Raw genomic sequence first — 144,179 nt, forward strand, 5'->3', positions numbered from 1 at the left:
TGTTTTCCTTATTATTCTCGTCAGTTAATTTACGGAGGTGATACTCACTGTATACTATAAAATAAATGTGCAAGTTCAAGTGATATTTTTTTTTAGATTGATTCATTTGTTTTCTCCAAATCGCACGAATGACATATTGCAGTAGCTATAGTGTTATGTGTAATAATATTAGACTTATGATGCACCTGTAGAGATTTAGGGATTTTAGTTAGTTATGTATTGACAACCCCTCTTACCTTGTTATGGACTTAATTAAACACACCTGATATGTTGCACTAATTGCCACGAGACAGCTATTTAAATCAGCTGCTTGGTGCATAAGAGACAGTGGAGTGGAGAGCGCTGTTATCTGCCAGGTGTCTGCTGTGGATCGGCAGAGAGAAGACTGCGAGTTCTGCTTGGTGACAGACGGTGCCTAGCTGGTTTCTGTTGGACTGCCACAGTGGCGCGGGGTTGCTGTACCTGGAAGCTGCTGTAGCTGTGTCTGACGGTCGGTGACTTTCTTTTTGAATTTGATTTACCCGCGCAAGAGAGACTGGTCCTCTCCCTCCCCTTTCTCCTATTGCTCAGTTTCAATTGACACTATATTAGAGTACTGTTAGTACGGCACTTTTTTTTTTTTTTTTTTTTTTTTTTAAAGACTTTTATACCTCGCTATCAACTGTTTTACATATATATTGATATCAGTTAATATCCTAACTACATTTAATAGAATTTAGTGATACTGTGTTGCTATTTAAGTGTCTATTTGTAATTGTTGTTAACTGACTAATTGTTACATGTTTTAATGTGTGTGTGTGTGTCGGAGTGAATGACTGGATAGAGAAACGGGGTTAGTTAAAGTGGGAGGGCTTATTTGGTCGGTGGGAGGCGTGTGTGGGCGGCTCCTGACTTCTGCTGGAGTGCGTGGCACAGACTGATTGTGTCCTTTTGCTTTTATTTTTGGGCGTTTTATATAGAGGGGATTTTAAATGTCACAGTTTGGTACTTTTTTAATAGGTATTGTTTATTTATTTTTTAATTTTGAGTTGCTTCACTTTATTGTGCACATTCTGGTGGGGGATGCTGTTGGTCTGGGTCGAGTGTTTCTGGGGCAGTCCCTTTTATGCTCTCAACGGGCTGTGCATGAATGTGTGTGTTTCTGAAATAGATTTGTTTTTATAACTTAATACTGCTCTCGGGAGTCCCATATTCCTTCCGCCTCACACTGATCAATCTGCTTTTAGTACAGCTTACCAGATCTCCCTGGGTATTAAAGGTGATGTCAGCTCGCAGCCTCGCACGCTACCGGGTTTGCATACCTGTACTCGATCTAGTGAGTGAGTATCAGACTGAGTGCCTGCTCTCTACTGTATTCAGTGGGGAGCCTGGTTCGCTACACACCTTTATCTTGGCCAAAGAATCAAAGCGTTGTAGGTGCAGTGCTGTTGAACACCTTTGTGCTTGTTGTAACACTGCTGTTGCATATGGGAACATACCAAAAACACACAAGAACTATGGTACTAGCACTCTCCATTCCAATGTGTAACTTAAGAGGTTAGTGGGTATAATGAGGTTTGAATCGGGTGAAAATGCATGGCAAGGATAAGCACACAGTCATATTTCTATTTGCAGTGTTGTCTCCACTCCATGTTCTGTGGTACTTGATCTGTGTAACCCACAGTGATTGACAGCATTTCAGTATTCAAACACACCTTAAATCTAACACTTATGTACAGACTGACAATTAACATGTTTTAAAATTATTCAGATTACATAAGTGGCTGATTTTATTCAGCAATACATTAGGCCTACCTGGTTAACTACAATCTTTTGTAATCCACATACTGAATAAAAAGTCCAAATATTCAAAATGCCCAAAATGCACGCTACATCTGGTAAATTGCAAAAATTGGGTCAGGATCCGGTGTTAAGGCTGATACCCACCACATGTGATGTGGCAAGCGAAACTGAAGCTATGCGACAAAATGAATAGAACCCATACTTTTGCAAAGTGTCTTTCACACCACAGGCCACACGACGGGAGAAACGGGAGCGGCACTGGAGTGACGTGAAATAAATGGGATTGAATCTTATTTTTTTTGCAATTTGTCACGCGTCAACTAGGGCATTGAGCAATCGGAGAACAGCTTCAATGTACGTGGTTCAGCAGGGTGAAGCAGTATCCAAAGTGACTGAGGAAACAATACTTCCAATTGAAAAAATACCCAGCGCTTTATGACAAAGGTAATTTTATAAAGATACTGATTTGAAAGATAATATATGGGAGTCTGTTCATTTTTGAAGGAACTGCATAAGCTTGGTATGTATGATTTATTGCTATATGTGTTGAAATACTGTCGGAGAAGACGCTCCTAATTTCCACATCATGTTTGAATATGTACCAGTCTTGATCATAGTTTTTCTTGGCAGTTTTCAAACCTGTGGCATCGGTTTTGTGTCGCGTCTGGTGTGTGGTCATGTCGCTGCGCAAGTATCTCATCACCAATTTAAATTGCATCGCATCTGGTGTGTGGCAGCCTTCATATGGTTCAGGTACACCATTTCACACTGCTTTTGATAAAGCAGGGTTGATCTGGGTGGCAGACACAAACACACAATGCGCATATCGGTGCCCCGGAAGCAGCTTGTTACTGATGTTTCCATCTAAGCTTCACTGGATTGAACCGTCAGCCCAAGTGTTGATTAGAGCAAATGTTTCTCCCTCCCTGCTGCAATCTGGCTTATATGTTTCATCAGCAAAAATATGGCTAAACAGAAATGTTCCAGCATTTTGTCTTGCTCAACACAGGTCCAAAGCGTGTCGATCCACATCCTGAGGTGGGTTGCTGGGACCCGGGTATGACCCAGGTGCGTGGTTTCACAGTACACAGGATTGTGACCTGAGTAGCCAGAACCCGGGTCTGGACCAGGGTAGGAGTGCCAGTGTGAATGTGGCTATAAAGAGGCAGAACCTACAGCTACATTTTTCAAGAACAATTTTACTAATGTACAGTCTTTTTGAAATGGCAGGTACCCACTCCAGTAATGTTTTTGAACCACAATTCTTAATTTAAATTGTTCAGTCTACAGGAGTGGACATTAAACTGTTGGAAATGAAATATGAGCATTCATAGCCCTGTTGGTAAAAATGTTAAATTTTGGGATGAAGAAATAGATCAAGCTTTAATTTGATTCAGATACATGAACAACTGTACTTTAGAAACAGTACAGTATGTAGTACTAAGGTAAAATTTGGAATGCGAGATTATCAGTGTTTGAATCGCTGAATTGCAGTGCAGAAGGTAGCTGTTTGGGGCATCCGTTCTAGCTGTGAATGGGTCTCTTGTGTATACAGTATTCTGATCTGGTGCAATGCCAGCCTTATCCTGTTTGCACAGCAATCCAAAAAATCTTACCATATGCAATTGGCATCAACACAGAAAGGGTTTTTGGATTTTATTTTCCGATGTTACAATTTCAGTTACTAAGCCAGTGCACATCACTGTAATATGCAATTATTTTAATAATTTAAGACAACACACTAGATTAACCAATAAGCATCAGTATAATTCACAGTCCTACCTGTTTTACTTTAATTCTTAAGTTTCTAATACACTTAACTTGTATCTTCTTTCACATATTGGTCCACAGATATTGATGTTACAAAACTTGATAGTGGAGGTAGCATAAATAAACAAACATACTGCCTTCTATCCTTTGTATTACTATAAAATGCTTTGATTTTGTGCTTTCACTCAAATCTATAGTTGTGAAATATTTTATGCAACAGCATGTTAAGCATCCAAAGCGTCCTATATCCTGCCCCATTTCATTAAACCCACAGAAAACATTTAAAAAATATAAGTATATATACTTTTGTATTGAACTGCATATTGCCATCCATTTGTGGTTTTTTTTCCCCTCAATGTCCAACAGTCTCATTTTCTTCATATTCTTTGAATGACTGAATCATATTGTCAAGGTGCTCTTGACCCATTATTATTTGTTTATTTAGCAGACGCCTTTATCCAAGGCGACTTGCAGAGACTAGGGTGTGTGAACTATGCATCAGCTGCAGAGTCACTTAAAATGACATCTCACCCGAAAGACGGCGCACAAGGAGGTTAAGTGACTTGCTCAGGGTCACACAATGAGTCAGTGGCTGAGGTGGGATTTGAACTGGGGACCTCCTGGTTACAAACCCTTTTCTTTAACCACTGGACCCCACAGCCTCCTATAATCCCTTTTAATATCGTGACCAGTCTCCAAGGGAAAGTTGTATGTTCTGATCTTCATTTGGTTCCAGTCTGTCAAAAGAACAAGGAGTTCAGGTCAAGTGTGATGAAACACAATAAAAACAGCAGCTTGTGAGGGATAGAACTAAGGAAATAATGTTGAGAACTAACATGCAAGTTGAAACAATGCATTACTTATTTTAATTAAAAGAAAGAAAAAAAAAGTCAGTTATAACTTTGTTCAATTGATGCAAATATAATATAAAATATAATTGCAGGTATTTCCATTGTGTGTTTTGTACAAGCATAAATATATCAAATATTTTATATAATAGTGAGAGGTGCTACGTACCTTAATGTCCCAAATCAAGAAAAAGAACGATAGATTGGAAAATTAATGCATCTTTTGTACTTGCATTAAATTGACACATGCGCCCCCTGGTGGTTTTCTGGAAACATTACCTCTAGGTTAGCTTATTGCATACTATACTCTTTTCAATATACTGTATAGAAAATAAACCTTTGCCTAGACCTAGCGCAACAGCTCACGGTGCTGCATGGTACTCGGTACGCACAGGCTCAGCACGGACGGTGCACACGGTGCTTGGTACTACACTACTGCACGGGCATACAGTGTTAGTTACCCCCTGCTACAGCACTAGTGGGTGAGCGCACGGTGCTCGCACTTAACCAGTGCTCGAGCACAATGCAAGTGGTGTTTTCTGCACGGCCCATGAAAAACACCAGGCCCATGTCAGGCAAGTCGGGATTCCACCCTTGCACGACCTGCAACGCCAATATCCCGCAAGTGGACAAACATACCCTCTGTGTGCGATGCTTGGGCGTTCAACATGCCACCTTGGCCCTCGAGAGGGAGTTGGCCTGTAACAGCTGTGAGGCCTTCCAGCCCTGGGTGAAAGAAGCTCGTTTGGGGAAGGCCATGAGGTCAAGCTCCACGTCCTCTATGGTCAGACCGTCCGCAGCTCTTGGAGCCCCAGAGCCCCTCCTCCATACCTGTCACAGGACCCCCTGCTAGACATTCCAGATGCGCAGGTTGCCCTCGGTCACTTCCCCATCGCCACTAACGAGAAGGGTGAAGCATTCCAAGCCGGCAAAGGATATTATGGACCTTAAGGCCCAGATGGCCTAGATCTTGGAGCTCTTGGCTAAACGGGCATCAGCGGCCCAGGCACAGGCCCTGTTGTAGCCCCAATTGCCATACCTCCCCTCCTCTAGGGGAGTCCAGGAGGGATGAGAAGAGGTGTCTCACCTGGCGCAAGAGGACACGCTCTCCATAGCGACCTCTGGGGAGGAGGCCTCCTCCTCTGACATGCAGGTGGGCAAGACCCCTGCTGAGGAAGAACCTGGCTTCGAGGTGGCCTCGGAAGCCAGTGCCCCCCTGTTGTCCAGCTCAGTTTCGGCTCTTATGGCTAACCACGCCGGTCCGTGTTCCGGACGCAGGTGATGGTTCCTCGCCCTCAGAAGTTCCTTGGGTCCTAGTGTGCTAAAACATGGCGCACTGCTTGCTTCCTTAGAAGGCGCGTATAAACTTAGCCTAGGGGTGTTTCCGCCTGATCGACTCTACCATTGCAACTCTAGTTAAGGCCCCGCTAGTGGGTGGATTGGCTAGAGATCTGGCGTACCCGAACCGTCAATGTAAGGTGACAAACGCATTTCAAGCGGGTATATGCAGCAGAGGCACAGGCAACTCGCCTGTCTAATACAGTGAGTGTGCTTACTTGGGCAGTGTACTGCATGAGGCCCCGCTCCCTAAGCCGGTGGCCACGGAGTTACGTCTCCTGTCCAGCACACTGCTGCAGATCTCCGGTCTCCAAGGGCAAGCTCTTGGCTGGAGCCTGGCTGACTTGATCGTGGCTCGTTGACAGCTGTGGCTGTCGCAAGCCAGAGTTCCTGATGTGGATCAGGCCTCAGAGTGGTGACTCCACCTTCAGTTAGTGGAGCCTATTTGGGAAGGTGCAGGTTCATCTCTTCACCTTGGCAGAGATGACGCTTTGCTACTTCTGATACTCCCTCCACCGCTTAGGCGGTCCACTCAACGTAGACGCCTTAGCGCACGAATGGCCCAAAGCGTTTTTGTACGCTTTCCTGCCTATACCGCTACTCCCGCCTTTTTTCAAAAGTCAGGTTAGAGAAAGCGTCAGTTCTCCTAGTGGCCCAGTAGAGTCTGGTTTTCGACCCTGTGCCAGCTGTTGCACGGCCAGCCCTGGGAGAGTCCACTTCACTCGGATCTCCTGAGTCAGGCTAAAGGCTTTCTTTGGCACCCGGAATCGGGCAGGTTCCGGATATGGGTCTGGCCTGAAAGGGACTGCTGGTTAGCCCTAGGGCTATCGGATGCGGTTGTGGGCATGCTGCAGAGCGCTAGGGCAGACTCCACTAGGTCCTTGTATACCTACAAATGGAGGTATTTCCAAGCTTGGTGTCCGGCTAGAAGCCATGATCCCATATCTTGCCCTATGCCAGTCATCTTACAGTTTCTGCAAGAACTGCTTGATGCTGGTAGGTCACCTTCCACCTTGAAGGTGTATTTAGTGGCTTTCTCTGTTTCCCTTGCCCCTGTAGATTCAATGTCGCTGGGCGCACATTTTTTTGGCTACCCGTTCTCTTAAAGGCGCTTGGCGATTACGCCCTCTTAGGAGGACTTTTCTCCCCGAATGGAGCCTCAGTGTTGTTCTGGAGGCTCTCACGAAGGCCCCGTTTTGAGCCCATACACTCCATAGAGTTGAAGTACCTGTCTAAGAAGACAGCCTTCCTCTTGGCTATCACCTCCACTAATCGGGTCAGTGAGCTGCAGGCGCTGTCTGTGCACAGCTCCTGCATGCGTGTTTGGGAAGATGTCAGCAGGGTGTCTCTGCGCACCAACCCTGCTTTCTTCCCCAAGGTGATCGCAGCCTTCCACGTCAATCAGTCTGTGGAACTGGAGTCCTTTCATCCACCTTTGTTTGCTTCAATGGAGGATGAGAGATTAAATTTCCTCTGCTCAGTGCGGGCAATGAGATGCTACGTGCATAGGACAAGAGCTCTGAGTCAATCTGACCAGCTTTTTGTCTGTCATGGGACACAGACCCTAGGACAGCCCCTCTCTCAGCAGCGTCTGTCACATTGGATTGTGGATACAGTCTCGACTGCATATAATTGTGCTGGCTTGACGCCACCTGGTAAGGTAGCCGCATATAATAGTGCTGGCTTGACGCCACCTGGTAAGGTAGGAGGGATGAGAAGAGGTGTCTCACCTGGCGCAAGAGGACATGCTCTCCATCTTGGGCCCTCTTCAGAGGTGCCTCTGTCTGATATTTGTACTGGAGCTAGCTGGGCTACGCCGCATACCTTCTCCAGGTTCTACCGTCTTAATGTGGTAGACCCTGCCTTGCCTTCATTAGGCACTAGGGTCCTTGAGGGTGTAAGTTCACACTGCTAACCTCTGGGTTAGACAGTGCTTGTGCGTCCCTCATATGCTGCCGTTCCTTCTCCCTTGCGATGGCTGCGGTATACATTATACCGTACATAATGTTATTGGTGGTCATCTTCAAATTGAAAGGGAACATTTGGTTACTTACCGTAACCCTGGTTCCCTGATAGAGAAGACGACCACCAACCGCGAGGTCGCATCGGTCGCCCTCACAGGTTAGACAGAAAAAGAGAAATGGCTTCCTTTTGGATGGCAGTTTTATCCCCTCGGTCGGCGGGACCGAGTGCATCATCCCAGGAAGGAGCCTATCGGCAGCTCTAGCTTATAACTCCTTGCAGAGTGCAGATATGGTCATGGTTACTATGGAACACATATACGAACCCACATGTGCTCTACTCAAAAATTGCATTGACCTTTGACCTCTCCCTAAGGTCAAATGAAAAACTAACTTATAACTCCTTAGAAAGTGCAGATAGGGTCATGGTTATTATGGAACACATATGAACACATATATGAACCCATATATGCGCTATCAAAAAATGCACTTGCCCATGACCTCTGATCTCTCCTAAAGGTCAAATCAAAAACTAGCTTAACTCCTCAGAATGCAGATAGGGTCTTGGTTACTATGGAACAGATATAGGAACCCATATATGGTCTATTCAAAAATGGCCTTGACCTTTGACCTCTCAAGGTCTGTGACGGAAATATGAGTTCTGGTTGTAAAACTCCCTCTCGACCTGTGAGGGCACTAAGTAGCGAAAGGGAAAGGCTTTGGACAGGTTGGCCTGACGGTTCATTCCCTGGGTTGGGAGGTCAGTCAGTCTGGAAAAAGACAAGATTCTGTTGCAGGAACATATTGACCTGGAAGGTAAACGAGGTAGCAGCTGCAGGCAATAGAGTCAGCTGTAATCGTTTACCAAGGGGTCATGCATAATCGCATAAAAGGGGCCGGAGAATTGTAAATCTTTTCCTTCGCTTTTGGTTTCGAAATAGACCCGGAAGGACCCGTGCACTGTGTATTAAGAGTATCGTGAGTGTTTGTTTTGTTTGTCTTGTCTATAATTGTTACTTGTGTGTTTATAGACGGCTAACACGTTCCGGAGCTGTCGCTAAGAGCCAGCACTGAACCCGGAACAGCACTGCACTATTTGTCACTGTAGCAGAGCAGGAGCCCTGCACATGAAGAGAGGGTTTGTGTGTATGCATTGTAAATAGTGTTTGTGTGTAATTGTTTTTTAATTTATTGCAGTACCTGACGCTCCTGGGATCGATTGCCAGCTGTGGATGATCGGCAGGTAGGTGTGTTCTAGCACGGCGTCAGGTATAAAGAGGTCCTGTTTGTTCACCTCGGGGCTGCTGCAAAGCCACGGACAACGGGCTGAAGATCGTCCACGCTACCCGAGTTTAGTGAGAGAAATAAGTTGCTGAAACCCTCCGATCGCTGTGATGGTGAACCGGGATCGGAGCCAGAAGAAGCTGACAAAACCGCTGACGGCTGGAGTCGGGGTTTGTGTTGATACTAAAAATTAGTTTGGGGATGGTAGATCCCTTTAAAGTATAGCGAGGTGAGCAAGCGGGACCTCCATGCATTAGGGAGTAGCGCACGCCATTTTTACGGCACCTTTTATAGTTTTTTGTGTTTTATTTTGTTTTCCGTACGCTGGCTGTATGCGCTCAGTGAGCTACCATGGTTGGTAGTGTCACGTGAGCTGTTGTGTGTAAATAAATCCTGCGCGCCTGCGGGGCGTGTCAATTTCAACCTGTCTGGTCTCATGCCTGTCACTCGGCAGCGAATGCATGCACCCACAAGCAAGAACCCTTTCACAGTCACTCTTAAACTATCACCCACCATGAGCACTACAGCACCCAGGACTGGTGACCGTGGTTGTATATTGTGGGGAAGATACTTTATTGTTTAGGGCTGCAATCCCTTTTATTGTTCTCTGTGTTTTACGCATCGCTGTGTATAACCAGAGTTTGTTATTTGGTCACCAGACCTGGATTATTACAAAATAAAACAACTATTTTCCATACCAGATTACAAATCTCTGTCTGTTTATTCCTGCACTGCATCACCTCTGCACCTGTACATAATCGGCAACCATTTTGCCACTAGGTCAAATGGAAAACTAGCTTATAACTGCTTTTAGAGTGCAGATATGGTAACGGTTACTATGAAACACATTTAGCAACCCATATATGCTCCTATAGTACAATATGCTGCACAGGTTAGTAGAGACCAATGGGCTACTATGCGACGTGTAAAATACGATCATAGGACACATGGTCTGGCGCTTGGACCCCGGTCACTGCTGCTTGCAGCTATATGTATTATTATTTTCTTCCTCCTCCTCTAGAAAATTGATAGGTTGGTAGATGCCCATGGGACAGTGTACCAGAAACAAAAACAAACGTTGTAGGTAACATGGTTCGGCAGCCATATTTGATTTTGTGGAGATTGTTAAAACGTCTACGTATCGAAAAAAACTTATTTAAGAGTTCTAAAACTTGCTACACGTGTTTAGGGATAGTCCAGCAATAACTGTTTCAATGGAAGTTGCTACAATAAAAAAACATGACTGCCACGTTGGATAACATCGTCAACTTACAAAACTGGCTAATAACTCCTTGTAGAGTGCAGATAGGGCCATGGCCATGGGTAATTGTATGTAAAAATAATGTGTAAAATAAAATAATGTGATATCTTGTAACAATTGTAAGTCGCCCTGGATAAGAGCGTCTGCTAAGAAATAAAGAAATAAAAATAAAAATGGTTACTATGGAACACATATAGTAACCCATGTATGCTCTATAAAAAATAGTCATTGCCAGTGACCTTTGACCTCACCAAGGACAAATGTAAAACTGGATAATAACTCCTTAGGGAATGCAGATAGCGTTATAGTTATTATGGAACACATATAGGAACCCATATATGCTGTATCAAAAAATGTCATTATCCGTGAACTCTGATCTCTCCTAAAGGTCAAATGTAAAACTGAATAATAAGAACATAGGAAAGTTTACAAACAAGAGGAGGCCATTCAACCCACCTTGTTCGTTTAATTGTTAGTAACTTATTGATCCCAGAATCTCATCAAGTAGCTTCTTGAAGGATCCCAAGGTGTCAGCTTCAACAACATTACAGGAGAATTGGTTCCAGACCCTCACAATTCTCTGTGTAAAAAAGTGCCTCCTATTTTCTGTTCTAAATGCCCCTTTATCTAATCTCCATTTGTGACCCCTGGACCTTCGTTTTTCAGGTCGAAAAAGTCCCTTGGGTCGACATTGTCAATACCTTTTGGAATTTTGAATGCTTGAATCAGATCGCAGTCTTCTTTGTTCAAGACTGAATAGATTCAATTCTTTAAGCCTGTCTGCATAGTACATGCCTTTTAAACCCAGGATAATTCTGGTCGCTCTTCTTTGCACTCTTTCTAGAGCAGCAATATCCTTTTTGTAGCGAGGTGACCAGAACCGAACACAGTATTCTAGATGGGGTCTTACTAATGCATTGTAAAGTTTTAACATTACTTCCCTTGATTTAAATTCAACACTTTTCACAATATATCCGAGCATCTTTGTTGGCCTTTTTTTTTTTTATAGCTTCTCCACATTGTCTAGATGAAGACATTTCTGAGTCAACATAAACTCAGGTCTTTTTCATCGTTTCATTCTTCAATTTCAGTATTTCCCATATGATATTCATAAGGTACATTTTTATTGCCTGCGTGCAGTACCTTACACTTTTTTCTATTAAATGTTTGATTGCTGCAACAGGGTTTTGCCACTCTTCCTATTTTTTGTCATCTGCAAATTAACAAGTTTGCTTACTATACCAGAATCTAAGTCATTAATGTAGATTAGGAATAGCAGAGGACCTAATAGACTGTTGCATGATCTTGGTTAGCTGTTTGTAAATAACTTCTTTAATTCTCTAATAACTCTGTAGAGAAAGCAGATAGGGTCATGTTTACTGAAGAACACATACTGTATAGTAACCCATATATACTCTTACAAAAAATTGTCCACTAGATGGTGCTCATTGGTCACAGCACGGACATACCATATATGTTCTATAAAATAAAAAAAATAAAAAGTCAATGCCTGTGACCTCTGACTTCTTCTTAACTCTTTACACTCAGCCCTATCTCTACCTATTTTTCACTGTTTTCATTTATGTATGTTTAACTACTGGATAGTTTGTGCTGCATGCATGTAATTTATATCAAATGAAAGGACACAAAACTTCCTTTCAAATTGTTATATTAAGTTGCAATAGGATCAGGCATACTATATGGGGTAGAGATGAGAATATATGTAAAAAGAAATAAACAATTTTCCAAAAAAAATCATGTTTTGTCACTGTTTATATATATATATATATATATATATATATATATATATATATATATATATATATATATATATATATTATATATATATATATAATCATAGTTGGCTCAGAAAAAAAAAGCTACACCATTGAACTTCAATATCTCATGAACATGGGGGAAAAACAACTTTTACCAACCGAACATATTCACAACTTTGTTTTGAACAAAACAGAATATGGAACACTGAACAGATTTTACATATAATTTTACATACTCACATAGTTACTATGGAACACATATAGTAACCCATGTATTCTCTTACAAAAACTGTCCACTTTATGGTGCTCATTGGTCACAGCATGGACATACCATATATGGTCTATAAAAAATGTCATTGCCTGTGACATTACTTCTGCTTCAAATTTCCTCTTGTGGAGGTATTTAATCACAATGCATACTGTATGTTCTACTTCGTAAAGATTATAGTGATTCCACTAAAAACAAGTTTAAAAAAAAAAAAAAAAAAAAAAAAAACGTGGTGAAAACGTGCTTTCTGTGTGCTAACAGCCTGATTTTCAAGAGGCAAAATAAAAACTTGGTTGCAAAGGGGGGTAGGGTATCTACAGTAATACAGTACAGTTTACACGTTACGTAAAAACAGAATTTGATTTCTATTTTCCCAGGACATTTGGCAGCTTACTTAAATAATATTGTAACGAGCTGGGCTGGAAGCTCTAGCTGCCGCTCTCTGTAGGACTGCTTCGGCACGCCTGAAAAGGGACTAATTTGCATGTGCCTGAGCAAAGGACTATGGGAAGGTACTCGCACAGTTGTGAGGTCCCGTTCCTCTATTTCTTTATAAAACATTGAGTGTTATTGTGTCTGTTGTTGCTCCCGTTACCCCCTTATATCTGTTTGTGAAATGTAGGTCAGTCACCGTCGTGTCGCTGTTAGTCCGTGTCTGCTCCCTCCCCTCTCTGCTGCATGTTGGTGAATTTGTTTCCCTTGTCTCTGTTCTTTGAGAGGTGCTGTTCTTCTAAGGGCTGTTGGGAACGAAATAAAGATATCTTCTATTGAATCCATGCAGGCAAAAGTGCTGCATTGGTGTCAGCAAAGTGGGATGGAAGAAGATGTTGCCTCTTTGCAAGAACAGAAGACAAGAAGTAACCGAAAAGTCCCAACTGCAAAAAAGAAGACCGGCCCCTCGGAAGCCAGACGGGCAGTGTCCAACAGTGGCTGCAACTGCTGATGGATAGCGGGTTTCCCCCGAGCAGCTTGAGCATGTCGCTCGATGAGAAGGCGGAGCAGTGATGGGCCTCAGACCTGATTTAAGTCAGAGATGTCAATTACATTCTGTCGAAGTATTTTCAATGTTGATAGTTTCTATTGTATGTATTTGTGGTATACTATTGATGAAATAATATGAAATCATGATCGAATTTGAATATGTCAGTTTCATTATGCTGAATCAATTATTATATTTATTTTTAAAAAATTACTTTATGTGGCAGATTGCTGCTGAACATATGTAGCACCGAGGAGGAGCACTCGTTCTTTCTAATCGGGGTGGGATCAGCCAGGCAGAATACCAGAAGGAAAATAAACTAAAACGAACATTGTTTTATTAAATACAGGTGGTAAACTATACTTAACAAACAGGGCAGAGCTAGAATACACAGTCACGGCAAGCGGTTTGCACTGCCCATTAATTAAAATAATAACTAAACACAGAATTACAATTTAAAACTAAAGAGCAGTGCAGCTCAACACCTACACGGAGACGGGGCTCACAAATAAAGTGTTAGTGTTAGTGTATTGCTCTGTCATGAGAATGTCACGCCCACGAAAAATCCACAGCTGCTTTCCTTAACGAATTATGGATAATAGTCCATTGGTTAACTGCTTGTTAAAGTTAATGATACCTCGATAGAAATGGCTTAGCCGATACCTTTGTGATGGAGGTATAGAGGAGTAAGGAAGCAGAAGTAACAAAAAGAAACCAAAACTCGAGTAAGAGATCTAGTGTTTGTTCCACACAAGGTATTGCTGAGTTGTGCTCCAGCTGAGAGCTAGGTTTATTTTGTTTGTTTTATTAGTGGTTGTTTCACCGCCGCAGTGTAAGAAAAATAAAATCAACACCGGTTTAAAACTGTAAATCAAGACTCCAGCCTGATAATTTAAAGTATACTTGAGAAGCGATCGTCTCGTGAGGGTGCCTAGTTTAACTGCCCTGTGGTGTTACATATAACGGCCTATGAATGAAAAAGACAGTACTGTATTTTACTGTCAGAACTACCACTGCATTTAAACATCTGTGGCTTACTTATTTTCTGTTGTGATGCAAATCTCACAGTTTTTCATTAAGCGGAGATGCAAAGCTCTGCAATCCCCCCCCCCCCCCTCTCCTCTCCTCCTCTCCTCTCCTCCTCTCCTCCTCCTCCTCCTCCTCCTCCTCACCGCGCTGCGCTGTCTACATGCATATCACACAAGGACACTGCTGTACTCGGTATATGTTCAATGAACGTGTATTCACATTTTCGCTAACAGAGAAAACAAAAAACATACCTGCACAATGCAGTGGCACAGTCACGTTTGATTACAAAAATGCAGTGTTTCCTGCATCATTGCACTATCCTTGCTGCGTACGTGCCTAATCACGTGAGATGTGATCAAATTCAAATTTAAAAACAGCTTTTATTGGCTGTACACATCATTGCACTTGATCTAGTACTGTATTACATGTAGTCAGTTTTCACTGAAATGATTCTTATAAGTGGATTGCTTGGTTCTTACAAGCAGATTATTTTACATTGGTTAGTATAGGAATGATTGGGTCCCAGTGGTTTTGATCACTATATGCGGTTGATTCTTATCAGTGATTCTTATAAACGGACTGCACTGTATGTGTGTGTGTATGTGTGTGTATATATATATATATATATATATATATATATATACAGTATACTGATGCACAAAAGAAATGCAGCATTCAGGTCTAATGGATTTAATCAAATATTATAAACATAGATATCAAACAAAATCACAGAAAATGTGAACAAAAATACAGATCAAAGAATCATAATAAGTTTTCAGTATGAAATGTGACACAGACAAAATGAAAAAGTTAGTATCGGGTATGACCTCCCTGAGCATTAACACAATCCTGTCAACGTTGACGCACAGACCTGATCAACCTCTGGATAGACTGCTGTGGGATGTTCCGCCGCTCTTCCTGTGCAGCTGCAGCCAGCTGGCGAAGGTTGGCTGCTCGCGGTTACCCCACTGGTTGGCTTGAACAACGCAACAGTCAGCATAACGGTCCTGGGCCGGTGTGGTGATCCTCTGCTTTCCAGGACGTGGCATGTCCCTCACAGAGCCGGTTTCCTGGTTTCTCTGAACTAGCCTGCTGATTGTTGAAGCAGAACATCTCATTCTCCAGGCAACTTCTCTCACAGACAGGCCGCCTTCAATCATGCCAATAGCAACCAGGCAATCTTCATTACTCAAGCAGGGCATGGTCGTATCATTCACTGTTCTTGCGTTATTATTATTATTATTATTATTATTATTTATTTCTTAGCAGACGCCCTTAGCCAGGGCGACTTACAATCATAAGCAAATACATTTCAAGTGTTACAATACAAGTAATACAATAAGAGCAAGAAATACAATAACTTTTGTTCAAGCAGAGTACAAGTGTGACAAAACACAATTCAATAATACAGCAGATAATAGTGATAGTTACATCTGGATATGATTAAATACAAAATACTACAGGTTAAACACTTGGCAGATTACAGTATTCTGAAGTACAGGATTAAATGCAGTAAAATAGGGGGCAGATGAGAGCAAAATAAAGCACATTTAAATGAAGGGTGATAGTGTCCCAGGATACAAACAGAGAAGTTCTACAGGTGCTGCTTGAAGAGGTGAGTCTTAAGGAGGCGCCGGAATGTGGTCAGGGACTGGGCAGTCCTGACATCTGTAGGAAGGTCATTCCACCACTGCGGAGCAAGGGTGGAGAAGGAGCGGGCTCTGGAGGCAGGGGAGCGTAGCGGAGGTAGAGCTAGTCTTCTAGTGCAGGCGGAGCGGAGAGGTCGAGTGGGGGTGTAGGGAGAGATGAAGGTCTGGAGGTAGCTGGGTGCAGTCTGGTCAAGGCATCTGTAGGCTAGTACAAGAGTCTTGAACTGGATGCGATCGGTGATCGGGAGCCAGTGGAGTGAGCGGAGTAGTGGAGTAGCGTGGGCAAAGCGAGGCAGAGAGAACACCAGGCGGGCACCAGAGTTCTGGATGAACTGGAGCGGACGGGTGGCGGACGCAGGGAGGCCAGCCAGGAGGGAGTTGCAGTAGTCTAGGCGGGAGAGTACCAGGGCCTGGACCAGGAGCTGGGTAGCGTAGTTGGTGAGGAAGGGTCGGATTCTTCGGATGTTGCTCAGGAAGAATCGTCAAGTGCGTGCCAGGGTGGAGATGTGCTGGGAATAAGAGAGGCAGGGGTCCAGGGTGACTCCGAGGTTCTTAGCGGAGGAAGAGGGAGAGAGTGTGGTAGATTCCAGAGGAACAGAGAGAGAGAGATCAGAGGAGGGGGAGGAGGAGGGAAAGAAAAGGACGTCAGATTTAGAGGTTGAGTTTGAGGTGATGCGAGTGCATCCAGGAGGAAATAGCAGACAGACAGGTAGAGATACGGGAGGAGATGGTGGAGTCAGAGGTGGGGAAGGAGAGGAAAATCTGAGCATCATCAGCATAGAAATGGTATAAGAAACCATAGGATGCGATGAGGGGGCCCAGGGAGCGGGTGTAGAGAGAGAACAGGAGAGGACCCTAGACTGACCCTTGGGGGACTCCTGTTGAGACAGGGCGAGGTGTGGAGGTTGCTCCACGCCAGGTTACCTTGTAAGTGCGGTTGGAGAGGTAGGAGGAGAACCAGGCCAGAGCAGTGCTAGAGATTCCCAGGTCAGCGAGAAAGGATAGTAGAATAGAGTGATCAACAGTGTCAAAGGCAGCAGAGAGGTCGAGGAGAATTTGAACAGAGGAGAGAGAGGCAGCTCGGGCACACTTAAGTGAGTTGGTGACAGACAGGAGGGGGGTTTCAGTGGAGTGAGCAGAGCGGGAGCCAGATTGGAGAGGGTCAAGCAGAGAGCTGGCAGTGTACAGTCCACTCGAGGGTTTTGGAGAGGAAGGGTAGGAGGGAGACAGGATGGTAGCTCTGGAGGGAGGTGGGGTCGAGGGTAGGTTTTTGAGGAGGGGAGTGATAGAGGCTTTTTTGAAGGTAGAGGGAAAGATACCAGAAAGTAGAGAGGTGTTGAGGAGGGAGAAGATGAAGGGGAGTAGAGCAGGAGCAGCAGCCTCAAGCATACTTACTGCTTCTCTTAAATACCCTGCACCTGGTTCTAATTTACAATTACCACCAGGTGCAGGGGATAATAAACAATAACACAATTAACAATTAAACAGAATGTGCATACGGACATGTTTTATGCAGGGAGGATATTAACCCCCTCCCTGCCGTCTTACATATCCCCCCCTTGTCTTTACAAGACACAGGCCACTTAACGGCCACCTCCCTCCACCCTTAAAAGACCACCCAGTTCCGGTGCTTCCAGGGAGGGACCGCGAACTGGCGACACGGGACCCCACCGGGATGACGGGCGACTGAAGCGACGGCCGGGGAACAGGTGGATGCAGCAGCGGGCAGAGGTCTTCACCTGGGGACCGGTGCAGCGATGTTCGATCACCCAGGGGGAGCAAGGCAGCGAACAGGTGGAGCACCAGTGACGTCTGGCCTGCTCCCATTTTGTCTTACAATATATATATATATATATATATATATATATATATATATATATATATAGTGCCTTGCATAAGTATTCACCCCCCTTGGACTTTTCCACATTTTGTAGTGTTACAACCTGGAATTAAAATGGATTTAATTGGGATTTTTACCATTTGATTTACACAACATACTTAACACTTTGAAGGGGCAAAATATTTTTATTGTGACACAAAAGTTAATTAAACAAAAAAAAGACATTTGTTGGTTGCATAAGTATTCACCCCCCTGAGTCAATACTTGGCAGAAGCACCTTTGGCAGCAATTACAGCTGTGAGTCTTTTGGGGTAAGTCTCTACCAGCTTTGCACATCTGGATCCTGCAATTTTTGCCCATTCTTCTTGGCAAAATTGCACAAGCTCTGTCAAGTTGGATGGGGACCGTCGGTGAACAGCAATTTTCAAGTCTTGCCATAGATTCTCAATCGGATTGAGGTCTGGGCTTTGACTGGGCCATTCTAAGACATTTTAGGTTCTTGTTTTTAAACCACTCCAGTGTAGCTTTGGCTGTGTGTTTAGGGTCATTGTCCTGCTGGAAGGTGACCAGTCCCAGGTCTCTTGCAGACTGAAACAGGTTTTCCTCTAGAATATTCCTGTATTTGGCTCCATCCATCTTGCCCTCAATCCTGACCAGTTTCCCAGTCCCTGCCGATGAAAAGCATCCCCATAACATGATACTTGCCTGGTGTCAGAAAAAGTGTCAGAAAAATGCCACATTCCAACTTTCTCTGTCTGCACTATCTCCTCTAGAGCTTTGAACTGATCAACTCAAAACTTTGCACAAGTACTGCACTCTATCTCATTTGAGCTGCTATTACTTTTGGTGGCGATCGGACTGTTGGATTTGGGGGTAACAGGTCATGACCCCCCAAAATTAAACAGGTTATAACTCCTTTTAGGAGCAAGATAGGGTCATAGTTACTATTGAACATGTATAGAAACCCATTGGTTTCCTAAAAGTCAGCGTTTCGTTGACCTATGACCTTCCCAGAGCCAGATATGGACATTTTGAAATGTGGGTGCAGTGCCCAGAAAAATGCCACATTCCAACTTTCTCTGTCTGCCCTCTGGTGGCCAAATATTGTAACTGCAGATTTGACAGTATACTCCTCCTTAAACACTGCAGATAGTCATGTTTACTATAGAACCTGTATAGAAAACCAAGTATGCCAACGACCTTGACTTGCTGTGTTTTACAACACATACGAAGTTTCTCCAGAAACTTCCATTCTAGTTTATTTTTTGTATTTAAATAAAACTGCAAATGCCACCTTAAACTGCAGTACTTGCCTGGTGTCAGTTTTCCTTCCTGCTTCTGGCCTGACGTCAGACCACTCGTCCAGCCTGTCACAGGGTGTCACAGCAAAGGGGATGAATACTTATGCAAGACTTTTCAGTTTTTTATTTGTAAATAATTTAGAAAACTATGTAGATTTTTTTCCCCACTTCGACATTATGGACTATTTTGTGTAGATCAGTGACAAAAAATCCTAATTAAATCCATTTTAATTCCAGGTTCCACCTCCTCCCTTAAAACACAACCACCCACCCTCGAGTCCACCAATGTTATTATTATTATTTATTTCTTAGCAGACGCCCTTATCCAGGGCGACTTACAAGTATTACAAGATATAACATTATTTTTACATACAATTACCCATTTATACAGTTGGGTTTTTACTGGAGCAATTTAGGTAAAGTTCCTTGCTCAAGGGTACAGCAGCAGTGTCCCCACCTGGGATTGAACCCACAACCCTCCAGTCAAGAGTCCAGAGCCCTAACCACTACTCCACACTGCTGCCCTAAAACAAGTTCTCTACACGCACACTTCCTTTCAGGAGCAGAGATTCGAACCTGCGCTTGACAAGCATTTCTAATTACACGACTTGCTAACTTGTTGCGCCACCTTCTCGCCCTCTTCCACGGGCGGACTTGAGGGTGGATCGGTCCACGTCCCAGCCCAGCCAGGTAGGGACCGCGCACCGGCGACGAGGCACCCCACCGGTTTGTCAGGGGCGACCGGAGCAACAACCGGGGCACTGGAGGCTGCAGCAGCGGGCAGAGGTCTGCAGCTGGGGCCCGGTGCTGTGATGTCTGGTCACCAAGGGGGAGCGAAGCAGTAACCAGGGGGAGCGTAAGCGACATCTTGGTGCTTGGGGTGAGCGGAGCAGAGAACCAGATGGAGAACTGTGACCGATTCTGTGGACTCCTGGGCTCTAGGTCTAGTGAAGGGAGGTCCAGGCCAACCGACAGGGTGTCCAGGAGCGAGGGGCGAGGGACCTCACCCAGCGGCGCCGGACTGGACCGCAGGGGTGGTGGTCGGGGCTGTGGTGGAGGCGGGCTATTCACCTCCTTCCCTCTGGGCTCCGGAAGTGGCGACTCCTCCCCTCTGTGCTCTGGAAGCGGCGGCTCCTCCCCTCTGGGCCCTGGAAGCGGCGGCTCCTCCCCTCTGGGCCCTGGAAGCGGCGGCTCCTCCCCCTCTGGCTTGGGATACTGCGGAGCTACCCTTGCCTGCTCCCACTTCTGGAGCAACAGCTCCAGTTCGGTCGGCTCCCGCACCTGTCTATTCAGCGGGGCCAACCCCAGCTCTCTCTCCCATCTCTCTAGTTGCTCCTTCTGAGCAGTGGCATTCCTGTTGATCTGCTCGATCTAAACTTTTAAATCCATTTTACTGGGTCGTAGGGGCGCCCACACACTTCTGACACCAAATGTGGAATGACCGCTGCCACTCGGGTTCGTGCCCCTTTAAAAATACAACCCAACACACAGGAACTTTGAATTTTCTGCGCGATTGCGCTATTTTTTAATAAACACAAAATAAACAAACACAACAAAACACAAAATAAACACTTAACTCCGTTTTGGAGTGCTGACTGTACAGGTAAGTCCCTGACTAACTCGCAGGACGGCTAAGCCGTTTACCTGGCACCACAACACAAAAACACAGGCTCAACACAGCACTTACTATATTTCTCTAGACTGCTCGGAAGCAGAGCACCTCTCCTGCTTCCTTCTACTAAGCAGCCCTGAGCATTCTAACTGCTCCTCTTTTATACCCTGCACCTGGTCCTAATTTACAATTGCCGCCCAGGTGCAGGGGATAATTAAACAATAAAACAATTAACAAAACTGATTAACAGAAAAGCAAAACAATTAAACAATAAACCAAAACAATTAAATTAAGCAAATGTGCATTCTGCACATGTTTTTCTTCAGGGAGGCTTTAACCCCCTCCCTGCTGTCTCACAATATATATATATATATATATATATATATATATATATATATATATATATATATATATATATATATATATATATATATATACTGTATTACTTCGAATTAACGCCACTCTTGAATTAACTCCTCACTCAGATATCAGCTTTTTAAGAGACGCTGCCCTCTAATAAACGCCGCTCTGAATAAAGAAACGTAAAGGTATATTTTTCTACCCCTGCTCAAAAAATAAAGAAAGAAACGTGCAACTCTGCCTATGTACATGACACCCCTGAAGAGACTGCAACCTCAATCCAGCATGTAATACAAACTAATGTACACCCACCTTAGTAAGCAAATGTTATTTTATAGTACAGTCCCGACAGATAACCCAAGATGAACTACTTGCAGCACAGCAGTCCTTCAGGTCCCTTTTTTCCAGCAGAGTTCACAGCAGGGGATAAAACAAGGGCTGTCTGTTTACCTCGTCGTCAGCTTGGATGGTGAAAACTCTAAGCGCTATCCGAAAGCTGGCTGAAGATATCTTCTTGTAGGGGGTTTAGTTGTTTTGTTTTTTTATTCAATTGTAATTTCTCAGTCCTGTCCAATTATATATATATAAAAAAAAACTTGCTTACCATCTATGAGAAGATTTAGTTTTGGTTTCTTTTACAGAGAAATTACAAACAAGCAGGTAAATTACAGTGAGAAAAAAAAAATAACCGAGTAGGATATATTTTAATTTTAACAGAAATCAAACCGATATTCAGATGTAATATTTTTCGTTAAGAAAAACAACTGCATCATACTCAGCTACCGTTCTCTCTCCTCTTCTTGTCCCGTCCCATAGCAACCAATACACACTCCTGATTCACTGGTACAGTACTCCCCTGACCTCCCAACTCCCATCTAATAGGCTCTCGTTAGTTGTCAGTAAATGTACTGTATTCAATCCCCAAAAACACACAAGAGTATAGTGCTGCAGATCGGAGCCTCTCATGGCGCTGTTTCTAAAATGCCTTAAATCATATATATATATATATATATATATATATATATATATATATATATATATATATATATATATATATATGGCAGGATTTGAACCTTAACTAGTCATACTTTCACTCTAACTACATAAGCGCTATGCTACACACATTCACATCTTACCCCTTTCAACAGACTTGGCTACTATATACATTTACCCTATCCAAACGGCAATACATTGCCTCAATATAGGTTGAACAATTGTGCCATTCCCGTAATGTGTGTGTGTGTGTTATAAGTGAAAAAAGATTATATCTGAAAAAAGTACATTGGAAATGTGAAAAAACACCAAGTTATCAAAAGTGCCAAGTGGAGATATCAAAACACAAGCCAAGTTTCAAGAAACCACTGGGGCAACCTTGCCCAGCACAAAGCAAATAGGCACAACTGTAAAACCAATGGGGGCCAAGGTTGCCCCAATTGTTTCTTCTTGTATCAAAAACACAAGTTAGAAGAAACAGTTGGGGCAACCTTGGCCAGGACCAAGCAAATAGGTACAACTGTAAAAGAGGTGGGGGTCAAGGTTGCCCCAATTGTTTCTACTAACTTGGCTTGTGTTTTTCAGGCACAATAAAAGCGGATCAAATGCATGAAAAACACCAGCCACTTTAAATGGCTGGGCACTTTTGATAACTTGGCGTTTTTTCACATTTCCAATGTGTTTTTGTTTCAGATGAGATAAACGTCACAATAAGTGCATTCCCTAGTATATTTCCATGTTGACAAAACAAGTTTATTGCCATTAAACTCAATGTACTGTAATATATATATGTGTGGATTAAAAACTCCCTGGGGTCTTCAAAAAAGTTTTTTGTTTTTTTTTTGCCTGCGATGCGTGCAACTAGTCCATTTTAAAATATCAATAAATCATTTAATATAAATGATACAGACATCAAAAGAAATGTATTCGCTAGTATATTTACATGTTGACAAAATAAGTTAATTGTCATTAAACTCGGATGTCCTGTAATGTACATATGCGTGGATAAATGTGATTGTGGTCTGCAAAAATATACATTGGGAGAAAAAGGAGGAGGAGAAGGACATTTTTACCTTACTTTGGTGACTTATTTCTCTTACTGTATGACAGATTGTGAAAGGGGTGTAGGGAATTCACTGACACAGGAGACAGAAGTTTCTTTTGAAACACCACTGGGGTGCACTGATTTATTTTTGCCCACAGAGGCCACTCTTGTCCATGGCCTGAATACTGACAACGGTAATCAGGACCACAAGGTTACCAACACAGGTAAAAACACACTTGCAAGTTCAAATGCTGAAAATAATATTTAATAACAAAAGGCGAAAGCAAAAGAAAGAATAAAACACAGTAATAAACCTACAAACCAAAGGTGCTGCTCCTGGCAGCATTCTGTAGCCGCCACATGCTATTCAACTCTCGGGGTTGCCCAGACTTCCTCCAACTAATTCCAACCATCTCACTCGGGTACGTAATAATTGATAAAATTATTGTCTTCCTCAGCCCCGCTTGCTTGCCCCTTTTTCTTGCTCCAGATACTGGCATTCTATTACGGTTTGTAATCCAGTTTTTTCAACACAGCTCCCGCTGTCCTTTCCTAGGCTGCGTCCCAAACCGCACACTTGCTCTCTCGTTACCTTCCCTTGAGGGGCAGAAGTACTATGTTTGCCATCATAAGGGTTGTCTCAATTCCTTAGGGAATGAGTGAAGAGAGCTTTATGTGCCCTTCACTGCACCCTTTGACTGAGTGTACACAACAGTTGATTTCTGCAGAAGTGTTTTTGTGCTGAAGTCCCAGAACTCTTTGCGTTAAAGGCGGAGACAAGTGGGAACAATTTGCAAATATGGCAGACGCGGCTGCACATAAATGTAATGTAAATGTAGTTAGCTAGGAAATTGTAGATATTGTTAAGTTATTTAACAAGCAAATTATTTGTGAAATGTATGTTGTATTGAGTCGCTTAACTAATAAAATGCATCTTTTTAAATCTGTGATCACAATTTAAATATTTGATTAGAAAGTACAGTGAAAAATCTTTTCAGTACATATCGATTGCTGGAATTAATTATCTATCAATTAATTAATGAACTAATGAATTAATGAATTAATTAACTAGATATGTAGCTACAAAACTAGCAGATGATATAAGCGAGCAATATATTTCAAAATTATTATTAGTTTGTTTAAAAAATACAGGAACAGAGGAAGAGACCCTAAAAGTGATCTAGTTGCGTGCGGCAAACGATGTCCTCTTCACAGGGAAAAGATACACCGCGAAGCTGGGCTGGGAGTGACATTTGAAAATTTTATGTAGCCTGCACACTTTTATCATTAACATTATATGTTTTTGCAGCGATTAATAAATTAGTGTAGAACCTTTAGCCATTTCGTAGTGATACTGAAAATAAAGCAAAATATATTACGTATTGGATTTAAAGTAAAATAGATATCTTATTATTACAAATATTATTTAAAACAAACAAAAAACATAAATATTAGGCTACATTATGAAGTACATGTTTGTAAGATGTGGCAAAGTTTATTAACCAATATCAGTTTTTCAAATTATCTCAAAGATTAAAAATAACCTCAGTAGTGCAATAGCAGTGGGCAGCAGTGTGGAGTAGTGGTTAGGGCTCCGGACTCTTGACCGGAGGGTTGTGGGTTCAATCCCCAGTGGGGGGACACTGCTGTTGTACCCTTGAGCAAGGTACTTTACCTAGATTGCTCCAGTAAAAACCCAACTGTGTAAATGGGTAATTGTATGTAAAAATAATGTGATATCTGTATAATGTGAAATAATGTATAATGTGATATCTTGTAACAATTGTAAGTCGCCCTGGATAAGGGCGTCTGCTAAGAAATAAATATATATATATATATATATATATATATATATATATATATATATATATATATATATATATATATATATATATAATAGCGTGGTGAAGACATCTCCTACTTGCTACAGTTCTTTGGAACAGGAATAGTGCAAATGCTACAGCCATTCTTCCAAACTACAATCTGACAACAAAAGATTGCGTAGCTTCTTGCTCAGTCATAGTTAAAGGAGCTGAAAGATGATGAAGCGCGTCCCATTTAACGCTTTTAGCTCCACCCTACACCTTGCTCACCCAAGTACACACTCTGTGACATTAGTAAAACGTCACGCAAAGTGTATGCTTGTCGAACGGTGTAGGGTGCAAGGGAATGGTTTGGAATGCAGCCCTAGAAGGGCAAGCCTGAGGAAATACCAAAGCGTTATTTTTATAGGTAGCGACCCCCCCAAGGCCTGCCTCCCGACACACTTTCACCCAACCTCTCCGTGTCACTGCCGTGATTGAAAGGCAGATCCTACGGGGCTGCTGACCTCCCCCTCAGGATCGTGCATGCATCAGATAGCCAGCACAGATCTCTCCCTGTTACACAGGTATTGACTTTTTTTTGCTTGCTGTATAGAAAGTCTGGCAGTTCTTGCTCTTCGTTCCTCTTAATCATCAACATATATACATTGAAGTTTGATATACACCCACCCCTCGTTATATCACCCCTGGATATATCGCGGTCCTGACGTTGGCTTTTACTGCGTATGCCTTAGCTGCAATATACATAGGTACTTAGAATTACTGTTCGTTTTATTTCGTACGGCACATCACAAACAAAAAAATACAAAACATTTAAAAACAAAGCATTAATATCGTACTGTTATCTCATACACACATATTGCACAATAACACAAAGCTAATTAAATATCTACTTGCTGAAGCGGTTTTTATTTTAGCCAACTAGCAAAAGTCACAAGGCAGTGACGTCAGCTCCCTAGCAACAAGCCTCCTATGTTGGGAATGGATTCTTTCAATGCAGCGGGTTTGTGCATTTGAGAAAGGAAAGGAAGACTCATGAAATGAATTGGAGACTGAAGTTGATGAGAAGCAATTACCCTCCACAGTACAAATTAAAACAGTGTGCTGCTTTTTATACAAAAAATGAAAAAAGCGGGTTCCGTAGCGAACTTATATTGGACCCTGATGCCCCCGATAAAACCAGGGAGTGGTTGTACAGTATTTGTTAGCCTATTTGTTTTTCTATGGGTCTCTCACTATATCACGGCCCTCGATATATATATAGCGGATTTATATGGTCCCCAACACCCGAGACATATTGAGAGGGTGGTGTATATGCATTAAACTTTAATACATGCACTGAACTTTGATATATATATATATATATATATATATATATATATATATATATATATATATATACATACATACACATTCAAGTTCGATATATATACATTGACTGGACACAGGCTACTGTTTAAGAGCTGAAAAGAAGTAAAAATGCCTAATTAAGCAAATTATCAGTTCAATTAAGGGTATATTTAAGTAATTGAGAGCTCAGTTGGAATGAAAACCAGCAGACTGAGGGGTTGGGAACCACTGGCCTAAACTACAAGATGTGTAATATTTTTAAATCTGAAAAACAGAAAGGTTCTGTGAGCTGATTTTGCACTTGCTAAGTGTTCAAATTCTGTACATTTAATGTCTACAAGGATGAAATGCACTGGAGGAAACTGTTTTGAAAATCTAACAGATAATATAAATGCATTTGAATTGATCTTGTCCCACAGGTTAAAATGTATTCACTTATGCCATAAGAATAAAAATGATATTATGTGTTATTGGAAGTAATACCAAAGAGGCATTATTGGATGTTCATTTTTGTAAATGCTTTTATTTTCAGATACTAATGTTCTACTACTAATTTTCTCTTTCATAATGTCTAAGCAACATGATGGTTGCCTGGGTTTGTTATTTGCTACTTGTAATAGCGTGCTAAAACCACCAGCTTAGATAAGATAGGTCAAATAATATAAAATAGTTCCAGGTAGCAACAGTACAGACAGACACCAGGAAATAGTTTTGGAAGGCAAATAACAATCAGTATAAAAACAAATACAGAGTGCAAATATATAGCAAAAGTAATGTTTGTAGGGTTATTTATTGTTTGGTACTATCTGTGCTTTTCCCACAATGAGTTTATAACCATAGATTGCTGTTTTTTTTTTTTTAAATCTGTTTGCACACTAACTAAATGTATTTGTTGTTTTTCAAACAAGCCTATTGTCTTGTGTACCGGAAATTGGAGGTAGTTTTCTAATTAATGATTGTTTTCCAACTGAAGATTACTTATTTTTTCACATAAGCTCTACATGCTGATAAAACGTGATAAAACACCAGTTGTGCCCATAATTCCTTGAAAATACTGTAAAATAAACTTTGCTTTGCACTACATGTCATTCTTGTCATTTTGAGTAAAAGGAAAGTCAAGAAACAGGCATAAAATAAATCTACTTATTTAAGAAGAGAATATTAATTTACAAAATTAATTTGACTTGAAAACAAGCCCTGCATCAAGTGTTATAAGTAAGCAAAGACATGCATGGGAATCAATAAAATAAAATCCTACATTTAAGGATGGTTAACTGGTTAACTTGAATAGACGGTCATGTTGACTTGGTGGACAGTCCTGTCAAAATGGTTACTTGGCTCATTGCAGACTTCTACAGAATCATCTCAGGTTTTTATAAATTTCTAATGAACCATTTATTTAATTGTCAATTTACTATTTATCTCTTGATCCATTTAGATGAATTGACTAACCCTTATTTTTAATATTATGATGGTATATCATTTGAATACAACATTGCAGTTGTTTTGCTAACTTTTATTCCTATTTAATTTTTTATTTAATCTCAGAGAAGTTGACAAATATAACATTGTTCAGTGTGGTAAATAAGGTCACTTGTCCATTTTGCGCTGTTGTCTGCAGAGAAGGAGACACCAGAGGATTGGTATCAACAATATTACATTTACAAAAAGGGTGCTTTTTTATAAAGTGATATTACTTGAACTGCTTTACATTGCCACCATTTATTTCAAGGATGGATTCCATCACTGAGATAATATTACTATATTAAAGCTGCATATCCATGTTGCAAGGCAGCATATCTGACAGACTTTCATAGTAAGCTGATAGGCACTTGGTTGGCAGGTGTTGCTGTATCTACTGTATCTACAGCCCCAAAAGTGAGAACTGTACATTCAAAATCTATAAAATTAGAGGTGTTAATCATTGAGGAGTTGCCCAATCCTTACTGAACCATTTAAACACATTTCAAGACTCATCACATTAAATCCCTGGAGTACCCCGATGTATCTTTAACAAACTTTCCTTCTGCTCTTTGCAGTTCTTTAATATTTTTTCTTGATGCATCTGGCGAGTTCAATTATGTTTATGCTGCGAGAGTCCGCCTACGTCTAAAGCTATTTTTGTTTTTACCTGCATGTGGGAGCCATGAGGAATATTTTCATGATGTAAAATGAATGAGAGCGACTGGGATGCAATGCTACCCCAGGGTACTGTGTGGTGTCACTAATGTTTACTAAAATTGTTTTTATGCTGTACTTTTGCAGCATATCAGACCAATAACAATCACAACACACATTCATCTGAATTACATATTCTTTATTGCCAGAATTTACCAAACTTTACATACAAGGAAATTATAACATTTTACAGTTTAACAAAAAATATGGCACATCAAGTGAGATAGCCTGCTTTAAAAGAAACTAAAAAGTAAAATAAATAATTACGTACCCGAGGGGACGTGTGTAGTTATACGGGGAACTCTGGCCACTCCAGTGTATAGAAATAAATAGCTGAGCGTAGGTCGGAGGCCCTTACTGACCGGCTTAGCGGCAGTAGGGGCACAGTGTAAGCAGCACTTTTTGTTTTGTAGTTTTATTACTGTTTTATTTTCCCTTTTCATTTCAACTTTTGTTTTCATTATTATTTTGAGCACCTGTGAGTGTACCAGCTTTTAACTATTACTAGTATTGGTATTCCTGTGGTCCTGTGTACCATTGCCAGTACAGACAACAGTGCCCTCTGAAAGGAAAAAAAAAACATCTAAAATAATAAAACTGGGTACCAGTGCGGTGTTTTCAAATAAAACCTCTGTCTCCTGTGTGTGTCAGTGAATTGCCCACCACCCTTCCACACGTGGTGTCAGAAGTGGGAATTCACTGGCACTGCCCACACAAAGCAGTGCAAGAGCAAAGAGGCAGAATGGACCCGCAGTAATTTGCCGCTATGATGGACCTCCTGCGCCAAACCCTGACTGAGGTCGGGCAGGGGAGTGTAAAAGCTGCTGCGCCCGACCCAATGCTACAGTGGCCAACAAAAATGATAGGCAGAGGATCGGCCGGACGCATACCTGGAGGTGTTCGAGGCTATGGTGATCTCTGCCGGGAGAGCCCGAGAGCATTGGGCTAGCTACCTCCTGCCACAGCTGACAGGGGGAGGCGATGCTGGACTACCCCACGCTGAAAGCTGCTATCCTCAACCGCTTGGGGGCGAATCTGGAGAGTTATCTCCGCAAATTCCGGGAGGAGAGCTTTGCTGAGGAGGAACACCCCAGGGCCATTGCGCACCGCTTGCAGGATTATGCCAGGGGATGGTTAACCCTTTGCAGTCCATTTTTTAAGTGCGTGTCAGGTGCGTCAGGTCCAATTTATTTTCACACGCGCAGTTAATTTTAGACGCACTGTTTAAAAGTATTTTTTTTTCACAGTCAAATGGGTTTAAAAGGCCAGACATATCAACAAAGCACTCACTAGGCATCTCCAGCCCCGCCCCACCCTTTTGTTCACTATCGCTTTCACATATGCTAATAAATAAATAATAATAATAATAATAGTCGTACATACCGATCGATCATCTCCTGATCACTCCTTTTATCACCAAACTCCTCAATAATGCAATCCAAGTCATTATTTTATTACTATAACATCTCAAAAAAGCTCTGCAAATGTCCGTGATAGTCTCTGTGCGGTGATACAGTACCATTCAGCTTGTTTCCTTATGACCGCCCCTATGTAATGCCAGGGGCATGTATGACTATTCATGAGATACGCCTTTTTTTTTTTTTTTTATCGGCTTGTCTCGGCTCCTGTCGCTCCCACTCGGCCATTGAATGGCTTTCTCGGCTTTTTCCGGAGAAAAAACGACTAGAAACCCGTTTTTTGCATTTTTTTGATGATGTCGGACAGGGTCCGACAATGGACCAGATAGGAATAATTGCAATGTCAGACCAGGTCCGACAATGGACCGCAAAGGGTTAAACCTGGGAGCAACCACCACTGCCTGGCTGATGGAGGTGATTGTAGTCGAGCGGTTCCTGCAGTGCTTGACTCCGGGGCTGTACTTGTGGGTGCAACGACAGGCACCCGCCACCCTGGATCGGGCGATCCAATTGGCAGAGCAGTGCGAATGCCTGCTAAGCTGCATGGAAACAGCGCTACTCCTGCATCTCCCCCTCTATTGGCCCCAGGGAGGGTGAAGGGACTGGGGGAGGGGTAGCTATGTCGTTGAATGGAGTGTGGTGATGGGAGCTGCCGGCCCGAGAACTGGGGCAGAGTGGGGTCACCCACGGGCTGCTGCGGTGTTGGACCGGGGTCTCGCGCAGCCACCATACCGTCGATTCCCTTTGATGACTCCTGTGTCTCAACCTCTTGCTGAAGCTTCCTGGCGAGAAACCAGTTCACTGATGTGTGGAACAAGCTGGGAGATGAGCCACATCGACTGGGATTGCCCCGCTATGGGATGTGACCTCATCCAACCAGGTAAGACTGTTCCATTCCATCAGTCACTCCAGCAGACAGGTTTTGTGATTACTGTGTCAGTGGATGATACACAAACCCAGGCTCTCTTAGATTCAGGGTATAGTCAGTCCCTAATACAGGAGATTTTAATCTCACCAGGGCATAAGCAAATAATGGGACTCGGGCATATTAAATGTATTCATGGGGATGTGCGCACTTATACTAAGATGTTTGTGAATTTAAAAATTGGTCAGCAGGTGATGTGAGTGCAGTTGGGTTTGTGTCCTCGATTGCCAGTGCCTGTAGTTCTGAGATGGGACTGCGAGCAGTTTAAAGATTGGTTTGCTGCTGTGACGGCCCCGACCTCCCTATTGGCTAAGAAAGAGGAAGTAATTGGAGAGATCTTCCCCTTTTGTGACCTGGACTGCTATTGCCATCGATTTAGACCCTGCAAAACTAAATGGGAACGATGGGCCGCTAAGAATGAGGGCTAGAAATGCAGGGAGTCCGAGACGTTTCAGGTGCAGGCGATTGGTGAAGAGTATGGGGGGGAGGCCGCGTAGCTAGCACAGGGGTCTGGCTCGGCTGCCTCTGCTCAGGACCAACCTGATCCCGAGCTGGAAGCCATGGGAACTGATTTTTTAGCTCATTCCCGTGAATTCCGACTCGAGCAAGGGCGTGACGATGTGCTGGGCAGGCTTTTTGACCAATCAGCTGTGGTTAATGGTCGGGTGGTCGAGCCCAGACACACCACCACATACCGAGACCTTTTGTACCGTGTTGAAAAATTACCCCAGACGGGGGAAGTGTATCACCAGTTGCTCATTCCTCAGCCCTTTAAGGAGGATTTGTTGCAGCTTGATCACGCTATTCCCCTGTCTGGTAATTTGGGAAGGGACAAGACCAAAGCGAGGCTTGTGACACGGTGCTCGATCTGGTCAGAGAGATGTGGGAGGAGCAGCAGGACAATTTGACCAATACTGTCCGGTATGTGTTGGACCTGCGCAAACATCTTGAGTCTGTGGGAAAATGGGCACATGACAATTTGCAGCAGGCGCAGCACAGACAGGAGACTCAATATAAAAAGGGGGCCCGGTTACGCACTTTTCAGCTGGGAGATAAGGTGCTTCTATTGTTACCCAGCTCTGAGTCCAAACTTCTGGCAAAGTAGCAAAGACCTTTTGAGGTTACACACTGAATTGGGACAGTGGATTATGAAATCTCTTGAAGCCCTGGTTGCAGCAGGAGGCTTTGTTAGTGGCGCAAGCAGATTACATCACAGACCTGAGCTTTCTATGTTGGCGAAAAAGGGGTCGGTACAGATTGCAGATAATATGACACCAACACAGAAATGTCAGGCTCGGGCGCTGGTGGCGGAGTTTCCTGATGTGTTTTCTCCTGTCCCAGGGCAGACTCGAGTAGCCCACCATCACATTGAAGTTGAGCCTTGGGCGCCAGTTCGCCAGAGGCCGTACCGCATACCTGAATGCAAATGGCAGGTAATAAAGGTGGAGATTGACAAGATGCTCAGACTGGATGTAATAGTGCTCTGGACTCTTGACCGGAGGGTCGTGGGTTCAATCCCAGGTGGGGGACACTGCTGCTGTACCCTTGAGCAAGGTCATTTACTTAGTTTGCTCCAGTAAAAAACCAACTGTATAAATGGGTAATTATATGTAAAAATAATGTGATATCTTGTAACAATTGTAAGTCGCCTTGGATAAGGGCGTCTGCTAAGAAATAAATAATAATAATAATAGGTGAGTTGCTGGAGCATCTAGGCATGGCACATTTTATGACGACACTGAATTTAACAAAGAGGTACTGGCAGATACCCCTGACCCCGGAAACCAGAGAGAGGACAGCGTTTTCGACTCCCTTCGGGTTGTACCAATTTAGGACCATGCCCTTTGGGTTGCCACTTTCCAGCAGATGATGGATCGCATTTTGCGGCCCCATCAGCAGTATGCCACTGCTTACATAGATGAAGTGGTTATCCACAGTGAGGATTGGCCGAGTCATCTGTGTAAAGTAGCAGCGGTGCTGCAATCCTTGCGGGAGGCTGGGCTCACTGCTAACCCAAAGAAATGTGCCATTGGGAAGAGTGAGTCGGAGTATTTGGGGTATCGAGTAGGGAGCGGCCAGATCAGACCGCTGATTCCTAAGGTAAAAGTCTTGGCTGACTGGCCAGTCCCTACGACAAAAACCCAGGTGCGCTCTTTCTTGGGACTAGCAGGCTACTATAGGAAGTTCATTCCGAGCTTCGCCACGCTCGCTACTCCCTTGACAGACCTCACCCGGAAGGCTGCCCCAAATACGGTTCAGTGGACGGAGCCGTGCCAGAGGGCCTTTCTCGGTTTGAAGCGAAGGCTGTGTAGCAAGCCAGTGCTATGCAGTCCTGATTTCAGTAGGAGGTTCACCCTGCAGATGGATGCGTCAGAGACAGGTCTCAGGGCAGTGTTGTCTCAGGAGGTCTGGGGAAGCGAGCACCCAGTCCTGTATATCAGCAGGAAGTTCCTTCCCCGCGAGAAAAACTATAGTACCATCGAGAAGGAGTGTCTCGCAGTAAAATGGGCAGTTGAGTCACTCTGGTACTACCTCCTGGGGCGACACTTCACCCTGATTGCAGATCATGCCCCCTTAGCATGGCTTCACCGGATGAAAGATAACAACGCCAGAATCACGTGGTGGTACTTGGTCCTGCAGCCCTATGCCTTCAGGGTAGTCCACCGAGCAGGGAAACTGCATCAAAACACCGTTGCCGGTACTCAGGCCATGGACAACAGCGTCCTCTGCGGTCTAAAAGGAAAAATAAAACATCTTAAATAATGAAACTGGGCACTAGTGCGGTGTTTTCAAATAAAACCTGTCTCCTGTGTGTGTCAGTGAATTGCCCACCACCCTTCCTCAGCCTGTTACTAAAACCCCTTAATGTGAGTGTTTACTTAAACCACAGGGACCAATTCTTCACCATTGTAATACATTACAAACATGATTACACAATAAATCGAAGCAAAAACGCTTTAGTATACATTAATGAGTTCATTGTTTTCATTCATTTGAAATGACCAATTCAAATAGCTCTTTACTGGTGCAACCCACTTACGAAATAAGGATGCAAGATCAATGGGTGACCCTTGTTCCTGTTGTCAATGGGCTACCCCTGTTCCTGGACTCGTTGCATGCCCTACCAGTGCAGGTCACAGAATCATGACCAGGTTAACTATCCCAGATGGTTTTCCTTCCTAATCCTGAAGGAGCACAAAAGCCCAATGCAGAAAAAAGTCCACAGCCAAGATTCCCAACTTGACTCCAGCATAATTGGAACCACACTCACATGACCCCCTGCACTCCAAGCGGCAGTGCTTTTACTAGCGGGGCACTTGCGACCAGTTTAGAGCTATAATTATGGTTTATAATTAATATATCAAAGATATCCTTTTTTTTTTACATGGGATTCAGCTGGTGACTTAATTTACTGGTAATTGAAACGGAAGTATTATATGTTATTCATTTATACCTGACTTGAATCTTTCCCACTGATGAGCCATTAACAGATTGTCAGGGTGGAGGGGGGTGGTTAAACATATCTATTATAGATCCTTTGCTGGGTACCAATAGTATCGTAACACATTGTTTGGAACCTTAATAGCCAACTAAATCAATGTAAAACAAATATTATCCTTCACAGTGCCATACTTCAAGTTGGAGTAAATCCAAAAATAATAATTTATTTCTCGGCTCCTCTGATATGTTCATCATTATGGGGGGTTAAATCCCCAGGACCAAAAAATTAACAAATTAGGTAAATTAATTTCACTTATACAGGAGGTTTTTATTTTATCTTTAAGAGCAAGCCTTCTTTTTGTGGGAATGACACCGTTTTTGTTTGTAATTTCAACATATTTTCATGTCCCACCAGAAATAAAATAAAGTAACATAATCTATTTATTTTTAATACTTAAAACATTTCTGTGACGTCACCCTTTGATCTTTTAATTCACTAATTATATGAATCTGCTAACTAAAAGTGGCTGTGTGGCCTTGAGAGAAGGGAAGTGTGGGGCAGATATATTGTTGATTAACAAATTCAGTTTATGCTACAAATCCACAGAAAACTGCTGATTAGTCAATGAAACCACAGTCAGAACAATTCAACAGAAAAGCAAATAGTATTTTATTATGCAACAATCATAATCATTTCAACAATTAGTTAATTATAGTATAGCATATTTAATATGTAACACTTAGAAAAAGGCTTGCAAATTTCAGCTTAGCATTTAATATTGTTAAAGAATAGTAATACAATTATATATTATCATAATGCACAAAAAAAGTTTTCATAATTAAAAGTTAGCTCCCACATAAACACTCCTTTTTCTAATTTGTATTTCACATTTCTTCTAGACAGATTCAGGAATAAAGGCAATGTCATCATCTCTTAGTACATCTCCATCAATTACATGGACATCAGTTGTAAAATCTTACATTTCTTTTGTTTAATCATTGTTCAAATGAGTTTACAGCCCGCTTACATTTTGCTTACTTCTCGAAAACCAATCGCTGGCAATGATATTTAGGTCTCATGTTTTAGGTTTAGATCAATAACTTTACTTTCTGTTGCTGTTTTATATTCATTTGTTTCTTGCATTTTATTTTTATAAAACCACAGTCATATTCAAAATCTACAACATCATCCTCACTACCATCTTCACATATAACAGACAATTTAGTCTGTGTAAGTGGGATTTCAAACTCAAACTTCTGATGACAACATTCCACAACATTCCACAAACACGTTTTAACTGTTTGAAGCGTAAGAAAAGAACAAAAAACTAATCCAATTACAAAATTAACAATCGATTGAATCTCAATATCAAACAACTATCAATTCGGAGACATGTTTTATGTGGCATAAACAACTCAAAGAAAGAATATGTGTATAACTGTTATGTGTACAAAGAGAAAAATATTAATGAACGACAACACACATCTGATATTTGAATTGTGCATAATGTAAAATGTAACATGTATCACCATTTGATAGAAAATGGATGGGGTTAAAGCAATCTCACATGGTCTTCACCAGTGTTTAGTGCTCCTCTGGTGATTATATGGTTATCCCCTGTAACACATGCTAAGCCCATTGAAAACAAAAGTCATCATTCGCACTAACAGAAGTGGAATTAGTGTGTCTATAGATTAAAATATGTAAAATACCAGTGGGTCCTATTTGAATTGTTTAAATAACAGTCATATTTAGATCCAGCATTGTGTACATCAACTGAATATTAATTGTTATTCTCATTACAGATACTTGCTTATAATTGTTACTTGACACACCCCTTCCTGCATTTTTGCCTTAGTTTCATGCATAATGTACCACTAAGAAGATATAATGGGTCCTTTTCACAAAGCTTCAACTCACAAACTATTTAAAGCCTTTTTATTAAATGTGATATTTATATTGCTGGCTTCTTGCTGTCTGTGTAAGTGGTATGTCAGCACATCCCCAATGTGTATCCCTAATTAAATGCCTGCTCATTCTTTTTACCTCATATCCAAAGTTCTACAATTCAAATTGCTTAATTTTTTTTATTTTACTGAGATAATCACACGTGTGGTCCCATGGGGCAGCAGTTACACAATCACACGTTATTACATTACATAACATATAAAATACAATACAAATAAAACCCACAAAAATAAATAACACAAATATCATAATATTAATCAATATTTAAGCAACAGCATCAGCATTTAACAATCATGTTAGCCACTTAACAGTTTGTTTCTGTTATTCGGAGAACCATTTCATTTAATGGCATGGCATAGGGCATAGAGCCGACCTCAATTGCACAAGTACCTTTTTTGTGATCTGCATTTACATAATATGTGCAACATTTGCATAATATGTACAGTTTCATAATAGACTGAGTAGGAACTGTGGACCTTTAATTGTATCTGTAAAACATTGCTACTGTATTCAAAATGTTCATTTGTATTCAGTCTATTATCATCCACTTCAGCAGACCATGCCTAAAAAGTTTGTATTTTTGTATTTTTAAAATGTAAATATCAAGTAATCTTACACAACCTTTTTTGAACAATGACAGTCAATTGCAATGAACTTCAGAATATAATCCTTAGTTCTGTACCAAATTGAGTACTACTGTAGCTATCCCCAGCACAATATCTTAGTACCAATTGAAATGAAAATACACAGTTTGGAATCAGCTGATCCCCAAATTTAGTACAGACATCAGGATTAATCTGATCATTTCTACTTTCTGTATGGACAATGGCAATGGCGGGGCTGTGACAGGAGAGTAAGAGGAGTGCTGCATCCTTGTACTGCATATTTCAACTATAATTTTGAAGCTCTATTATTTTAGGCATTTTCTTACATTTTTCTTCATTCTATATTTGGGTATAATTATATTACAGTAGTATACTTCATGTGAAAATTAATTTTACAGTATGTTTTCAAATAAAACATATTTTAAAAGTTGATACTAAGTTACCCTTCTAAACTTCTAACACTCAAAGTTAAGATTCAGTAACTGAAGTTGAAACGAATAATTAACAAAGAATTACAGAAAAAAGTTTTTTACTAATTTAAGTGTTGATAAAAAATGAGCCACTCATATTGTGCCATACACAGCACTGCAAATGAATTTCTAATGCATTACTTATCACAATACAAGTTACAGATACTGCACACATATCAATCAACTGTAGCGCTTGGGTCAACTCTAGTCTAGCCAGTGCTTCATTTGTGCCTGCATCTCTTAAGTTATGAAAGTTAAAAATCTCATACTATGTTTTGCTCTCAGATGCATGCTTTCTGGGAATTTAGCATTTTAAGTCAGGCATTATACACTGCACTGACATTTTCTTAAAATTCTCAACAGTGTTTCCATTCTGCAAGGCTAAAAAACAAACATGATGTCTCTAAAATGACTATCATATTTTTCTTTCTTCTTTGTCATGTGGTTGCTTTTAATGTATTTTTCTGCACATACTATGATGTGGAATATGTGATTGTAAACTTGTATCACTATTATAGTACTCTTTCAAATAAACTTGTTATGATTTTGAATGAGCGGTTCTTAAGAATGGCATTATTGTCACTGCTTGCGTCCCGGCAACTAGTATTTATAATTAAATATTCTCCGTCTTGTTAAATGCCGTCTACTCCCTCGCCTTCCTCTCCCTCCCTGCTTCAAATCACCCAATCACAGCAACTGTAACCTCTCAGTTTGTATCCAATCACAGCAGTCTCTCAGTTGAAACTGCGCCCTTGTCACGACCCCAGCTTGACTGGGGCGTGTCTCTTCAGGAATACCATCGGGAAAAAAAATGACGTGCCCGTCCAACCTTTTCTGTACAAATTAAACGCTGAGTTTAGCACTTTTTCTTTGGTTTTATTAAAAATTTACAATCTGTAACCACTTTCCTTTAGTTACTGGTAGGTATGTATTTTTTAATGTTGCTCCCTAAACAAAAAAATAATAATTAATCAGTTTAAAATATTTATATCTGAAGTATAATTAGAGATGAAGATTTTTGTTTTTAATAGTTTATGAAGCAGTTGTCATGTATGTTTTTGTAATGCTTGGTCACACGTATGGAGCCCTGGTTATAATATGCTGTGATGTGTATACATAAATCAAAATGTTTTGGTGCGTTCCTGGAAAAGCTTGATTGTATGTTGGATATACAGTAATGTGTTAATTAAAACAGTTAGGATCCTATCTAACAAGGGAAACATTCGCCCCTTTTTTTAAATAATACTGTAAAGCAATTTTAACATTATACTGTAAATTATGCAAAAAACAACTCAGAACAACAGTTTAACTACTCTTGCTTTATTATGTTTAAACTGTTTTATTCCCTGAAGTTCACGGGGCGGGAGCCAGGGCTGCGAGAGGAAGGGAGTGTTTTTTTGCAACTGAGGATTGGAGGCTCGGCGTCTAGACAAGGGAGAGAGAAAAGGACGGGCCGGACTCCAACCGAGAGAGCCTTCCCTATGGAGTCGAGACTAGCCCTAATGGCCTCGAAGAGTTGTTATAGGCTCGGCCTCGCGACTGGGTCGACCCTCAGAGGACGGAATGGCTCATACGAAGCCTTGACGTAAGGAAGAAAAGAGAATCTGAAACAACACAAATAATTGTTAGTTATAGGACTTGAGCACTAAGAGTAAGAGGTCCATCTCCCAGGAGGGTAAAGAAGGAAGTAGGACAGAGCCTTCTTTCTTGAGGCAAGATATAGCACTGAACCCGCACCTGTGAAGACAAACAAAGACTGTGTGCCAGTGTAAAACATAAAAGCAAGAAGAGACAAACAAAGACAAACAAAATAACTAAAAATAGATGGTTAGTGGAACAAGCTATGTGTCAGCCATCCGCTCGATGGAGAGGAAAAAAAAAACTCTATTAGGGGAAAACCTCTGGTGGCCCTGGCAGAGAGGGCGCCCCCACTCCAGGCATACTAGCTATAGACTGGTGAGCTGCAGTGATATCAGATGGCAACGATCAGATGTAGGAGTTGACTGCTGAAGAGGACCAATGCCCCATGGTCTTGATCAGGTGATGGCTGATGCAGGCTCTGACTGCTGAAGAGGCTGCGCCAATCCTGAAGGAGTGTGTGGTGTAGAATATTGGAGAAAGACCTGCTCTGGTGACAAGAGTGGAGAAGTGGGAAGAGAACCAGTGTCTGGTAATGATGCTTTTGGAGCAATTATAGGAAGTCTGGAAGGAGATGTTGGGGTGGGGGGGGGGGGGTTCTTGGTGATTCCTCAGTGTTAGATGTACTGCTGGCATGACTGCATTATTGTAGATGCTTGGAAGATGGCGAGCTTGGATGATGAAAATTGTGGGGAAACTGATATCCAAACAATTAAAGATGAGCTGCTGGAACTTCATTTGTTGATTGTTCCAGTGTTGCAGCAAGGTGTACCACATTCTGATGTCTAGAGAGACCATCCTATATGTTAGTTAATACAGGATTGATCAGCGGTTTGCTACTATCATGTCTGTTTGGAATGGAAAAGGTTTCACAACTCCAGTCATTCTCCTAATAGTGGAACTCCTTAACTCATAATCAAGACAGATTTCCAGTCCTCACCATGTATTAATGTTTGTAGTTTTTGAGAGGATGAGCGGACATATTAGATGGAGATTAGCGTTAGCCTTGACTGCGGAAATGGCTGCCACGATCCGAGTATTGGAGGAAAGCTGGAGCGTTGGAAGCTCTGGAGGAGGGTTTCTTGATTCTGAAAAATATTTTACGTGAGAATCCAGGTTTTTGCAGTTGAGGTGAGAGCAAGAAGGCACGATAAGAATGTTCAGCCTTGGGAATAATGCGAATTGCGAAATTGACGTGTCCGAGGGGAGATAACGGGTTGCGTTTTGAGATTGATTTTGATACTTGGAAGTTGTTAATGAGCTGACGAATGCGTTCCAGGACTGTCGAGTGGGAGGCTGGCTTCGGATTTGACAGTGTCCTGGGTGATTCCGAGGAATTCTAGTTCGGCCGATGGTTTATCTTGAGAGTGGGACACCTACTGAAGAAAACAGAGATCGCAGATGGTGGTGGTGGAAGGAGGGATGAATAGGCATGATTTAAAAGCATCTAAAATATCCGCTTTTGCAAGCTAGGTGCCGTGGCCTGCTGCTTTGATGGATTTAATAGCATCGGAAGCTGTAATGTAACAAAGGGAGAATTGATCGTGGGGAATTAGGGCGTTGAGACTGGAGTGGAACTGCCTCTCGGGGTGAAAAGATCAATTATTAGGCACTTTTCCCGATATCTTGCAGGTCGCTATTCCAATGGGGCTAATTCTGAAGACGGGGAACGAAGCTGGGAAGGGGCCGTCCGTGAATTCTTTGTCCAGGTGGGTGCACAGCGTATGTGTATCTGTGACCGCGGGGCGGTGCAGACCGTATGTGTGTCTTGACTTCAGATCAACGGGGAGAGGGCGTGACGTCGGATGGCAGCTGCTGATTGGGAGCCTGAAGCAGATGCTGTAACTAGGTTGTACTCTGCAATGCTGATAGATGGGGGCGGGCTGGAGCTACCTGGGCTGGGGTGAGCAATGGAGCCGCTGAAACAGAAGATGCAATGAAGGAGGGGGCGGATATTGGCATGAGAGGCTGAAGGAGGAACTGCAATGGTGCTGGAACGACTGTCTAAGCCATCTAAATGAGTGTTTATTGTTGACAAGGCATTGCTGGTGGCGCTGAGCAAGCAGGGGCAGTGAGTGAAATTTGGCTTTGCCGGGGTAAAACAGAAATTATAAAAATATCTTTAGTTCAGTAGCAGTAAAAACTGGAAGCGTACAGGATGGGAAAGTCCAGTAAAATAGCAGTGTGAAGCCTGTTTCCAAAAATGAAACTTGACAGAAACAACAACTCAGCCATTTCTTAGTACTTGCAAGCAGTCTAAATCAGAATTGTACTTGAAAATATTCCCTTTCAGAAAAATAAAATGAAATGAACCATATGTGGTCGCTAGACTTGATTTCTGACTACAGGCATTTGCTGTGGACCATTGAGGATGGCTGATGTCCGGTTGTACATGGGTCAGCTGTGGAGATCAGAAGTTCTGAACCCGAAGACGGCGGCCATGATTGAAGTGGCGAATACTGGGCTTGAAGTAATGGAGAGTGCTGCAGTGTTGGAAGCAACCCGTTTGTCCATATCTTTAAGCCGTGTATTAATTGAAGCAATGGGGTGAATGAAGGACTTCATGTCCCCGAAAATGTTGTTATGAAGCTGAAGGATGGGATCTGTTCGGCTGCGCTGTGCTGGAGAGGAGGGGCTGCTGCAGCCTGTCCTGGGACTGTGGGCGAGCACGTTTGCGGAAGCGCGCTTGCGAGAAGGAGGCAACATGGGTGTAGCAGATATACAGATCAATTATTATTGATCAACGCCATATGCTCGCTTCTAACCGGGATGTTGACATTGTTGTCGTGCAGGGTTTTTAAGAGTTTGGCGAGTGGCCAATCCTCATAAAATAGCTGCTCCGGAGGCTGAGCCTGCTGGCGGGGGCATTTTCATCTCTGTAGTGCCGGGGCATCAGGTCTGGTTGCTGGGTAGAGGTCTGCATTAGAAGTAGACGGTACTGAGCTTCAATCGGATAAATGAATGCAATATTTTGAGGAGATCTGGCATGGAGGGAGAACGAGTCGCAGCATATGCAAAAAAGCAAAACACAAGAGAAAGAGCTGAGCTGAACTGGGTTTAAATAAGGAGTCAATGATGATAGACAGGTGAAACTAGTCCATAATGAAAGGCAGGTGAAATTAGGAAGGGGCGAAGCCCTGGCTCACGCCCCCTGAACTCCACTAAAGTTAACATAAAAAGGAAGGCACACTTTGGTCGTTGATGTTTTGTAAAATATCTGTGACAGAACATTTACCCAAGTAATTACTGTATATGTAGAACCAATTGTGTCTTTTATTGTTGTGTGTGATATGCATGGTAATATTTAGTTGGTTTCCTTAGATCGACCATTAGCTACCTGTGTTCTCTTATTGGAAACAAGTTTACACCAAATTTAAAAGTCCATCTTGGAGAGGCTGCTGCCGTGCAAATGTGAGATGGGGTTATTTGAACACAACCAAAAAAACAACTACTTTACAATGGCATAGCATAACATCATAACTAAGTAATAATTAACATTCTAGATGCATTTAACAGGATGTAATGTTCATTTCAGGTTTAAATCAAGTAAAGTTTAAGGACAAATCAAGATACATTTTTTTGTATCACCTTTCTTAGAACTTCTTATACAATGAGATGCACAAAAAAGCTTTACAGTAAATGTTGGTTTCATTTGGGTATCCACTATCATTTGTACTGAATCACCATTTCCTTAACTGCTATTTATTTACAGCGCTGTGTAAAAAAAAACAAATATGTAAATTACATTTTAAACAACCACACATAGAGAAGATAATGACATTATCATTATAAACCTGTTTTACAAACTGTGTATACTGTACTTAATTAAACATCAACATTATCATGACAAATACAAGGCACCCACCTACTATGATATAGGTATATCCTGGCCACAAAAATAGTGGGCATGATTTAAAATGGATGGAAATAATCATATTGTGGTAAATAAGTGCATATATATTTGAATAACATTTAAAATATGTTACAATATAATCATGTTATGTCATTTAAAATTGCAAGAGACATACTTGACCTGCGCCCAAGTTTAAAGTTCGGTCTACCCTTGTTATACTGCCCCGGTTATTTCACTCTATTATTCCACAAGCTATTCATTTGGAACCGATGTGCAGCAATATAACATGCATAATTTGCATTTGTTATACCACCCACTCTAGCGGTTCACCATCTGTCAAAGCACCAAGCCAAGCACATGTACATTAATGCATTGTAGTCTTACTCACTTTAGTACAAGACACTCATAACTACTTATTCTTTGATATATGATCCTCTATGTTATTTATTTTACACAACACAATAGTGTCATTTTTGTACTAAAAATGTAATATTCTGATCGCACACTATATTGCCATTCTGTCCTGTACTTGGCTGTATAATTAGGGATGACTGTATTCTTAGGTCAATGGTTAAGTCTATTTCACATCCTTCTTCTGATTTACTGTACATTTAGTTATAGTTTATAGTTTGGTGTTGCTTTAGGGCACATTGCAGTCTACATACTATAATACTCACAAAAGGTTTCAAGACCTGCATCTTCAGTTCTATTTATTATTGTTTTTCTTATCCATTACCTCAGTGGAGCTGTTAAGAGCTGTCATCTCAACTCTTATACAGTGTGCCATTGTTGAGTTAGAAAAATTGATAGTTATACATAAAATAAACAGCTTTTTAGGCAATGTTGAAATCTGAAAACATTTTAACAGGAAACATTTGAATAGTGAGAAATAGAGTATATATATTTTACATGTACAAGATTATAAAGTGAAAATGTAGTGTGCAGAGTTTAAGAACTCTTATTCAAATTTTTTCGTTGAAATATTTACATTGCGGCCTGCATTAGGATACAAACCTGTACAATTAAAAGACTTAAGACATTCTTATATACAGTATGTATACCCTTGAATACAAAGCAGGTTTTCATTTTCAAGCATGATCTTTCAGTGCACATAAGTCTTACAGGCAGACTGCAGCTACAGTGGTTGTGCTATGCCTTTTATAACAGTAAAAGATTGTCTTGTGCACACTTTTCTTCCTGTGTTCCCCTTCTAAAATTTGACAGCAGTTTACCATGATAAAAGCATAAGAAGGAGTGAAAGAATGGTAAAGTAAAGGCACACATGGTACAATCGTAGCTTCTGTAAGTATTGTTAAGCATAGTAAAACCATGGTTAACCACTATAAAGCACACAAAGAGTATGGTAAACTATTAAGTTGCTGTGCACATCTGTCATGGTAAACTTTAATAAAAAAAAAAGTTAGTATTACTGCACATACAGTCTTAGCATAAACATTAGATAAATTACAAAGGGAGTTGGTTTAAACAAAAACCTGGACTGATAGGGGACAAAACTGCCATGTATATAGAACACATACTGTAATTAGTTTCAAAGCATAACTTTTTTTTAAAAAGCTTAACTGTTTAAAAGGTTATGGAAAGGTTATGGATTACAGCCATAAGCCAAGCAGTTGTACCTATTTATACCCCGTGGAGATTTTTAAACAAAGGAGAATTTATTACATATAGCACTGAGACACTCTGCATTTCCATTAAAACTCCTATATGCTATTAATTCTCAGCTACCAATCTAGTTAATACAATTTTAATTAATTTAACAATGTACATTTGGGATAACATAAAGCCAAAAAATGGCTACATGACATTTAACATCATGGTAACAAATATTAACTTAAAGGTAGCCTATGTTTGAAAAATATTGAAATTAAAATGATATGTTAATGGTTAAAATGCAAATAATGTATTTCTGTCCCTTAAAGAAGAATGGGAGAGGTTGAGAGGTCAGAGCTGCAGCAGTGAACACCGTGCTAGAAGCATGGCACTGAAAGGGGATAAACAAAGCTAACTGAAGTGAAATAAACCTCTCTCTTCTAATCAAATGTTTTAAGGTATGTAGTTTGCTGAAAGAATCTGAACAGTGGAGAAAGGAAAAGGGGATATCTGCATTTAAAGAAAGCTTGCAAAACAGACTGCTCGGTAAGTAAACAAATCTGATGATTAAATGCACTTTTTTTTTTTTTAGCTTTATAAAGTTAATTTCCTGTTATAGGGTAACTGAAACAGACCTGGCACTGTTCTATATTTTCTCCTGTTGCCAACAAGTCACCTTTAGAGTACAAATGTCTGACAAACTAACATCTTCGTGCTTCAATGCCACTAAAAAAGGAAGTGTTCCATTCCTCCATACTAATGCGCAAAATGATAGAAAGCCACCTAACATTGCTTGTACCGTGTATTCAGCCAATCGCCTCTCTACAACATCTGTCTCTCAATTACTTCACAATCAAGAATGAACCAATTATACTATCAACAATTGAGAAACATACTTAAAATACTAAAATTAAACCTACATTTACTCAGTAAAACTATCATAACATAAAAGCTAATTAAATGTGACACTAAAAATCTCCATGGGGCATACATTTGTAAAACCCCTTAATCTCGGAGGATACATTATTTAGACTCGGTTGATGCCCCAGATTAACAAGACAGGAGATCTAACGAATGCATCCTCTTTGAAACAGGGGTTTTAGCAATATATAACGGTTATATTATCTACAACTGTTTAATTGTCAAAGCCCTGTTGTGACTTGAGTGACTTCTGAATTCATGTCATCACTGGCATGGAAATGTGAGGGCAGGGATGACATCTCTACAGCTAGTCATACCTGAAGGTTAGTCCTATCCACAGTCTGTGCACTGGAGTTGTGGTCTCGGTTTAGGTTTCGGGTTCGGATGGAGTTCTGCTGCTCTATCATTGAGGAAGTAGGGATACAGAACTCTTGGAAACACCTCTTGAAGTTCTTGTCAAGAAAAGCATAAAGGACAGGGTTGAGGCAGCTGTTGGTGTAACCCAGAGCGATACAGATGTGCCAGGCTACTGACTGGAACAAGGAGTTTGGGACAGTGACTAAAGCTTGGATAATGACGTAGATGTGGATCGGAGTCCAGCAAACAATAAACACGGCCACGACAACCAGGACCATTCTAGTGATTCTCCTGAGGTTCCTGTCTTTCTCCTTGGAGCCAGACAGCATGCGTACACTTTTTAAACGAAGAATCATGAGCCCATAGCAGACGGTTATGATGAGGACAGGCATGATGAAAGCAAAGATGAAGACGCAGATCTTCAGCAGGTTTTCCCAGTACCAGGAAGGGTGGGGGAATTTCAGTATGCAGTCTGTAACACCTGCAACTAAAAATTGCAACAGCCGATGAATATACAATACATTAAAAAACTATGCCACCTGGACCAACCTCAACCATAGGTATTTATGTATATTTTGTTGAAATTAACTAGCATCTTCGCTGTATAAAGGGCAGCTTTAGTCCAGCACAAACTAGAGTATAATAGTATAATGATCATTTCTTAAGCTATCAAGAGAAATGCTCCAGTAGGTTCAACATTTTAATCACTGTAAATAACGAATGCTATTCACATTGAATAGCATATTGAGTGAAACCTCTAAATGACAGAAACAGTGCACCCTCTGTGGAGTACATCATACCAACCTACTAAATTTCATTGCTGTTCAGTCGCCAAGAGACTTTATAACCAGTCACCCTATACATTGTAAAGTGCAACAATTATAGGATCACATTTGTTTTAACATGCACACAGAATGAGGTTATACAAGGTTATAAGAAATTCAACTTCTGTCATGAACCAACCAACTGTTTGCATTAATGATTTATATGCTTTGGTCCCAATGATTTATGTGTTTATTTTGTTAGCTATAACCACTTTAAAGAGGAAGTAGTTTTTTTTTTTGTCACAATGGGTTCAAGTCAATAAATAATAAGTAAATAGAAACCTAACACTCTTATCTTTAGTAGTAAATTATCTTAGTTACAAATATTATTCTCCATAGACAGTTTATGTCACCAAATGAATGATTCATAGTGCTTCAAATAGCATCTACAATCTTTACAACAGCAATAGCTGTCATGAACTTAAACCAGACTGTGCAAAATCTAAACAATGCGTTACTGTTCATTTGCAATTAATTATAACATTTTCGGAAGGAATGAGAGATTGTAAATGTTAGATTATATTAATAACTGTTAGGCCATCTGATTTTATTAACTCTCCCAGCTACACTAGCCAGCACAATATATATATTTTTTTGTTTAAACACGCAAGAGTCTCTCAGCATGGGCATTTTCAACTAGATTTTTACTGTTCACATATACAGTAGTAGTGAAACATTGTGAGTGGCTTTAATATGGTATTTACAACCATAAAAATGTCTGTCAGTCTGTCTGAATCAACACTTTTGTGCACAGAATAAGCTGTAGAAAAGGAAAGACTGAGATACTAACCAGCTCCCCTTTATCTTTCACCAAAATGTGAAGAAAACCTGTTTTTAGAGCTATGACACTAATGGGATTTTGGACCAAAGCCAGGCAAGTTCATTAAGCAAATTTCCCAAGGCTCGAGGACAAGAACATTGTAAGAAAACAATATGGCTAATTCATGTTTTTAAATTTAAACTACGTTTTTTGTTAGTTACATTGTTCTTGCCTCATACAGTAAAATGTTCAACAAGATACAAGCAATGTTTATAAAGTAACAGTGGTACATATGCTGTAAAGTAATTAGGATTTTCAGGAAAAAAAAACATAAGAGGATATTGCTGTCTAATCATAGGTCTTGAATTGAATACAACCTTTACCCCAAACCACTTATATGTTAAATTAAAATGATACTAATATTAAATTCAATAATATATTTTTAAACCACATTAATTCTCTGAAGTACTTTGTGGATACATGGAATAAATTCATATAAAAAGTACTTGCCATTGCTGTCATTTGTTGTTGTCGCCATTATCATCACAGGCAGTCCAATTGCAGAAGATAAAATCCAGCTGCACACATTAATAATTTTTGCATTTCTTGGGGTGCGGAAATCCAGTGCTTTGACTGGGTGGCATACAGCAATATATCGATCGACACTCATGATGGTCAAGGTAAAGATGCTTGTGAACATGTTGTAGTAGTCAATAGACATTACAATCTTGCACAACACGGCACCGAAAGGCCATGTTCCCATCAGGTAGTTAACACTCTGGAAAGGTAAAGTACTAGTGGCTAAAGCATCAGCCAAAGCCAAATTTAAAATATAGATGTTGGTTGCTGTTTTCATTTTAGTGTACCTGAAAAAAGAAAAAAGAGTGATCAAAATTCAATCTGATCCCTGGTACATGCCATATGACAGTGTTCCGCCAAATATGAACTCTGATCTCCCTGAGTTACATATATTTACTGTGATTCCATTGCTTTGTCAAATTAAGACATAATATACTATGTTTTTTCCAATTATTTTTGTCTGTGAAAAAGATTCCAGAGTCCCAGTTCAAATCATGTTGAAATAAACAAGCTTTCGATTCAATACCAGTGGCAGCTGGAAACAATTTGATTGAAAAAAACAAAAATACACAAATGAGAGTTATCTCACGGTAGATACACTTCACATTAGGGTTAAGGTTATACTCTTTATTATTTTGTCATTTTAAGGCCATGTTAATTTGGAATGTTTTGTTTGTTTCAGAATATATTAATAAGATTAAAATATATATGTTCGTGTTTGTACCCTTGAAAGAGTTTTCTCCCTCATCAGTAGATCCCTGTTTTTTTCATTTGCAACAGACTAAAACATTATCTAGTATTAGAAACTGGTTAATACATTTTTTTTACCTATCAAATTACATTTTAGTGACAAGTATAGGACATGTGAAAAGAAAGCAGTACATTTGTATAGGATTTGTCTCTATTTTATGCTTCAAAGCTGTAAATTAAAGCGGTAGATCAATATCTAAGAGTGCAACGAACCACTTGTGACCTATTGCTACTAACACACAATCAATATCCCAAGACACTGACAGCAAGTCTATAATCCTGAAAATCTTTGGTTCAGTTGAAAGGAATGTAATGCAATGAAAAGCTATTCCTTCTGATGTGGATAGTCGGTGGCGCACCCGGGGGCGGGGGGCAGGGGGGCGGGGGGCTAGGCAAGTCCATCTGAAACGTAACTGAAAAAAAAATAATAAATAAAATACCCTTACTCAGTTTTACAGACATATGTGTTATACAAAATGAACAAGTAAAATAAATAAATAAATAAATAAATAAATAAATAAATAAATAATAATACAGTTGTTCGATCAGGGACGGGGGTGTTTTTTAAACTAGATAAGTCAGCTATTGAAAAGAAGCATTACACTTTTCACGAGGTTTAAACAGCAAAACTGGGACAGTTTGAAGGATAATTTAGCAAAAAAACCATTACGTTAAACAAAATATACGAACAACACATGTTTGGATTGTGTCGTAATTAAGAGACACTAATGAATTAGTGGTGTTGTGGTAAATAACAAAGTGGGTAAACTCCCTTGTTTGGTGGAGTTGAACAGGTACATTGAACAGATACATTCAGGGTTCATAGATACAAATTTCAAGGACAATTCTGACAATTTCAAACACCTAATTTAAGGAGTTTGACATAATTTTCAATGTTGATAACTAATAACCAATTGTAAAAATAAAGCTTTTGCATTATTTTATTTAACAGTATAATAACAAAAATCTAAATTATACTCACTTTGAATGTAGATAAGCTCTGGACCAGTAAACTTTCTTATTCGATAACACTGAGTCAGTTTTGGCACCTACAGGTGAGTGTTTAATTCTAAAAGCAGCACAACAATTCAGTGTTTTAATCAATGTCAGAAGCAATTGTCCAAGAATTTTGTGTCTCAATCATAGGCGCCTACAGCTATAATTCCCACATGTAGTTTATTAAAGGAAAGTGTTAAACAAACAAATAAAAGCAAGTACTGTTCTTTTGAAGCCAAATATTCCCTAATTAAGGCAGTTCAAAATATTTGCCATGTCAGAAGCACTGGTTTACTATATTAAAGCAAATGCATAGATTTTATTTATTTTTTTGCTGAATTTATCGGTATGCACGACTATGAAGAGGTATGTGAAAAATACAGCGAACAAGACGTGGGGCAGGGCTGGAGATGCAGTACTGAGTGTCCTGTTGATATGCAGTGCCTTTTAAACCTGTTTACTTTTAAACAGCGCGTCTAAAATAAACTGCACGTGTGAAAATAAATTAGACCTGACGCGCTGAATAAATGGACCGCAAAGAGTTAATATTGTAATGTATATGAGGTCTGTGAAGTGCAGGAATGCTTGGAGTAGGAGGGGCTGTGTTTCACATCGGTCAAGATGGGACAGCACACAATCAGACAGGTCGAACAGCCTATGGGCGACAGGCACGGACCACAGAAGCTGCTGGTGATCAGCCATGGAGTGGGATGAGGGGGGCCAAACTGGGGTTAAATACCAATGACAGCGGAGTGGTTGTTGTTGTTGTTGTTGTTGTTGTGAAGCTGACAGAGGCGAATAAATCGAGATAGAATAATTCCACCCTGAGATTCTTTTTAAAAAAAATAATTTGTTTTAGCGGCATAGGTTGTGGCCCACAGCGACCTGTTAATTGTTAGTTAACAATTGTCAGATTATATTAGTGTTTAATACATTTCGAGTTTGGCCCTGAATCTGACTGAAGGCTCATTCTTATAACGTTAAGGATTTTGCTACATTGGTGATCAGCAGCAGGATATTATGGAGCGAGATGAGCTCAGAGAACGGATCCGGAGAGGGCTAGAGGAGACGGCACTACGAAAACGGGGCAAGGTACCAGGGGAGAGTGGGGCGAGAAAAAAGATGGCGGATAAGAGAGAAAAGGAATGCAGGGAGAGAGACCACTCAGATTACCAAGCCATAGTCCAATGGCTTGGGGAATGTTTTGACAGATGGATTGTAAGTCCAGAGCCCCGAGATGGGCACCTTTATCCTAATCGGAGGGTAGAGGGGTCCAGTCAGCATGTAAAAACACCAGGTTTTGATGGGACTGGGAGCTGGGAGCTGGGAGGCCTTTAAGGCCCAGATGGAAATGATAGCTCGTCTCCAACGCTGGGGCGAAGAGGAGCGTTTCCTGCAATTAGCGGCAGCACTGAAGGGGGATGTGCAATTGGTAGTCCTGAACCTCGCATCTGCACAATGCGAGTTATTTTGGTCTCACAGAGATGCTCGACCACCTCTACGGTGGCCTGTCAGAACCAGAAGGCCTCATTTTAGACTTCCATCGAAAAACTGACCTGCAATTTGGAGAGGGAGAGCCGGTGGGCTTATGTGGCCGCAACCCCTGGCATACAGGACGATAATGCCCGCTACCAGTTCGTAGAGGTGCTCAGACCGGGCCATCTTTGGAGGTACTTTAGGCTACAGAGGTCACAGAGCCTACAGGCCTCACTGCGTATGGCCTGGGAGTGGGAGAAGGTAGCAGAAGAGGAAGAGTGCGGCAAGTCACTGCTGAAGAAGGGGCAGCAGCGACCCCAAACCCCACTGCACTGGCCACTGCTGATTTGGTTTTCCTTGTACGTGCCCTGACCGTGAATAACAACAGGCCCAAGCGCATCAGATCCAGGCTTTGCTGGAACTGTGGACAGAGTGGACACATCCAGCATCAGTGCCCTGTTTCTCAAGGGCCCAGCCCCACGGACCATCCTACCAATAAAGGGGACACCGTGGGCCCTGCCCGGTTTCCCCGGTAACGCCCCTATTGCACCCAAAACCCAACCGAGCCTACATCCCCCAACCCGGTCTCCCTCAACCCAGCCATTCTGGCGTTTCCAAATCTGAAAAGCCTGCTTGCCTACCCTACTCCCCCACCAAACCACATTATGCCAGAGTCTCAATCACCACCCCTAGTGCCCACTGTCATCGTTGGAAGGACGTCACTGGCTGATTTCTGCCACATCCCTGTGCAGATAGAAGGGGTCCCCTGCATAGCGCTAGTGGATATGGGGTCAGTCGTCACTGTGGTGCGCCCTGATGTGGTTCCAGCGACACTCTGCCTGGAGCTTACAGCAGTATACCTGAGAACAATGACGGGAGCGCTCCCTCCCATGAAAGGAATCTGAAAGGTAGCGGCTGTACAGGACCCCTGTATACTGAGGTTGGATGTCCTCTGTAGCACTGGGGGCACCTAGACCTGGCAACCAGAGCCTTACAGCTGAGGGGTGGGCCCACACTCCCGATAGCGGAACCCAGGAAAGATCCAACGACAGGACAGAGAGGCGAAAGGGAGCGGAGTCCCATCACTCAATCACCTCCACCACCTCATCCCAGGAGGCAAACACAGAGACCACACCAGAAAGGAACCCAAAATGACAGCTTGCGGCTTCGAAATAGGCCACCATGGTCACCAAACAACCACCCTGAGTCATCCCCACCAGCTCCCCTCCAGTGTCCATCCAACCACACCTCCCAACATGGCACCACAACCCCTGCACAAAGACATCGGAAGTGTCACTCTACCTGCAGTGACAGCTATCTGGCGTCACAACTGTGAGGGGCTTGGCCTGGAGCAGAAGACCCAGCTGCAGGAACTGCTGTTGGAGTACAGGGACAGCTTTGCAATCAGCATGGAAGAGACAGGACGCACCCATTGGTCAAGCACACAATCAAGCACCCAATTTCAGTCCTCACTGGTTACCACTAGCCCGACATGACACCGCCAAAAGGCTGTTAAAAGGTTCCGAAGAAGGACGGCACGTGGCGACTTTGTGAGAACTATCGCTGCATGAATGAAGTAACAAGAAATAACTCATACCCACTCCCCCATATTGACAAGTGGCTGGACCTTGTGGCAGGCTCCTCCTGGTTCTCCTCCATCGACCTGCGAAGCGGCTACTACCAGGTAGCCCTGGCACCTGACGCCCGCTCAAAGACAGCCTTTTCCACCTGCAGGAGACTCTGGCAGTTTAGAGTCATGTCCTTCGGGCTGTGCAACGCCCCTACCAATTTTGAGCGTCTTATGGAGTGTGTCCTGGTTGACGTACCACTACAGGAGTTCCTGGTCTACCTGGATGACCTGCTTGTCCATGGAGCCTCTTTCCAGGCTGCCCTCGATGCACTACGCAAGGTCCTACAGAAGGTGATAGCCGCAGGACTCAAGCTGCACCCAGATAAATGTCAGTTCCTTCAGCGGGAGGTGATCTTCCTTGGCCAAAAGGTGAGAGGAGAGGGCATCAGCACCAAACCATCTAAGGTGACCGCTGTCTGCGACTGGCCAGTCCCCACAGACCACAAGCAACTGAGAGGATCCCTGGGACACCCACCAAGCCATCCATGACATATGGTGTCGTAGGTGAGATAACAGTGTGGAGTAGTGGTTAGGGCTCTTGATCGGAGGGTCGTGGGTTCAATCCCAGGTGGGAGAGACTGCTGCTGTACCCTTGAGCAAGGTACTTTACCTAGATTGCTCCAGTAAAAACCCAACTATATAAATGGGTAATTGTATGTAAAAAATAATGTAATTGTATGTAAAAATAATGTGATATCTTGTTTCAATTGTAAGTCGCCCTGGATAAGGGCGTCTGCTAAGAAATAAATAATAATAATAACAACAGTGCTCCACGTACGCAGACCAGGAGAGGTACTGTGGGTACATTTGAGATATATATTTTTTTATTTGGAAAAGATAAAGAAAAAAATGGATGTGAGTACGCTGGTTGCCATGATGGATGCCTGGGACCAGCAGAGGAGAAGGGCAAAGAAAGAGAGGCAAGATGCCTGAGACGCGCAGTGGCAGGAGGAGAGGAGGCAGCAGTACACCAACCTTGAGGAGATGAGGTGGATGTGTGGGCTATTATCCCGAAAGTTAGTTTTCGAAAAACATCACCTAGAAATTTCCAATTTAATTCCTGAAAATTAACAAAATGTATATCATGTAAACACACTTTTTGGAAAACTTATTCCGATAGCGTACTGCACATGTGCAAACTTTGCCCTTCATTCCTGCACATGGTTTTAGAAAACTGAGAAAATAATAATAATCTGTAGTCAGTCTGCATGCATCTATTTGTCTAGTTAGGGATAATGTAATACATTTGTTAAAGTCTGTATGCATTTGTTAATAGCCCATACTGAAGCAGCAAATGTTTTCCAGCTTTAAAATGATGTGATAGTTTAAAATAATGTCAGCAAAAGAAACTGGTAATATAGAACAGGAAGAGCTGTTGGAAAGGCTGATTGTAAATTGTGGGGAATCTGAATAGAGGTATAGGATAGTAATCTTTGAATTTAAGATCCGACACTTCGATAAAGCACTATATTGGATTGGTCTCTGTTCTATCGCAGAAATGTCCGGTCTTCAAATCGTACTTAGGCTACTACAGTACTTTGCATGCGAAAATATCCTGCGTTTTCCGAAAACTTCAATCCATGTATACAGCTGAATTCTAATTAGATTTTCTATCGTTAATCATGTAAACACAGAAAAGTTATGTTTTAAGAAAATCAGTTTTCTGATTCAGTTTTCGGAAAATATTTTGTCATGTAAACATACTGATTGTTTACCGGAACTTTTCTTTGTTAAAGGTGTTGTAGCTAAGGTTTTGAAATACATTTTCTTATCTCTGCCATTTTTACTGCTCCCGTTATCACTGAATGCTACCCTGCCCATCACATCTCAGTATCTCTGCTAAAAGCCTAACCTGGATGCAGCTGGGTTATGTGTGGTATGGCATTTCCTGATGTTTGTGGCTTAAAGCTGCACCATTGAAGTTAATTTAAATGTAAATTTTGCAAGGAATTTCCTGACATTTGAGGCTTCAAGCTGAAACCATAACTAGTTTCAACAAGGTTTCATGTCATTCACAAGCAGTGTATTAAATATAACAAACTAGACCAGTGTAGTGTATAGTGTAGCTGTATAGTGATTCACTTTCTTTATGTTCTATGATTTAATTTTGGTTACGCAGCCACATTTCATATTGCAAAAAGATGTCAATAACACCATAAGATTTTGCTTGTAAATCGCTTTGCTTATTACATTATTATTAAATAACTGCAGGAACATCACGGTTCACTCATGTATAACCGAAACATAGTGGAACTCAGCACACAACTTCCCCTAAAGATCAGAGGCAAAACAGTAATATAGATTTTTGTCCCCACCAGGCTTGCATTGACAATGACATAAAAACTAGAAATGAGTACAGCACAAAAAGACACCTACATCCACATTTCCTGGGGGCCAGTATAATAAGCATACAAATCCCATGTTTTCTTCCAGTCTAACTCTCACACATACATTACTGCAAATCAACTATCTAAATCTTGTTAAATACTGTAATAGTAGCTGGTGTGTACTGTATGTTTAAACAGCAATATGCTGTAAAGTACAGTGTTAATTATACAAGAACTCATTTAGTTTACAACTGAATTAATTTACTGAAGTGTGCACATATTGTTTTTAGCTGAAATTGGTGTCCCTTTCTAAAGCCTATCAACTTGTTTGTTGCTAGGGAACATAGCAGCAATGTACATTTTGTACTATGAAGTTGTGGAGAATTAAGTTAGAGCAAAGGCTTTTACTGCACTGAACAGAGACTGTAAACAGAACATAAATCTTTACTGTTTTTTTTCTTTGTTAGGCAAGCCAGGCCATGGTGCATGGTTGTCTGATCAGCACCCAGCCTCGGCCCTGTAACTCTTATTAAATATCTTGGTATCTCTAAATAGGTAATTGTGAAAGGAATGTTTGATAATGTTGCACTCTAAAACAGTTTGGTAAACTGTTTTAGTAACCTAAGGTACTGAAGGTAATTGAAAGGGAAGTGATAATTCACTGTTCTGATGTCAGAACAGTAAATTATGACTTTGTATTGTCAGATGAGTGGATTGTTACTTTTTTGCATGGGCTAGGCTGTAATAATAGGCACTATCCACGTATTTATTCAGTTTTTTCCCACAGAATTAAAGGTTCATTACTGTTCCTGTACCTGTACCACCTATGTTTGTTTCCCACCAAGATAAATGTTTATTAGTTATAAATATATGTGGCATAATGTTCCCATTATTTAGTAATCATGCTGTAAACACTGAATTAGAAATTGACCATATCTCCCCTAAGATAAATAAAGATAAGGAATATAAATAACAGACCAATTGGCTCCCAGCTTGATCTTGCATTAGTGGACTATAACAAAGAACATATAATGACTTGTACTTTGCACTTGATTTACTTAAATAAATGTATTTTATACACTACCCTCGCTGTAGTGGTATTAAATAAAAAAACTGAAATGAAAGTTCTACCCCATTTGGACCACTTGCTTAATGTAAAATAAAGGTAAATTAAAGTACATATGTCCAACCCAGTTATTCTCTATGGGTAAAAAGATGATATTTGGAACACCATTGTACTGTAGGGATTGCTCATTTACCTTCCGTGTACAGTATCAGAAGAAGAATATAAAACACGTCACAAACAACACAGGTTCATTTAGGAGTCAAAAGTAAAATACGAGTTGTTTTAGTTTACCAGTTTTCTAACATTAAAAGTTGGATTTTCCTTTCTTAAATTACATTTGGTGGAAAGACCTTGATAAATTTCGCCCTTAGTGAGCAAGCAGTTTTAGTTATTTTGCCAATACGTGCCTCATCCAAGTCATTTTGCATTCCTATTCAGGGATGCAGTACAAAGATATTTAAATAGAAAAGGCTTACAATGGGGTAAAACAGGCAAAAAATACTCTCTTCACTGTCTTGCATTATAGTATTCAGTATTCACTGGAAATGTCTACAGCCTGGTCAAGTCAAATACTGTATGCCTTAACCCTTTGTGACAATCAATGCTTGGAGAGTTAGAGTTTGAGACTCTCACGTTATTATTATTATTATTATTATTTGTTTGTTTAGCAGACGCCTTTATCCAAGGCGACTTACAGAGACTAGGGTGTGTGAACTAGGCATCAGCTGCAGAGTCACTTACAATTACGTCTAACACGAAATACGGAGCACAAGGAGGTTAAGTGACTTGCTCAGGGTCACACAATGAGTCAGTGGCTGAGGTGGGATTTGAACCGGGGACCTCCTGGTTACAAGACCTTTTCTTTAACCACTGGACCACACAGCCTCCCACGTTTCTTGGGTCATCATTTCAGGACTGATTGAACAGCTTAACAATTGAACAGAATTGATGTGACATGGAAGTCATCCTGCCTATTTATACATGAGTTTTCAAATCCAGTTCAAATCTGGGTCCATTAACAGTGCAGGTCCTAGACATGCTTCGTAACGCTACACTGCTTTACATTGTACATGAAAAGGTAAGCTTACATCCCCAGGGAGTTTAGAAAGTCTGGTGTATTTATGCAGAGGTGCAGGGTTTGTATTAAACATTTGAAATACATTTTGTATAAATGAGCTGTCCATCACATGACTGATTAAATTGTTATGCAATGGTACCACTGACTTGTATATATAAAACAAATAAAAGCTGCATTTCCCTGTTGTAAGTCCATTTCAGTCACATTCGTCAAGACAACAGCAGTGGTATAGTCAAGACAGAACGCACTGGAACACTGTTCCAGTACTTTTCTCTATAGGCAGAACCTTGGCTTAAGAATTAACTAAGAACATTTACTGATTTGTTATTAGCGTCCGACCGCTCTAAGTTCGGTGCCTGGATCTATTTTCTGTCTGGAAACCAAAGTCTTTCTATTGAATACGCACTAGGAACAAAACAATCAGTGTCGGATTCCCTACATACCAGTGTTGCCAATTTAACGAATTTGTCGCTAGATTTGGTGACTTTTTAGACATGATGGCGATGTTATTAATGTGAATGCGACAGAGAGCTAATTTAGCTACTTTAAATAAAATCTGGTGATAATCTAGCGACTTTCTGTTTCAAACAGAATATACTTATCTAAAACATAATACTTGAATAAAGATAACGCCATACAACTTCCTTCTGTTTCTATAGGTTATAGCAACTGTCAATTTGCAGCTAATGACCTAGATCCCGCCTATCCCCCAACTCTCTGCTGTTCCTATAGGTTATAGTGACTGTCATTTAGTATTTCAATGCATAGACTTTACCTACCCCCTCCCCTTACCCCCGAGTTCAACAAATCAAAGCTAACTATCTTAACGATTGACAATATACGTAACAGCTCGTGCCGTGCTTACTCTACCTCGGCGGTTATTTCTTTTCGAGGCAAGTTCAGTTGTTAGAAATGGCAGATAAATTGTCTAAAAAATATGAACAACATTTCCGAGAGACATGGTTAAAGGAGGATGATTTCAAACTTTGGCTGAAGTCTGTTCCTGGGATGGCAAACAAAGCTTACTGTAAGCTTTGTAAAACTACACTGAATGCAAAAAAGTCGGACCTGATTAAACACGCAAATACTGCAAAGCACATCGAATGCACAAAACCCTTCACGGATACCAGGCAGGTTCGTATGGATTCATTTGCTTCATCTTCGCCGAGGAATGTAGCTGCAGAAACAGAAGCATTTTTGGCTCTATATATTGCAGAACATAGCGCAGTGCAAACTGTCGACCATTTAACCGAGTTGTGCAGAGCTCGGTTTAAAGATTCTCATGCACCTGCACTGAAGCTGCACACGTCTAAGTGTACTGCTATCATTAATAATGTATTAGGGCCTCATTTTGTTAGTGAGCTAGTGGCAGACGTTGGTGAGGGCCCATTCAGTTTGCTCATAGATGAATCCAACGACATTTCTGTGATCAAGGTGCTTGGCATTGTCATAAGATACTTCAGTGCGAAACGAAAGCAAATTGTTTCACGATTTCTCAGTGCTGTGGAACTTGAAGATTTCACGGCAGATGGAATAGTTTCCGCTCTGAAGAATTGCATTGCAACGCTGGGGCTAGACCTCAAAAAACTCACTGGAATTGGTACAGACAATGCATCGGTAATGATAGGGAGAAACAATGGTGTATATGCAAAACTAAAATCTGAAATTCCTCACCTTGTTCTTGTGCGTTGTGTGTGTCACAGTTTGATTCTGGCAGTGTCGCGAGCTTATGAACAATCCCTCCCTAAGTTTTTGGATTTCATAGTGAAGGAAACTTACAACTGGTTCTCTCAAAGTGCAGGAAGGCAAATAACCTATAAGAAACTATTCGCTGCAATTAATGACGGAGAAGAGCCACAGAAGATATTGCGGGCGTGCGCCACCAGGTGGATCTCTGTAGAGCCAGCAGTAAGGCGAATCCTTCAACAGTGGCTTGAACTGAAAACTCTGTTTGCCGTTGCACGAGAGAATGAGCGCTGTTACATGGCAGACCAACTCTACCGCCTGTACTGTGATCCACAAAGTCGTGCATTCTTGATATTTGTGAAAAATGTGCTATCGCAGGTGCAGGCTGTCAACAAAACATTCCAGGGAAACAACGTTGATCCAACAAAGTTAATTGACGGACTAATCAGGCTTGTAACATCACTTGGGTGCAGTGTAACACTTCCAACTGCACAGGTTGATTACCTCAAAGGTGATATCCGCCAACACCTGGATCCTCGTCCCCAACTTGGATACGAGGCCGAGAAGGCTATCAGGGAAGATGCTGTGCCAGAAGCAGCGAAAGCGGGGATACGAGGGCGCTGTGTTGATTTCACAGTGAAACTGCTGGAGGAGATCCGGAATCGTCTGCCCGACAATATAGAAATATTGCGGCAGATGTCTGCATTATCTGTAGGTGAAGCACTTCGCCATACAAAGAAACCCATAACAGAGCTGGCAGAAATGCTCATGACATCCCCTGAAGAAATCAACCAAATTGAGATTCAGTGGTGTAACATACATCACATCCAGTGGGAACATGTGGATAACACTGAGAAATTCTGGTGTGAAGTAGAATCCTACAGAGATGCTACAGGTGACAAACCATTCAAAGAACTTTGTAATCTGGCACTGACCATCCTTACTCTGCCACACAGTAACGCACAAGTGGAGCGCGTGTTCAGTCAATTAAATGTAGTTAAAACTAAATTAAGAAATCGTCTGTCGCTCCTAACTGTGAACTCAATTTTGCACATCCGATACGGACTTCAAACTGCAGGCAAGAAATGCTACCAGTACTCCCTGCCTTCCAGCATGCTCAGAATAATTGGCACAATGGAATCCTACTCCTCAGAAAGCAAGCAGGAAAATCCTGAAGAAGAAGAGCCCCCCTTAGACGAGGATGTCATCCAGGCTCTATTGTAAGGTAGGATGATGTTATATTTTACATATTAAAAAAATGTATGCTGTGTGCTGCCCTGTGTTTTGTAGAGGGATATATAATTTTATTATTATTTATTTTGGTGTTTTGAAGTTCTTTCCAGCACTCGGGTGCTGTGTGGATTGTTACACCATCTATTGTTGATGTGGTGTATTAGGGTTGGAATTAAATACTTACTCAACATTCAAAACATGCATGATAAAAATAGCCAAAACATAACCAAACCACCAAAGACAACATTAACCCGATAGATGCTTGCAAAACAAGCCCAATTTGGCTGGAAAAACGTTATTCTGGCAGCACTAGCTTAAAAGTCGCATGTGAGATGATTGCATTGCCTATTAAATGTTACCTTGTGACAAAAATCGATTGGTGCTTGGTGTTAGATCTCCCTCTCGACCTGTGAGGGCACTGTGTAACGGGAACAGAGTACTCTTAACTAAATGGCACGACAATTTATTCTGTAGGGTAGGTGGAAGTTGGTCATTTAGGAAAGGGGCGCAGCTACGGTATCCAAACTCATTGACCCAGACGTTAAACGACGGTGTGGCACCTGAGGATTGGAGGAGCGGATGCGCTCGTTAAACTAGGGGTCATGAGCGAGGATATAAATAGGGGTCATAGCTGACGTGATCTGTTCCTTGGTAAATGGTTAGAGACAGCCTACAAGGAACCTGTGTTACCGTACTGTAAACCGTGAGTTTGTTATAACTGTCTGTTTGTTTTAAACTACACTACCTATAACACAATCCAGAGCTGTAGCAGAAGCCAGCATAAACCCAGACATCACTTTCACCCCTGCATTTCACGTAGAACTGTAATACACCACTTGCACTTATTTCACTATCACTAAGAACTGTGTTTGTGTTTTGTGTTTAATGTTGGTGTGTAAAACTGGACTTTTTGGTTGTGGGTCAAACCCGGGGATTTACAAATACCGAGTGATACACGCCGCTGTATCACTCCATCATTATTATTTACAAGTGTTAAGGCTCTGGACATTGTAATTTATCAATAAACACCCTTGCACCTGGAAATCATTGCCCGTGTGATTCGTATCTGCACTGCCACTCACCACTTTGCCACATACCTCAAATTCAATGTACAAATAAAATGTGAGTTTGTTTAATTTGTTTTAGAAAAATCTATATTTTAAATCGGCTTTCCGGTACTTTAAGATGTAGGACTACACCACTGGACAGCAGACATTACAGAGTACATATCTGTACTTTAAAGTACAACATATCTTTACTAATTTGTCACATGCTTTTGTATTCAATTGGTGTTTTAAGAGTAAGGCTGTATTTTCTGTTTTAATAAATATTATTTTGAATTGTGAAATATCTATTTTTAGACCATGAAGTAATCATTTTTACCATGATCATTTTGGAACTGTCTTTGTTGCAGATTTTCACCCTCAACTCCATTGATGGAACTGTAAATTCTCATCAGCAGTTTACAGGAGGCTGAATGACAGCAGCTAATTTAAAGGGAAGTGATAGTTTACCGTCCTGATATTGTTATATGCTTCTCATCCTGTACGCCCCAATACTTGCTGGAGGGCAATTTATAGTCACTGAGAAAACCAATCCAAAGTAGGGAGAAGCGATTCTACTTGTCCAGTAACCAAGTTTGTTTTTTAGAACTACTTTGTTGAAATGTGTTACTAAAATGATCCAGTGCCAGCAATCAGAACAATGCTAAACCCATACATAATTACATTGACCTATTCCTGCATCAAATAAGCTATATATCGTGACACACAGACAGACAGGACTTATTACTGGTTGAATAGCTCAAATAGTACTTGTAGAATTTATGGTCAACACAGACTAACCCTGAAAAAAATTAATTCATTACATTTTGAATTGTGAATTGAATCTAAGCATCTTGTTGAGCTAAGCATCGTTCTTGGGTCTCTTGCGTCCCAATACTTGTTAAAGGACGGCAATTGGCACATTACATAGCATGCAGTTTTAACTACTTCAAAATAAAACCAAAATCTTAAGACAAATATAGATGAGTCACTTAAATAATACAGTGCTTTATAATGTGGTTGTCGGTGTCCATAATTAGGAGACCATGTGTAACAGGGAGAGACCTGGACTGGCCGTCTGACGCATGCGCGATGCTGCAGGAAGGGGGCGGCAGTCCCGTTGGGTCTGCCTGCCAGTCATGGCGGTGACACGGAGAGGTGGGGAAGAGGGTGTGTGTGCTTTTCCCCTCTCTGAGTGGCTGGGAGGCGGACTTTAATGGGATTGCTAACCTATAAAGTAACACTCTGTTGTTTCCTCAGATCTGCCCCTTTAAACTGGAACAGCGAGCAAGGCGGTCTCGCTTTGCCTACCAACAGACGGGAGGATAACAAACGCCCGGAAAGAAAAATCAAAGAAAATAATTTTAAAGAAAGAAAGGGAAAAGTGGGGGATCGTTGGGCAGCCCCAGTATTGTTGTTCAGGGAGACAGCAGAGTGTAGGACGGAGTCCCGGGTCGTACGGGTAGCGGCGACTGGGGAGATTCACGCTGCGAAGTGCAGCACATTTATTTTGTAGTTTTTTCCTTACTGTGTTTTATTTTCCCTGTTTCTTTTTGCCTTTTTCGTTTTTATAATTTGTGAGCACCTGCGAGTGCGGGACTGCAGCTGAGTACCCTGCCGTGGTATTCCCCGTTGGTTCTGGATACCATAGCTGGTAGCCAGACCACGGACCACAAGCGCCCTCTACGGGCTCAACGAAATCAGTACACCTCACCAGAGTACAAAAAGAAAATAATAAAACTGAGCACCTGTGTGGTGTTGTCAACTACCATTTCTGTCTCCCGTGTCAGTGAATACCCGCACCCTCCCACACCATGTTATTTGTGTTTCGCCTTATAACAAATTTTGGCTTTTTTTGTTCCCGACATGATTTACAATGCCCACAAGCAAAAATGTATATTGTAGCGTACGGTGGAAAATGAAGGAAGGAGACGCACACAATTTTTTCTTAAATATAAATTTAGTTGTTGCCAATTATTATTAATATTTTTTTATTATTTTCACCCCAATTTGGAAATGGCCAATTATTTTTAGGCTCAGCTCACCGCTACCACCCCCGCGCTGACTCGGGAGGGCGAAGACGTACACACGCTGTCCTCCGAAGCGTGTGCAATCAGCCGACCGCTTTTTTTCACACTGGAGACTCACCATGCAGCCACCCAAGAGCTACAGCGTCGGAGGACAACGCAGCTCTCGGGCAGCTTACAGGCAAGCCCGCAGGCGCCCGGCCAGACTACAGGGGTCGCTGGTGCGCGGTGAGCCAAGGACATCCTGCGCTCTGCTGTGGGACAAATTTTACCCCCATCCCGAATGTATTAACTGGCCCAAAATTAATAAGGCACGGCGTAAGCTAACACATTTAAATGCTTAAATGCACTGCGCCGGTGCTCAAAATGGGCTAACGGTAGCACAGATTGACAGACTAATCTGAAAATAGTGCCTCCCCTCCTAATGGGCTACCTTAATTGAACAAAAAGGGTAATGGGGACCCTACATACTCTCCCTTCTCAGCACTATCCCTCTGTTCCTGGGTTGTTCAGGAAGATTAGGAGTCTGCACTCTCCATCATAAGAAATACATTACGACTGCTGCCATAATGCTCTTTCCTATCAGCTGCTTTCTGACTTTTTCTTTGAGTCCAAATAAGACCAATTTAAAATTGGACTTATTTGTGGACCCTTTTAGAGCTGGTGCAGTTGTTCTGCCTCTTCATAAATCTCATTTTAATATCACAGCCTCACCTACAATTTGACCGTGCATATAATTAAGGCTTGACACGCCTTAAAGTTCATGGCTAATGAGCGGCGGAGCGCATTGCACGGCGGCGTGTATTTTGGCGGTGTTAACACGGCCTTAACTTGCTAAAAGTGTCATGATAGATACAGGGCAATTTTAAGGCCGGCGTAAACTTGGCGCTATGGCCTTTAATGCCATCGCAAACACTTGATACATGACCTTGATTGTCTTTAGCGCAGCACATTTTGTTTCCTAGAGCAGCCCTTGAGTTTCATTTTAACACAGAAAGATTTTCATTTTTTGCTGTCTGCCATGCTTCATACTGTATATCTGGAATATTCACCCAACGTTTGCGAGTCAAATTGTATTATGGGGGAAATGGGAGCCACGACCTTATCGTGTTATATAATGATTCCGCACTATAACAGGTCACGTTAAAACAGGGTAGTACTGTACTAGTATTAGCTTCTTTCTTACTGATGCTATATAAGTGGACTGAAATAGAATATAATATGCAGTATTAAACAGTTATTAAAGAGTTATTATCAGTGTTAGAGAGTCAGAGATTTAGCACTGCATTAACCTAGGGTCATCATTTCGGGACTGATTGAACAGTTTAATTTCAGACTAGAATAGAATCGATCTGAGTGCATTAAGGATGAGTGATATGTTTACCCCTAGAATAATTTAAACACATTGAATCAGTGCTGTCAACACTACCTATGGTGGCTTAAACATCCATATTGTTTTATTAGGTGTTTCTATTTTTGTTGTTACATAGGAATCATGTAACCATCAATGCTTGGTAGGTCAGAGATTTAACATTTTTCATCCCTGGGTCATTGATTGAAATATTAACTTTAGAACAAAATAAACCTGGAATTTAAATTATCTTGCTCAAGTTAATTTAACCATATGAAAAAGTTCAAACATCTGCTGTTCTCAACGGTCATCTTAAATCTATATTTGTTTCCAGACTGCCTCTGAGACTGTCATATTTAGCTATAAAACAAATTATAAAAATAAATACAAATGTTATCAGCTGTTTGGTTTATGCAAAAACCTGAAGTATCTCACCCTTTGGTAGTAAACCTTTTTAATTTGCATATTATACATTCCCAGTTTAATGAGTTTGACTCAATCCTTCCCCCATTTTTACTTTATATCCATACTATAATAAATATGCATTTGCTCGAGTTTCCAGGTTACCAAAATGTTAGCCTGATTGAGTGTCAATAAATGAGGCGGAACAGATGGTTCCATTGCTATCCTACTATGACTAACAATAATAGTTAATGCCTGGTATATCAGTCTTCTGGGGATTCTGCTATCAACAAATCTTCCTTTCGGGAAAAAGAACAAACAAAAAAACAATATGACCCATAGAAATCAGATTAAACCAGTCATGGTGACAGCAAACATCAGTAAAAAACAAACAAAAACACCTTTAAACTGTGAGAACTTAGTTTTGATACTATTCTACCAACTCATCCATTTTATAAGACAAGTTGAATTGGCTAAATAGATTCAACACCTATATTTTGAATTATATTGTAGTTTTAAAGTACACACTCATTACTTTATTTATAACAGACAGTTCAGGACTCTACAGTGCGCCTAATTTGGTCGCATATGCAACTGAAATATTGCTTGCGCGACCTTTCATTTTAGGTGAATGTGTGTAGCAGGAAATTCCAAACATTGACTATAAAAACGAAATGTGAAACCAGTGTTATATTAAGCACGTTTGACTGTATTTTTGTGTGCTTGGAAAGGTTTAATTTGAACAGAATCTAAACACATCTGATAGTTGGCCCATAGAATCTAGCCACAATGAAGTTGAAGCAATATAAAATTCAGCCGACAGTTTCACTCGAACTGAGCAATGAAGACATGCCAGTAGATGAAACCAATGGAACTTGTTCATCGGAGAGTAGAAAAAGAACATACAGATTCAACCCACAGTGACTAAAAGATTTTCGCTTAATTTTGATAATGTTAAAAGATGCATGTTTTGCACGTTAGATTGAAATAATGCGGAATTGATGGCGAGCAAGGAGTTCATTTTCAACAGAAAATCAGCAGTTCCAACATGAATGCATTAAAGCTTGGTGCATCAAAGCAATACGCAATAAGCAGAGATGCCTACATACAAAAAAGTCAAAACAACCACCCGGCTACCATCCAGGCTGCCATAAACAGGCAAGTAGCAAGCATAGCACACTTTAACAAAGATGCTATGAGGCTTTAAAATGTAAAATGTAACATTGCATATTGTATTGAAAAAAAAAGGAATTGCTGTGTACAAAATTCGCTCAGCTGATTTTGCTGCAGTAAAAAAAAATCTTAATATCAACCCAACGTTCGATGTGCAGAAATGATTGGTCAAATCGTTCATTTTCAGTGTGCGTTGGATTTTTCTAATATAAAAAGCAATTTTGTTATACTTTTTTCAAAGGTGACAGTGTAGCAATGTTCTAAAATCAAACTAGATTTGGATTGCTGTCTTACTGTTTCTCAGTTAATGTCTTATTAAATAAAATAAACCCATTACCTTGCATAAATGAGTCAAATTGATTTAACTGTGCCTTTACTTTATATTTTATATTTTTGCCCTATTTATTATACAAATGAGAGTGCAAAATGTCTTTGATTTTTTGCAACATTCATTGATCCTTCTACAGTACACAGGTTGCCAGTACCTGAGGAAGAAAAACAAGTCCATACCATCACACAACCTCCACCATGTTTAACACTGGACATAATTAACTTATCTTTAAATTCTTCTCCTCTCTTCCTCTTGGTGAAAAAAATAATATTTTGGATTTGTCTGACCATAAAATTTGGTTGAAGAAATCTTTAGGCTTCTTCAAATATTCAATGGGAAAACTCCAATCACTTTCTTTTGTGTATTGTTTTTAACAAAGGTTTTTGCCCATGGACATTCATCTTGTTATCAATGAAATGTTTGCTCGTGAATTTCTTGACCATCTTCTCTCAATTCTTCTGTCAAATCTTTTGCAGTAATCCGAAATATGTTGATTGCCCAAATACTTTGAATAAAATTAGTTTTTGCATGTTATTTTTCATTTTATTCATGTTATGTAATTTGTTGTTTTAATATAAAGCTGAATCTCTACAACAGAACAATTAGAAATTATAGCAATCATTTTCTTTGTGGTTTTTCTTATTTTTTTAACTGCCCAAGTACTTTTGTCTGTGACTGTGTGTGTGCGTGTGTGCGTGTGTATGACCTCAGATTGAAGTTTAAGGTCTCTGATGCAGAAGTCCGATAAATTACCCGGTTTTAAATTACCCGACCCGGGTCTCATCCACCCAGCTGCATCAGTATCAAGGGCTGCAAATGCAGACTTTGCATGAAGTACACCTTCAACAGCAAATATATACATTTTTATTACTATTTTTATTTTATAAATGTAACACATTTTCACAGAACATCAGTTGTTTACATAGCTACGTACCAAGTGGCTTCCTTGTACTTCTGAATCTAGCAGAAGCTGAGACACTGAAGAGATTAAGCTGTTCGGAATCTTGTTACATGTACCTGAGAATACGGTGGCTAAGTGATTGCTAAACATGTTGTCATAGTCAGAAATCAGAGAAAGCAATTCTACATAATTACCTCCATTTGAAGAATTGGTGCATTTGAGGTATTTCTGGTGTACACCTCCATTTTTTCTGAGAAAGTTCTTGAAAATTGACTACTATCTCTCCTTTGTCTTATGACATTTTTTTAATTTGTAAAAAGCAATTTGAAATATTACTTTGAAGTTCTCAGTATAATTCTTCATAACTGTCTTTATAATAAGCAATATCACCTGAAAAGTAGCTATGCTTAAACCCTATCCTAACATATTTATGCCCCACCTCTGCTCACTAATGATTGGACAGCTGTATAACCAGGAGAGATTTTTTACTTTCCCATTGGTTAAATTCCCAATTATGTCCCGCCTCTGCTCACTTATGATTGGACTGCCACAGAGAAAAGGCAGATCTTCTATTGGTTGATTTTATTTTAGATACAAAAATAGAACTGCATGATTACATTTAAATCTAAAAACACTTAGTTGATTAATCAGTCTGATTAATCTATTAAATCGGAGCAGCCCTAATATATATATATATATATATATATATATATATATATATATATATATATATATATATATATATATATATTTGCTGTTGAAGGTGTACTTCATGCAAAGTCTGCATTTGCAGCCCTTGATACTGATGCAGCTGGGTGGATGAGACCTGGGTCGGGTAATTTAAAACCGGGTAATTTATCGGACTTCTGCATCAGAGACCTTAAACTTCAATCTGAAGTCACACACACACACACACACACACACACACACACACACACATACAGTCACAGACAAAAGTATTTGGACAGTTAAAAAAATAAGAAAAACCACAAAGAAAATGATTGCTATAATTTCTAATTGTTCTGTTGTAGAGATTCAGCTTTATATTAAAACAACAAATTACATAACATGAATAAAATGAAAAATAACATGCAAAAACTAATTTCATTCAAGGTATTTGGGCAATCAACATATTTCGGATTACTGCAAAAGATTTGACAGAAGAATTGAGAAGATGGTCAAGAAATTCACGAGCAAACATTTCAATGTATTTGTATTTGCTGGATAAGGGCGTCTGCTAAGAAATAAATAATAATAATAAATAATAATAATTGATAACAAGATGAATGTCCATGGGCAAAAACCTTTGTTAAAAACAATACACAAAAGAAAGTGATTGGAGTTTTCCCATTGAATATTTGAAGAAGCCTAAAGATTTCTTCAACCAAATGTTATGGTCAGACAAATCCAAAATATTACTTTTTTCACCAAGAGGAAGAGAGGAGAAGAATTTAAAGATAAGTTAATTATGTCCAGTGTTAAACATGGTGGAGGTTGTGTGATGGTATGGACTTGTTTTTCTTCCTCAGGCACTGGCAACCTGTGTACTGTAGAAGGATCAATGAATGTTGCAAAAAATCAAAGACATTTTGCACTCTCATTTGTTACACAGTGCGAAAAGGCTTAATGGATAGAAGTTTATATTCCAGCAGGATAATGACCCTAAGCATTCTGTTAAGTCTACCAAGTCCCCAGACTTGAATCCCTTCGAGATGTAGGCACAATTGCCTGGAACTAATAACTATTTTTGATATAAGGACATACAGACGTGCTCAAATTTGTTGGTACCTCTCCACAAAAAACGAAGAATGCACAATTTTCTCTGAAATAACTTGAAACTGACAAAAGTAATTGGCATCCACCATTGTTTATTCCATATTTAATAGAAATCAGACTTTGCTTTTGATTTTTATTCAACATAATATTGTAAATAAGAAAACAAATGAAAATGGCATGGACAAAAATGATGGGACCGCTAACCTAATATTTTGTTGCACAACCTTTAGAGGCAATCACTGCAATCAAACGTTTTCTGTAGCTCTCAATGAGACTTCTGCACCTGTTAACAGGTAGTTTGGCCCACTCTTCCTGAGCAAACTGCTCCAGCTGTCTCAGGTTTGATGGGTGCCTTCTCCAGACTGCAAGTTTCAGCTCTTTCCATAGATGTTCGATAGGATTCAGATCAGGACTCATAGAAGGCCACTTCAGAATAGTCCAATGTTTTGTTCTTATCCATTCTTGGGTGCTTTTAGCTGTGTGTTTTGGGTCATTATCCTGTTGGAGGACCCATGACCTGCGACTGAGACAGAGCTTTCTGACACTGGGCAGTACGTTTCGCTCCAGAATGCCTTGATAGTCTTGAGATTTCATTGTGCCCTGCACAGATTCAAGGCACCCTGTGCCAGGCGCAGCAAAGCAGCCCCAAAACATAACCGAGCCTCCTCCATGTTTCACTGTAGGTATGGTGTTCTTTTCTTTGAAAGCTTCATTATTTTGTCTGTGAACATAGAGCTGATGTGACTTACCAAAAAGCTCCAGTTTTGACTCATCTGTCCAAAGGACATTCTCCCAGAAAGATTGTGGCTTGTCAATATGCATTTTAGCAAATTCCAGTCTGGCTTTTTTATGCTTTTCTGTCAAAAGTGGAGTCCTCCTGGGTCTTCTTCCATGGAGCCCACTTTCGCTCAAAAAGCGACGGATGGTGCGATCAGAAACTGACGTACCTTCACTTTGGAGTTCAGCTTGTATCTCTTTGGTAGTTATCCTTGGTTCTTTTTCTACCATTTGCACTATCCTTCTGTTCAATCTGGGGTCGATTTTCCTCTTGCGGCCGCGCCCAGGGAGGTTGGCTACAGTTCCATGGACCTTAAACTTCTTAATAATATTTGCAACTGTTGTCACAGGAACATCAAGCTGCTTGGAGATGGTCTTGTAGCCTTTACCTTTACCATGCTTGTCTATTATTTTCTTTCTGATCTCCTCAGACAACTCTCTCCTTTGCTTTCTCTGGTCCATGTTCAGTGTGGTGCACACAATGTTACCAAACAGCACAGTGACTACTTTTCTCCATTTAAATAGGCTGAATGACTGATTACAAGATTCGAGACATGTGTGATACTAATTAAAGAAACTAATTCGTTTGAAATATCACTATAATCCAATTATTTATTATCTTTTCTAAGGGGTACCAACAAATGTGTCCAGGCCATTTTAGAATATCTTCGTAGAAAAAGCAATAATTCTTCTCTTTTCATAGCTTCTTTGCTTTATTCTATGACATACCAAAGGCATGCAAGTATACATGATAAAATAGCTTTTAATTTCATCACTTTTCAGGAGGAATGAAGCATTATTTCAATGAGCTGTAAGGGTACCAACAAATTTGAGCATGTCTGTATCTGAATTAATCATTTGGATTCATTCTTGAACACGCAGGCTGCAGTACAACATGTGGACTTTTGGCTGGAGAAATTCCTGAAACATCCTACACAAAGGAGGAGGGTGGTTAATGTGCCAAGAATCTGGGGACTTTAGCTGAACCTAACACCGAGGGTCTCTACAAGATAATAATTAGATTGGGGCCCAAGATAAGGATTTATTGAGGAAGTCATATATTTGATAATGAAGTCATCCCATGCAGTGTGAGTCAATCATAGTCCAAAAGCAACGGAAGACAGATGTAGGGGAAATTTATAGGTCTTTGTGCAAAAATCCTATAAGAACTGGCAACTTGCATCAAGAACTTTGAATTGGTTCTGAATTGGTTTCAGAGTTGGTCTGACCTGGTTTCTGAGTCTTACATGGCTCATAAGAGAAGATAGCATTAAGCTGATACCTCTTGACTGCAAGAAGATTCTGTACCCTGCAATAAACGAACATCAATGAAAGCTCTGTGTTCACGACTCCTGCTAATAGGAAAAGAGACGTCTGGGAGTCAGTTTATCTACGCGTTGAAACGAACCATTCCCGGCTTGGATACAACCTTCTATTCCCAGTCGTAACCACAGCATAACGAGACTGTGTTTGCCTGCTAGGCGAAGTATTCAAAGAAGAAAACACACAGTATAATGAGACTGTGTCCGGCTTTGGGGCAAAGTATTCAAAGAAGAAACCACACAGGACGTGTGTGAAACCCCCACTTGGGTTTTGAAGATAAAGGAGCCCAACTTGGGTTTGAAGTATTGCGGGACTAAGCGAGAATATAACTACAATGGAAGAGTTGTTCAGCAGACTTTGGGTCTTCTTCAAGGAACCGTTGAGTATAATTCCCTTACCTTTCCCTTGTGGAACTTGAGTAATTAATGATAATTACAACACATAGAAATTGATAAAATAGTAATCTTAAATTATCTTAAATTGCGCTTTTAACGCGTGTATGAAAAACCTCAGAGTTTGAACCTTGTTAAAAAGTAACTAAGCTGATTAACTCATATTGCCATATGAAGTGTTGCAAAAGTATACTTGTGTAAATGTTAGTAAACAATTGTAGTCCAGCCGTAGCTGTGATATGTTAGTATAAGAAGTGTAATTGTGAAATTGTTTTTTCAATAATAAGTGCTTATGTTTCACGAGTTATTTTGCCTGTGAGCAGTAAGCACAGGGCCACTGTCTGTGTAGTTGAGCTGAGGGAATTGTCTGCAGAGTGACGTCATCACCTGCTGGCAGATCCGCACAGCCTGTACTGAGATTGAGACAGACGAGTTGATGTACTGTGTTAGAATGAGATGTTGCACCTACACTGAATGTTAGGAGAGCAATAATCTACTTGTACTGTAGTTTAATTGCATTATTGGAAAACGACATCTAGAGAAGCATATACATTCAAAGAATATGTGTTGACTTATGCTGCACTGATATATATGTGAACTGTTGCCTCATGATGATTTTCTAGGTTTTGCCTTTCTGTACCCTTATTATTATTATCTAATAAACCGCTACAATATTTTAACCTGCCTTGTTGTGGTTGAGGGTGTTTTGTGTGTTCATCGTAATTCCTTGATCTTATACACGTCATTAAATAAAATAATATTGATGAGGTCTTAATTAACGTGAATGAATATTCAGATTATTTAACAGATAACTAATAGATTGTGTTTAGTCGGTGATCTAATATGGTAATGGTCATATAGTATTCATTCAAGTTGATTAACGCATGTTAATTTGAACTGTATTAATTATAGAAGTTAATTAAGTGTTTAAATTAATTATTAAACAAACTAACGTAATTAGCCCCACAGAGATGTTGTGGATTGACTTGAAGGCTGCTGTTGCAAAAAGGAAACCAAAGTCGATTGCAGAACTCAAAGCTGTATGTGTTGAAGAATGGGCACAATTATCTCCGGAAAGATGCCAGGAACTGATTTCAAAATACAAAAAAAGACAGCAAGCTGTAAAGGAAGCAAAGATTAGGTACACAAAATATGAATGTAAGGGAGCCCAAATGCTTTTGTCAAAGTTTGAAATTTGTTTTTGGATGTTATTTTTCATTGTAAGTATGTTATGTAATAATTAGTTGTTTTATTATAAAGTTGAATCTCTACTTTAATTTATATCTTTCAATTGAACAATTAGAAATTATAGAAATCACTTTCTTTGTGGTTTTTCTCTTCTTTTTTTAAACTGCCCAAATGATCATTCTAAACAGAGAGATAGATGACCCAAAAATGGAAATGTACAATAAAGATGACAGAAGACATAGTATTTAATTTAACAATTAAGGTTAATAATACAAGCAGTTGGACTCCTCTGGATGGAAGAGATAAATGGTTAGATATGTATATTGAAGTAGTTAAACAAGAAATAATAGTAGGACTAAAAATGTAAACTTAATTTAACCAATATTGAAGAACAAGCTATGACTGAGTTGTTAAATGATGACGATATAAGTATAAGACCAGCAGATAAAGGTTTGGGAATAGTGATAATGAACACAGATGACTATATGAAATCTGTAGAATGTGAATTAAATAATACAGATACATATGAAGAAGTTAAAAGCAATAAGATCAATAAATCGGTAAAAGAGGCTAAGGAAACTACGGCGAGACTATACAATAAAGGCATTATATCAAAAGAATTTAAAAAAATACATGCAGCCACATAATGCAAGAACAGGCCTAGCAAGAGGAAAATGCACAAAGAAAATCACCCTATGCGAATGATAGTCAGTACAATTGATAATCCAACACACATGATAGCTGAAATAGCAGAAAAACAACTTAGGTCACACGTTGAGAAATTACCAAGCTATGTTAAGGATACAACCCCATTTTTAAAAAGACTTGACTCACTAAAGCACAACCTTCCAGAGAATACAATTTTATTTTGCATTGATATAAAACCCTTGTACCCAAGTGTCCCTTGTAAAGAAACTTTAGAAGCTTGTCAAAAAGCAATAGATAATAGACTAGATAAATCAATACCAACGGCAGAAGTGCTGAACATGATCAACGTAGTTTTAGAAAACAGTTAGTTTACATTTGTTGATATTAATTACAAACAAAACAATGGTGCAGCAATAGGATCTAAATTGGAATGCATTTTGCCAGTACATACATGGGGAAATGGGAAGAACAATTACTTAGAAAAACTGGAAAGAGAACCTTTAGAATACATTTGGTTTGTAGATTAAATTTTTGAGGTTTGGACACATGGGGGTAGATTTTCAAAGGCCTTTAGATGGGTGTAACTCAGCTTTTTAGATGTTTGGACGGGGTCTAGTGTAAGAGCGATTTTCTAAAGTGTCTCACATTCATGTCCTTAGACGCTCTGCCCTGTCGATCAGTGTCTAGTCAGGTTTAAGCTCATTACCATATTTACATGTGATTTTCAAACATTTAAACTCTGTCTAAACAATCATTAGGCGACTAAAGTTAGACCTGCTCAAATGGCGTGTAGAGCACATCTATTAAAAGGTGCCTGCTGCTGTCACTTGCAAGAACACAGTGGAAAGCTGAGAGTGGAAAGAGATGAGAGTTGATGAGAGGGAGACAGGTGTGTTGTAATGGTTGTAATGTTTGTGAACATTACCTACATTTCACGGGACGGGAACCAGGGCTGCGAGAGGAAGGGAGTGTTTTGCAACATGGGATTCGAGGCTCGGCCTCTAGAGCAGGAGAGAAAGAGAGAGAAAAGGACAGGCCGGACTCCAACCAAGAGAGCCTTCCTTATGGTCGAGGCTAGCCCTAATGGCTTCCAGGCCCCTGAAAAGACTGTCCTCTGACTTCTCGGAGAGTCGTTATAGGCTCGGCCTCGTGAATGGGTCCCAGTTAGTGACCAGGGTTGATCCTCAGAGGACGGAACGGCTCATACGAAGCCTTGGCATAAAGAAGAAATAATTTGAAAGAACACAAATAATTGTTAGTTATGGGACTCGAGCACTAAGATTAAGAGGGCCATGTCCCAGAAGGGTAAAGGAAGAAGTAAGACAGAGCCTACTTTTGTGAGGCAAGATATATTGCGCAGAGCTGCGAAAGAATAGTGTGGCCGGTGGTTCCCTCTGACCACACAAAGAACCTGCAGAGTTACTGGAACTCCAGATCAGGGAAGTGAGAGTCACTATCCCCCCAAAAGACGGACCACTGGCTCCCCACTGAACCCACACCTGTGAAGACAAACAAAGACAGTGTGCCAATGCATAACAAAAAACAAGAAAAGACGAACGATGACAACAAAGACAATGACAAACAAAATAACCAAAAATAGATTAGTGGAACAAGCTATGTGTCGGCCATCCGCTCGGCGGAGAGGAAAAAACCCTTCTATTAGAAGGAAAACCTCTGGTAGTCCTGGCGGAGAGGGCGCCCCTACTCCTGGCATACTAGCTATGGATTGATCAGGTGATGGCTGATGCATGCTCTGGCAGCTGAAGAGGCTGCACCAATCTTGAAGGAGTGTGTGGTATACAATAGGGGAGAAACCAGTGTATGGTAATGATGCCTTGGAACAATTAGTGAAGAGAGGGTCTAAGGAACTGAAAGGTCTTTTAATAGATATGAACTTAAGAGAGGAGAAAGGGCAGAGAGGGAAATCTATCTTTGATATTTGGATGAATTGACCTTGGCGGAGTTGGTCTGTCTTGGATACTCTCAAGAACAGGATGTAATGTAGATCTGGAACTAGAAAGAGGTTGGACATGCATGGACATGCATGAACATGCTGCGGAAGTGGAAATGAATTCCTGAAATATAGGTTTTTATAGAGGTTGGAGATAAATGTAGTGTGTCCCGAGTGTGAACGATGAAAGCTACAATCCAGTTTTTGTTAAAGGGTGTGGGGGATATCCTGTTCTGAGCGCAAAAAGTACAGAAGGTTGCCCAGCGTGTTGCATAAGAGGAGTGGGTGGATGGAGAGAGGGCTGCTAAGATATAAGTTCTTGCTGATAGGAGAAGGTTGGAGAGGGTTGAGTTTAATTGAAGATGAGCTGCTGGAACGGCGGGACTTGGAGGGGGGTTGGAACTGCTGCTGGAACCAGGCTGCAGAACTTGGCTACCTGTAGGTGAGATAATGCATCAGCTGCATTATTGTAGATGCCTGAAAGATGGCGAGCTTGGATTATGAAATTATGGGAAACTGATATACAGACTAAATGCGAAATAGTTGCATGATGAGAGGGGAGGATGATCTGCCTTTATTGATGATGTGGACAGTTGACTGGTTGTCGCTGAAAAATAATATTGATTTTCTGAACCAAGAGTGCCCCCTGCTGCAGTGATGGGGTAAATTTCAAACAGAGCTGAGGACTTGAGATGGGGAGAGAAGTTTTGAATTTTGGGGGGCCAAGTGCTGTAGAACCACTTGTTGATTAGAAAACCCCTGAATCCTAAGGAGGAAGCGTCTGTAAATAAAGATAGATCATAATGAGAGGCCGTTCCAGTGTTGCAGCAAGGTGGACCACATTCTGATGTCTTTTCTTTCTTCTGAGGAGATTTTGACATAAGAATCCAGGTTTTTTGCGAGAGCGAGAAGGTGCGATATGAATGTTCTGCCTTGGAGAATAATGGGAATTGTGAAATTGAAGTGGCCGAGGAGAGATAACAGGTTTCCTTCTCCATCATCTAGGAGATGGAGAAGGAAAGGAACTCGATACATGTTGAGAAGAATCCATCTGAGGGCTTGGACTAGGTGTCAAATATTTTAGAGCTGCTGCGGCAGCCGAAGTTAAGTTGGGTGGCGAAATAGTATTTATCCTCCCAGCAGATAGCGAACAGGTGGTGGAGGGAGGGATGGGTGGGTATAAGTTTAAAAGCATCTGAAATATTTGCTTTTGCGAGCCAGGCACCATGGCCTGCTTCTTTAATGCATTTAATAGCGTCAGAATGCAGGCAGAATTGATCATGGAGAATTATTGCGTTGAGGCTGGAAGTGCAACTGCCTCTTGGGGCGGAAAGATCGATGATCAGGCGCTTTTTTCCCCAATATTTTGCATGTCGCTATTCCGATGGGGCTAATCCTGAAGATGGGGAACGGTGGAGCTGGGAAGGGGCCGGCCATGAATCCTTTATCCGCCTCGGCTTGGATTAGAGACGGGGAGAGAGCGTGACGTCTGATGGCTGCTGCTGATTGGGAGCCTGAAGTGGATGCTGTAGCTAGGTTGTACTCTGGAACGCTGATGGATGATGGGACTGGGGGCGGGGTCGAAGCTGCTTGGGCAGAGGCTAGTAAGGGAGCCACTGAAATGAAAGGTGTGGTGTAGGTGGGTGTGCAGCTTAGCACATGAGATTGGAAGGAGGAACTACAATGGTGGTGGAGTGATCGTCTATGCCATCTAGACGAGAGTTGATTGCAGACAAAGCATAAACTGCTTCATGTCGTTCATAACTTTCTGATGCAGCTCTGCCATAGCGTCTTCAGCTGCAGGTAGCTGCTCGGTTTGTACTATACTTGCAGGCGCCTCTGTAGTGGTGACATGTGCAGTGGAAGCTGCTACTGAGCGAGAAGGGGCGGGGCAGCGAGTGGAAAAAATGGGTCTTGCTGAAACGGAGTCGCACAGAAGTAAAAATAATGTGGTCCGATCGCTTCCAAGTGGAATTTGGATTTCCTTATCAAACAATGTTTTTAATAGTCTGGCGAGTGGCCAGTCCTTAAAGAAAAGCTGAGCAGGGAAGGGATCCTGTTGGCGTTTCCTTTTGGAAAGACGCGGCTGGGAAAGCTCTGGGTCAGGGGCTGCAACAAATGGTGCTGGAGGTATCGGAATGCTCTGTGAATCCTCAGGTTCGTAGGTAAACCCATGTTCAGTGTCGGGTCTTGGTTCGATAATAAATCGGGTGGTCGTGCTGTAACTAGGTCAAAGCCAAATAGGGAAGTCGTATCGGGTAGTCAAAAGTTCAGTAGTCGAAATTGGAATCAGACAGGCAAGGTTTCATTCACGATAATCTATTTAATATTATTTCTCTCTTTATGTCTCTTTCTCTCTATAAGGGCAAAAAAGCAAAACGCAAGAGAAAGAGCTGAGCTGTGACTGTGATTAAATAGGGAGTCAAGGATGACAGTCAGGTGAAATTAGTCAATGATCATAGGCAGATGAAATTAGAAAATAGCGAAGCCCTGGTTTACACTCCCCGAATTTCACAAGTTAACATTTATCTTAAACAAATATTGAGTCAGAATCATGTATTGATTGCTGAAAAAGAATTAGGTTTGTGTATATATAGTTCTTCCCTTAAGAAAAAAATTGATAGTATTACTATAAGATCCTATAGGATTTCTTTAGTGACCTATAGTATTCCTGTAATATCCTATAGTATTTGTATAGTATTTCTGTTTGTACTACTTCGTTCTGTAGTGTTGTTTAATATTTACTATAGAATTATATAGTATTTCTCTATAGTATGTCCCGATTAACTAAATTTTTCTATAAGATTCCTATAGTAAAACTATAGAATTCTTGTCATAAGGGATTATACGTTAATTTATTGTCGGATTGTCTGTGTTTTCTCAACACTTCATCACATTAGTTTTTGGAGCTTACCCAAAATGACATTCATGTTTTTATACAGGAAATAAACATGGAAAAATCAGAACAGTACCATGTTGATAATGCAATCAATAAGCACGAAAAAGTCCTCAAGTAAAGTCTGAGCAATAACAGACATTCAAAAGGTTTTAAGTAAATTATCAAGTAGTATTTATGTATTACTACGGGGTACAGCATACCAAAAAGTTTTCATTCAAATTAAGTTGCACTATAACGCAAAATTTATAAAAAGAGAAAAAAATACTGTACTTTAAAAATTCAAGTGTTCCAGTGCAAGGTCTGATGGTTTTTTTTTTTTAAATACATGGAGAGTATCATAAATGAAAAATGAGATATTTATCTAATAACAAAACAAAGTCATCTCAATTAAGAGAGTCATTACTAAATGAAAAACAAATTCCATATTTATTTTGTTTTTCTGAGGCTGCATCTGGCTACCTTTTGAGCAGAGCATTTGCCTTTCCCATCGGACATGTTTTTTTTTTTACTGCCACAGGAGAGGCAGGCACTGCACTTTGAGTTGCAATGTCTAAAACCTAAATGAAACGTATTACTTCCCGTTGATCTGCCTCACAGAATTTACAGTACCGGCAGTCATCTTATTTACAGTTACAAAGTCACAGCAATTATAAAACTGAGTGACCAACTACCTGACAATACGGATAATTATAAAGATACCGAACCACCAAAAAAATCCTAAAAGTAGTATATAGACATGCCGATTTAGATGAATAGAAAGCTTGCAAGGTTTCAGGCATGAAATCTATAGTACAAGTGCCTGCTACATTCATTGGTTAATCTACAAGCCTATTACCAGCAAGTTCTAATTAATCTAGAAGGTGTATTTATACCTATTTCGCAAACTCAGTCTTATCATGCTTTCAAATTTACCGCTTGTTGTTTGTTTGGTTGCGTACCCCGGCTGGTTGTATCAACGTTGTCCCTACTTTCGCATTATGGATTCAAGACCAGTCCAGGATTCAGGAGGAAACGTGCTTACAGTAATCGTCAATAAATCCACATCCATCTTATAAATGCTGCATTGTTTCATTTTACAGCAATCCCTTCATCCCAGTCACTCCGTCGCTAAACTTTTCTCGTTCCAGTAATCCTCATCTCAAAAATTCACGAGGTAGGAACGTATAACGTAGTAATATTGTCATTTCTCCTTGCATTGCATAATCAAATCCAGGACTGTGACACGTTGTGTGTGCAAAAACCTGTGACGCATATCCAATCCGTGGAGCGTAGCCGAATGTGAGAGCACATTGTGCACATCAGGATTTCAGAAAAAGAAAATACATCGTTCATAGTTGGTAACGTATCATAGAACCTCAACATAACATTCATTTACAAAGTTAGTTTTTCCAAATGCTGCTTGTACTCCATGTTTCACTATTCTAGTAGGGTGGTCAAATGTTTTGCATACCAGTCTGTTACAGGTATATGTACTGCGTGAACAAATACTTAAGAATATCTGGATGGATTTATCTTTTAAAGCGTCAACAATTTGACTAATACTGACTGCAGCCAATGAATATTTTGACCTTTAACTTGCAAGTACTTATGGTGGAAATCGGTAGTATTCTGCCAAATCACATAACTCAGAAACTCCCTTTTCACCAACTCAAGTTCTGGAAGAAATCAAGCAAATTGGAGAGCACTCGAGATGGCTGTCCTTTGAAACGAGGTATACTGGGAAAATGCATAGGTGTTATTTTTAAATGCATGGGTTTCGGTTTATAATATGCAGAAATGTGGCGTGTTGTAGCTTGCTTTAGAGGGCATTTGTTTGTCTTAGAAATTGGGGGTCAAAATAATATCAACATTGTGCATATTGGTAGTTTGTGAGGAACGTTGTTGTACAGGATGGGATTCATGCATTTGTCACGGGAGGGACAGGTAATGTGAATGTCGTACTGAACATCAGGACCACATCAAAAATATAAAATCAAAGACCTAAATCCAGCCTTACAACAAAGGAAGTAAAAGCACACTAAAAGCCTTATATGTGTAAACATTTAAAGCAACATTCTCTGCTAATTAAAAGAGAAAAACTTCAAATGTTTTAACTATTGCTTGCTTTTTGGGTAAAAGTTGCAGTACAGAATTTTAAACTTGACACCTTGTCTTTTTACTTCCACAACTCGTATATGTGGACAGTTTGCCCTATTCAGGCACAAGAAAACCTTACACTTGAACAGCCTGGTTTTCTGCATTCCGGTTTCTGGTAAATGGGCTGCCTTCGACGTCCTTGAATCTTTTGGCGGCAGTGGAGTTTTTTTCTGTGGTGGATTGTCGTCTTCGCTGGATTCTGAGGATGAAGTGGTATGATTCTCTTAAATAGAATGATTTGCTCTGCTGATCACATCTAAAAATGCAGGTACTGCTTAACCTCTTTACATGGTACAACTAATGTCTTGCATTGTGAATGGTACTGAAATCATGAATTAGCTGCTGTCAAATCAGCCATGTGCAAAATTACCTTTACAGTCAGTTTATTTGTTGTGTAGGTGATTCTGTAGTAAGCAATCTGTTGATCTATGTGATCAACTCCAACCATTGACTTGCTGTAGGCAGCAACTGCCTGAGGCCGTGGGACGTCAAGATACAGTTTGTCCTTTTTAGACCAATGATGGCAACTGACCTGCGGCTCAAGTGAATCGCTTCTTGATCTATTTGTATCTCATCATACCATTTGATGATTGCTACCTCCTTGTCATTTCTGAGTACCATATCTGTTGATCCTCTTCCCTTTCTTTCAAGATTTTCGTACTAAGCAATTTGTTGTTTTTAGGAAGTCTGTTTCTTATTAAGGTTCCAGTACAGAACAGCCCCATCTGCAACAAGAAGTCAGCGAACTTCAGAGACGTGAAGAATCTGTCAAAGTACACACAAGAGCCCTTTTCCAGCTGTACTGTTAAATGTGCTACAACAGCTTGTCCTTGGGTTAGTTTTTTTTTTGGTCTCCTGTACCATTCCCTAACATTGCAAGCAGATTGTCTGTCCCCTGGTACAGCTCAAAGTCCAGCACTGCAGCATTGGCTGCAGCTAACACAACTTAGCAGAAGGGAATTACTTCAGTTAAGTTATAAAAAGCCATCTCTACACATTTTTACAAAAGCTGCTCATCGCCTTAGAATGTATTTGCTTCTCTAATGTATTGCTTCCAATCCCTGATAAACTGGATGTTCTATCATTCACTCACACACCAATCCTACAGATCAACATACCATCTCAATAGAGCCAATAGAAAATCTATTCTAATTTGGAAATAACGCTGTGGGACATTCAAGGATCTGCTCCAACATTCAGGATACAAATGTCACTGCAGGACATCTAAGATCTACTCTAACCATCTTCCACACCACCCATCACAAAGGAGTCCTGGAGTTCTGTCAACATTCTGCTCTCCAGATGCTTTTCCCCATTCAAGGATGCCCTTCTAGAAACAATGTCGTCTCTGCTACTGTAGGTTCCTCCGGCATGGCAACATCCCCACTGAAACCTGTTCCTTGATCCATTATCGAACTTCTGCATCGGAGACCTTAAACTTAAATCTCAGGTAATGTATTCTGTACATTTTAACGCCCGTAAAAAATATCATACTAATCATATTAATTACTCTTTCTGCTTCTACTTGCATATCGAGGCGTTTTTGCTGCAGTTTGTGTGCACCTTGAACTTCGGTCTCTGGTGACGTATTCCGTGCATTTGGAGCATGTCGAGTGTTGTGCGGGTTGAGTTTGCCCTTTTCTGCTCGCTCTGGCTGTCTGACCGTGTCCTGCTGCAGTTCAGGGGGTGTTTTCTATCTTTCATAAACAAAGTAAATCTGATAAATTAAAAGGAGAAACTGTTCACATTGCTCGCACTAATTCTGTTTTTTTTTTCTGTCCTCACGCTTCCATGCTGAGGTATCTAGCCTCCAAACCCCAATCCACACCTCGGGACCTGCTGTTTCTAAATGCGCAAAACCCGACAGTCTCCAGGTCCTGGTTTCTGCAAGACTCCAAAAAGGCGGCCTTACTTCCTTGAACTATTCATGCCATTCCTTCAGGATTGGAGCTGCAACCACAGCTGCTCAGCAAAACATTCCTGCGCATGTCATAAAAAAGAAAAACAAAACAAACTGCATTCTGCTATAAGATGCCACATATTATGTACAATTATGCTATTTTTTTAGGCCTGGAGGGGAGACGACTGAAGGTCTACGGCCCTCGGAAATGTGTTCATTTTTTCTTCCCTCTGTTGCCTTTAGTCACGCAAAAGTAGATATCACATCTTGTCATATACATATCTTTTTGGGGCGTAGTTAAATATTTTTATTTTTATATTCTCATTATCAAAATGTGTGAAGTGGTGTAGGTGGCCATAATTATTTATGTATTTACATATATTTTTTATTTTTGTTTTGGTTTTGGTTTTTGTTCACCGGGATGAACACAGCGCACTAATTATGAGCGAATAGAGATTCTCAGTGAATCTCTCAGTCTCTCTGTTCCTTTGGGGGTGAATATACAAAGCTCCTCTGCCTAATCATTTTGTTCACCGGGATAAACACGTCACATAGATTTATTATTTTATAGTTTGTTTTTTAGCAGGCAGCACCGGGAGGCTCTAAGGGATGAGACTGTGCTCCAACTACTTTTTTTTTTTTAAATTTAGTCGTCGCCAATTATTTTTACCCCGGTTTTCACCCCAATTTAGCATGCCCAATTATTATCTGTATCCCCGGCTCACCGCTCGCAACCCCCCAGCCGACTCGGGAAACGGAGGCTGGAACACGCGTCCTCCGAATCGTGCTCCTTCCAAGCCGTCATTTTTCGCACTGCAGATCCACAGCAATGCCACCAGACCTATAGTCCCGGAGGACAAGACAGATCTGGCGGCTCCGCTGCAGAGCCACAGGCGCCCTATCGGCCACAGGGGTCGCTGATGCGCGGTGAGCCGTGGATTCCCCTGCCGACCTAAGCCCTCCCTACCCGGGCAGCGCTCAGCCAATTGTGCGCCGCCCCCTAGGAACTCTCGGTCACGGTCAGCTGTGACATAGCTTGAATTCGAACCCGCGATCTCTAGGCTATTGGGCACATCCTGCGAGGAGCGCCTTTACTGGATGCGCCACTCGGGAGCCCCCCAACTACTTTTTAATTTTATAAACACACTGTTTGGGTTCATTGTTTTTGGAAATCTGTAAGATTTTGTATTATAATAAAGGTGGTCATTTAACGCAAGATTGTCCTTACTGAATAACAATTAAATGAACTGGCACATAGCAAAATGGAGAAAAATACCAAAAAAATTACAAAAGTGGGCAATTGCCATATTTCAGGACTGGCTAAAACAGAAGCAAATTAAAATACATATCTCAACTGTGGAAAATGTACATCTAAACAAAATACTAAGGGATTTCTATGGGGAAAAAATGTAAGCTGCATAGTCTGAGGTGGAATAAACTGCTGTCTAAATGAAAACAAAACTGGGGAATCTGTCAGTATGCCACCCCGACTTCGTCACTTCACAGACGCTTCTAAACGCTACAGAAAAACACAAAAAGACAAGTCTGCACATTATCCACCCCTCTCCAACACAGACCTTAAACAAAATTGAAATCCTAGACGGCATTGAATTTATTTTTTCTTCCTCCCGTCCCTTCGTTCTGCAAAACAACAATAGCATCTTGAGAAAAAAAAAATGAATTCAGTGCCGGTGTCACAGGAAATAATTTAGCATTTGCCTTTTTGAGTGTTTCTACGCATGCGTGACTCTTAACTTAAAGGCAAAGTTCTCTGTGGAGATTCATCCAAAATTACAGGACGCCATTTGTATTTTTTTGAGAACCGAAAACAGGAATTGCATTGCAGACAGTCATTTTTGTTTAAATATGTTGTCATCTTATTTATCGAAGTGTATTGCAGACAGTATTTTTTGGTTTAAAAAGGCGACATTTATTGTAATGTATATTTATGTTTAATTTTTATTATAAATACATTTTATTTTCAGGAAATTGCTCACTATATATACATATATATATATATATATATATATATATATATATATATATATATATATATATATATATAACATAAATACATTATTTTGTCAGTATAATTTATGTCTATGCATAGTTAAAATCACTACTTGCCAAATGTGTATTTCCTTTCAAAAATGTCATTCGTGGACGTGTCATATACTGTGGCGTAAGCAAATAAGTGTTTAATAAGTGTTTATGTAGGCTCACTTGAACAAAGTTATATTACTTTCACAGTAAATTGCTCGGTGACTTTGAACCTTTTCAATAAATGGGAGTGGGAAAGTGGGTACAAACAATGTAGAGAATACTGTTTTGATGTTTTAATCAAGTCTACATGGGATATCTAAACCTGTTTTAATATAGAAAACGTACACGTTTTTAGTGGAAGATGGTGTTTTAAGGTATATATACAGACGTGCTCAAATTTGTTGGTACCCTTACAGCTCATTGAAATAATGCTTCATTCCTCCTGAAAAGTGATGAAATTAAAAGCTATTTTATCATGTATACTTGCATGCCTTTGGTATGTCATAGAATAAAGCAAAGAAGCTGTGAAAAGAGATGAATTATTGCTTATTCTACAAAGATATTCTAAAATGGCCTGGACACATTTGTTGGTACCCCTTAGAAAAGGTAATAAATAATTGGATTATAGTGATATTTCAAACTAATTAGTTTCTTTAATTAGTATCACACATGTCTCGAATCTTGTAATCAGTCATTCAGCCTATTTAAATGGAGAAAAGTAGTCACTGTGCTGTTTGGTATCATTGTGTGCACCACACTGAACATGGACCAGAGAAAGCAAAGGAGAGAGTTGTCTGAGGAGATCAGAAAGAAAATAATAGACAAGCATGGTAAAGGTAAAGGCTTCAAGACCATCTCCAAGCAGCTTGATGTTCCTGTGACAACAGTTGCAAATATTATTAAGAAGTTTAAGGTCCATGGAACTGTAGTCAACCTCCCTGGGCGCTGCCGCAAGAGGAAAATCGACCCCAGATTGAACAGAAGGATAGTGCGAATGGTTGAAAAAGAACCAAGGATAACTACCAAAGAGATACAAGCTGAACTCCAAGGTGAAGGTACGTCAGTTTCTGATTGCACCATCCGTCGCTTTTTGAGCGAAAGTGGCCTTCATGGAAGAAGACCCAGGAGGACTCCACTTTTGAAAGAAAAACATAAAAAAGCCAGACTGGAATTTGCTAAAATGCATACTGACAAGCCACAATCCTTCTGGGAGAATGTCCTTTGGACAGATGAGTCAAAACTGGAGCTTTTTGGCAAGTCACATCAGCTCTATGTTCACAGACGAAAAAACAAAGCTTTCAAAGAAAAGAACACCATACCTACAGTGAAACATGGAGGAGGCTCGGTTATGTTTTGGGGCTGCTTTGCTGCGCCTGGCACAGGGTGCCTTGAATCTGTGCAGGGCACAATGAAATCTCAAGACTATCAAGGCATTCTGGAGCGAAACGTACTGCCCAGTGTCAGAAAGCTCTGTCTCAGTCGCAGGTCATGGGTCCTCCAACAGGATAATGACCCAAAACACACAGCTAAAAGCACCCAAGAATGGATAAGAACAAAACATTGGACTATTCTGAAGTGGCCTTCTATGAGTCCTGATCTGAATCCTATCGAACATCTATGGAAAGAGCTGAAACTTGCAGTCTGGAGAAGGCACCCATCAAACCTGAGACAGCTGGAGCAGTTTGCTCAGGAAGAGTGGGCCAAATTACCTGTTAACAGGTGCAGAAGTCTCATTGAGAGCTACAGAAAACGTTTGATTGCAGTGATTGCCTCTAAAGGTTGTGCAACAAAATATTAGGTTAGCGGTCCCATCATTTTTGTCCATGCCATTTTCATTTGTTTTATTATTTACAATATTATGTTGAATAAAAAATCAAAAGCAAAGTCTGATTTCTATTAAATATGGAATAAACAATGGTGGATGCCAATTACTTTTGTCAGTTTCAAGTTATTTCAGAGAAAATTGTGCATTCTTCGTTTTTTGTGGAGGGGTACCAACAAATTTGAGCATGTCTGTATATATATATATATATATATATATATATATATATATATATATATACAATTTGAGAAACGCACAAAACGATTGGCTTCCTATACATACCGTCCTAAAGTGCAGTTAAATTATTTATATGAACATCTGTAATCCTAGTTGACATGATAGATGTAGTTGCACAGCACCAAATACTGTACTAATAATTCAGATAGCTCTCCAATTTAATGTAGTACCCTGGCAAATCTCTGATCCTCACTTCTACAGTAAAATTCCCCACTCACCAGTCGTTGTATTTCAGGAAAGATAAAACATCATATCACAGGTTATACTTTTTACTTGTAGATTATTATGTGAAGCTCCATGTGAGAACTTGCTCAACGTTATCTGATTTGTTTAAATTATTATTTTATGCCAGATCTCATGAATCAAATATAAATATATCATGAATATAATCTAAAGATATCATACAGCATTCACTGCATACCATACAGTAACACATACTGTATGTCTATATACATTTCTCAATAAAAGATATTTAAAAAATACACTTTTATGAAAACAAAACAATATACACAATACATGTACACAATTCAAAATATACAAAACAAAACAATATATACAATAAAATCAAAGGTGTAAGGGTGGGTATGGGAAGGGAAGGATATATTTACAGAAGGTGTGGTTTAATTCCATGCTGGAGGTTTTTTAGGAATATATCATTACCAGTGTCATTCATATGGACACCAATCCCCCTAAAAAGCCCAATCTGATCATAATTAATTTCGGGGTGCCAAATTCCCCCCTAAACCCCTTACAAAATCCGAAATTACATTGTTCATCCAGTTACGGGCTTTGTTTATTTTTGGAAATGCCTTTACATCTTTCCAAAGACGTCGCTGGGTGATGCACAAGAAAATCATTAGTTGTATTTGGAAATAGCTCATGCAAATTTGTTAAATCTTTTTTCATTTTTCTAACTCATTTCACACTTTTCAATTTACCCAAATCATTGCCTCCAGTGTGAATCACCAGGATATCAGGTTTGGAAGAAGGGGAATTAAAAAATTAATCAAACAAAACAAAAAAATGCCACCTAAGCCCCCTTCATCCGAACCAGCAGACAGAGGAGTTTGGCAGCTGCAGGTCCAGCCCGAGCGTTTGTCTGGCACGGCGTCCATCCCCCCCCCCCCCTCCCCTCCCCCACTCAGTGCACAAAACTGTGCCCAACAATCCAGACCGATGTTTCTGCAAAGAAATAATATCTGATACAGTACGTCAACACATACAAATTATACATGTTTTTATTTCTCTTTCACTGTATTATTTGTACAAAGAAAATCCAATATAAATATCTCCGGCAATTACAAATTTAAAATGACAACTCTGGTGAGAGTTTGCCACGTCTTTGTAAACTGGGAATTAAACTTAACACCTATTATTAAATAATAGATAATATGTTGTATTAGAAACTGTTATTATAACATTTTAAACACAAATATAATTGCACATAAAAATAAATCGCACAACAAATGATTTCTGCTTATGTCATAACCAATATACAAAATAATGCATGTATTGTATTTACTTCTCTTTCGCTAATATTTAGAAATTTATTGCAAGTACATGTACGAAGAAAACCGATAATATAAAGTAACCAGTGATTAAATGTAATCTTTGTTAACTACGTAACCTAAAGTTAACCTGTTATTAAATAATAATATAAAAAACATGTTATTAATATTACAACGACCTGTTTTCGATTTTTACCACATATAATGTAGCTTTTAACAATATGTTTCAGAGTAAAACAAACAATTTACTAGACACATTGGAAAGATCGCAATAACAGTCTGTTCTGAATTAAAGTTCACAGACAGAAAATGGCGATGGCTTAACCTTGCCTTTAAGTTCTAAGATTAGCGCATGCGTAGAAAGGCTCAAAAAGGCAAATGCTACCTTATTTCCCAGCTAACTTATTTCCTGTGACACCGTCCGCCTCCTCGTGGATCTTTTCAATGGCAATGTACAATTCAACACATACCAAAAATAAAGATTTACCTACTTTTGTATGTTTCAATTATATCCATTTATCAGCTTAACTTAGTGTGTAGTTCAAAGTTACAGATGAGACTTATTTTGTGGTTCCTTTATTGGCGTAAGAATATTTAATAAAAAATATATATATATTTTTTGCCCTAAACATGATTTCTGCTTTTTTTTTTTTTAAATCCATTATTTGACCAGGATTCTAAATGCAATAAGGCCCTGAGGTGTCCATATATTGGACGTATATGGACAACCCTGTTAGGCCTTATTGAATATTATGTCTGCCAGTTCAAAAGGGGGGTAAATCCCTATCGATATGCATGAAAATTGGTGTGTGTGGTCAGATTGACAGGCTCAACAAGTGAAATACTTTTTGAGATACAGCGTGGCGATAAAAAAAGCTGTTTAAAAAAAAACAGAAAAATTAAGACGCTTTTGTATACACCTGTATCTCAAAAAGTACTGCTAATTAAGGAACCACACTTGGCATACACATAGTCCTGGGAGTGTAGATGTGCAACGGGGTATTTATATTTTCGGGGGGGTGGGGGTCCTGGTTTTACTGAAATTGAACCAAAAAAGATAACGGTCTGACGTCACTTCTGTCTGACGTCAGTGAGAGAATGCAGTGGCACTTTACAGTATTACCCTGTTAGCTGGGTTGTATTGTTGCTCACCAGCGAAAAAAAAAAAAAAAAACTTTCATAACTAAAGGGGGAAACCAAGAGGTGTCGTGGCTCAGCCCTGGAGAGCCCGGGCACAAATTAAGCACTAGTTAAATAATAAAATGTAAGCCTTGGATAAAGGCGTCTACCAAATGGATACAAAATAATAAAGACTACAATGTATTTGTTATGACACCTCCTATTTTAAACTCCAATTGCTTTTTGTTTATTGAAGATCGTTGTTATTGGGTTTGTGATTATTTGTTTCTATCAAAGTTGTAATTTGCTTTGTTAAACTAATGATCTGACTGACAGTGAGAAGATAATGTTTTGCCAAATAGAATAAAATACAAATGCATACTATTATATGTATGCGTGTTATATATTCCATATTTAAGCACATACATTAAACACTTTCTGCTATTTGTTTACTGTATATCGCTGCCGAAGGAAGTTTGAGATTTTTTAAATTAACAGCGTGCGCTGGTCCACGAAGTTGTTCAACTGCTACAGAATGTGTATCTTGAAAGAGACCTTCTTCACAACGCGAAGTAATTTACTGACAGGTGGGTAAAAGCTATTATTAATCATTTGTGTTGATTTAAGAAACCCCTGAAATAAGGATGTATCAGACAGCTGTAGAACATCCACGAGTAAAATAAAAAGTTATTTAATTTTTGTTAATGAAATGGGTCAATAACAATATATTTTTTAGAAAGTATAAGACATGGCTGAATTGAGAAAATAAATAAATGAATACGACTCGCAGCGAGTAGTCTAAAGCCGGTAAAAAAAACAAAAAACATTACAATACAGTATATTATTAATAGTGACAATACAACTGTAGTAATATTCATATTGTAATTGTTTGTGTACAACTCGTCAAGACAGTACAGTAAAGTACAACTATACAGAATTCTATTTATTACATTTCGAGTAAACTTTTGGGCAATTCAATTTAGAAATGCATGTAACCTGTTATTGTTATTATTTCATTTTTAATAAATACTCTTAGTATATCACAGATTATTATATACATTTTCAGATATCCAAATCACTATACATAATTATATTTATTACATTTCAGAAACCTTTTTTCCTTTGGTGTTTGATCCAAATATCTCCTTTCTAATTCAGGTAGGAACTGACAAGACTTGAAAGATGTGCCTGACAGACAGAAGAGAGAAGAAGTGACTGCAAATCCGATATGGTATCAAGACCTTAAATTGCACACAAGGCATCTGTCTGCCTAAAAAACTTCCGGATTTTTACATTATCTTTCTAGAGAGAGTGGACAGAGTCACACAACATGAAGAATAACTGCTCCCCGGCAGTACTGTTCAAATAATGTCACCAGCTCTTCAGGCTCAGGTACAGCCCTTGCTTTCCCCACCTTTCCAGCCTCAGATAGAGCCATTGCTGTCCCCATCTCTCCAACCTGAGGTACAGTCCTTGCTGTCGTCTTATCTGCAACCTCTCTGGCAGCTGTTGCTGTCCCGACCTCTCCAACCTGAGGTACAGCCGTTGCTGCTTCCACCTCTTCAGCCTCCAAGGCAGCCGTTGCTGCCCCCACCTCTCCAGCCTCAGGTACAGCCGTTGTTGTCCCCACCTCTCCAGCCTCAGGTACAGCCATTGCTTTCCCCACCTCTCCAGCCTCATGTACAGCCGCTACTGCTTCCACCTCTTCAGCCTCCAAGGTAGCGGTTGCTGTCCCCACCTCTCCAGCCTCAGGTACAGTCCTTGCTATCCCCACCTCTCCAGCCTCAGGTACAGTCCTTGCTGTCCCCACCTCTCCAGCCACCAGGGCAGCCGTTGCTGGAGACTCCAGGGACAGTCTTTGCTTTCCCCCCCTCCTCTAGCCTCAGGGGCTGGGATTAACAACATTTGATTTTGCCTCAATAAACCTGGCTTTTAAAAAAAAATCTTTACATACTTGTTGTTGGTTGTTTGATTTTCCAAGATGCCTTCTGCAAAACTATGGAAATTCAATGGCAAAAACTTTGTTAAAGTAACATTAAGGTTTGTTTGCAAATGTCCAAAAGGTTAGGAAATTGCAAGTTAAGGTAGCCACGCAACCTTAACTCTGCACCCTTATGTGTATGTTTCCTGTCACACTTGACATCACATATGACATCATCAATGACATGGGCAATGACATCACTAAGCACATGACAAATTCTCCCTGAAGACTGGCCATACGGAAGTCACTGTGATTGGTAACGTAAAAGATAATGCAATTTAGCAAAAGATAAAAAAAAGTTTCCAGAATTAAAACAGTATCCAAAGTCAGGATTCAAAATTGCAAAATATAGTGCTCGATAAGGCCCTAATGTCACAGTTCACTTGCAAATGAAAATACACAAAAACAACTAAAGATCACAGATAAAAAAAATATATATATACATCACAGTATCTAAAACTGTTACATTACCCTAGCTTGTCTCTTTCACTTTGTTTTGGCTGCATTTCCATCAGGTGAAACTAAAGGAAGCTTGTGACGGAGTCCGAAATCGTGTGTGACAGGTAAGTGCATTCATTTGTTACATATACATATATATATATATATATATATATGGGGATTGATTTTATTCTTAATACAAGGGCAGTAAAACGTGACTGATGGGTGACAGATATCCGAGTGCTGACTGTATGTATATATATATATATATATATATATATATATATATATATATATATATATATATATATATATATATATATATATTTTAGCAGATGCCCTTATCCAGGTCGACTTAAAATTGTTAGATATATATTAGTGCTGGGATGAACACAAGATTTTCATGTTTGGATATTCGCTCATAATTTAAATATACGTTTGGATATTTGTTTGTTTTCAAAAAGTAATAAAAGCCATTATATTGCTCAGAACGCAGGCAAAGCATAGCAGCAGGGGCAGGGGGGCATGGCCCGTGTGTGTGTGTGCGCCTATATTTTACAGCAAGATGTTACAATATGTAAGTGAAAGTATTTCCAACTTTTTTTTCAATTGTAAGCACAACTCGCTTTCGCTTTCCTGTAGCCATTTTGCATTAGCGCTGTACAGTGAGTGATGTTCGTCTCATTTCAATTTTTTTGGGGGGGGGCAAAAACTACAACAAAAAACGAAATAGGTTGCTGTTTTTTTGTTGTTAAATGAACCTTTAAGAAACACACTATTCTAAAAACATTATACTATCCGAAAATGTGTTCAATATGTATATAGTATATAGTTATATCTCCACTAGCAACTTTAATTACAACCACAAATATAAACATTTCAATGTATACTTTGATGTATACGTGCATTTTTTTTTTTTTTTTTACTTTGTAGTTAAGTCTTTGCGATGCTAAAACATTAATTAAATAATGTGCTTATTTAGGGTTTATTTGCTTACACAGGCTGTCAGTATCAGAATGTAATATAAAGAGAGTGGGTTTGTGTGTAGATGTGGTTTAAACATTTAAATGTTGACACTGCAAAGTGTTTAAACGTTCTTAAAAATGTACCAAAAGCCACATTCAAATCTTCCTACTTACACCAACATAATAGCATAGTACAGTCTAAATGATTGAACTACAGCAGGTTGTACATTATCAATCAGCAAAACATACAGTAAATGTGCAGTATTGCAATAGTAAAAAGGATCATAAACTGTTATAATAATATTATTTAGTAAAACAAAACACCAATACAAAACAACTAAGCTGTACCTTGCACCTAGAATGTCTGTTGTATAAATATGACTACTAAAAAACAGGTTCAAAAGTATCTTCCAGATGTAAAATTACAAATTAAAATACAATCCAGAATTTGTATTTATAAAGTAAATATGCTTGTACCACAGAAGACTTTTGTAAGAATAAAGTTAGTGGGTATGCATCAATGCAGTTATAATACATAATGTATTATGATGATAATTATTATATTTATTACACTCTTGTCAATAACTTGTAATACAGCTGAAGGCTGCAGTGCACAACCAGGGGTATCTATTGCGGGAAGAGGTCGTGGACGTGGTAGGGGAAGTAGCCGAGGAAGAGCATCATCCTCCAGCTCCCAGGACCATACTGAACACGACACATGGTGCACAGAAGACAAAGTCGCTCCATGCATTCCCGTTCACTGGTGTTCCTGGGATAAATAGGGAAGAAGCAACTGGGCTGGAGTATCTGGAGCTGTTTCTCACTGAAAATGTGATGAATGTCATTCAGATACAGACCAATAAATTTGCCCAAGAACAAGTTGAAAAAGTACCAGCTGATAAACCCCATGCACGAATGAGGAGCTGGAAAAATATCACGTTGCATGGTCTGTGGCAGTTTTTTGGTCTTTCATTTTTGATGGGGATATTGAAAAAGCCCTCTATTGACAACTACTGGTCTGGAGACCCCAGCATCAGCATTCCCTTCTTTGGTAGCATCATGAGACGGAACTGCTACAAGCATATACTTCAGGGACAGCACTTCCAGGATAACCAAGCTGTCAGGCCTGAAAATGATCGCCACTAGAAAATCCGGCCTTTCTTCGACCGCATCACATCCTTGTTTACAAGTGTCTATACACCAGCACAAGACATTTTAATTGATGAGTCTCTTTTGTTGTACAAGGGAAGGCTTCATTTCAAGCAGTACATTACAAAAAAAGGGCCTGCTTTGGGATGAAATCATATGAGTTGTGTGAGATGAGACCGGCTACACGTGGAAATACATGTTGTATTCTGGGCAAGACCAACAACTGCTTGATGGCCTACATGGTTCTAGTTTCTGTGTTGTTATGGAGCTGATGAAGGGACTGTTAGATAGGGGGTATCGATTAGCTGTCGATAACTAATACAACAGTCCTGAACTGTGTCTGTCTCTGTATGACCGGAAGACTCATTGCCCAGGAACAGTGCGTGGTAATTGGCGTGGCATACTGTGGCAAAGTGGTAATTAGTGGTAATACCTTCCAGGTCAATACGTTCACGCACCGGAGTCTCGCCTTTTTCCAGGCTGACCGACTTCCCGACCCATGGAATGAACTGTCAGGCCAACCTGTCCAAAGCCTTTTGGGAGTTAAAACATTAAAATGGGGGAGTTGGGGGATCAATTGTGATTCCCAAGAATCTAAAATCATGGACCTTGAAACAAAGCTACAAAATGCCATAGATGAAATCGACCAGCTCGAGAATCGCATGTGTCGGAATAATTTAAGAATCATCAACTTACCCGAAGATATCGAAAAGTACAACATGACCACCTACCTGGTTTCTAGGATAGCTGCCAAATTCGCCATTCAACTGGAAGAATCAGACATCGAAAGCGCTCATAGAATCAGACGAAAAGACAAGGCTGCAACCTTTCCTCGCATGACTGTCTTTAAACTACACCATTTCCAGAAGAAGGTTGAAATTCTAAAAGCCCTGAGATCAGCTGCGGAGCTCTGTATACAAGATCGGACTGTGAGGATAGTCCCAGATCTATCTTCTAGACTACGCAAACATCGGGGAGCTTTTCGGCCTCTCAGAAACCAGCTGGACAAAATCGGCATCAAGTCTCAAGTTCGTCACCCAGCAACACTGTGGATTTGGGATGGAAACTATCTGAGACAGTTTGAGACTCCTCAAGAAGCCACTGAATCCCTGAAATCCAAATATCCAGATATCGTTTGAATGACTAGAGACATTTTATATATGTAATCTGACAAGCTGGGGAAAAAAAAACAAACAAAAAAAAAACCTCCTTGGACAGTATAGATATTATGATACGAGGAGTACGCTGGAGATCATCCTTGTTCTGAGTAAGGTGGCCTGACTTACATACATGTCATTATGACTTATTTCTTTAATCCTGTAAACCTCTAAAACAATTTTATTTCGGTTTATAAGAGAGAACATGCTCAGGTTTACGCTTATTTAATAACCTTTGTTAAACAAGATACAGTATATTTAGAAATAACAAAGTACATACTATATTGGATTATTTTTTGTTTATTGAACTATTGCTGTCTAGATGTTTTTGAAATAAGGGGCTGAAGGAGGGGGTCCATTACTTGAGAAATATACAGTAGTTATAGTTTTATAAACAACGAGCTCTGCTGTAAATGTGCTTATTTGTTTATATTCTGCTGTCTTTCTTACTACTGATGGGCCTAAATTACGATATGGTGTGGTGGTGCCCTGTGGCGGAGTGTCCCGCCCCTATTTATTATTATTTGTATTTTTGTTTGCGGCGCGGATAAAAGTGCTGCGTCTTTTATTATTATATTTAAAAACCCCGTGAGGATGCATGGCTGATCAGCTACTGATTATTTAACTAGCTGACAGCCATGCATCCTTACCAAATGCGTGCAAACTCTGGCCAAGGGGTAATAAGATAATTAACAACTAGTTAATCCCTCGGTCAGAGTATATAAACCTGCAGCTCTCTGCACTCGGGGTTGAGTGTAGAGAGGAGCGTACGGGAGAGCGGAGAGAGAGAGCGCGAGAACATATAAAATTAACAATTGCTATATTTAAACAAATATACTTGTTTCTATTTGTTTGGCCATCGCGCCTTTTTGTTTTGTGTTTTGTTCATTGTTTAAATCTTTTGTTTTTGTTTATTTGATTAATTAAATACGCTGAACGCAATAGCATTCAGCTTCACCCGCCCATCCACTGTTGTTTGGTTTCTGTACTTCCTGGTCCGTGACGTCATCACACATCACCACTGCGAGCCAGCCTGCCACCTGTTACTATTTGGACCCTGGTTTTTGAACGCCACTCTGGGATCAATAATTTGGAGCTTAGGAATCCTTGTTAAATGTGTCACTCTCATTAATAACATTTTTCATATTCTGTATAGTAGTTGTAACTTTTGCTCAGTCTTATTAAGACAGGACTTTTTTTCTTATAGATCTGTAGAATTACTTCCCTCTCTCCCTTGGTGCTCCCCATGTATTCACATTACTGCCATATCTATAAGCGAACCTTCTATCATTTTCCAAAAATTAACTCTGTTTAAGTCGATCCAATATCTTATTCTATTTTATCTATTACTAAAACATTATGTCATCAAATAACGCAACTACAGATCAATCTCAAACACAATGGGGCAGTTTACAAGCAAAAACTGAAAAGCGTGACAACAGATCTCTCGTGCTTTTTTGGTCATGACAGTTCTGCTTCCACGTTTACATGAGAGTTTATTTTAGAGAGAGAATTTAGTTTTCCAAATGCAAACAACCTCATTAATAATAAAATAATGGGAGGGTTTATTTAAATATAATCAAACGCACTGAAAAGAGATGCTGCGCGATAAAGGATATCGTTCAAATAATGCATAGGGGTTTATATGAGGCTTTACGCGCTAGGCAGAGATGAAGAGAAGATTACCCCCATCTGTCTAGAATGCAAAAGTCTTGCAGTTAAAACGGTTCATGCTGCCAAGAAGAAGAAAATAATAATAATAGTTATTACTATTATTGTTTAGAATTAGTTGTTCTAGAAATGGTAGACGTATCATGTGTACAAAAACCGACAGCACTCACCAATTCCCATTACTGCTTTTCTTATGCTTCTTAGGCTGCTGATGTCATTTCACACATCCATATATATTAGTCTTAGCCAACTGCGTAACTGTTAATGTGCTAAACAAAAGTAGTATGCGTTCAGTAATCACAAATATGCGTTAATGTGGAACAAATATATTAAAAACAACTCATGTGTTTGTTTCAAACATTATGCAGAAAATGTGGAAACTTACACAAACGCTGTTAATATAATAAATACATAATTTGTGTGTATTTGCTAATTAGTTATAAGGGTATATAAAATCATAGGCCTACTTACAACGTAGTTGCGACAAAAATGGATGGATGGAGAAGACGCAGGCAAACACTGGCTAGATTAAGTCTTGTATGGGAAGAACTCCTTCAGTCCCAATCAATGGGTTTGCAGGAAAGGAATCGTGCATCTATTGCTTTCTTATCTAGAGCTTTCTTTCCAGCAGACACCCTCATCCACTTCGTTCCTATGTACAGACCTCTATTTGTGCATCGGCAGGAAAGACGAATGCGGGCGCATCATCGTCCCTCTGTTTGACGATGTTCCTAGATCAGCAGCTACAGCAGCTACAGCGTTCAAACCAACTTTAATTTAAAGAAGACCAGTTGTGAATGGCTTCACAGCTTTTGTTTTACATGTGAATCCTAAGAATAATATGTGAAAAACAAAACATATCGCATATGCGCACACACTTAGTCTGACATGCGTAAAATGGCTTGATATCCCCAACCATTTGTTTTTTCACAAATTATTATTAGGATTCACATGTAAAACAGAAGCTGTGAAACAATTCATAACTGGTCTTCTTTAAATTAAAGTTGTTTTGAAAATGCTAGCTGCTGTGGTTGCGGATATCATGCACTTTTAATTGACGCTGGGACGGTGGTGTGTATATGCGATATGTTATTGTATTCACAAATTATTCTTAGGCTTCACAGGTAAAACACAGACTGTGAACCAATTCACAGTTGACATCCTTTAAATTAAAGTTGGTTTGAGCGCTGTAGCTGCTGTAGTTGAGGAGATAAAGCCATTTTACACGTGTCAGGTAGGCTGTGTGCGTATATGCGGTATGTTATTGTTTTTCACAATTTATTTGTTTGATTCACATGTAAAGGAGAGCTTGTGAAACAATTCACAATTGGTCTTCTTCACATTAAAGTTGGTTTGGACGCTCTAGCTACTGTGGTTGGGGAGATAAAGCCCTTTTACGCGTGGCTGAGGCGAAGTGTGCATATGTGCGGTATGTTATTATTTTCCAGAAATTATTCTTAGGATTCACATGTAAAACAGAGACTGTGAAACAATTCACAATTGGTCAATCTGGTGTTGCGTGCTGTCAGAAGGGGTGGAAGCTTGAAACATCCTGCGGGGAAAAAAGCTACATTATTCATGGTATTATTATTATGATAATAATGCTGGTCATAACGATCTAGTAGTTTTCATGCATCGTTCACAATACACTGAAATGAATAAATAATGGTATAAATCAACATCTCTATATGCAATTTATATATAATTTAGCCGCGACCCTCATCAGGAGAAGTGGATTGATAATAATGGATGGATGGATATTTAACTGATTTGTATTAGTAAGACTGGGATAAGGAAAATCTTACTTACACTACAGAGGACAGAAAGACCATATCCCAGAGAAGAGCGTTCTTTTACATAGGGAAAGTGGAGGAGGTATCGTGTTATTTCATGAAAGTCTATCGTTAAGTATTTTGCACGACTGTGGAGTTTGTTGCTATGGGACTAATGAGGCCAATTAGCGTGCACTTTGCCGTGCTTTACCAAAGTGTAATGACATTTGAGTCACACACTTTTTTGCCATGCCACTTTTGGAATGAGCACAATCATGCGTCATTTGCGTGTGACACGTCATGAATGCACTATAGTAGCGTGATTAAAACTTGCATGTAAACACCGCCAATGTCTTCCCAACAATATCAAGTTTGTTACCTGGAATGTAAATGGATTACGGTACGGTACATGACGGTACAAAAAACGAAAAGTGCTTGATCACTTAAACAAACTTTCTGCTGATAGAGTCTTTATTCAAGAATTACATTTCAAAAAAGGAGAAATAGAATATTTAAAAAGAAATTGGATGGGGGAGGCTGTTGCCTCCACATATTGCACAAATAGTTGGGATTCTCAAACAAAAATACACCTTTTACATTAATATCCCAACATACAGATGCAGAGGGAAGATACTTAATTCTCAATTGTTACCTACATGGTGAAAGATATACTCTAATCAGTCTTTACATACCACTTCACTCAGATTTGTCATTTTAAAATAAATTGCAGAATATTATAGACACAGTTGAAACTGGTATTAATATTCTGGGAGGAGATCTAAACCACACTTTTGGTAAACTAGATAGATTTGGCCAAAATATTAGTACACCACCCACTCTACATTTCGCGGGTGTCGGGATCCAATATAAATCCGCTACATATCGAGGGCCACGATATAGTGAGAGACCCATAGAAAAACAAATACTAATAACAAATACTGTACAACCACTCCCTCATTTTATCGGGGGCGTCAGGGTCCAGTATAAATCCTCTATGCAACCCGCTTTCTCATTTTTTGTATAAAAAGCAGCACATCATTTTAATTCATACTGCGGAGGGTAATTGCTTCTAATCAACTTAAGTCTCTAATTAATTTCATGAGTCTTCCTCTCCTTTCTCAAATGCACAAACCCACTGCATTGAAATAATTCCATTCACAACACAGGAGGCTTGTTGCTAGGGAGCTGACGTCACTGCCCTGTGACTTTTGCTAGTGCATTGCTGCCACAAGTGAACACCTCGTTGGCTAAAATAAAAACTGCTTCAGCAAGTAGATATTTAAAATTTGCTTTGTGTTATTGTGCAATGCATGCGTATATGATAACAGTATTATATTAATGCTTTGTTTTTAATTGTTTTGTATATTTTAGTTGGTGATGTGCAGTACGAAATAAAACGAACAGTAATTCTAAGTGCAATTGCCTATGTATATTGCAGCTAAGGCATGCGCAGGTAGACTGTAAAAATGGGGAGTCAACTCCAGACCCCAATATATCCGAATCCACAGTATAGTGAGGGGTGATAAAACGAGCATTATGTTCTTTTCATGAAAATAAATTGTTTATCTGATGCATGGAGACTTTTGTTCCCCACTACACAAGCTACACATTCTATTCCCATCCTCATAAAAGTTACTCAAGAATTGATTGTATCTTTATATCCAATTTTGCCTTGTTGCATTCTAAAATGTATGACATTCTAATCTCTGACTATGCCCCAGTGCCATGTACTGTTACTCCTAATGATAATAAAATCTCACATAAAATTTGGAGATTTAATAGAAAAGTACCTACTGGATCTTTATTAAACATATAAATAACCATATTGATTTATTTCATACCACTAATGTTAATCCTAAGGACCCAGATAAACCTCATCCTCATATAATCTGGGACACTTTTAAAGCATATTTTAAGAGGCATAATTCTCATATACAGCTAAAAAAAAAGATCTGCACTAGAACCAAAAATTAAAGAAATAGAAAAGAATATTTCCAACTAACAGGAAAAAATGGGAAGGAAAAGCTGCAGGAAACAGCAGCACCAACACCTGCAGCACCAACAACAACAGCTGCCACCGCGGGACGTCAGCCAGGTCTACGTTGTAGACGAGTGGTGACCTGGTTGTGGTGAGTTCGGGCACACAGTGGCCATCTGCCCCACCCAATACCAGGGACAGGAGTTGGCTGCCCAAGCGAGCCAGGCACCCCGGGGAAGACCCCAGAAGCAGGAAATACCAGCTGTGGCCGCAAAACGGGAGAGCAGCTGGGATACCATCCTCCGGACGGTCATGAGCAACTGCTGGTGCCCCACCTGTGGAGAACGGGGGCATTCCCCACTCAACTGCCCCCTCCTACCAGAGGGGCACCTGCTGTGCCTATCCCCACCAGTAGAGGGAGCATGCTTGCTGGTCCCCCCGCTGCAGCCAGAAGGGGAGGAGCCCCTGCTGCCTTCGCCGACAGAAGGGGAGGTGCCTCTGCCTCCTCTACCACCACCACCTGGAGGAGAGGAGCAGGAGCTGCCTCTGCCTCCACCTTCACCAGGAGGAAAATTGGAGCTCCCGCTGCTGCCTTCATGGCCAGGGCTGACCCTCCTGCTTCGCCTGGGGTCGCTGTCGGCTCTGTTTCGCCTGGGGTCGTTGACAGTCTGGCATGGCAGCAGGAAATACTGTGGCCGAAGCCCCACAGAGGGGCGCTGCCGGCCATGAAGAAGGGCGGGGTGGGGAAGTCAGGAGACCAGCTCCCCCCACAGCAGTTCTGCTGCTGGAGATCGTGTGGCTGGAGCCCCAAAAAGGGGAGCTGCCGGCCATGGAAAAGGGGGGGGGGGGTGGGTCCGGAGACCACCTCCACAGGCAGCCAGGCGGCTGCCAAAATTACCTTGGCCGGAGGAGCCGGCCTGTGTGAGGTCAGCCTGGCCACTACAGCTGTTGGGGTGGGAGGAGGACCTCCCACCATGGCTGTCCCCATGGACACCTTGCTTACCCCTCTTCCGGGACTTTGAGACTGAGGAGGGAGGTGGCCGTTACAGCCATGTGTGCTTTGTACAACGGGGGCGATACGTAACAGGGCGAGGAACCCTGTACATGATTGTTTGTTTATTTTTAGAAGAAGTATTTAAAAAACTTGTGTAGATTGTGGCCAAGGGGTAAGGAGATAATTGATAGTTAACCCCTCGGCCATAGTAAATAAAAGCCTGCAGCTCTCTGCACTCAGGGTGGGTGCTCTGAGGAGTGAACGGGAGCGAGAGAGTTTAAAAGTAAACCTAAAAATAAGTAGGATCGGGGCTCCCGAGTGGCGCATCCAGTAAAGGCGCTCCACGTGGAGTGAAGGATGTGCCCTATAGTCTGGAGGTAGCGAGTTCAAGTCCAGGCAATTCCTTTGCCGACCGAGGACGGGAGCTTCCAGGGGGCGGCACTCAATTGGCCACATGCCGTCCGGGGGGAGGGAGGGCTAGGTCGGCCAGGGGGTCGGCAAAGGAATAGCCTGGACTCGAACTTGCGATGTCCAGACTATAGAGCGCATTCTGCACTCCACGTGGAGCGCCTTTACTGGATGCGCCACTCGGGAGCCCCAACAGTTAAAGTAAACCTAAAAATAAGTAGGATCGGGGCTCCCGAGTGGCGCATCCAGTAAAGAAATTTAACTCAAATTAAATATAGTATGTAGCTGCTAACAAATCAGGAAAACTACTATGTTCTCTAACCCTTTGCTGTCCTATGTCGGACCTGGTCCGACATTACAATTTTTCCTTTCCGGTCCGATGTCAGACCTTGTCCGACATCATCAAAAAGATGTAAAACACAGGTCTCTAGTCGTTTTTTTCTCCGGAAAAAACAGAGAAAAACATTCAATTGCCAGGTGAGACCAATAGGAGCCGAAAAAAAAGGGGTGAATCTGAGCAATACACATAGCACTGGTACCACAGAGATAACACGGCCATAAACAAACAAGATAGCTGCTTCCGCATCCAGTGCTCAGAGAATATCACTGACATTTGCAGAGCTTTTTTATAGTAATAAAATAATGACTTGGATTGTATTATTGAGGAGTTTGGTGATAAAACGAGTGATCAAGAGATGATTTATTGGTATGCACTACTATGATGAGGTACTGAGTATCCTGTTGATATGCATTGCCTTTTAAACCTGTTTTACTGTGAAAAAAGAAAACTTTTAACCAGCGCGTCTAAAATAAACTGGGCATGTAAAAATAAATTGGACCTGACGCGCCTGAGACGCGCTGAATAAATGGACCGCAAAGGGTTAACAAAGCGTATATACTCGAAGCCCTTGATCATTCTCAAAGATCCCCAAACAAATTCATTGATAATAAATAATACAATTATAAATCAGAATTGTAAATTATTTTACGAAAACGTATACAAATCTCAGATTTCAGAAGAACATTTTGATTCTTCTCTCTTTTTTAATTCAATTGACCTCAAACAACTATCTCAAGATCAGAAAGATATGTTAACTGAAGGATTTACTCAGTTGGAAATGAATGATATTTTTAAGTTTTCCCACAGGAAAGCCCCAGGTATGGATGGCTTTGTTTCAGAGTTTTATCTTAACTTTTGGGATAAAATATTACCCTTCTTTATGGAAGTTTTATGCCAAATTCCGCAAACAAACGCACTACCTCACTCCATGTACCAAGCAGTAATCTCAGCTATTCCCAATCCAGGTCGTTCCAGACATTCTCCCTCCAACCACAGGCCTATTTCATTAAATTAACTGTAACGCAAAATTAATTTAAAAAACTTTAAGTAATAGAATTAATAACATACTACCAGACATAATTCACTGCACCAAACAGGCTTCATAAAGAGTAGTCACCTTCAAACTAACACCTGTACCTGTCTAAGTTTTATACAGTATGCTAAGAAGAACAAAATACATATTTTCTTAATGGCGGTAGAATGGGCTTTTTTGTTTAAGAACTTGGAAAAATTTGATTTCCCTACCAAATAATTCAATTCATAATTCTATACCGATCTCCTCAAGCTAAAATTTACACTATTAACTTATTTTCTGAATTGTTACCTGTCAAGGCTGTCCCTTATCACCCCCCCCCCCCCCCCCTTACCCTTACTTTTTGTAATTTCTATTAAACCTTTAGCTCAGAAAATCAGACACAGTCTCAAGGAGATTCATATTGAAAAACAAAATTATAAGCTTAGCCTTTATGCAGATCATTTACTTCTTTACTTAACCAACATTGAATCAATGATGCCTCGTCTCATGTCTATATTTAATGATTATACATTGATCTCAGGTTATAAAATTAACAAAGACAAAACAGAAATAATGCCTATTAATAATACTGACACTGTTCCCAACATATTTAAAGAATTTAAGTGGCAAACTGAAAATATTAACTATTCTAGGGTGTCATATATGGTCTCATAAGAAACAGTTATACAAAGATAACTTCCTTCCATTAATTACTAATTTGAAATCTGACCTGAAAAAAATGGTCTGACCTCCCTATTAATATTTCAGGCAGAATCAACCTTTTCAGAATGATTTGGCTACCGAAGTTTCTATTTATATTCTCCACTATTCCTATTAGTCCCCCAAAAACTTTCTTTAAGACAGTATAGTCTTTAATTACATCATTCATTTGGTCTAATAAGGCACACAGACTTAAGAGAAACTTGCTTCACTCGCCAGGGATTCGAAGATTGTTTTAAACCTTCAAAAGATTTGTCAGACGGGTTCACGCACTTTTTTTTTCTTTTTTCTTCCTGTTAACATAAACTGTTTGACAATATGTGAATACTATAAATCACACATTAAATGTCACTTGCATTCAAAATTTGATCTTTTGATTTGTATAATGCATATTACGTAAACAAAAGTTATTAAAATCTGCTACCAAATTGTTATACATTACATACAACTCTACATGGCGTCGCTGCCGTATATGGAGCAGGGTATATTATCCAAAGCAGTGGGTTCGTACCTCTAGTGGCTGTATTGCTTCAGTAAAATATGTACTGAATACTTAGTGTACAAGACAGCGTAAGAGAAGTGCTATGGTAGAATATGTTTGAAACATACAAAATATACGATAACACTAATAATTTTGATTTAAAAAACTGAACACCGTCCGCCCTTCCCCGCTCCATCTCGTGTTATCCAGAAGCAAACCTTTAATTTCTTCATTCGCCATCTCGACAGCAAAGCGTTGTATAGCGTAAGGCATAAACTGTATTGAAAGAAATGTCTCGAAAAATGCCCAGACGACTAAAAAAAAAGTTGAATGCAAACTGTGCAAGCGACTCTTATCATGTAGGCATACCACCAATCTCTGGGGTCACTTGACGAGCGTAAATTCATATCATTATTAGTACTAATATTTGTAGTAGTAGTAAAATGTGACCGATAATCTGCTTGGAACGGTGACTGTTAAATAAAGCTTTGTCTGCAGTAGTTGGTGCTGCTGCAATGCAAGCTTACTCTATATATCGCAGGCAGGCTGAATTACGTGTAAATAAACAATGTGTATTTTTATTTAAATTATAAAAACATGATTACTGTTCTTTATAACGTATTTTTAAACTACATGTGAATGTTTTATTACATTTATATGGATTACATGTACAATAATAGGATTTTCAATCAAATATAAACAAGTAGCTATGGTGACGTCACAAATAAATGATGCAAATGAGTACCATCAAAGGTTCTAACCTTCCTTCGGTAATGTGTTCCGAACCTTCGAAGGTCAAAATGTACCCTTCGTTGCAGCCCTACAAAAATCCAAAGCCCATAGTAAATGCCTCAGAGGAGGAACTGTAGATAAATATAGAACATAAGAAAGTTTACAAACGAGAGGAGGCCATTCGGCCCATCTTGCTCGTTTGGCTGTTAGTAGCTTATTGATCCCAGAATCTCATCAAGCAGCTTCTTGAAGGATCCCAGGGTGTCAGCTTCAACAACATTTTATGGAACCATTCTGCGCATTGCAAAGCCCTATGTGCTTCTCGCAAACTTTGCCATCTTCATTCAAATTTGGCTTTTAGAGTAATTCAAATGGAATTTGTCCACATGCATAAATTTGAATCTAATGTTTATCATGTATTATCATCTTTGTATACATTTTTTGATTGCTGTAGAATGAGTTGTATAATTAATATGTCGTGGTTTGCTTAACATGTATAATGTGCTGTTTTTCAAATTGATACATTATATATAAATTGTATCTTTGATGGATTGTTGCAACAGAGGAGGCTGTGTGGTCCAGTGGTTAAAGAAAAAGGCTTGTAACCAGGAGGCCTCCAGTTCAAATCCCACCTCAGCCACTGACTCATTGTGTGATCCTGAGCAAGTCACTTAACCTCCTTGTGCTCTGTCTTTCGGGTGAGACGTAATTGTAAGTGACTCTGCAGCTGATGCATAGTTCACACACCCTAGTCTCTGTAAGTAGCCTTGGATAAAGGCGTCTGCTAAATAAACAAATAATAATAATAATAACCTGCACACAGAACTATAATGTATTCACTTTGAGTCTCAGAACTGATATACAGTACTCCCAAGTGCCTTGTAATGTGAACCAACTCCCTCCCATCCTCCTTCCCAATTGTAATTTGGATTTTTTGTTTGGTTTTGTTATCTGTGCAGCAAAAAGTAAAACAATAAAAACAGTTTTACAAAAAAAAAGATGCTTTGACCTAAAGCACAGAACAGCAGTTGTGATGCATAGTTCACCCCCTAGCCTCTGTAAGTCACGTTGGATAACAGCATCTGCTAAATGACTAAATAATAATAATAATAATAATAATAATAATAATAGTGCTAAGGAAATGAAAGCAAAATAATCATTAATTTATTTCAATAGAACAATGTATTCTCTAATGCAATATTAATATTCTTTACATGCAATATCTGAATGTTTCTGTATGTTTATGAAAAATACTAATAAAAAATGTAAACATGAATATGTTTGTTACATATGTTTTAGATTGCTCATATGTTAATTGTGTATTTAATATATTCTAAAATTAGCCAGCCTCCACTTACAAGCCCCTGTTCAAATTGTCTGAACAAGGCACTGTTCTCCAGGACAAATGAGTTGTGGCATGAGCCAGGGTACTGGGCAACTATATCAGTGATAATATATTGAGCATCACATAAAACTTGCACAGTTAAAGAGTGATGATGTTTTCTGCTTCGGAAAGCAATTTCATTACTTGAATCTGGGGATATTGCAACATGTCTGCAATCTAGTACACCTAGCATGTTTGGGAAGTCAGACAACTGTATCTTTGACATCGAAGACATTTGCAAAAAGAGTAAAAATCTCTCTTCTGATGATCCAGAATGTCAGAGGGAAAAAAATAAATAAATGAAAGCACAAAACCGTCTGTTTCTGGCATACTTTGGCGGCACCCAATGTTAGTACAGTAGTATTGCATGATCTGAATTGCGCTGCTCTTCGAGGATTGAGCACGGCAAGTGCACGTTTAAAGTTGAATTTTAATTTTAATATTTAAATTAATAATACATTTTCCTAATCATTAACACAATTGTTGTGTTGTTATTATCACTGTGTTATCAGTAGTAGCCGTTTACAACCCCATAGATCAGTGGTTTTCAACCTGTGGTACGCGTACCTTTACTGTTACGCGACAGACTTGCCACTGGCACGCACCGACAGTTCTTTATGAAGATATGATTCCTCAAAACACAATGCTCCCTCAATCGCACCATCGTAATGTATCAGTCTGTTTGTAGCACTGAATCACAGAGACATGAGAAATGATGATGCGGGGCCCCAGACTGCGACTAAAATGGTTACAAATGCAAAAACAAAAAACATTTTGACAGCTGTTTTAGGGGTTAGGCACAAAAATGCGGCGTCTCCCTTCAAAAGCAAGTGCCAATATTTACGAATGCGACATGACGTCGGTCTGTAAAAAAAACAAAAACCGCATATCACAGGTTTTAATAAGATGAAGTGCGATATGGACTGTAACAATTTGATCGAATAAAAATGCTTGTACGTGTGCAGAAAGGTGCTGTATTAACACCAGCAGAATACGGGAACCCCAGTTCAATTGTGACCAAACGTGTGTGTGAGTAGGCTACTGTTGTGTAAAGAAAGTGGAACAAAATTGACAGTTGCATTTAAGAAACGTAGAACAAGAACAGCAACAAATAAAAATACACTTAAGGTTTGTGTATTGCACACGTGCCATTAACAAAATGCTCTGGATGAATCTTAAAATAAAGAAAATAATTAGTGAAGGGCTGTAATGCAGCATAAAGCGCAAGAATTAAACAAACAAGGAAGTGAAAAGGTTACCGTACCAAGCTGAAAAAAAGTTATCTTTGTGAATTACGAAAAAAAACAACGTTATCTTTCCCCAGTCAAATCGTAGAGTGCCTTAAAAAAGTTCAACACGAATGGATTTTTTCGTCTGTTGCGTCTTTCATCCCAGATATTACAGATGTATTTACATTGTTTATCGTCAGATGTTTAAGTATGGTTTAATTGCCCAAGATTTCATAGTTAGATAATGAGCTGATAATATCTCTAAGCATGCACAGTAATCTAAGTGAGTTTTGTACTAAAGCAGGGTCAGCTGTTGCAGGGGAGTTTTGTACTAAAGCAGGGTCAGCTATTGCAGGGAAAACAAAGTTTATTTCTCAAACTGACCATTTAAATGTGAAGTACTCACAGAAATATTTGGGACCATAATTAGGAAGTGTACTACTGCAGCTTACTGGATTGCAGTAAACAAAGAAAAAAAACGCAATTTACTAAATTTAGCTCTCCGATTGTATGACAATGTGCTTGCTGTGGTGTATTTAATATGTAGATATAGCAGAACACACTCACTGCAATTTAAATTTGTTTTTACTGAAAAATAAACGGTATGTAAATCATAAGAGCTGTCTGTGTTACATACTGTCAGATCAGGACTTCACCAACACTGAGTATGCGAGCTGCAGGGAGCATGCTATTCCCTATATTACAACTGTACACAATTAAAGGTGCGGTCACCAATTTAATACACAACACTTGCAAAATATTTAAAATATAAAACATGCTAAATTCATTGCAGTCATCAGCTGCATAGGTTAACCATTCAGCAGAATGAGGCAACAAACCTGGTTGTAATGAGGTAGGTCTCGGTTTTACAACAGCAGTTTAAATTGTTGGAAACATTGGTACTGAGATGAAAAGATTGAAAACCACAGCTATAGATTATATTAGAACTCCCGGAGTTTACAGTCTTATTATGTACGGCTGGAAGATTATTTAGAAGGTTTATTGTGTACAGGTCGCGTGGGCATCTTAACTGACTTCACAACAGCACACAAACTGCCAGTTTAATGAAATGACGACCCGATTTCAAAATGTTATTGATGAAAACAGAGACTCTGCTTCTAAAGTCCAGATGTGCTGCTCCTGCACTACTGCTTGGGAGTACATAACCATAATAATCAAACGGTCCAGCAAATGCTACAGGTTAGTCATTTTTAACTATACCTTAATTCAGTTACATATGATTTTATTTACCAACTGCGGATCTTTTTAGTACTGGTACCTATTGATGCTGTGGAGTCTTCGTTGCCATAGAAATACTGCCATACTATCTATCTATGCAGAATAGAAAATGGTATAGAGATAAAACATGCACATATATACAAGAACTTTATATATATATTAATAATTTAAATTTAAAAAAAAAACACTTACCTGATGATTACATACATGACCAGCACATTTCCGACCAGCCCCACCACACAAACTATAGAATACAAGGCTGTGATGATGATAGCAATAACCACTGGGGCTGAATCATTTAGAATGTCTGTTCTGTCACATCTGTTTCCATCCAAAACTGACATGTTCGTTGTGTTTCTGCAAAAAAAATTGTTGAAAAGCATGGAACCTGCAACCTGATCCACTGCAGCGGATTCATTGCTAAGGTTCTCCATGTTGAACTGAAGTGAAAGTCTGCTCCGTAATGCAACACCTAAGAGCCAAGCACGGTCTAGTTTACACGTCTTCCACAATTTACACTGAATGCCTTCATGTGCACGGGACATAGGTCCTCGCTGTCAGTTATCATGTATTACAATACCGTTCTTTCTAACAAATTTGCTGTAAGTAGTAGATCTAAACCCTGTAGGTATGTGAGCATACAACAACCGAGAGTAACATCCAGAGAAAGCTGATCAGTTTCAGACCGCGTTTTCTCATTTTATCAAGCTAAATGACGTCACTTTCTAAACCACATGATCCCCAGACAGCCTTGCATTAGCAGTCCCAGGGATTTTTAAAACATGTTTGCAGATGAAAGAACCGACACATTCAATAAAATCTTCACAACATCCGACTGAATGTGACTTATTAGTAATTCAAATAATACATTAATACACGATAATGCATTTCCTGATTTACTTTGATAAAGATGCCACATTGAAAATGGTTTAGACGTTTACAATAATTCCTAAATGGTTAGCCATCTTTAATGGATTTAATAATTATATATTTTATTTCAAAATAAAAAGAACAGGAGTGTGAATGTTATCTCTTATTCTTAAGGATCTGTGTAAAAAAGTGCCTCCTATTTTCTGTTCTGAATGCCCCTTTATCTAATCTCCATTTGTGACCCCTGGTCCTTGTTTCTTTTTTCAGGTAAAAAAAAAAGTCCCCAGAGTTGACATTGTCTATACCTTTTAGGATTTTGAATGCTTGAATTCGATCACCGCGTAGTCTTCTTTGTTCAAGACTGAATAGATTCAATTCTTTTAGCCTGTCTGCATATGACATGCCTTTTAACCCCGGGATAATTCTGGTTGCTCTTCTTTGCACTCTTTCTAGATCAGCAATATCCTTTTTGTAACAAGGTGACCAGAACTATACACAATATTCTAGGTGAGGTCTTACTAATGCATTGTAAAGTTTTAACATTACTTCCCTTGATTTAAATTCAACACTTCTCACACTATATCCAAGCATCTTTTTGGCCTTTTTTATAGCTTCCCCACATTGTCTAGATGAAGACATTTCCGAGTCAACATAAGCTCCTAGGTCTTTTTCATAGATTCCTTCTTCAATTTCAGTATCTCCCATATGATATTTATAATGCACATTTTTATTGCCTGCGTGCAGTACTTGACTCTTTTCTCTATTAAATGTCATTTGCCATGTGTCTGCCCAGTTCTGAATGCTGTCTAGATAATTTTGAATGACCTTTGCTGCTGCAACAGTGTTTGCCACTCCTCCTATTTTTGTGTCATCTGCAAATTTAACAAGTTTGCTTACTATACCAGAATCTAAATCATTGATGTAGATTAGGAATAGCACAGGACCTAATACTGATCCCTGTGGTACACCACTGGTTACCTCGCTCCATTTTGAGGTTTCTCCTCTAATCAGTACTTTCTGTTTTCTGCATGTTAACCACTCCCTAATCCATGTGCATGCATTTCCTTGAATCCCTACTGCGTTCAGTTTGAGAATTAATCTTTTATGCGGGACTTTGTCAAAAGCTTTCTGGAAATCTAAATAAACCATGTTGTATGCTTTGCAATTATCCATTGTCGATATTGCATCCTCAAAAAAATCAAGCAGGTTAGTTAGACACAATCTCCCTTTCCTAAAACCATGCTGACTGTCCATAAGTTTACATACAGACGTGCTCAAATTTGTTGGTACCCTTACAGCTCATTGAAATAATGCTTCATTCCTCCTGAAAAGTGATGAAATTAAAAGCTATTTTATCATGTATACTTGCATGCCTTTGGTATGTCATAGAATAAAGCAAAGAAGCTGTGAAAAGAGATGAATTATTGCTTATTCTACAAAGATATTCTAAAATGGCCTGGACACATTTGTTGGTACCCCTTAGAAAAGATAATAAATAATTGGATTATAGTGATATTTCAAACTAATTAGTTTCTTTAATTAGTATCACACATGTCTCCAATCTTGTAATCAGTCATTCAGCCTATTTAAATGGAGAAAAGTAGTCACTGTGCTGTTTGGTATCATTGTGTGCACCACACTGAACATGGACCAGAGAAAGCAAAGGCGAGAGTTGTCTGAGGAGATCAGAAAGAAAATAATAGACAAGCATGGTAAAGGTAAAGGCTACAAGACCATCTCCAAGCAGCTTGATGTTCCTGTGACAACAGTTGCAAATATTATTAAGAAGTTTAAGGTCCATGGAACTGTAGGCAACCTCCCTGGGCACAGCCGCAAGAGGAAAATCGACCCCAGATTGAACAGAAGGATAGTGCGAATGGTAGAAAAAGAACCAAGGATAACTGCCAAAGAGATACAAGCTGAACTCCAAGGTGAAGGTATGTCAGTTTCTGATCGCATCATCCGTCGCTTTTTGAGTGAATGTGGGCTCCATGGAAGAAGACCCAGGAGGACTCCACTTTTGACAGAAAAACATAAAAAAGCCAGACTGGAATTTGCTAAAATGCATATTGACGAGCCACAATCCTTCTGGGAGAATGTCCTTTGGACAGATGTGTCAAAACTGGAGCTTTTTGGCAAGTCACATCAGCTCTATGTTCACAGACGAAAAAACGAAGCTTTCAAAGAAAAGAACACCATACCTACAGTGAAACATGGAGGAGGCTCGGTTATGTTTTGGGGCTGCTTTGCTGCGCCTGGCACAGGGTGCCTTGAATCTGTGCAGGGCACAATGAAATCTCAAGACTATCAAGGCATTCTGGAGCGAAACGTACTGCCCACTGTCAGAAAGCTCTGTCTCAGTCGCAGGTCATGGGTCCTCCAACAGGATAATGACCCAAAACACACAGCTAAAAGCACCCAAGAATGGCTAAGAACAAAACATTGGACTATTCTGAAGTGGCCTTCTATGAGTCCTGATCTGAATCCTATCGAACATCTATGGAAAGAGCTGAAACTTGCAGTCTGGAGAAGGCACCCATCAAACCTGAGACAGCTGGAGCAGTTTGCTCAGGAAGAGTGGGCCAAACTACCTGTTACCAGGTGCAGAAGTCTCATTGAGAGCTACAGAAAACGTTTGATTGCAGTGATTGCCTCTAAAGGTTGTGCAACAAAATATTAGGTTAGCGGTCCCATCATTTTTGTCCATGCCATTTTCATTTGTTTTCTTATTTACAATATTATGTTGAATAAAAAATCCAAAGCAAAGTCTGATTTCTATTAAATATGGAATAAACAATAGTGGATGCCAATTACTTTTGTCAGTTTCAAGTTATTTCAGAGAAAATTGTGCATTCTTCATTTTTTGTGGAGGGGTACCAACAAATTTGAGCACGTCTGTATAATAGAAGTCAGGCTTATTGGTCTGTAGTTACCTGGTTCGGTTTTGTCTCCCTTTTTGTGGATCGGTATTATGTTTGCAATTTTCCAGTCTGTCGGTACAACCCCTGTGTCAAGAGACTGTTGCATGATCTTGGTTAGCGGTTTGTAAATAACTTTTTTAATTTCTTTGATTACTATTGGGAGGATCTCATCTGGTCCAGGGGATTTGTTTAATTTAAGCGCTCCTAGTCCCTTTAACACTTCTGCCTCTGTTATTAAGTTATTTAAAACTGGATAGGAACAGGTCGACATATGGGGCATGTTGTCTTTGTCCTCCTTTGTAAAAACCTGTGAAAAGTAATCATTTAATATATTTGCTATTTTTTTCCTTCGTCTATGATTTTGCCATTTGTGTCTCTTAGACATTTAACCTCCTCTTTGAATGTTCTTGTTTTGCGCCTTTAGTAGCCTGTAACAGTACTACGCCTAAATGTGTATAACTATACTCCAATGCAATTTCTCCTAGCAATGAAGAGACTCGGTGTTACTATCCATAAGGGAAGAGGATATGATGTTTAACCCACTCTCAAAATAAAATGTGGTGTGGAATTTTCACAACTTATTTCTTGGGACTCAACAATACTACTCAATATTCCAAATCTTTATTAAGCAGAAACAGTCACACAAGTACAGCTCAAATGAGGATGCTATATTTGGTATAAAGAGCCGAGACCACCCTTTCAGGTGAATCCTAGTCCTCTTCTTTGGTGCGCATTCTGATGCAAAACGAATATTTTTCAGACATTTCACACCTGCACAAATGAATCGGACTTAGGTGTTAACTGAACTCCAGTGCGAATTATCCTCTCCAAACGAACTAGGTGTGAAAGGCCCCTAAAATAGTTCCCCTGGGTGCTCTGTACAGGACTTCAGGCAATCCAGTACAGTGTAAAGGCTAAACCTGTTTTCTAAGCTGGAACATTTAAATAGCAGTTCTATATCTCCTTGGGCAGCTAATACAGAAAAAAACACTTGTAACAGGGTGTGACAGTCTGGCTCGCAGTGGTGTGGTGGATGACGTCACGGACCAGGAAGTAACTGACTCCAAACAGTGGATGGGCGGGTGAAACCGAGTGCCAAAGCACTCAGCGTATTTAATAATAAATAAACAAAAGATTTAAACAAAATACAAACAAAAGGGCACGAGGGCCAAACGAATAAATAAACAAACAAGTAAGTGCAGTGCTGGATTATCCAGCACGTATTAGCAATTGTTTTTTAAATATTATTCCTTCTCTCCGCTCCCCGTACTCTCTACTCCAACACCCCAACATCAAGTGCAGAGAGCTGCAGGTTTATATACTCTGGCCGAGGGATTAACTAGTTGGTAATTATCTTATTATCCCCCGGCCAGAGTCTGCACGCGTTTGGTAAGGATGCATGACTGTCAGCTATTTAAGTAATCAGTAGCTGATCAGCCATGCATCCTCACGGGGTTTTTAAATAATAATAAAAGACGCGGCGCTTTTACCCGCGCCGCAAACAAAAATACAAATAATAATAAATAGGGGCGGGACACTCCGCCACACATGCCCCCCCTTGTGCGCAGCACACATGGCCCCAACGGCCACCTCCCCCCTCAGTCTTAAAGTCCCGGAAGAGGGGGAAGCAAGTTACTTCTGGGGGGTGGCCATGGTGGAATCTCTGGCACCCCCCCATTCTTCGTGGCCGGCAGCTCCCTCTTCCGGGGCTCCCGCCACACTCTATCCTGCCGCGAAAGTGCGGCTGGGGGAGCTGGTCTCCTGACCTCTCCCCCCTTCTTCATGGCCGGCAGTTCCCCTCCGTGGGGCTCCGACCACATGATCTCCAGCCGCGAAAGTGCGGCTGGGGGAGCTGGTCTCCTGACCTCCCCCCCTTTCTTCATTTCTGGCAGCTCCCTTTCATGGAGCTCCGGCCATCGTGTAGCGACCCCAGGCGAAGCAGGATCCCTGGCGACCCCAGGTGAAGCCGGACCCTCGACGACCCCAGGCGAAGCAGGATCCCTGGCGACCCCAGGCAAAGCCGGACCCTCGACGACCCCAGGCGAAGCAGGATCCCTGGCGACCCCAGGCGACGGCAGCAGCAGCGGACCCTCGGAAGGCGACGGCAGCAGCAGCGGACCCTCGGAAGGCGACGGCAGCAGCAGCGGACCCTCGGAAGGCGACGGCAGCAGCAGCGGACCCTCGGAAGGCGACGGCAGCAGCAGCGGACCCTCGGAAGGCGACGGCAGCCGCAGCGGACCCTCGGAAGGCGAACTCGGGAGGGGAGCCCCTGGCCATGGAGGCGGCAGCGGGAGCTCCACTTCTCCCTCGTACCCTGTGTCCTGTGGAGAACAAAAGGCAGCCCCAGGCGATGCAGAACAGCCATCCCCAGGCAATGGCGATGGTGGGAGGGGAAAGCAGTCCTCCCACAGCGGCTGAGACGGAACCAGCAGGTATTTACCCTCTGCTGGTGGAGCTGGGAGTGGAAAGCAGTCCTCCCACGGCGGCTGAGGCGGAACCAGCAGGTATTCACCCTCTGCTGGTGGAGGTGGGAGGGGCAAGCAGTCCTCCCACGACGGTTGAGGCAGAACCAGCAGGCATTCACCCTCTGCTGGTGGAGGTGGGAGGGGCAAGCAGTCCTCCCACGACGGTGGAGGCGGAACCAGCAGGCATTCACCCTCTGCTGGTGGAGGTGGGAGGGGCAAGCAGTCCTCCCACGACGGTGGATGTGGAACCAGCAGGCATTCACCCTCTGCTGGTGGAGGTGGCGGAGGCAGAGGCAGCTCTTGCTGCTCTGCTCCTGGTGATGGTGGAGACAGAAGCAGCTCCTGCTGCTCTGCTCCTGGTGGTGGTGGAGGCAGAGGCGATGGGGCGGATGCTGGCCACTCAGAGGGAGGCTGTGGCGGTGCTGGCTCCCTCTGCTGTGGCGGCTGGGCTGGTGTGTGCCGTGCTCCCTTCAGCAGCATAAATAGAGGCTGCTGGGGAACACCAGCATCCTGCCCTTCTCCCCCCCAGAAAAATTCAGGGGGTTGAGCCTGTAACTCCTCCCCTTCTGGCTCTTGGGACTGCAGCTTGGGTCCTAAGGCTGTGGAAGCGCAGACTTCCACCTCTTGGGCTATGGACGCACCGACTCCCCCCTCTTTGGGCTGTGGACGCACCGACTCCTCCCTCTTGGGCTGTGGACGCACCAACTCCTCCCTCTTGGGCGTAGGACGTTCGGGCTCCTCCCACTCGGGCGTAGGACGTTCGGGCTCCTCCCACTCGGGCGTAGGACGTTCGGGCTCCTCCCACTCGGGCGTAGGACGTTCGGGCTCCTCCCACTCGGGCGTAGGACGTTCGGGCTCCTCCCACTCGGGCGTAGGACGTTCGGGCTCCTCCCACTCGGGCGTAGGACGTTCGGGCTCCTCCCACTCGGGCGTAGGACGTTCGGGCTCCTCCCACTCGGGCGTAGGACGTTCGGGCTCCTCCCCAGGCTGTGGAGGCGAAACCAGCAGGCATTCTCCCTCTGCTGGTGGAGACGGTAGCGATGGCTCCTCTCCCTCTGATGCTGGAGACGGTAGCGATGGCTCCTCTCCCTCTGATGCTGGAGATGGCAGCGATGGCTCCTCTCCCTCTGACGCTGGAGACGGCAGCGATGGCTCCTCTCCCTCTGGCGCTGGAGACGGCAGCGATGGCTCCTCTCCCTCTGGCGCTGGAGACGGCAGCGATGGCTCCTCTCCCTCTGGCGCTGGAGACGGCAGCGATGGCTCCTCTCCCTCTGGCGCTGGAGACGGCAGCGATGGCTCCTCTCCCTCTGATGCTGGAGACGGCAGCGATGGCTCCTCTCCCTCTGGCGCTGGAGACGGCAGCGATGGCTCCTCTCCCTCTGGCGCTGGAGACGGCAGCGATGGCTCCTCTCCCTCTGGCGCTGGAGACGGCAGCGATGGCTCCTCTCCCTTTTGTGCTGGAGATGGCAGCAGCAGGGTCTCTCCCATATCCGCAGCCAGGTAGTTGAACACCATGGCTGCGATGTCTGGGAGGGAAGCTGGGTGGTGTTGCTGTTCCCAGGCCTCCCAGCGCTCCCCATCTCTTGCCCACAGGAGGTTGATCACTGCAGGGAGGGCTTCCTCATAATCCCTCCCCGGCTCCACCAGCCAGTCCCAGACTCCCTCAGAGGAGAGTGCATTCGTCCTCTTTGGAGGATGCAGGTCCTCCCTCACTGGACGCTCTGGCTCCTCTTTCTCCTGCCATGGAGGGGGTTGGTCGGGTGCTATGTGACCCACCTCCCCAACAGCGAAGCACCACTCCTCACCTTTCAAGCAGGTGGGGCAGACGTCCAGCATGGTTGAGCTACAGTGGGACCTGCGACCGGCCCCACGCTGCTGTAGCTGCTGCTTCCTCCGTCCGCTTCTTCCCATATTTTTTTATTTTTTTATTTTTTTTATTTTTTTCCCCAAAAAACACACAAAACACTTTGAAAAAAAAACGAACAAAAAAACGAGCTTTTCTTTCCTGGTCCGGCTATTGGAGGCGTTTGTTTTGTCCCACGCAGGACACCATATGTGACAGTCTGGCTCGCAGTGGTGTGGTGGATGACGTCACGGACCAGGAAGTAACTGACTCCAAACAGTGGATGGGCGGGTGAAACCGAGTGCCAAAGCACTCAGCGTATTTAATAATAAATAAACAAAAGATTTAAACAAAATACAAACAAAAGGGCACGAGGGCCAAACGAATAAATAAACAAACAAGTAAGTGCCGTGCTGGATTATCCAGCACGTATTAGCAATTGTTTTTTAAATATTATTCCTTCTCTCCGCTCCCCGTACTCTCTACTCCAACACCCCAACATCAAGTGCAGAGAGCTGCAGGTTTATATACTCTGGCCGAGGGATTAACTAGTTGGTAATTATCTTATTATCCCCCGGCCAGAGTCTGCACGCGTTTGGTAAGGATGCATGACTGTCAGCTATTTAAGTAATCAGTAGCTGATCAGCCATGCATCCTCACGGGGTTTTTAAATAATAATAAAAGACGCGGCGCTTTTACCCGCGCCGCAAACAAAAATACAAATAATAATAAATAGGGGCGGGACACTCCGCCACACAGGGTGTGACAGAAATACAATGATTCTTGGTTGTATATCTCCCTCCCGACCGCTGAGGGCGCTAAGCAGCGAGAACAGAGTTCCCTGGACGGGCTGGCCTGACAGTTCTTTCCCAGGGTTCAAGGGAAGTCGGCCAGCTAGAAAGGGGGCGGTTGCACTCGTTTACCAAGGGGTCATGTGTGACAGCATAAAAGTGGACGGAGAATCGCAATCTGTTCCTTCGCATTGGTTTTGTGTTAATGAACTGAGAAGGACTGTGCGAGACCACGTAACTACTGAAACAGTATTGTGAGTGTTTTGTTTGTTTGTCTTTGTGTAATTCGTCTTGTTTGTAAATCACTAGACTGCTAACACGATTCCGGAGCTGTCGCCTTGGGCCAGCACAAAGCCGGAACAGCACTTCACCACTGTCACAAAATAAACTGTATCACCCACCATGAGCACTGCTGCACACACCCAGGACTGGTGACCGTGGTGGTTTTATTGTGGGCCGGATACTTATTGTTTATTGTTTGGGTTTGCAAGCCTGTTATTGTTTACCCTGTGCAGTACACATTATTGCCAGGGGATTACTGTTTCTGGTCACCAGACCTGGATATAAATAAATACCACTTTCCAAACCGGATTACAAACGGATTACAAAGGGGATGTCCTTGTTTCATGAATTCTCAGGCGGCTGCATGGCTCTTTAACCAGGTCTGATTCGAATTGGCAGACTTGGTCCATGTGGAGACACTGGGGGATGCCATGTTGTCTCACATAATCTTTAGAAAGACACTTAGCTATTGCTTGTGCACGTTGATCAGGTAGTGCATACAGGTTGAGGAACTTTTTAAAATGGTCCATCACTACTAGTACATAGCGGTTGCCCTTCTGCGTCACTGGTAGCTCAGTCAAGTCTGCTTCAATTTTTTTCAAATGGTCGTTCTGCAGCAATGTGCTGCATTGGTGCACGTTGGTGGGGAACTGGGGATCATCTGGCTTCACATGCGGTACACTGTTGACATAATTTGGTTATATCCCTTGACATATATGGCTAGTAGCAACAATTGTTTGCACGCTGTAGTGTCTTTGGGGCACTATAATGGCCGAACAAGTGATGTCCATGAAGAGACTCGAAAACCTTAGCTATAAGACTATCTTGAACCACAATTTGTAAAACTGGGTCCCCAGGTGGTGGACGTACGTTCCTGTAAAGTATAGATTGTTTAACAGTAAGTCTGTTGAACTCCTTCCACAGGTGGCTCAGAGCAGCTGGATGACCCTTCAGATGATAGAAAGGTGGTCGTCTATGATTTTCCAACCAGCTAAAGACTACTGCCAAGACAGTATCAGTTCTTTGTGCCTGATGAAAGTCATGTCCATCACTTGAGAAGGCAGTCAATAATGAAACAGGTGTACTCTGACTATCAGCTGGTCTTACAGGCTCAACTACAGATATGGTTTGAAAATCTACAGTTGTGTAGCTTACACTTTGAAGTACACTTTGCACTGTGGATTGAGCGTCTGCTTGTACAGTACTCACTGCTGGAAGCTCTTTATTATCAGGTGGTCCTGGTGTTGGGGTGTACAGGTGTGCTGAACAGCTGCTGTGTTTAGTAGTATCAGTGATAGGTCTATCATGTCTTCATGGCATTGAGTCTGCATTCAAATGTCTTGTGCCTTCCCGATATTCAATGATCCAGTTATAGGTGTCTATTTCCAAATCCCATCTAGCACGTCTGCCAGTTGGATCAGCGTCCACTGGGATTTTTCTGAGACCAAGCAATGGCTTGTGATCAGTAATTATTTTGAATGCAGTCCCTGAAAGGTTACTGGTGGAAGTGTCGGATCGACCTCACAATGGCCCATAATTATGGCTAAAATAAATAAACAAAAAATTGATATTGAGCATCGACGGTTCAACAAGGCTTGGATGGAAAAATACTGCTTTATTTAAGACAGAGGATTGAATATATGTTTAATTTGTAATGGGAAAGTTGCGGGAAGAGGCATTACGACACTAAACATTCCAGTTTTAATAAATACGCAGGAAAACTACGCACACAAAAATTTGCAGATCTTAAACAACAGTTATCTGCCCAGCATAATGTCTTCCAGAAGGTGCAGAAAGAATCAAAAACGGTAAGCTACGAAATTGCTTCATTAATTGCCAAGACATCTCTGCCTTTCAGCGCTGGAGATTTTGTGAAAGACTGCTTAATAGCATGGGAAAAAATATGTCCTACTGAAGCTCTGAAATTTAAAAACATCAGTTTGAATCGTATGACCGTGCAGCGCCATGTGTCAGATCTGGGAAACGACATTTTATGTCAGCTAAAAGTTTGTGTACTTCTAAGTGGCAGATGAAACTACTAACTGCTCAGACACAGCTCAGTGGGCAGTTCTTGTGCGTGGTGTGACAAATGAGTTTGAGGTTTACGAATAACTAGTGGTACTGGCATCACTACGTTGACGAACAACTGGCATTGACCTGTTTAACAGTCTCCACGATAAAGGTTTTGAATGTCAAAAGCTGGTTGGCATTTTGACAGACGGTGCATCGTCAATGACAGGTGAGCGTAATGGAATGATTGCATGTCTCAAGCAGCACCTGGGCGATAGAGAGGAGCAGCTCATACAGTATCACTGCATTATACATCAGCAAAATCTGTGTGGGAAATATCTGGGTTTCAAACATGTGATGAATGTTGTTGTCTCCATGGTCAACTTCATAAAATCTCATGGACTCAACCACCGTCAATTTAAAACGTATTTAAAAGAAATTGATGCCGAGTACAGTGATGTACTTTATCATACAGAAGTCAGGTGGCTCAGCAGGGGTAAAGTTTTGAAAAGGTTTGTGGTGTTCCTGCCGGAGATTAAATCTTTTTTGATAGAGAAAGAAAGACCTGTGACCCTACTGGAGGATGCTAAGTGGCTTTGTGATCTTGCTTCCCTTGCTGACCTTACTGCCCATCTTAATGATCTCAATGTTTGGCTTCAGGGAAAGGAACAACTTGTGTGTGACCTCGCCAGCCAAATCACATCTTTTCAGACTAAACTGAAATTGTTCTATACGCAACTGCACCATGGTGATCTCTCTCACTTTCCTACATGCCAGCAGGTGTTTTCAGATCACAATTGTGACTCCGGGCCCTATACTGAAGTCATGGGGAAGCGTCAGTATTCATTTGAGCACTGATTCGCAGATTTTCGTAGAGACACTCAAAAGCTGAAGTTATTCGTTGACCACTTTTTCAACTGACCCAGAAGCAGTAGAATCGAGTATTCAACTTTAACTTATCGACCTGCAATGCTCTGACTCGTTTCGCTGTAAATACCGCAAAGGAAATCTGCTCAGTTTCTACAATTGCCTTGATTCTGAAAAGTTTCCGAACCTGCCACAGAGAGCCATGAAGTTTGCTTGTCTTTTTGGCAGTACGTTCATTTGCGACCATGCCTTTTCTTTGCTGAGTCTCAACAAATCAAAACAACGCAATCGGATTACGGATGATAATCTTGAAGCAGTTGTGCGTCTGGCAACATCGAAAATAAAACCTGACATTCTGAAATTGGTCTCTGAGAGGCAGTGCAACGCGTCTCATTCAAAAGCATGCACTGGTAAGTATCACCTACTTAAGTTATCAGTGTTTAACATCCAGTCATAAATTCTCACTAACAGCCCAGGTTTTTGCTTTTTCCAATTAAAAAAAATTAGTGGAAAAATAATAATTGTAGATTGCTTGTGCACAATAAACAATTCCCATATTCCATTTAGGTCCCAGAACATGATTGTTTTAATTTATAAAGCAGCGAATAATTTAAAATCAATGACGAGATGCTGGCTGGATCACAAACCTGGACTGTTAGCGAGTCTCCAGGACTGATAAAGGCTGTAAAAGTGATTTAAAAGCAAATTATGCTGTCAAACACTTATAAACACCGCTCATAATTCCATGCATTTTATATAAACTATTTAACTATTATTAGCGTGTTATTGTTTGGCAGAAATCTTAACAGAAACTAGGCTGTTAACAAAAAATATTAGTATCTGGTTATGTATGGTTTAAAAAAACAACAACAAAGAAACATGTTTTATTAGTGGCTGTGACAGGAATGGACGAGGGTCTGACGTCACGGCAGAAGAAGGGACCACAACAACAAAAAGGTATTGTGCAGTGCCGCGGGCGCCGTTTTATTTAAAGCAACCAAAAAATAAATAAAATATTTAAACAAAAGAAACACTCGCTCACCGAGCAAAATAAAAGAGTAAACAAACACAAATCTCGCACACAAAATCAACAATAAATAATAAACACACCATACAGGTCAGGCTGGGCAGTCGCTGTCACTGTTCCTGTATGTTGTAAATTTAGTTTCGTTTTCTTTCAAATAAATTCCTCTCGCTCTCCGTCTCTCTACTCCAAACACCCACTTAAAACACCCACCTTGAACTGGAGAGCTGCAGGCTTTTTATATTCAGGTGACCATCTCCCGATTAGCAACAAAATTAATCAATTAATCAATTAATCAATTAATCAAAAAATTAAAAATTAATTTTTTTTTTCATTACACCTGGCAGAGGACGAGCACCGATCTCGCCTCTGCCAGGACATGTTTTAAAAATAAACAAAACAATAACAAATAATACGGCGCTCGCCGACAAATACAATACAATAAATCATAATCAACAAAAACAATAATCTGCACAGGGGCGGAGGATGAACCCCGATCTAAAAATAAATAAACAATGTACAGGGCTGCTCGCCCTGTTACAGTGGCCCTCAGAAGTCATTTGGATTGTCAATGTGGCCCTGCCAGCAAAAAAGTTGTGCACCACTGCTGTAGACAATAATATCTAAGTAAACCAGGCACACCTTCCATGGCAAACCTCGCAAGACCAACTGCATCAGATGTTGAAATGTGAGAGGGGCATTCACCAGACCCATTGGCATTACTTGGAATTGGTACAGTGCACGACCAGTGGTAAAAGCTGTTTTAGCCTTATCTTGCTTGTCTAACTGTGCTTGCCAGTAGCATGATGATAGATCCATGGCACTAAAAACTGATGAGCCCCCAAGCGCCTCTAAGGTGGCGTCTGTTCTCGGAAGAGGGTGTGCATCTTTAATTGTTACAGAATTTAACACGCTGTAATTGACACAAAAACGTCATGTGCCTTCCTTTTTCTTCTCCATGACAACTGGGGCTGCCCATGGGCTGTGACTTTCTTCAACAATCCGCTTTTTGAGCATGTTTTCAACTTGTGACTGGATTTCAGCTTGCTTTCTAGGCAATGCATGATAGGCTCTTTTCCTGATTGGTGCAGCATCACTGGTTGGTATCTTGTGCTTTATAATGTCCGTCCTGCCAAAATCAGTTGGATTTTTACTGAAGATTTCAGTGTAGGTCATCAGTAGTTTTTAACTGGGACATCTGCTGTGTTGTGAGATCACTGTGTTGGAATTCAAAAGACAATTGCTTTTATTTTGTAGCAAAGTCAGCAACATTGCAAACAGTTGGCTGATCCAGGATCTCCTGTGCTGCTACTGGGTAGAATTGACTAATCTGTAAACCAGGCTGTAGTTCAATTGCATAGCTTGTAGGATTCATTATACGTATATTTTTGAGCCCATTTTCAGCTGCAGTGAGAGTTTGTGCAACAGCTATTCCTTCTGCTTCTAGGTGATACAGTTCCACGAACCCAATGTATGAATCAGGAACAAAAGTGCTCTCAGCAGGTGGTACTAAGGTGGCAATGCAATGCTTTTCACTTTGAGGAGGAACTGTGGTCTTTACAAATACAACAGCACAACATACTGGGATGAGCTGGCTAGAATGCAATAGCGTCAAGTCTTGGTTGTATAGTTCACAAAGTCCATTTGCTGTGTCTATTACAGCATGATGCTGACAAAGGAAATCCCAGCCAAGTAAAACAGCATGGCTAATGTTACAAATGACCTGTACTTTATGCTGCAGCAAGTTCGTCCCCAGGCGAATGGTAAGGTTGATTGTACCAAGCGTGTCCAAATAGTGACCTGTAACTGATTTAGCCAGTATAAAATTCTTCTTAAGAGGCTGCCTGTATTATGCAGGAATTGACATGCACCGTGATTCACTGATAATAGAAATACTGGAGCCAGTGTCTAATAATATGCTAATTTCACGTCCCTCAACAATAGCAGTAATATAAGGAGTGAAAGTCTCTTTCTTTATTCACCAATCTGGAAGGTGAACTGTCAGAGCATGATGGAGAACATGTAGCCATGTCTATGTTGGTTGCCACTGGAGGGCTTTCTGTTGCAGCTGAGGCAGTCACTACCCTGTCCAATCCTGAAGAGTTGTCATGTGGGACTGGTGTGAGGGAAGTTGATGAATGCCCCGCATCATCAACTAATATCCGTTTCCCTGCTTGTGATAATCTCCTTGTGCTTGCTGGCGTTCGTTGAAGGAAACATGCTTGGGACAGGGACTTGGGCTCCTGCCCCGTCGCCGTAGAGAATTATGTCCTGGATACTTGCTGTAAGGTGTCTCCCCCCTATAGCTGTCATCAGCAGGGCGCTGGCTGGAACGCTGGTCTGGAGAGCTGCTGAATCGATCATGATGTGCTGAAGGCGGCTCATAATATGGATAGTCCTTACAGTGACTGGTATTCCTGTGGTTGCAACACTGGTCACGATAGCGATATGGAGATCCACCTTCTCTGCAGAGTGATTGAGTGGGGAGAATGTGTGTTACTGTTATTGGGGGTTGCAGAGCATGGATGTGACTGGTTGATGAGCCAGACAGCTGCGGGAAACTACGGGAGGTTATATAAGGGGGTGCATGAGCCTGGGGAATGGAGACAGTCCAGCGCTGAACTTCAATGAGAAACTGTGGGTGTGACTGAAGAGCATGTGAGCTGTGACCAGAGAGAATATGTAGTGAAAGTGCTAAGGCTAAAACGTAGGGTTATTATTTTGGTGCTGCGAATTACGGCCCCTGACAGGAATTCTCTGTAGTTTCAAAGAAAACAAACATTTTGAGAATTCAACACTGTCTTCCTGAGTACTACTTCCTAAACATGAAAACGTTACAATATACTAAATAAACGGATCAAGCTTATTATGATAGTTTGCAAAATCATAAGAAAGCTTTCAATACAATCTGGATAATACATAATCATTGTTTACAAAATCTTGTTTGTCTCGTTACTTGTTAAAAACTGTAATTTTGATGCTGTACTACTTGCAAAATGTTGTAAAATGGAAGGAAAAACTTTGTGGCATTAAAACTAGGGCGTCTGCATTGCAAGCCGCATTGGAAACATGTCTAGGGTTTGATTCCCACACAGGGTTTATAATGCAAACTTTATGTGTAACAATATATATATATATATATAGTTGGGATTACAGGGGGGCAAGGGGGGGCAGTTGTCCCCCATCCCCGTCCCCCATGCCCCCACAAACACTTTTTTACATGATTTACAAGTACGGTAAGGGAAAAAAATGTAATAGGATTTTTTTGCCAGTGAATCTTTTGTGTGTAATTATTTTGATTTACCACAAGATAGTGCAACGTTTCTATTGCGTCATCTTGTATTGCATAGCTGTGGTGCTCTCTTTTCGTTTGATAGTTTACTAATGCCTTGGTTATTTAAGAATGGCTAAACGCACTTATGCATTGGATTCGTATTTCACAAAACGTAATAAAATTACCAATACCGGTACCAGTGTTCAAAGTGAAACACAATCACCTGCTGTGTCACTCACAGAAGAAAATGAAACTCCCATCTAAGAGCAGCAGGACATGGGGACAAGAAACACAGGGCCAGCACCTGAGCCTTCGGAAAGGGATCCATTTCACGGTTTCGCAAATTGTTTAAAATTCATTGAAAATGGACTGTCCCAACCAAATACTTCATTCCCAGTGGGTAGAGGGAGGACATTTAGAAAAGAGTGGTATGTAACCTACCCTTGGCTTGAATACAGTCCAGCATTAGATGGAATATTTAGTTTTACTTGTCGCGGATTTGGTGGAAGTGGGTGCACAGAGAAAACCTTTCGGACGGAGGATTTTCAAATTGGAGAAAGGCAACAGACAAATCTAACGATCACCAAAAAAGCACTGCTCATGTTTCTGCAGCAGTGAAGCTTGCTGCTTACAAAGATTCCCAAAAGACCGGTAGCATTGCTTCTAAAATAAATTTGGAACATTGCAGGCAAGTTGAGGAAAACAGGCAATACTTAAAAGCTGTGTGTCAAAGTTTAATTTTCTGTGGACGAGCCAGTATTGCACTGCGTGGCCATGATGAGAGTGCGGGGTCTTCTAATTGTGGCAACGTTTTAAAGTTAATGGAACTGAGAGCAACTGACAACCCTATTATTGATGGCTTTTTTTAAAAAGCGGGAGAAATCCTTCAGTTACATTCAGGGCAAACATCAGAGTGAGCTGATTTCAATAATGAAAGACCAAATAATAAGTGAAATCGCACAACGTTTATCAAATGCAGGCATGTTTGCTTTAATCGCTGATGAAACACAGGATATAAGTAGACATGAACAGGTTGCAGTTGTCCTCAGATACGTTGGCAGTGAGTTTGAAGTGCAGGAATTCTTTGTCGGCTTCTATCGAACTACAAAAACAGACAGCGAATCATTGACGCTGCTCCTGAAAAGCACACTGTCAATTATTGATCTTGATATAGGCAAGCTAAGAGCCCAGTGTTACGATGGTGCAGCAAATATGAGGGGGGCTTATAGTGGAGTTGCCTCTGGTATTCTAAAAGATATCCCGTTAGCAATGTACGTGCTCTGTTACGTGCATATTCTCATCTCTGCATTGTGGGTGTATGTAGCAGCATCCCAGCAATTCGGCATACGATGAGCAATGTGTCTTCGCTACACACCTTTATTGAGGGGTCAGCTAAACGCCATGCCATCTTTGAAGCTTTACAGAAGGGTGAACTTTATGGGCAGGCTACAACTTTAAAATCCCTCAGTGATACAAGATGGAGCTGTTGTTCTGAAGCACTGAAAAGCTTTCTCGATAATTTTGATCAAGTTGTTGCAGCTTTGGCCGAAATTTCGGAAAATGATGCGCGACTGGGAGGTCAAGTGAATGGTATAATGGCATCAATTACCAACTTTCACTTTCTATTCTCATGCATCCTAATGCGGCGAATTCTAACACAGTGCAATGCACTTTCGAAAGTTTTACAGTCATCCAACCTCAACTATGCCTCTGTTAAGGATATGGCTTGTGCTACAATGGAAACAATTGTGTCCATGAGAACTGAAGATTTCTTCTTGCAGTTGTGGAACTACGTAAGTGACATATGCACTAAGAATAGCTATCAAGGCCCACAGTTACCAAGGCAAAGATATATCTGTGCAAAGTCTGGTGGACATCCTGTAAATGAAACCGAACAAGTTCATGCTTTTTATCAAAGAGAAGTTCTAGTTTGCAGTACTGGATAAAACTGCTGATGAAATTAAAGAAAGGTTTAAGGAAACCAACTTGGAGGCCCTGACTGCGCTTAACAGCATCCTGACAACACCTGCTAAAAGCATCAAGGAGTCTCATTTGGATTTGATTTGCAAAAACTACAGCATGTGTAAGGAGGAATTGACAGCAGAGTTGTCTGTATTCAATAAAATGCTCAGAACTGGATAACTTTGAACACAGACTGACATTTTTAAAGAACAAAACCTTCGAAACAGCTTGGGTAACATGGACAGCCTCTTTCGACTCATCCTCACAATACCCATGAGTAGTGCAGCATGTGAACGAAACTTTTCCTGTCTTCGTCTACTAAAAAACTACATGCGAAACACAATCGGACAAGAAAGACTTTCTGGATTAGCCATGTTAAATATAGAACAGGACATTCAATTGATTTGGACCAAGTGCTTGATAATTTTGATCTTCTTGGTAATGTGAGCGGACATTGTCTTCCTCTTCATTAAGGTAAGAAATATATATATATATATATATTCATTCAATAATGATAATATATTTAAATAATGAATGTATTTAGGGTTTCATAATTGGCCTGAGTATGGCTTCACAAACGGCATACGGTAACATTGTATCCCACAATTATATCTTCTTTGATATAAACTACTGTAAAGAGGGTATAGTACTGTTTTAATTTTTTTTTTATTTGGGCAGTAAAAGTGTTGTATAACTGTGATGACGCTGTGTCTAAAAATGCTAGTAGATGTGCGTGATATAGTATAGTACACACAAGAGATATTCACAATAATTAAGTAATTTTTTTTTTGCCTATAGAAAGTCTACACCCCCTTCAACTTTTTTCACATTTTGTTGTGTCAGTGCCTCACAGTTTCATGCATTTAAATGAGGATTTTTTTTCCACTTATCTACACACCATACGCCACACTGTTAAGGGGAAAAAAGGTGAACTTCAGTCCCAGTTTCAGCTTTCTTGCAGAGGGCAGCAGGTTTTCCTCAAGGACTTCTCTGTACTTTGCTCCATTCATTTTCCCTTCTATCCTGACAAGTGCCCCCGACCCTGCCATTGAGAAACTTCCCCATAACATGATGCTACCACCACCATGCTTCACAGTAGGGATGGTGTTCTTTGGGTGATGCACTGTGTTGGGTTTGCGCCAAATATAACGCTTTGCATTTAGGCCAAAAAGTTCAGTTTTAGTTTCGTCAGACCACCAAACTTTTTACGACATGGCTACAGAATCTCCTGAGTGTTTTTTTGCATGCTTCAAACGGGATTCAAGGTGGGCTTTCTTGAATAATGGCTTCCTTCTTGCCACCCTACCATACAGGCCAGATTTGTGGAGCGCTTGAGATATTGTTGTCACATGCACACTTTGACCAGTCTTGGCCATAAAAGCCTGTAGCTCTTGAAAAGTTGCCATTGGCCTCTTGGTAGCCTCTCTGATCAGTCTCCTTCTTGCTTGGTCATCCAGTTTGGAGGGACGGCCTGATTTAGGCAGGGTCTTGGTGGTGCCATACACCTTCCACTTCTTAATTATTGTCTTGACCGTGCTCCAAGGGATATTCAAGGCCTTTGATATTTTTTTATACCCATCCCCTGATCTGTGCCTTTCAACAGCTTTGTCCTGGAGTTCTTTTGAAAGCGCCTTGGTGCTCATGGTTGAGTCTTTGCTTTGAAATGCACTACCCAGCAGAGGGAACCTACAGGAACTGCTGAATTTATCCTGAAATCATGTGAATCACTACAATTTAACACAAGTGGAGGCCACTTAACTTGGTGTGTGATTTTGAAGGCGATTGGTTACACCTGAGCTAATTTAGGATTGCTATTGCAAGGGGGGTGGACACTTATGTGTAGATAAATGAAAAAAAAAACTATTTTAATGCATTTTAATTCCAGGCTATAAGGCAACAAAAGGTGAACATTTTGAAAGGGGGTATAGACTTTCTATAGGCACTATATATATATACAGTATATATATATATATATATATATATATATATATATATATATATATATATATATATATATAATAGATGGGCTTCAGTGAGTTACAGGAAAATAATTACATCTAGGGTTTCTGTGATGTCATAAATTACGAGACCGAAGGTCAAGTAATTTATAAACTGTCACAGAAACCCGTGATGAAATTGTTTTCCTGTAACTCACTGAAGAGGCCTATCTATTATTTTTTATAATACATGGATACCCTTGTGATGCTAATATTAAAGAAGACGAGGTTTAGCAGTACAGTTGTTTGTTTGTTTTTTAAAGTAGTGTTTCAGTGCTGTACAGACGTTCTGTGTCGTTATCCGTTAGTGCTTCAGCTTTATTTGGATGGTTGCCTTAACCTTCTTTTAATTTCCCATTCCTCTCCAATTTCTAGCAGTGTGAAGTAGTGGTTAGGGCTCTGAACTCTTGACCGGAGGGTTGTGGCTTCAGTCCCAGATGGGGGGCACTGCTGCTGTACCCTTGAGCAAGGTACTTTACCTAGATTGCTCCAGTAAAAACCTAACTGTATAAATGGGTAATTGTATGTAAAAATAATATGATATCTTGTAACAATTGTAAGTCGACCTGGATAAGGGCGTCTGCTAAGAAATAAATAATAAGAAAGATGTAGATACAAATGTACCAGCTTTACATCATTTTTTTAACATATTCTCATTTTGAAGATGTTGTTATGCTGTTTTCTTTCCAATGTAGTTCCTGAGAAGAATAGTCACTGCAGTTATTATTATTGAGGTGTACTTGCCGCTAATGCAAGCTTGTTTTAATGTTGTCTTTATTACGCTGGCCAGAGACCTGCACTTACTTGCTAAATTTTCTTTAAATTCTCAAATTAATAATCGATACCCGGGTAGTAAAAAAGACCCGGTTTGGGTTGGGTAATTTAAAAACCGATGGGTACCTGGGTTTTCGGATACCCGTGCCGACATCTAATATATATATATATATATATATATATATATATATATATATATATATATATATATATATATATATATATATATACAGTATACCAGTACCATATATATATATCATTTTCGGTTTTAAGTTATGATGCATGGTTTTAATCAGAAACTGTCAATTTTGCTGAATTCTGGTCTATTAGTTATGACAGAAGTTTCAGACACTGCGCTAAACTGAACGACTGACCGAATCTGATAGAAACTGTTTAATTGAAGGCGGTGTGCTAAATACATTTCAAAATAAAATCGGAAAAACCTGAGGCCTACTTCAAATCTCATATCGGAGCTTGATAATAACCTTTCCAGATTCACTGCATAAAAATACAACAGTTCAAATATGAACAAGAACACCATATGTTGATTGTTAGCGGATTAAAATAATTTGATACTCCTATAGGGCCCTGTGGCAGGGCAAAAGCCCTGCACGTGTAAATAATGTATTGTATTGTATTGTGTGTATGTATAGTTTAAAAATATATATAGAATAAATGTGCACTAGATATGGCAGGTTTTTGCAGTTATAAATAAAGTTGTGAAGTTTTGAATTTAAGTTTGGCAAGGATGGGGTTAAATCCAACTCTGCCAAATCCATGTGCAGAATGTGGCTGGGGCTTAATTGACTAATTGATGATCAATTAAGCCCAGCCGCATGGTATAAAAAAGGAGCTGGAAAGCCAGTTCGGTTGGTTTTTGTTTCAGCAAGCATGCAGCCTCACTACTGTGTGGACAGCCAGCATGAGTGAGTTGTATAGGGATTAATTTAGGGGATTTTGATCCCACCCCAGTTTATTTTAGTGTGTCAGAGTAGGTTCCGGAGCGGGACCTCCCTTTTAGTGGGAGCAGCGCTAAGCCAGTGTGTGGCAAACTTTTGTTTTTAGCTGTTTCTCACTGTGTTTTGTTTTGCATTTTTTTGGAGCTCTTATTTTTATTACGCTATGTCTGTGTATGTCCTCCTGCACTAGGGCTATCATTGCTGGTACCCTAGTGGCAGCCACCTGTCATAACATTTTGTTTACTTTAATAAAATCGTGACGCCTGAGTGGCATTGTCAGCTGCATCCCTCTGTCTCTCTCTCTCTCATCATTCAGCGGACACCCACAATTAAAGTAGCAGGTACTAAGACCCCCTGCTACACTTGGTGTCAGAAGTGGGATCCGCAGAGTCCTGCCGAGGCAAGGCAAGACAACCCACTAGAGAGAGACATGGACATCTCCTTGGCCTGGATTCTGGACCCCAGGACTCCCCTGTGGCTAGAAACGGAGGGAAGGAAATACCTGGGGGCCATCCATGTGGAGATGCTTGTGGATTTCATCCATCTTACCTCAGAAGCCCAGCTCAAAGGGATCCGTGGGCACTATCCAGCACTAAAAGGGGCTTTGGATGCCATGGGCAGGGTGGTGGACCAGATCCACAGAGAGCGGTGGGAGGCGGAACAGTCCCAGTTGGCCCGGGCCGGTGCACCCATGTGCTCTATTTGCATGGAGTATGGGCATGTGGAGGCCAACTGCCACGACCGGGAAGAGGACACAGACACGGACCTAGAGTGGGAGGAGCTTGAGGTCCAGAGCGAGGCAGAAGAGCTGCTGTCCCAGGAGGAAGAGCCATGGCAGTGCCCAAAACCTTTGCCACAACAATTTACAGGGGGGGACGATCCCCTGATGGAAGAGCTAAGCCCTCACCCCCCTGAAATTTTTTGGGGGGGACGAGGGCAAGTAGTGGATTACTTTCAGCAGCCACCGGTAGTGCTGCTGAGAGAGGGGGAGGAGCCCCTGCCGCCTTCGCGGCCGGAGGGGGAGGAGCCCCTGCCGCCTTCGCGGCCGGAAGGGGAGGAGCCCCTGCCGCCTTCGCGGCCGGAAGGGGAGGAGCCCCTGCCGCCTTCGCGGCCGGAAGGGGAGGAGCCCCTGCCACCTTCGCGGCCGGAAGGGGAGGAGACACTTCTGCCTTCGCAGACACCATCACCGCTAGAGGGAGACGTGGAGCTCCCGCTGCCACCTTCTGGTCCAGGGGCTCCCCTCCCACCGTCGCCTCCCGAGGGTCCGCTGCTGCCGCCGTCGTTTGGAGTCGGCTGCTCACCGTCACCTTGGGTCACCTGCTTGCCGTCTCCGGAGGATCCTGTTCCACTGACCGCCTCGCCGGAGGGTCCTGCGTTGCTGCCAGCGGGGACCCACAAATGGACAGATTGGACACTGGCATTAAGGGGTAGGCCGGGGGTTAAACGGGCACCCCTTTATAGAAGTCCAGGGGCCACTGTGGGGGTTAAACGGGCACCCCTTTATAGAAGCCCAGGGGTCACTGTGGGGGTTAAACTGTATAGAAACCCAGTTAATATCAGGGAGCTAATGTTGGGGCCAGCTGGTATCAGACAGCAGGGTGTGCAAGTGGTAGAGGGCAACCCTGTCCGTCTGGTATTTGATAGAGGCCGGCTGAGCCCCAATGTTCCCTCCCACCCACCCATGTGTTTATTGCGGGGAGCGGGTTAGTTGTCAAATGGACCCTAGGGGTTCCATTCTGAGTGGGAGGGTATGTGGCAGGGCAAAAGCCCTGCACGTGTAAATAATGTATTGTATTGTATTGTGTGTATGTATAGTTTAAAAATATATATAGAATAAATGTGCACTAGATATGGCAGGTTTTTGCAGTTATAAATAAAGTTGTGAAGTTTTGAATTTAAGTTTGGCAAGGATGGGGTTAAATCCAACTCTGCCAAATCCATGTGCAGAATGTGGCTGGGGCTTAATTGACTAATTGATGATCAATTAAGCCCAGCCGCATGGTATAAAAAAGGAGCTGGAAAGCCAGTTCGGTTGGTTTTTGTTTCAGCAAGCATGCAGCCTCACTACTGTGTGGACAGCCAGCGTGAGTGAGTTGTATAGGGATTAATTTAGGGGATTTTGATCCCACCCCAGTTTATTTTAGTGTGTCAGAGTAGGTTCCGGAGCGGGACCTCCCTTTTAGTGAGAGCAGCGCTAAGCCAGTGTGTGGCAAACTTTTGTTTTTAGCTGTTTCTCACTGTGTTTTGTTTTGCATTTTTTTGGAGCTCTTATTTTTATTACGCAATGTCTGTGTATGTCCTCCTGCACTAGGGCTATCATTGCTGGTACCCTAGTGGCAGCCACCTGTCATAACATTTTGTTTACTTTAATAAAATCGTGACGCCTGAGTGGCATTGTCAGCTGCATCCCTCTGTCTCTCTCTCTCTCATCATTCAGCGGACACCCACAATTAAAGTAGCAGGTACTAAGACCCCCTGTTACAGGCCCTATGAAACCCACGTTAACAAGAACACGAACAGACTCACAGAATGAAAAGCAGAATCCAGTGCTGTACGGGAAAAAAAGTAACGGGTAAAAAATGCATTTGGTAGTAAAGCTTAATCTTGCAATTAAATATTTGAAAGGAAAATGGGAAACCTTTGAAATGTGCACACATTTTGTACAGTACGGGGCAGGCAGTCATAGCTACTGTGCTGCAGGGCAGACATTAACTATGTTGCTTGTAGCCAACTTTTAAGCTCGGTAAAACTTATGCGAATAAGAAAATATATCCGACAAACGCTACGGAAAGTGGCTTTTAAGAAGTTTTTACTCACATGACAAGCTCGCTCGCTAGAGGTGGTTTTACTTTTTACTCGCATCGACATTTTATTCAACACTTGCATGGAAAACTGTAACTAGCGTGTTTCTGGTCCTAGCGCCCGCCTCACCATTCCAGTGACGTCAAATTGTTTAATGCGCATGCTCTGATTGATAGAAAATGCCCAAAATGTTGTGTCTGCCGTGGTTAGGGCAGGGGAAATTTAGAGTTGAATAACCTTATTTCAAATGTAGTTAAATACACCCCAAAAACTGCGCCAACCCTTGTTTATGTAGAGGTAGGGGACCTCTAAGTCGTGACTAAGATATGGGTTCCCTCACACAAGCCCATTCAATTAAATGTTAATAGTCACAAGTGCAGTTTAAAATTGCCTTTACAGAGCAGTTTTTTAAAATTAAAAATAAGTAAATATCAGGTCTCTAACAGATGAGGCTGAAGTTCAGAAAGAAACTAGTTATTTAAAGTGGCTTCTTGCTCTATTGGACACAAAATCTTTGATAATGTCATCAAAATCAAGGGTGAAGTGGTGATGCTATTTTCAATCGCCAAGACAGCAAAGGCAGTTGGCTTTCATCGCTTCAGTAAAGAAAATGCTCATTCTCCAGAGCAGTTGTAAGCTGGTATGGACATGTACATCCTAAGGCAAATGTCTACACAGGGAAATGTGTTCTTCAGGCTTAGCTGTCTGAGCTTCTTGCACATCTCGATTGCTCACGTCTCAGTATTTCGAAACAGTGAGATAAAGTGGCAAAACTCGTTAGGAAAACCATCTTCCAAGTCTTGTGGGGTTTTCTTCATTTTTCAGCAGCCCTGCGTACCTCACATACATCCAAATAATTACATGTTGTAAGAAATCCAAATTTCATCTGCAATTCTTTGTAGGCTTCATTGCATCTTCTCAGTTCTAGCATTAGGCAGTCACAGGTGACATAATGGGTTTCAACAACAAATGCTTCACTTCTCTAAAGTTTGACTTCTGGAGCTGCTGATTCCCCAAACATTATTTTCCTAGTCCTACTTTGTTGTGATTCTACATTGTACCCTTTATCTGTAAGCATTTTTGTCTTAGTTTCATAGGCTTGAAAGTCATTTCTGACCTGTCCGACAGTCAATAAGTGAGTCATACAGAATGAAAAACGAAACACGTATCTATTTGCACTTGCTGTTGAGCTTTACTAGTAACATTGATTCTTTGAAGAATGACATCCCACACTACAGTCATAACTGCAATTTCCAGATTGACCATTGCTTACCTGGTATGCTTCATGTTGAGCAGCCTTTGGGTTTCCATTATCAACAGATATTTCAGTCAAAGCATCCTGAATATGTAGCCAAATCATAAAGCCATTGTTGCATCGGCTCTTGCAGATCATCTAGTTTCAGAAAGACTTTTCAATGTGAGACTTTTGTTACATTTTTCAAGGTGAGATGTGCGCATTTCTCAACAATATGTTGAAGCAGAAAAGAAGTTTCACAGACTTTGAATAAACAGCATTCTGCACCATATGAGCCAACCAAATTTTGCGAAAGCGCAGAACATAGTCAGCAAGAGGGTTTTGATCTCTAATCCTTGCCTGGAGCCCAGAATATTTACCATACATGTTGCTAGCATTGCTGTAGTTCTGACCACGGCTATCACCAATATCAATATCAAATTCTTGTAGCAACAATGTGCCGGTTCTCTCCAGATGTTCAGCACTATGGCCATGAATGTGTATAAATTTCAAAAAATGCTCGATAGCGTTGCCATTCTGTTGCACATACCTGATTATCAAGGTAAGCTGGTCGATGTGAGCTAGGTCTTGAGTAGAATCCACAATAATAGAATACTACTGACATTTTTTATTTCGCTGACAATTGAACTTAGAACTTTATCAGACGTGAGTTGAATGAATTTGTCACAAATTGTGGAAGACAAGTAATTAGGCATTCCTTTGCCAGCACATGCATATTTTGTTAGATGCTCGAATAGATGTGGATGAAAGCGACTGATCAGTTCAAGGCATCCCAAAAAAGTTACTGTTTTGTGGTGATGAAATAATTGCGTTTTTTATCATGGAAAGGCAGGCCTGCTCAGCTAGAAACTGGATTGTAGCAACAACACGTTTTTAAATATTTCACCAGTATGTCTGCTCCGCATTGAACTGGTTAACTAAATGACAATCGATACGTGCCTTTGTGTCTCTGTGTGAGGTGAGACAAAGCACCGCACTGCGATGGTCGCTTGAGTTTTCATGTTCGTACAAGCGATTGATACAATTTTTCCAGTCATTAACCCTTTGCGGTCCTATGTCGGACCTGGGAAAAGCCGAAAAAATCATTCAATGGCCGATGGCCGAGTGAGACCGATAGGAGCCAAGAGAAGCCAAAAAAAAGGGGGCGGAACTGAGCAATACACTTAGCCCCCAGCACCACAGAGATTACACGGACATAAACAAACAAGATAGCTGCTTCTGCATCCAGCGCTCAAATAATATCACAGACATTTGCAGAGCTTTTTGAGATGTTATAGTAATAAAATAATTGGATCGCATTATTGAGGAGTTTGGTGATAACACGAGTGATCAGGAGATGATTTATTGGTATGCACTACTATGAAGAGGTATGTGAAAAATACAGCGAACAAGGGGTGGGACGGGGCTGGAGATGCAGTACTGAGTGTCCTGTTGATATGCAGTGCCTTTTAAACCTGTTTTACTGTGAAAAAAATACTTTTAAATAGTGCGTCTAAAATAAACTGCGCGTGTGAAAATAAATTGGACCTGACGCATCTGAGATGCGCTGAATAAATGGACTGGAAAGGGTTAAATCCTGAAGTGAAGGACGACTCTTTCATAGAAAACAGTTTGCAGACATAGCAGTAGACAAGTCCTGCAGAAAGAGAGCATACTAACTATTCTCTCGACAGTACTTTACCATTTTGTTTTCGTCGATAAAAAATGTCTTTAGTGAGGCAACAGTTTGAAGTTCCTACCTGCGCAATGAAGCAGAGAAATCACCAATTTTTCGCTTGGTTGGTTTAACGAAAAATAGCGACAAAACTTTTTCATCGATTGATGTCTACTCAGCAGGATCACCAGAATAGGTTGTTATGGCTCTGTCTGGACTGTAAGGTTGTGCTGCAGCCTCATCGGTGGTTTCAACTTGTTGATTGAGTGCAACCGATAGTTCAGTTGGCAGAGAATCTTCTACTGCCGCGGTCAGGGATCGGTTTTCAGAAACTGATGTGGAGGAGGACGGTGTCGAATTTCCTATTTGTAAGAATCTTTCCAATGCCTCCTTTTGCCACTGGCATTCTTCTTCCTCCCATTTCTTATTGTAACCCTCCTTTACTAAACCCTAACATGCAATGTCACTACAAAGCCACACGAGTGCACTACATACTGTTTTGCAGCGGTTTGAAAATAAGAGAATAGGCAGCAAGGTTGTAAACGTAGTAAACCTCCTACCTCCTACCTCTCCTACCTCTCCAACCGCACTTACCAGGTAACCTGGCGTGGAGCAACCTCCACACCTCACCCTCTCTTGACTGGAGTCCCCCAAGGGTCAGTCTTGGGTCCTCTCCTGTTCTCTCTCTACACCCGCTCCCTGGGCCCCCTCATCGCATCCTATGGTTTCTCATACCATTTCTATGCTGATGATGCTCAGATTTTCCTCTCCTTCCCCACCTCTGACTCCACCATCTCCTCCCGTATCTCTACCTGTCTGTCTGCTATTTCCTCCTGGATGCACTCGCATCACCTCAAACTCAACCTCTCTAAATCTGACCTCCTTTTCTTTCCCTCCTCCTCCCCCTCCTCTGATCTCTCTATCTCTGTTCCTCTGGAATCTACCACACTCTCTCCCTCTTCCTCAGCTAAAAACCTTGGAGTCACCCTGGACCCCTGCCTCTCTTATTCCCAGCACATCTCCACTCTGGCACGCACTTGCAGATTCTTCCTGAGCAACATCCGAAGAATCCGACCCTTCCTCACCAACTATGCTACCCAGCTCCTGGTCCAGGCCCTGGTACTCTCCCGCCTAGACTACTGCAACTCCCTCCTGGCTGGCCTCCCTGCGTCCGCCACCCGTCCGCTCCAGCTCATCCAGAACTCTGCTGCTCGCCTGGTGTTCTCTCTACCTCGCTTCGCCCACGCTACTCCACTACTGCGCTCGCTCCACTGGCTCCCGATCACCGCTCGCATCCAGTTCAAGACTCTTGTACTAGCCTACAGATGCCTTGATCAGACTGCACCCAGCTACCTCCAGACCCTCATCTCTCCCTACACCCCCACTCGACCTCTCCGCTCCGCCTGCACTAGAAGACTGGCTCTACCTCCGCTACGCTCCCCTGCCTCCCGAGCCCGCTCCTTCTCCACCCTTGCTCCGCAGTGGTGGAACGACCTTCCTACAGATGTCAGGACTGCCCAGTCCCTGACCACATTCCGGCGCCTCCTTAAGACTCACCTCTTCAAACAGCACCTGTAGAACTCCTCTGTTGTATCCTGGGACACTATCACCCTTCATTTAAATATGCTTTATTTTGCTCTTATCTGCCCCCTATTTTACTGCATTTAATCCTGTACCTCAGAATATTGTAATCTCCCAAGTGTTTAATCTGTAGTATTTTGTACTTAATCATATCCTGATGTAACTATCACTACTTAATCATATCCTGATGTAACTTTCACTATTATCTGCTGTATTATTGAATTGTGGTTTGTCACACTTGAGAATTATTGTATTTCTTGTTCTTATTGTATGACTTATATTGTAACACTTGAATGTATTTGTATTTGCTTGCGATTGTAAGTCGCCCTGGATAAGGGCGTCTGCTAAGAAATAAATAATAATAATAATAATAATAATAAACAATTGCATTTGTACTCTGTGTTGTGTTGTATGAACTGTGTTGTGTTGTGTGGACATCAGCACATTGTTGCACAGCTGGAAGCCATTTTACAAAGTCTATGCAAATTACATTCAAGTTCACGTTACCTGTGAATTTGTAAATTAACCGATAACTTTTCATTTAAACAGTTAAGTTTTAACCAAAACATACGCAGCCACTATGAACTTGCGCCGGCCGCTTGTATAGTAATTACACTGCTAGTCTCCATTTTTGTTGCAGCTTGTTTTAAGTTAGTTATTTGTAACGTGAGAGGGAAGTGATGCGCAATGACGCACTAAGGTGCTCACACACGAGACGAGAGCACGTGGCTAGTGCACGTGACAAAAAAAAAGTAAACAAGAAAAAACATGGACGCTTTCCTGAGGAGAAGTTGTTAAACTAGTTTCTGATAGCGAAATTATTATATTGTAAATAATAGGAAAGTAAAAGATAGTTGAATCAAAGAAGTGTAGTCTGTCACTTTATTTAGTAAAAGTATAGAATAATTTTAGAAACTAGTGAACATAAAACACAGGTGATACATACGCTCAAAAAAACTATTTTTAGACACCTATTTCTTTTAAAAGAAATACCACGTGGGCTTTTTAATGTACAACTAAAATGATTAATGTAACTATGTTTGGATAGCTCACATGCAGACAGGAGAGAATACAGCATTCGAGACATCAGCACATTGTTGCAGAGCTGGAAGCCATTTTACAAACTGCTTTCTACTAAGTTTATGCAAATTGCGTTAGAAGAAAGTAGGAGCTATTTCCTGTTTTAGAAACAGAAACTATACCAGAATTTTTTTTGTAATTCTATACTGATAATTTCCGAATAGCTGGCTACATTATGTTTACACTTTGCAGCTCCCGAAAGAGACATTGTTGGTTTACTGTATTCAAGCAAAATCAAACTGACTGACCTGGAATTTACTGTGTCGCCACGCTGGAAGTCGCTTTTAGTTTTGGGCCTCTCCATGACTTTGGGCCCTAAGTACATGCCTAGTTTGCCTATGCGTTAATCCAGCCCTGAGCAGAATACATAATACAAAAATTAATGTTTTAAAAAGAAAAAAAAAATATGATATATCATTAAATAAGCCTTTGGCAGGTCAGGAACAAACCATGACATTCCATGTACAAATACGAGTCAGTTTTATTGCCAGGATGACATTTATGTAAATATGTTTTTTTTTTTTCATTTCAATATGTTTTTTTCATTATGTAAATATGTTTTTTTTTTCAAATAAATACAATCATTATGTTATTCACAATATATGTTTGATACTAGTAACATTTAGTCATTTTTTAAATGTATTTATCCATTGTAGTACAGAAGCCAACTGGCCAAAAGTGGATTCAATTCAGAGTTGGCTGTCCAGGCAGTAGCCCCACAAAATGTCTTCAAATGTTGATCAGACACACTCTTGGGAATAAGAAATGGGTGGATATTTTTTTTTTTTTTAATTTAATTGTTTAAGAAATGTACGGCCAGATTTACAAACTGTTTTTGCTGGTGTACAATTTCTGACTTCACGTGAGTGCTAATATCCTTCAGCAAATGATCTAACCCACAAAGGTCTATGTGAGCTTGAATTGGTGCTAATAACATGTTTCCTTTATAGCACTTTGTGAATGCGTTTCGAACGTTTCTGTGTTAATTATATAATCTCTGCAATCCACCGAGGTTTAAGACACTGTTTAGCACATTCTCAATGGAGCATTATTAAAACCAGGAGAGCCTTTAAAGAAAGGGGTATTAACTCCATTCTTATACACAGGAGTAGGAGAAAGATTTCTGCCATTCTTTGGTTACATAGTAAGCTTCAGAGAGCAAGAATTAGGCAGGGGAAATCCCGTCTGCCCCATGGCAAAGATTTTTGCCGCCCTAGGCAAACAAAATTTTGCCACCCTCCCTTTTCACTCTTTATATATATATATATAAGAGCTTAGCTGTCCTGCATGTTCGACAGGGACCTGTATGTGTGTAGTGAGTGTGCAATGAGAGCTAGGGTTTTTTTTGTTTGTTTTGTGTTTTGAATAAAAGTGCGCAGAAGCGCTAAAAATCAAAGTTTTTATCTCTGGGTCACGTTTTTAAAGGGGCACGAACCCAAAGGTACGGCCAGCTTGGTCACAATATATAGAATCACCTCCAAAATTATTGGCACCCTTGATAAAGATGAGCAAAAAAGACTGTATAAAATAAATAATACCAGTACTGACCAATATTGTAATTTTCCAACATGTGGAATCTATTTGACTTTATTAATGATTCAATGGAATCATCCAAAATTACACATTTCTCAAATTATAAATTTATTTCCAAAAAAAATGAAGTGTCACAATTATTGGCACCCTTGTTTTCAGTACTTTGTGCACCCTCCCCTTGCAAGGATAATGGCACTGAGTCTTCTTCTATAATGTTTACTGAGATTGGAAAACACATTGGGAGGGATCTTGGACCATTCCTCCATACAGAATCTTTCCAGATCCTTGATATCCTTCGGTCTGCGCTTATGGACTGCCCTCTTCAATTGAAACCACAGGTTTTCAATGGGGTTCAAGTCCGGAGACTGAGATGGCCATTGCAAAATGTTGATTTTGTAGTCAATTAACCATTTCTTTGTGGATTTTGATGTGTGCTTGGGGTCATTTTCTTGCTGGAAGATCCACTTGCGGAGAAGTTTCAGCCTCCTGGCAGAAGCAACCAGGTTTTTGGCTAAAATGTCCTAGTACTGGGTAGAGTTCATGATGCTGGTGTGCGTGGTCAAAGAGCTCTATTTCCGTCTCATCTGACCATAGCACCCGGTTCCAATCGAAGCGCCAATGCTGTTTAGCAAACTCCAGGCGCTTACGTTTGTTGGTTGCTCTCAATAAAGGCTTTTTTCTGGCAACCCTTCCAAATAGCCTATTTGCATGGAGGTGGCATCTAATTGTAGATTTGGAGACTTGGTGACCCCAAGATGCAACCAAGTTCTGTAATTCTCCAACTGTGGCCCTTGGGTTTCCCTTTCCCTTCTTAATTATTGCCCTAATAGTGGTAAGTGGTATATTTAGTTTTTTTTTTAGCTATTGTTTTGTACCCATTGCCTGATTTATGAAGGTAAACAACCATTTGTCTCTTTTCATTTGTGAGTTCTTTGCCTTTCCCCATGGTGATGGATGACTGTGACGGAAATATAATGAGTTCTGGTTGTATATCTCCCTCCCGACCTGTGAGGGTGCTAGCAGCGAGGAGTTCTTTTGACAGGCTGGACTGACAGTTCTTTCCCAGGTCTGGAAGAAGACATGTCTCTGTTGCAAGAACATATTGACCCGGAAGGTAAACAATGTAGCAGCCGCTGATTGTAAGGCAGCTGCATTAGTTTACCAAGGGGTCATGCATGACAGCATAAAAAGGGGACGGAGACTCGTAATCAGTTCATCCGCTTGGATTCAGAGACGCACAGAACTGGAAAGACTGGGAGAGTTCCGAAAAAATAAAAAAGTATTCGTGAGTGTTTTGTTTGTTTGTAGCACTGTTAGTAATTGTTTTTTGTTTGTAAATTCACTAGACGGCTAACACGTCTCCGGAGCTGTCGCCTTGGGCCAGCACTACCCGGAACAACAACACCACAGTCACTGTTATTTGTTATCACCCACCTTGAGCACTACTGCACGCACCTGGATTGGTGATTTTCTGTTAGTAGTATTGTGGGAGCGGATAACGTGTTATTATTTGTTTTGTTTACAAAGCATTATTATTATTTTCCTGCCGAGCTTTACACCAGGGGTGTATTGCCAGAGGATTATTGTTTGGTCGCCAGACCAGGATTTGTATAATAATAAAAAGAACATTTCCAAATTGGATTACAGTTTTTCACTTGTGATTATTTCTGCACTGCATCACCTCTGCATCTGTTCTTAATCAGCAGCCACTTTGCCACGGTGGTGTCAGAACATGGGATTATGGATCACGCAGCACTTACAGCACTGCTGGAAGCACTGGACAGCAGACGTGAGGCGACAGAGAGATGAGCGGTACACAGCGTTGATGGAAAAAATCAGTCTGGCGATCCAGACCATAGTACCAACGGCACCCGTGATGATGGCCCCGAAGGCGAGGGCAGTGAAAATGACGGTGGAGGACGACACCAAGGTTTACCTAGTCGCTTTTGAGCAGCTGGCTACCACCGCGGCATGGCCCAGGATGTACTGGGCAAGCCAGCTGGAATCCTGCCTGATCGGGGAGGCTCAGGCAGCGTATCAGGCCATGACGCACACTTAAGCCGCCGACTACGAACTGGTAAAGCGAGCCATCCTACGCCGGCTCAACATCACGGGGGAAACGCACAGGGTACGATTTCAGGAGTACCGAAGATCCCCAGGTACACGCCCCAGGGTGGTTGCGCAGCAGTTGTATGACCACACGGTGCACTGGCTAAGCCCCGCCCAGAAAACGGGTATGCAAATGGGCCAAGCTATAGCAGTGGAGCAATTCTGCCATGTGGTCGGCGCCGAAACACAAGTGTGGATACGGCGCCACAACCCCGCCACCCTGGAGGCAGCAATAAAGCTGTCGGAGGATTATGAGGACTCCCTGGTCTCAGCCCACCCCAACCTGGCCACAGCTCCCGTCCACCGGAGCAGCGGCACACCACCTCCTCTCTCTGCTCCATCTATAGCACCAGGACCGAGACCTCCTATATCTCTGGCCCCTATGGCAACCTTGCCACCTCTTCATGGAGATCAAGGTTGGCCCCCAGCTGAGGTAGAAATGCTGCCCCTGCCCTGTTGTCATACCAACAACGAAACAAAGATTAAACCATTGTTCCCTCTGTCCCCCCAACTTGTTTTAGGCGCAACCAACAGGGACATCTGGCCAGGTCATGCCCCGCTGCCATGGAGTGTGACGTGGTCTTGTGTAATTGGGCACCTGAGATAGGTAAGCGCGGGAAAAATTGTCAGGAGGGGCCTTGTATGATTGATGTGGTTTTAGGCAATGTAAAAACCCACGCATTAGTGGACAGAGGATGTGAGCAAACCTTGATTAGAACAGCTCTCTTGGGCGGTGTGTCGTGGCAGCCACAAGGTCAGGTGGCCATCTCCTGTATCCATGGGGGCATGGTGGCATACCCCACACTAAAAGTATATTTATTGGTAGGACCGATAAAACATCACCTGGTAGTAGGGGTGGCGGAAAGGTTGCCACATCCAGTTATTCTGGGTCGAGACTGGCCAAAATTTAAAGAATTAATGCAAATACTGGCAGTCTCAGCCGCACAAGTAAACGTGGCAGAAAAAAACAAAAAAGAATGAATTGGTGATGTGTTTCTTTTCAAGCCAAAATGTTTTCTCCTATTTTCCATCCTAGAAAAACAAATAAAGAGAGAAGGACCGCAAAATGGGAGGGAGCATCACTGAGACAAGGCTGGGGTCTGGTGGGAGAGTGCTCAGGTGGTGACAAACGCCAGTCAAAAGGAGTCAGAACACAGTGTGACCGAGAGGGCGAGGTTATTGGGCCATCCAGGGCAGATGCTACTCCGGCCCCTCTGAATATACAGGACATGTGGTACTCAAGCGCGGACATAGTGTAGGGCCAACATAATGACCCGTCACTAGTGCACGCTTGGGGGCAGGTCCGGTCTATTGAAGGTAAGGATGTTGATGGCGCTGGGGCGCTAGTATATCCACACTTCAGTATCAAGGGGCAATTGCTATATAGGGTAAATCTAGCCGCGGGCACAGGACAGCCTGTAACACAATTATTGGTTCCCCCATCTTGTCGGACCGAGGTCATGA

At 41.1% G+C, this 144,179-nt stretch overlaps 1 protein-coding gene across 1 annotated transcript; it reads right to left on the bottom strand.

The window, feature by feature from the left end:
* Positions 1-39,168: 39,168 nt before the first annotated feature.
* LOC117411406 (delta-type opioid receptor-like) lies at positions 39,169-109,314 on the bottom strand. Its single transcript, XM_059025381.1, has 3 exons — positions 108,855-109,314; positions 47,722-48,107; positions 39,169-46,144 (listed from the first exon to the last, which is right to left on the bottom strand). Exons 1-3 carry the CDS (start codon positions 109,205-109,207, stop codon positions 45,612-45,614), a joined length of 1,272 nt encoding a protein of 423 aa, XP_058881364.1. The 5' UTR covers positions 109,208-109,314; the 3' UTR covers positions 39,169-45,611.
* Between the last annotated feature and the right edge of the window lie 34,865 nt (positions 109,315-144,179).

This window comes from Acipenser ruthenus, chromosome 6 (assembly GCF_902713425.1).
Source record: "Acipenser ruthenus chromosome 6, fAciRut3.2 maternal haplotype, whole genome shotgun sequence".
NCBI classification, from domain to species: Eukaryota; Metazoa; Chordata; class Actinopteri; order Acipenseriformes; family Acipenseridae; genus Acipenser; species Acipenser ruthenus.

Excerpts from the sequence above, each read along its gene's own strand:
- LOC117411406 (XM_059025381.1), bottom strand. The coding sequence starts at position 109,207 with ATGTCCCGTGCACATGAAGGCATTCAGTGTAAATTGTGGAAGACGTGT. Across the intron at positions 48,108-108,854 it reads GTCATGTATGTAATCATCAG|GTACACTAAAATGAAAACAG; the intron begins GTAAGTGTTTTT and ends TTCTTTTTTCAG. Across the intron at positions 46,145-47,721 it reads TTTATATGAATTTATTCCAT|TTGCAGGTGTTACAGACTGC; the intron begins GTATCCACAAAG and ends TGCAATTTTTAG.